General features: G+C 39.7%; 2 protein-coding genes and 2 pseudogenes across 6 annotated transcripts; 2 read left to right on the forward strand and 2 right to left on the reverse strand.

Moving 5' to 3' along the window:
- The first annotated feature begins 1,914 nt into the window (after positions 1–1,914).
- On the forward strand, positions 1,915–81,557 carry PPP2R2A (protein phosphatase 2 regulatory subunit Balpha). Of its 3 annotated transcripts, none has more exons than XM_054498528.2 (10): positions 1,915–2,251; positions 4,093–4,167; positions 50,013–50,110; positions 65,020–65,185; positions 70,731–70,843; positions 71,535–71,712; positions 73,087–73,251; positions 74,120–74,289; positions 76,693–76,784; positions 80,563–81,557. In XM_054498528.2, exons 1-10 carry the CDS (start codon positions 2,245–2,247, stop codon positions 80,840–80,842), a joined length of 1,344 nt encoding a protein of 447 aa, XP_054354503.1. In that variant the 5' UTR covers positions 1,915–2,244; the 3' UTR covers positions 80,843–81,557. The 3 variants fall into 3 exon arrangements, with proteins under 3 accessions (XP_054354503.1, XP_054354504.1, XP_054354505.1); XM_054498529.2 differs by having other exon boundaries at positions 1,924–2,251; positions 50,016–50,110; XM_054498530.2 differs by lacking the exons at positions 1,915–2,251; positions 4,093–4,167; positions 50,013–50,110 and adding an exon at positions 51,008–51,074.
- Positions 81,558–89,023: 7,466 nt separating this feature from the next.
- LOC129042460 (protein SDA1 homolog) lies at positions 89,024–92,220 on the reverse strand (annotated as a pseudogene).
- On the forward strand, positions 91,615–117,490 carry BNIP3L (BCL2 interacting protein 3 like). 3 transcript variants are annotated; one of them, XM_063669377.1, is made up of 7 exons: positions 93,806–93,917; positions 100,786–100,887; positions 101,610–101,793; positions 105,599–105,671; positions 112,372–112,475; positions 112,599–112,748; positions 114,727–117,490. In XM_063669377.1, exons 2-7 carry the CDS (start codon positions 100,827–100,829, stop codon positions 114,773–114,775), a joined length of 621 nt encoding a protein of 206 aa, XP_063525447.1. In that variant the 5' UTR covers positions 93,806–93,917; positions 100,786–100,826; the 3' UTR covers positions 114,776–117,490. The 3 variants fall into 3 exon arrangements, with proteins under 3 accessions (XP_054354510.1, XP_063525447.1, XP_063525446.1); XM_063669376.1 differs by lacking the exon at positions 93,806–93,917 and adding an exon at positions 94,100–94,125 and having other exon boundaries at positions 100,821–100,887; XM_054498535.2 differs by lacking the exons at positions 93,806–93,917; positions 100,786–100,887 and adding an exon at positions 91,615–93,650.
- Positions 117,491–137,446: 19,956 nt separating this feature from the next.
- LOC129042462 (dnaJ homolog subfamily B member 6-like) lies at positions 137,447–138,530 on the reverse strand (annotated as a pseudogene).
- Between the last annotated feature and the right edge of the window lie 5,649 nt (positions 138,531–144,179).

Raw genomic sequence — 144,179 nt, forward strand, 5'->3', positions numbered from 1 at the left:
ACTCCCCCTTCTTGGTCTCCAAACACCTTTATTTATCACTCCATTCTGCCTTAGGCCAAATTCTGGATGCTTTGACAGGTGTTTTTCATGTGTAAAACGTGCATATCTATCTCCTAGGAGTATCATGGAGATGGAATGAGATATGTAAAGTGTGCTGTATATAGCAACTGCATCATTAGAGCATCTTTCAACAGAAGTGCACATCCCCTCATAGCTGATGACTGGCATTTCCTGTTCATTTTTTTCCTTCTACCTCTTAACCTTACTGACCATGCTTTCAATACAAATCTAATAACAACGGCAGCTAACATTTATCATGTGCTCAAATTAAGTCATTTCATCTCCCCAACAATCCTATCAGGTAGGACTGTCATCTTCATCTCCTGAGCCTTGGAATCACACTAGGCAGCCTGGCTTCAGAGTCCAGCACTTTTTGTGTTTTTGTTTTTGTTTTGACAGGATGGCATTCTGTCTCCCAGGCTGGAGTGCAGTGATGCGATCACATAGCTCACTGCAGCCTTGACCTACTGGGCTCAAGCAGTCCTCCTACTGCAGCCTTCTAGCAGCTGGGACTATACGCACGCCATCATACCTGGCTAATTAAAAAAAAAAACATTTTTTTGGTAGAGATGGGTCTCCCTATGTTCTCCAGGCTGAACTTGGAACTCCTGGCCTCAAGCGATCCTCCCACCTCAGCTTCCCAAAGTGCTGGGACCACAGGCGTGAGCCACCGCACCCGGCCCTGAGCCCAGCTCTTAAGCACGCAGTCCAACACGTTTAGCTGGAGAGACGCCGGGCCACTTCTTGGGCCATACCCTTCTCATCACAAACTCAAGTTTCTCTTAGAAACCACTCTTAGTGTCCGCAGTGCCCAGGACTCCTGCCTTGGATCCTGGGGCCCACGAGAAGGTAATTTAATTCACCCAGATAGAACCAGCCCAATCGTGTCCCTCTGAGCCCCGTGAACTTTCAACCCGGCTGAGCAGTAAGTCTGCACCGCTGTCGCTTTCTTTGTGGTGTCAGGGCTAACCCAAAGTGACAATTTCCTAAGAAGCAGTACGGGTATTTTTTTTTTTTTTTTTTTTTGAGACGGAGTCTTGCTCTGTCACACAGGCTGGAGTGCAGTGGCGCGATCTCGGCTCACTGCAACCTCCGCCTCCCGGGTTCAAGCAATTCTCACACCTCAGCCTCCCAAGTAGCTGGGATTACAGGCGCACACCACCATGCCTGGCTAATTTTTGTATTTTTTTAAGTAGAGACGGGGTTTCACCATGTTGGCCAGGCTGGTCTCGAACTCCTGACCTTGTGATCCGCCCGCCTCAGCCTCCCAAAGTGCTGGGATTACAGGCCTGAGCCACCGTGCCCGGCCCGGGTATTCCTAAAAGACACAGGACCCCAAGAATCCCTGCAGGCGAGCACGTAAACTGGACTGCCGAGCCCGCAGCTAAACGTGTTGGACTGCGTGCTTAAGAGCTGGGCTCAGGGCCGGGTGCGGTGGCTCACGCCTGTGGTCCCAGCACTTTGGGAAGCTGAGGTGGGAGGATCGCTTGAGGCCAGGAGTTCCAAGTTCAGCCTGGAGAACATAGGGAGACCCATCTCTACCAAAAAAATGTTTTTTTTTTTAATTAGCCAGGTATGATGGCGTGCGTATAGTCCCAGCCATCATACCTGGGCTAGTCCGGCGCTAGTGCACGAGGCTGGGACACTGCTAGGTGCACACAGCCGCGGCCTGGCGCAGGCGATGCGGACAGAGGGGATGCCATGGCCAGACGCTGGCGCGGCGCAGGCCCTGCCGGCCGGGACGCGGAGGGCGGGGCACAGGCGCAGCAGGAAGGGGGCGTGGCCAAGAGCCCGCCCGGCCGCTCCCCCGCCCCTCCCCCTCCGCTCTCCGCCCCAGCCCAGCGGCTCCGCCCCCTTGGTGACGTCACTGGCCAGGCCAGCCGGCGCCATTTTGAAAGTGGAGTCGCCTGCCCCTGCCGCTGCCGCCGCCGCCGTCGCTGTCGTAGCCGCCGCCGCTGCTGCCGGAGAAAGAGCACGAGCGGGGAAGCCCCAGAGTGAAATCTAGCATCCTGCCGGCTGGTCTGCCCGCCCCTCCTTCCTTTTCCCCCGGCCCCCGTCCCCTCCCCCCGCAGGTGCCATCCGCCGCCATCCGCCCTCTCTACCCCCCCATCCCCAGGTGAGGGGGGTGAGTTCAGGAAGCGGAGACCCCGAGGAACCCAGCAGGGTCACCATTTGCAGCGCAACATGGCAGGTAAAGGAGAAATCCCCCTCGCCCCCTGACAAGGCACCGCTTCCTTCTTCCTCCCTCCATCACCCCCTAGCGACCGCCCGCGCCTCGCGCGGAGCCACAGGGCGCCCCTCGGGTTTGAGGGAGTAGGGTCCAGAGGGGTGGGGTGGGGGCAGGGAGGGCTCCCGGGAGGCAAGTGGTCACGGTGAGAGTCACTGGGCTTAGAGAAAGGGGCTGGCGCCGTGGCGGGGGTGGGGGTGGGGTGTGCCGGCGAGCTTGGGGTGAGGCGTGGGTGGGGCGGGGTGGGGGCGCGTGCAGATTTGTCTCTCCCGCTCGGGAGCCCGGTGGATCCTCTCCCACCTCCCCACCTCGCCCCCCGCCTTTATTTTTTTTTCCTGCAGGTCTTCATTTAATTTGTTTTTCCCCCTGCTGCAAGCCTTCTTGGGTGTATATACACATTTATTTTGCACCGAGAAGGAAGAGCGCTTTATAAGTTAAAATACAGTGAGGGCATATGTGTATTTTTTTCCCCACTGTGGATGCCAATATTTTTGAGACTGGAAGCCTAAATTTTTTGTTGGAAACCATTTCGTTTCCGTTTCTTGCCTCTTACCGCCGAAGAGTGCAAGGCCTTTCATGTACAGCAAGTTGCATGAAAATAATTTAAACTTTCCGTTTAGCATGTTAGCTTTTTTGCAGATGTCCTTTTCCCAAAAGGGTTTGGTAGAGTTAGTTAAAATAGTTGCGGAGTTCAGAGATATAAATAGCAAGGAGGAGAGAGATTTAGGTAGAAGCTTTGAAGGGGAGGGGAAAGGATGTAGAGAGAAAACCAGTTTGGAAATAAATTCAGCAAGGAATAGGGGTGATGGGGGAGAGAGAAGTAATGTAATTGCTTTGAGAATTCTTTTTGTACATGTTGGTATTGCTAAATCTTTTCCTTCATGTAGTAGAATCAGTTCCAGATTTAGATTCAGTTTCTTTCTCCCTAGAGCCCCAGGACATTTTCACCATTTCGACCTCAGTACTTGCACGTGAAATAGAAACATTCCGAGATGAGACCAGTTTTCCATGCTGTATTCATTATTTAGATAATTAAACCTTTTGAAAAAGTTAACATGTCGGATTGACTTACGGTTTGCTATAAACAAGTTGCTTGTTGGCCTTGTTGAAAAATGAAATGAGATTAAAATTGTTTTGCACGAGATGACATATTAGCAAAATGAATTCTTTGCCAGGTCCTTTGGAGTCGAGGGATGAGGTGAAGGGAGGCAGAACAAGCTTCCTTTGACAGTCTCTTTAGCAGCATTCATTTCGGTTTCTTTTCCTGTCTGGAGCCAGTGATTTGCTGGTAATGAATGCAAAGAAATGGGTGTAGTGTTTGCTGTGTGTGCACTTTGGTGATAGGGTTCATGTGAATCATTACTCCTTACCCAGGCAGTAATGTTCCCGAAGTTTTCTCTTCGTTCTATGTTTCATGGTAGTTTAACCTTATTAACTCTTCTGCAGGCTTTTTGTACACTTAAAAAGAAAACTCTTTAACTCTTGGTATTTACTTTTTTCTGGTAGGTCTTGCCTGAATATAAGGCTTTTACTGTATTTAAGAGGAAGTTTGTGAACAGATGTTTAATGACCACAGAACATGTGCCTTTAAATATTTCATACCTGGAATCTTTGTTTTTTTTCTTTTTAATACAGTACCAAGTATTGGGGACTAACCTCTTTCCAAACTGGTGCTCTTGGTGGTAGTTGTATGTGTGGGCAGAACTAGGCTGTTAGTATCATGCCAACCATGGATACCATCTCTGTGTTTACGAGAGTCAACATAAGCAGAACTCGGTTTTAATTGGTATGTTTTCTTTTTCCAGGAGCTGGAGGAGGGAATGATATTCAGTGGTGTTTTTCTCAGGTGAAAGGAGCAGTAGATGATGATGTAGCAGAAGGTAAGAAAGCGTTTAATAATGCAAAATTTGGATATGTAATTTTTTCAGAGATGTTTCCTACTGGGGGATTTCCTTGAAGCCGAGACTGCTATAAATTCAAGATGATTTTGTGTTTATTGTCCAAGAAATGTAAGAACAGTTTTAAAAGATACCTTTCTGAAAAACAGCCTTAAGTTTCATTTGTTATTTGCGCCTTGTTTTTATTATTTTTTCCTCTGAATTTACATGGAAGGAGCAGTAGATGATGAGACATATAAAATCCTCACATGAAAGCTCTGAGCTCCATATAAGGGTTTCTTTGTTATGTAAATTCCACATACAAATAAATGGTGATGCATTTTTATGTTTGTACATTGTTTTTAGATAAGTAAATTGAAATAGGTGCCATCAACATTTGGCTCAGAAACATTCTTAACAGCATCTTTGATTTTTATGGGAAGGTTTTTTAACTACTTTTGAATTTGTCCACTTTGGGAGCGTGATGCTGCTTGGCATATTCTGTGAAGACATGATAGCTCAGATTATTCATTTTGTTGTCTTTCTGGTATTTAGGTGGATAAGACAGTGACAATGCTATGCATATATCGCTTGTCTTTTAGGAATCGTATATTCTTGTGCAGATAGAAACTGTGTTTGATCAACTGAAGTACTTACGTCTAATTTTCTCCCCAAATTTGTTTTCTAACGTGTTTCAGAAGTTTAAGTTTTGAAACTTCAAGGTTTTGCATTCATTTGAGATGGTCTTAGGCAGCGGAGGCATTTCCCACAAAGTTGTTGCATTGTTTCATTCCTCAGAAATGTTAAAGTTTGAGTTTTAATGGTATTGTGTGTCTTGAATTACAGTAGGAATTTTCCAAACAAAACTCAGATAAATTTAAACATGTAGTTGTGAGTTTTAAAAATTTGGTGACAATTCATAAACCTTTTTTCCCTAGATTGTGTTGTCCTCATATTTCTGACCTGTCTGTAGGGTACTGTTTGTTTTGGAGATTTTTTTTCAGGTGGTGGATGGTAGTCGAACCCTTTTATTTGCTTGTGTCAGTGTCATTCTTAATTGTCTGTTTTAGAGTGTGGTGAATTCTATGGGAAGCCAACTGGCGTAGGTTATACTTGTCATATTTTGCAGAGCTCTGTCACGCTCCTTTTCTGTTGGATCCTCATCTGTTTCTTAGATGAGAAACCAGAAACAAAAGAGACTGACTGATGGTCATGCACATAGTGTAAATCAAGATTTTCTGATGAAGTCAGTGGTGGTTGACTTGTTCAGAGAAGTAAGTCCTAACTTCAAGGGAGGAGTTGTGTATTACTCATGTTGTAACTACATTACCTGTTGAATAGTAGACACTCCATTACTGGATCATTAGTTCTGTGCAGTTGTGTAATACCAAGTTATGAAAGTGCTGTATACTTGGAAAATATTCTTTAGTTGAATTCCATTTATTCCCTTAGGAAAGTTCCCCTAAATGCTGAGCACTGAGGGTACTTGGTGTCTGGAACATAAACTCTGCCCAGAAGGAGCTCATATTTTGCTTGTTAAACATTACGCAGAAAGATCACATGGCTTTTATTTAATCAGAAGAAATTGATAGTTCAAACTGAATATCATTTACCTACCTGAACCAAATAACTTGTGATATACATTAAGTCCTCCCTTAATGTATAGGTTCTGTCAATAATGTAATGTCAATAGGTTCTGTGACTTTAAGCAAAGAAAGCAACTTATAACAAAACCATTTTTTTTTATCAGTACCATAACAAAAGATGCTGAGCAGAAAACAAAGTCAAAGTTTTCAAGAACCTATTGACGTGAAGTTAGGAGATAAATCAGTTATAGTTCCCCTTTGCTGATACTTAGTAGCTGCACTTTTCTACTGATTCATTAAATAATTTTCTTTAGAGGTTGTTAAATATTTTAACGTAAGCATATTCTTAGCATCCTAAAATGCTGATGCTTGGTATATACATTTTAGTAAAATAACATATATCTTAGTAAAAATATGACTTGTTCTAATAGGTATTGCTGTACAAATGTATTAAGTATAAAAATAATCCAATTTTCAAATGACACTGCTTTAATTTGGGTATTTCTGTATACTAGAGTTTGCATATTATAGTCTTGTTTATTTGACTAAGGGGAGATTTGCTTTTCTGAAGTAAAATAAGATTATTAACACATTCCCCACCCCCCTACCTTTAGACTGATCTCTTAAACAGGTTACATGTAGCTCAACTTTTACTTGCCTGTTTTCTGTTAATGATACATTTTGACTGTCTGCATATTGCCTGCCTTTCTCCCGTCTACATGCAGTCAGCTGCCAGGGCATACCATTTTTACTCTGTAATGCCTTAATCTTCTTTGCATACCTGCTTTCACCTCTATTCAGGTTTGCACTCTCCCTCAGCCGGATTGCAGTAAGTTCCTAAATTATTCCCTGCTTCTTCATCCTATGTTTTGCTTCAAAGTTAATCTTAAATGCAGTCCCGGTTTTGTCGTTTTCCTCATAAGTCTGCAGTGGATCACTGTATCCACTGGATTAGGAATTAAGTTCAAACATCTCAGTCTAGAATGTATGACCTTTGCCCAATATGGCCTCTCCTTCTCTCAGTTTATTTGCTGCTATGGCTATTGACCCAGCTAAATAGATACTGTTCTTAAAAAGCGTTCTATGCTCTCTCACTTTAGGGTCTTTGTTTTTGCTGCTTCCACCTTGGAATGCCTGACAGTCGTCCCACAGTTCTCTTACCAGGATCCTGCTCATCCCTCAAGTCATGCCTTTAACCTTTTTGCTAATTTCCTCTTTTGGAAATACCTATTTTTAAAATCTTCCTTTATAGCATTTTGTTACGTAGATATCATATACTACCCCACATCTCTACTGTTACATACTACAGAGTTTAGTGCAGTACTGATTTATCTTCGTACCTTATGCAGGCATGAAGCTGCTCTGTCTAGAACAGTGCCTGGCACACAGTAGTTGAATATTTGTTTGAATGAAGGAACATAAATGTTATTGTTCTTAGGTTTTAAAGGAGAAGAGAAATAGTAAAAGGCAGGATGATTGAGATGTACTTCTAGCAGTCATGGATTTATTTACTTGGTAGGCTTTTTAAATAAAAATTTAAAACACTTTCTGCAGAATCATTGGTAGGCTTTTTATAACCAAATTGATGATATACAACTGTATAATGCAAAGAAATAAGGAGACCTTGGGTTTTTACCCTAGCTCCAGCACAAACTAGTGTATGTCACTGGGGATAAGTACTCCCCTGGGTTCCTGTGTGTTTAGCAATGGAATAACAAGAGTGGATTAGGTGATTTCTGCTCTTCCTTGTACTTTAATCTTGTTAATTTCCAAAGGCATCTAAAAACAGCCCAAATAATTTTTTTTTTTTTTTTTTTTTTTTTGAGACAGAGTCTCACTCTGTTAGGCAGGAGTGCAGTGGCGCGATCTCGACTCACTGCATCCTCAGCCTCCCGGGTTCAAGTGATTTTCCTGCCTCAGCCTCTTGAGAAGCTGGGACTACAGGCGCACACCGCCATGTCTGGCTCATTTTTCTATTTTTATTAGAGATGGTTTTGCCATGTTGGCGAGGCTTGTTTTGAACTCCTGACCTCAAGTGATCCACCTGCTTCGGCCTCCCAAAGTGCTGAGATTACAGGTGTGAGCCACTGGCCACAAAATTATTACTACCGGTGATTAATACTACTGGTAAGCTAAATTGTTTGAGATACCGTACTCGCTAGAGGCCTTAAATAAAAAATAAATTATTGCTAGTAATATATTTTACATTTTTAATTTTTCTTTTATTGAAAACTTTCTGTCATGAGACAGTAGGTAAGAGTACAGACTCAGGTGCTAGGCTACATGGTTTGAATCTTGCTAAGTCATTTATCAGTTGTGTGGTCATCTGTTTGTGCCTAGCTCCCCTCTATAAAATGAGGATAACAATAAAACCTGTCTTACGATGTTGTTTTGATGATTAAATGAGTTTATACACATAAAACAGAACAGTACCCAGCAGAAAAGAGCCTTATGAGGATTTAGATATTATTACTTGAAGCTTCATATTATTGTTACTTAGAAGGAAGAGTCTTTGGAGTATGAGTAAATTGAGGATTTGTCTTTAAAGCCTACTAAAAATTTCTCAAAGTGAAGGAAATAGCATGTATGTGTGTTTTATACATACTCTTTGATTCCACTAGTAAATTACAAAATACATTCAAAATTAAGCTATAGGTTTAGAGACAAATATGAAGCTTGTAAAACTATGAAGAAAAGCTATGAAGTAAAAGGAAAAAAACATACTGTAAAAAGTACTATAAAAGTCAGTATAGTGGCTACCTTTAAGCTGTTGGAAGGGAGTTGTGATTGGGAAGGGCTGGGGAGGCCCTCGGGGGCTATCTTGACTGGGATGGTGGTTGTACAGATGTTTGTAAAGACTAACCTGGACACTTTTGTTTCAATTTTTGGTTTTCTTTATCTGTTACATTTTACAATAAGAAGTTTTTAGAAATCTAATACTGTACTAAAGGGTTTAGGATGAAAAATGGCAGTCCCCTACCTCCCCACTCCTTAATCCCTAGTCCATCTCCTAAGAGCAGTTGTTCAACTCTTCTGCTGGATTCCTTGGTGCGTCATTTCCTTTTTGGGAATAAAATGGTATTTCTGTATCTTGTCAATTTTAGTATTTCCAGCTGACTTGCTCCTCTAGTAGATGATAACTAAGCTATTCACATTATCACCCCCATTTCTGTCCCCATTGTGCCCCAGTGTTACATCACACACTATGATTAAATTGGACGTCAGTGCTTAAGTTGTTATGACCATGCACACGTTCTCTGCTGAACCAGTAGTGCTCTGCAGTGTTTATTTCATCCTGAAGGTAATACAGTAATTGCTTGTTTGTTAATTTGAGTATTTGGTTTTTTAAAAAATGTAATCAATCTGGAACATTACAGAAAGTATGTGAAATAGTATAATTAACTCCTGTCACCTGGCGTTGTCAACGGCCAGTGTTGCCCCGTTTATGGTTCCATCACTTGACCATTTCCCATCTTTTTGTTATTTAATAATGTAATACTTGTTTTTAAAATCTGAATTTAACAAAATAGAAAGCCAGGTTCATTTCTTAAAGTCAAACAGTAAGAAATTTTTTCTAATGATTTTGATTATGTGTTTGAATTTTACTTGTGGAAATAAATTATTAAAAATTCAAATACATGTGGATAATCTGAAGTGTGTAATATTTGGTCAAAATAATGGAACAGGCCAGGTGTAGTGGCTCACGCTTGTAATCCCAGCACTTTGGGAGGCCAGGCAAGAGGATCTCTTGAATCCAGGAGTTTGAGACCAGCCTGGACAACATAGTGAGACCTTGTCTCTACAAAAATTAAAAATATTAGCAGGGCATGGCAGTGTGCAACTGTAGTCCCAGCTACTCAGGAGGCTGAGACTTGAGCCTGAGAGGTCTGCTACAGTTAGGCTGTGATTGTGCCACTGGTCTCCAGCCTGGACAATAGAGTAAGACTCTTTCAAAAAAAAAAAAAAAAAGGAACAACTTAACCATTCAAGATAGTTATTTTAATTATTTTAATGTAGGTTTTCATTGTTTAGTAATCTTATATCAGATGTTATTAAATATTTAATAATGAACCTCATCTCCATATTTGATAGTCTTAAACTTTCACAGGAAATTATTTTCGATATTATCTTATAAAGTCTGATTTTATGAAACTTGGATCCAAGTGCATTGTGTGTTTTCAACTCTTTGCTGTTTACTTTTGGTAGGATTTAGCCATTTGGACTGGGTCTTGAAAAATATTTTTTAAATGGTAGATGCTAAAATGCCCCAAATAAGGATGTAAGTAAAAATTTGAGAAACAGTCCATATTATGATATCTCACACAATTTAATGGTTTTAGTCCATTCCATATGTTTAATTCTATAATATAAACAATTTAAAATCGTTTCTCTTCTGCATCTGTCTTTTTTTTTTTTTTTTTTTTTAAAGAGACATAGGTCTTGCTATGTTGCCCAGGCCGTCTTCTGTGTTTCTGAGTAGTATGCATGTTAGATTTAGGCAGTAAGGTAAGTTAGTAGAAAAAAATAGTAGAACCCTGTTGTTTTGTGGATTTAAAAATAGTAGCACATTAGCTGTATTCTGAAACCTAATGACCTATGGTAAAGGTCCTATTTAATATCCTTACCTTGTATGACATGTGACACTTTTTCTTAACACTAGCATTACTACTGAAGTCTAGTAGACCTCTCAGTACAGTCACTTAAAGTAGTAGTGTAAATTTACCCATTACATACCATGAATGATAGTATCTGTTTAGCATCAAATAGTTTTCTTGCTTTATTTTAAAATACTAAGTTTTTTCACATTCACTTGACAAAAAATTATGAGAGATAATGGCCATTGAAAACATATTGCTGACGTTTTGTCTTGTTATTAAAATAAAACAAAAATTAGCCTTAGGTGTTTCTTAGTACTCTATAATAGTGAACGAAATATTAAAATCAAGTTCTTGAAAATTGTGGAATAAGCAGAATGATGAGAGGTTGAAACAAAAATGTATTAAATCAGTAAAGAGGTTACAGTGTGTTACGTATTTGCATATAAATGTTTGCCTAGTTTATCTTAAAGTTGATTGTAGGAAGAAAGGTAAGTTTCTTAATGCTGTTAAATAGGAAAACTGAAGGATTGGAAATAGCTAAAAAATTTTAGCTAATATCCTCAACTATCATCTCCTTGCCCTTTAAGGGGATGATGGAAATTATAATTAAGTAATCAAGTATCCATAAGGGGCTTCCTCAGCAGACGGAAAGAAAAAAGCTGGCGGGGCGCGGTGGCTCACGCCTGTAATCCCAGCACTTTGGGAGACAGAGGCAGGTAGATCACGAGGTCAGGAGTTTGAGACCAGCCTGGCCAATATGGTGAAACCCTGTCTCTACTAAAAATACAAAAATTAGCCGGGTGTGGTGGGGTGCGCCTGTAGTCCCAGCTACTCAGGCTGAGGCAGAAGAATTGCTTGAACCTGGGAGGTGGAGGTTGCAGTGAGCCGAGATCGTGCCACTGCGCTCCAGCCTGGGCAACAGAGCAAGACTCCGTCTCCAAAAAGAAAAGAAAAAGCCTGGGTGCAAATTAGATTTTCTATAAATGAACTGCTATATAGTCATTGTAAGGAAGGCGTGGCATGGCCATCTTGAGTACCTACATTTTTTGAGTGCTTAACTATGTACCAGGCATTGTTTTAGGTGCTTTACATCTATTTATTTACTGTTTTTCACAAAAACCCTGTGAAATAAGTAGATACTGGTGGGAAAGTTAATTAACTATATAATCTTGAGCAGGTGGTGAAGCTGGGATTCTTACCTCAGACCTTTCACTTTTCCTAATATAATTTTATTTCAAAACTTAATTTCCTTTTAGTTCAGGTGAAGGTGTTTGATGTTGAACTGCAACTCTTGTTTATAACAAGGTTTATTTGTAATGCCTAGTAGATAATTTTTATTTTGAAGTAATATAATTTGGAGATTTGTTGAATTTTCTGCTAATGCCGTTCTTTTTTTTTTCTTTTTCTTTTTCTTTTTCTTTTCTTTTTTTTTTTTTTTTTTGAGACAGGGTCTTACTCTGTCACCCTGGCTGGAGTGCAATGGCGTGATCACGGCTCACTGCAGCCTCAACCTCCCAGGCTCAAGCGATCCTCCTGCCCCAGCCTCCTGAGTAGCTGGGCTACAGGCACAGGCCACCATGCCCGGCTAGGTTTTTAAAATTTTTTTTGTAGAGGCAGGTCTCACCATGTTGCCCAGGCTGGTCTGCTGATGGCATTCATTAGCTGAGATGTGCTATATGTAGATGGGTTATGAGGGCTTTGTGAACCCTCTAATGGTGATGTGTGTGAAATTGTGTGTGATTGTACATATGTGCATTTCTCTGGTCGGAGTCCGTAGCTGCTATCAGAATTGATATCATTTAGTCCAGTGGTTCTCTAAATGTCATCTGGCAACCCCTGAACGCATTCAAAATGTCTGTGAAGTCAAAACTGTTTTCACAGTAGTACTCAGGTGATACTTGCCTTTTTCAATACACTGACTTTGCAGCAGTGCTGCAGAAGCTATCTTAGCATGAGATCAAGACAGTGGCACAAAAGGGTACCTGTAGAGGTAATCTTCATCACCATGTACTAGCAGTTTAAAAAACCATCAGTTTTAAGAATGTCCTTGAAGCAGTGAAAACTTAATTTTATTAAATTTCTACTTGAACACATGTCTATTAAACGTTCTGCATGACAGAATGGAAGGTATACCTAGAGCATTTCTGCAAGGGTGCAAAGTACAGTGATTGTCTGGAGGAACAGCATTGGTGCAGCTGTTTTGAGTTTCAAGTGCAGTTTTCATGGAACATCACTTTTATTTGAAATAACTGATAAACTGTAGTTATTCAGACTTGGATATTTGGTGGACATTTTCTCAAAAGAACAGTGAAACTGTTACTTCAGTGGACAGTGTTTGTTGCCCATGATGAAATTTGAGCTTTCAAGCAAAAATTAGAATTTTGGAAAACATGTCTCTGCCATTGTGAGCTTGACAGCCTCCCAATACTTAAAATATGTTTTCAAATAAAATCAGTAGTCATATTAGTGAATGTGATTTTTTGATACTATGTAATGTGTCAACATTTGGAAGATCTGTATAACTCAGTGAATCAGTCTTTTACGAGTGACCGATGCATGTGATGTTAAACAGTCATACATCAGTAAAAGTGCATGCTAGAACATTGAATTTTAATGTGACAGACTACCGATATATTTTGAGATTCCACAAACCTTTTAAGAATCTACCACTGCGGAATTTTGGTGTGGTATCAAAGGTATATCCATAACTACCTGAAAAACCTATTAAAATATTCCTCCCTTTCTAACTACATATCTGAGTGAGGCTGGATTTTCTTCATATATTTAACCGACAGAATATATTGTGGTACAGTACACAGAAGCAATTAAGAGAATCTTCATTCTGTTAGGCCAGATATTAAAGAGATTTGTAGCAGTGTAAAGCAATGTCATTAATTTTGTTGGTGGGGGGGAGGGTGTAGTCATTTTTCATAACATTTTTGTTAATGTGTGAGGTTTATTACTATTTTACAATGAAGAAATATTTTAAAGTTTAAAAGGTCTTTGGTGGTCTAAGATTTTAAGAGTTAAGGGGATCCTATCATTCAGAAAATTTGACAGTTGTTGGTTTAGTCTGTTCATAGATTTCATTTTGGTAATAATGGTTTACAAGTCTCATGAACCACAAGGTAAGTGATCAGAATAATGTACTGCTTTTGTGGATGAATGTCTTAAAAAATTGCCTATGAAAGTAGTTTCTGTGACTTGAAATTGTTTCAGTCTCCTCCCTCCCTGTTCTTTTAGATACCAAATTAGATCTGCCTTAAGCTCTTTCAGCTGGTGATCTTGGTGAAGGAAGAATACCTTCAGGACGTTAAAGTATCTATTTTTAAACTTACCTCTCCCTTACAGAGATTAAATACCAGTAACATATTTGCCAGAATAAAATAATTTTTTACGGTTTTCCCCACAATGTCTGCTCAGTTCCAGCTATCAGGAACACTGAAATTCTCACAGCCTAATTTAGTGCCATTCCTAGGTTGCCTGCCTCGTCGTTAGAAGTGAGTTGGTGACCTTGACATTGTGTTTTATTTTGAGCCCAACATGTAGCAGTTTGGTGATGTGTTGTCTGTTCTAGGAAAGAAGGCATAAAATTGGCTTGCTAACTCTCTTTATTTCCCAACTTAACTACTGAAGGGAAGAGAGAGAGGTAACAATGTTTTTCTGAAAATCCTGAAGTGAACAACGTAATTCTATTTTAAATAGTTAAATTTCCCATTCTAAGGATGTAGTATCAACTATTGCTTAATATTTTCTGTATTTTTGTGGCTGTTTTCTACTTTTGAATGCCAAGGTTTGTGGACTTTAACAGTTTTCTGTCCAGGTTTAAACACTGAATGTAATAAAAAAGAAACCCAGCTAATTTTTAAAAATGAATGTGAATGTTTTTAGTTAATTTTGGCAGTAGTTGATTACAATATCATCTAGATCTTTGCTCTTGGCATATGTGGAATCCTTGGCAAGTCGTTGAATACTTCTATATACCACATCGCCGGGAGTTACACTTTTGTAGCTTTTAGTTGCTATTGGTTAAATCCTCTCTGTATGTTCAAATACCAGATGGAGCTTTCTCTTCTAGGATCTTCGAATGATCTCTCTTTTTCCAGTTCACAGGGTCTGTGGACCGATGATCTGGTTTAAGAACTTCTGCTCTAATCTTGAGTTATGCCTGTGTTTACACACTTACTGACACTTCTCTACTGGACTCTAAATTTGGAAGAATCAAGGATATTTGTATGGTAATAATGGTGTTTAGACTATTTAGGAGGGTATTTTTTCTTACCAGTCCTCTTATTACTTTTTCCTGAGATAATATGGGAGGGATTAATCATCTCTGAAATACCGGACTTGACAGATTTAGTGTGTTCCCATCTTTTTTTTTTTTTCCTTTATTAAAAACTGTCTCTCATGGGTAAAAACATTAGAGGGATATATTGGATTTTGAACTAGTTGCTTATTTTATACTTTAATCAGAAGGAAATTTAAGTTCTTCAGTAGCTTGTATTAAGAGAGAAATCAGAGTAGGTAAAAGGGATTGGGGGCAAAATTTTAAAAATTTTCTGAAGATCCAGAAGAACATGGTTAGATCTGGAACAGTGTTACTTTTCAAACCTGCCATTGCAGGCTCATTGTAGGTCTGCTCTGCATGAAAGTAGAAATAGTACCTTTTTGGTGTTACCCTGCGTGTCTGTTTTTTCCTGCTTACCACAAGGTAAGATTCTTAAGGGTAGATGACTTTCTAAGGTAACATAAGAGGAATCTTTCCTTTTGGCTAATAGAGTGGGAAGGCTCTAATTCAAGAGAAACAGGCTATTGTAGGCAATAAATAGTTCTGACCAAATTTCTTATCAAGGCATGCAACATGCAAAAATGTTTGTTAAAGGAATTGGTAATAGCAAAGGCATTGCTTGTTCTGTCTTTTTTCTCCTTGACATAAAGTGAGCATTATTTTTTTTTCTAGCAACAGAACCAATTTTTAGTGAAAATTTTTAGCTACCTAATGTTTTTATGCATATTATAGAAAACATGTAACATTAAATTTACCATCTTAACTATTTTCAAATACACTGTTCAGTAGTGTTAACTCTATTCATATTGTGAAACAGATCCTCAGAACTTTTTCGTCTTGCAAAACTGAAACTCTATACCCATTAAACAACTCCCTTCTTCCCCTCCCCTCAGCTCTTGCAGCTACCATTCTACTTTCTGTTTCTGTAAATTTGACTGCTTTAGATTCCTCCTCCAAGTGGAATCATACAGTCTTTTTGTGACTGGCTTATTTCATAATGTCTTCAGGGTTCATCCCTGTTGTAGTATGTGACAGGATTTCCTTCCTTTTTAAGGCTGAATAATAGACCATTGTGTGTATATATCCCTTTTGTTTATTCATTGATCCTTTGATGGACATTTTGGTTGCTTTCACGTTTTAGTTCTTGCGAGCTCCTAGTCTTTTTATATATGTCGGATTCTGTGGGAAGGAACCAGGTAGGTACTTTCTGTAATTAATTTGAGTAGTCTAGGTAGAACATGAAAGTGTCAGTTTAAAGGATTTAGACATTGGTGTAGTTTTATTTTTAAAACTCCTGTTTGATTGAGTCTACATCTTTGATTTTTATGGGGAGGGGGTAGAGCTAAGGTGAGACACAGCCACAAGTCAACAGGTATCTGTTGAGTTCCCAGCACTGTGGAGAATGTGAAGGAGATGGAAGACATTATTCCTTCATTTTAGGTACATGGAGGTCCATTTGATTGAAATAAACATTTCCCATAGCACTTGGCATTTGGTATTACACCTATTTATGGTACTGTGAAAACCTTCTCTAATGCCATGTAGAAATTTTACAGATAATACTAGAGTCTGAGTAGTAAATTACTTTCCCTTTTCTAAGTTGATTTTATGCTGCTCGATATTGAGATGGGGATGTAGTACAAATATTAACTTGTTTCTTGGAGTTAAATTTTAAAAAGTCCCATATTGCAGGTCTAAGACCATAAATTTGTCTTTTACTGCTTTCAAATGGTCGTGAGTTGGAATTTTCTAATTAATATTTTTAGAGACTTCTCTAGGTGAATGTTTATGGTAGCCTACAAGCTACCATACAAAATTACAAAAATTAGCTGGGCATGGTGGCACGTGCCTGTAATCCCAGCCACTCAGGAGGCTGAGACAGGAGAATCGCTTGAACCCAGGAGGCAGAGGTTGCAGTGAGCCGAGATTGTGTCACTGCCCTCCAGCCTGGGCGACAGAGCAAGACTCCATCTCAAAAAAAATTGAGTTTCTAGGCTGGGCATGGTGACTCACATCTGTAATCCCAGCACTTTGGGAGGCCAAGGTGGGTGGATCGCTTGAGGTCAGGTGTTCGAGACCAGCCTGGCCAACATGGTGAAACGCCATCTCTACTAAAAGTACAAAAATTAGCTGGGCTTGGTGGCGCTTGCCTGTAATCCCAGCTACTCAGAAGGCTGAGGCACGAGAATTGCTTGAACCCAGGAGGCAAAGGTTGCAATGAGCCAAGATCGTGTCGTTGTACTCCAGCCTGGGTGACAGAGCGAGACTCTGTCTCAAAAAAAAAGAGTTTTCTAGAGCCAATAAACTGCATTTACAAAAGAAAAACATTCATTTTGCAGCACTATACTTCTTAGTCACACACAGACTACATTTACATCTAACTTTCCCCACTGTATTAATCAAATCTAGTTTGTACATCTGTTTTCCAAACCAAATATAGGTAAAGATTTTTATGTTTTAATAACTAGGTTAAAAAAATCTAATAAAGGCTGGGCATGATGACGCATGCCTGTAGTCCCAGCTACTCAAGAGGCCAAGGCAGGAGGATTGCTTGAGCCCAGGAGTTTGAGGTTGCAGTAAGCCATGATCATGCTACTACACACCAGCCTGGGTGACAGAAAAAAAATTAATACATATATAGAATGGTAAATCAAGAGGAATACAGCAAATGTATGCTTCTCTCTCCTTTCTCCCAGTTTCTTCATCTTCTCACCAGAGATGCCATCACAGGTTTTTTATATATTGTTCCAGAAGCATTTTATTTTGTATTTGCAATGTTTTTAACAGCGCATCTTTATCATTTTGGACTTGAAAGTAGGAAAATGTATTCTAGGAATCCATGAATTATTACACAAGGTCTATAGGCCCTGCCTTAAAGGGGATCTGATGAGTTGCCTGAGAAATTAGCATTTTCTTTTAACCAGTAGATTAAAACCATCCAGATTTCTATATGGAGAGTTGCTGAGAAGGTTGTACACATTTGGAATTTACATCTAGATATGCGATTAGTGGACTCTAAACAAAGCTAAGTAGAATCTATAATAGCTAAGATATCCAAGTCTTTAAAAATAACAGTTTGGGTTCATAGATACTGGAGTCTTTGGATTGTAGACCTTAAGTCTTCTTTCTCCACTTGAATCTGATTGTTCCTGGCAGTGTGTAAAGTGACCGGTTCATTTTGGTGATTTATTTAATTAAGACTATACTACACATTATAGAATAGGCTAGATCCTAAAGACATAATGTGTGTTCTTAACTGCTCAGTAAACACGTGGGCCTTTTTGGTCACTTGTCCACCATGTCTAATTCTCAACCTAATTTCTTGGGAGTTTTGTTAATATTCCTTAAAATGCCAAAATCATAATTTGTGTACTGCTTAGGTTGATTAGAATAAAGCTTTGTTAAATTCTTGCTTTGCAAAATTCTTTTAATCTTTAAGATATTTTATTTGTTAAAGGAAAAACAACTCTGATTATAAATGTCTGAGAAATTTAAAAAATGAGTGCTCGAGACTGAGCTGTCTATAAGTGCTTTATATGCATTATCTCGTTTAATCCTCTCACTCTGAGGATAAATTATTACTTTCATTTTATAGGTGAGGAAATCAAGGCTTAGATAAAGTAACTTGCCCAAAGTCACGTAGTTGGAAAATGGGGGAGTGAGGGGTTGAACCTTGTTGGTTCTTCTGACTTCACAGCCCATGTACTATATGTAAATAAAAAAATAAAATCAAATACAGGCATACCTCAGAGATATTGCTGCTTTGGTTCCAGATCATTGTAATAAAGCAAATATTGCAATAAGGTGAGTCACAAATTTTTGGTTTCCCAGAGCATATAAAAGTTACGTTTACATTATGCAGTAGTCTGTTAAGTGTGCAATAGCGTTAATGTCTGAAACAACAGTGTACATGACAGTTAAAAAATACATTATTGCTAAAAAATGTTAATAGTCGTCTGAGCCTTCAGCAAGTTTACATTTTTTGCCAGTGGAGGATCTTACCTTGATGTTGATGGCTGTTGACTGATCAGTGTGGTGTTTGCTGAAGGTTGGAGTGACTGTGGCACTTCTTAAAAAGTGCCAAATGAAATTTGCTGCATCAATTGACACTTTCTTTCGTGAAAGATTTCTCTGTAGCATGCAATGCTCTTTAATAGCATTTTATCCACAGTAGAACTTCTTTCAAAATTGAAGACAATTCTTTAACCCTACTGTTGCTTTATCAACTAAGTTTATATAATATTCTAAATTTTGTTTAATTTCAACAATGTTCACAGTGTCATCACCAGCAGTAGATTCCATCTCAAGAAACTGTTTTCTTTAATTAAAAAGAAACTGCTCGTCTGTTGATGGTATCATGAAATTGGACCAATACATCTTTCGGCTCCACTTCTAATTCTAGTTCTCTCACTATTTCCGCTACATCTGCAGTTACTTCCTGCATGGAAGTCTTGAGCCCCTCGGAGTTATCCATGAGGACTGGAATCAGCTCCTTTCAAACTCTTGTCAATGTTGATATTTTGACATCCTCCCATGAATCATGGATGTTCTTAATGGCATCTAGAATGTTGAATTCTTTCCAGGAGGTTTTCAGTTGACTTTGCCCAGATCTTTAAGAGGAATCACTGTCTCTGGCAGTTATAGCCTTACAAAATATATTTCTTTTTTTTTTTTTTTTTTTTGAGATAGGGTCTCTGTTGCCCAGGCTGCAGTGCAGTGGTGTGATCATGGCTCACTGCAGCCTTGACCTCCTGGGCTCAGGTGATTCTCCCGCCTCAGCCTTCCAAGTGGTTGGGGCTTCAGTTGTGCGCCACTACACCTGGCTCATATTTCTACTTTTTGTGGAGTTGGGGTTTCAACGTGTTGTCCAGGCTGGGCTTGAGCTCCTGGGCTCAAACGATCCACTCACCTTGGCCTCCCAAAGTGCTGGGATTACAGGAGTGAGCCACCACGCGCAGCCTATATTTCTTTAATAATGCTAACAGTTGTCTTGTAAGTCAGAATCACGCCTTGATCCATGGGCTGCAGAATGAATATTGTGTTAGCAGGCATGTAAACAACATCTCCTTGTCCCTCTCTATCAGAGTCCTTGGGTGAGCAGCAATATTTGGAAATGAGTCTTTTTTCCGAGCAGTAGGTCTCAACAGTGGGCTTTTAAAACGTTGAGTAAACAGTGCTGTAAACAGATGTGCTCTCAACTAGGCTTTTTTCTAGAGTACAGGCAGAGTAGATTTGGGCCCTAGAATTCAGAATGGTCAGTGAGCGTTGGCCTCAACTTAAAGTCACCCAGCTGCATTAGCCCCTAACGAAAGAGCCTGTTCTTTGAAGCTTTGAAGCCAGGCATCAGCTTCTCCTTTCCAGCTATGAGGGTCCTAGGTGGTATCGTCTTCGAATACAGGGCTGTTAATACAGAGCTGTTTAGTCGGCTTTGAAAATCCGTTGTTTAGTGTAGTCACCTTTATCAATTAAATTATCTTCCTTTAACTTGAACACTTAGAGGCCCGTAGGGTAATTGGCCTAATTTCAATATTGTGTCTCCAGGAGGACCGAGGAGGGAGAGAGGGGAACTGCCAGTAGGTGGAGCAGTCAGAACACACAGCATTTTTAAGAATTACATTTGCTGTCTTATGGAGGTGCTTCTTGGCATTCCAAAACAATTGCAATAGTAATGTCAAAGATCATTGATCACAGATGACCATAACAGGTATAATGACGGAAAAGAAAAATTGAAGTTTTGCAAGAATTACCAAAGTGTGATACCAAAGTGTGACACAGAGACGAAAAATGAGCACATGTTGGAAAAACGGTGCCATTCGGCCAGGCGTGGTGACTCACCCCTGTAATCCTAGCACTTTGGGAGGCTGAGGCGGGCGGATCACGAGGTCAAGATATCTAGACCATCTTGGCCAACATGATGAAACCCCGCCTCTACTAAAAATACAAAAATTAGTTGGGCGTGGTGGCGTGCACCTGTAGTTCAGCTACTCAGGAGGCTGAGGCAGGAGAAGCATTTGAACCCGGGAGGTGGAGGTTGCAGTGAGCCGAGGTCGTGTCACTGCACTCCAAGCCTGGGCAACAGGGCAAGACTCCATCTCAAAAAAGAAAAAAAAAAGTGCCTTTCTAGCAAGGTTGCCACAAACTTACTATTTTTTTTTTTTTTTTTTGAGATGTAGTCCAACTCTGTTGCCCAGGCTGTAGTGCTGTGGCATGATCCCGCCTCACTGCAACCTCCGCCTCAGCCTCCCGAGTAGCTGGGATTACAGGCGCTGACCACCACACCTGGCTAATTTTTTTTGTATGTTTGGTAGAGACGGGGCTTCATCGTGTTGGCCAGGTTGGTCTCGAACTCCTGACCTCAGGTGATCCGCCCGCCTCGGCCTCCCAAAGTGTTGGGATTACAGGCATGAGCCCCTGCGCCTGACAACAAACTTTCAATTTATAAAAAACACAGTGTTGGCCGGGCGCGGTGGCTCACGCCTGTAATCCCAGCACTTTGGGAGGCTGAGGCAGGTGGATCATGAGGTCAGGAGATCGAGATCATCCTGGCTAACATGGTGAAACCCCGTCTCTACTAAAAATACAAAAAAAATTAGCTGGGCATGGTGGCAGGTGCCTGTAGTCCCAGCTACTTGGGAGGCTGAGGCAGGAGAATGGCGTGAACCTGGGAGGTGGAGCTTGCAGTGAGCCAAGATCGCACCACCGTACTCCAGCCTGAGCGACTGAAAAAGACTCCCTCTCAAAAAAAAAAAAAAAAAACAAAACAAAACACAGTGTCTATGAAGCACAATAAAAGTATGCCTGTATAATCTCACCATTTTTATATTACATCTGTTAATATTTGGGCATAGATCTTTCCAGCATATAGTTCTTTTTCCACAGCAAATATGTATTTTCAAAACTGTTATCAGATGTACAGTTTTGTGTTATGTTTTTTTCCAGTTAACATATATGAGAAGAAAAATGGCTGTATGATATTTAATTGGATCTCTAGTGTATTTCATTTAGACATTTAGGTTGTTTATAATGTTTGCTATTGTAAAGATCATGATGAACATCCTTGTGAGAATCTTATTGCTTTAGGATATATTTCTGGAAATGGGATTGCTGGGTCGAAAGGTGTGATTTTTTTTTCTTTTTTTTTTTTTTTTAATGGCTTATGGTATTTATTGCCAAATCACCATAGAAAGTTGGTGTTGATTTTTCACTTCCTCCAATAGTGAATGGGAGTGGCCATTTCCTGACCTCTTGACAATACCTGGCACAATATTCACCATTCAGAAAAATCTTTTCCAGTTATTTGTTTGAGCACGTTCATGTTGGAGCCTTTTTGTGTTCTTTGTCTAGTTTTCTTTGGTGATGCTTTTTTAATTTATTTGTATCACAGCCCTTTTCCCCTTTTGAGTCATACATTGTAGTGGAGGAATGTTGGAGGGAAGCTCAAAGAAGAAATAATTTGGGTCTGTATTACATGGGAAAGACTTCCTAAATGAAGTGGATTTTTTTCCTTTTTCTTTTTTCTTTCTTGGACAAGCAAAGGAAACCAGAGAATAAGGAAACAAACATTTGAGAATTGCTGTGTTTTAGTTTTCTTATCTGTAAATGGGAATAATAGTACTTGTCTTTTTATTTAGAGGATTAAATGTACATGAATGCTTAGTTTTGGCACATAGTTACCTCAGAAAATTTAATTGATGTAGTTATTTTGCTATCTGATGCCCGATTAACAGAATTAACAGTTTGACAGCAGAAGAATAAAAGCCTTTTCCGGTCCACAAATTGAGATCAACTAGTTTTTGAGGTTTTGGGCACATTTTAGGCACTTCCAATAAATATACGTTACATTAATGACTAACACTTCAGCTTGGTTGGGTTAGGCATTTGGAAAAACTAGGGAGAGATTAGTTTCCCAGCTTCATCAGAATTGGGATTAGTTTAGGGTCTGGCACTTTGACTGTTAATTTGACTAATTTAAAATTATTGTGCTGAGCCGGGCACAGTGGTGCAAGCATGTAATCCCACTTAATTGGGAGGCTGAGGTGGGAGGAGCGCTTGAAGCCATGAGTTCAGAGCTATTGTGCCCAGTGATCATGCCTGTGAACATCCACTGCACTCCAGTCTGGGCAACGTAGCATGACCCTGTCTCTGAAACAATGAACGAAAAATAATGTGTGGCAACAGAAGTTCAAGCTTCTTTTTTTCTCTCTTGTTTTCCCTTTTTTCTCAAGTTCCTCCAGTGTTTTATTCTTCCTTATAATTATATATTCTGCATCTTCTCTCAAGAGTAATGTAATTGGGTGGGGTGGGTGCACCTAGAACATGCAGGAGGGTCCAAAGCACCCTTCACTGTTGGTGTCAGTTTCTCATAGCAGGGAGGGATGGAGTTTGGGAACATCTGAAGGGATGGTGTCAGGCACATGGAGGCTCTAAAACACCCTGTTATTGGCTCCCCTTGCTACCTAGGGCGACATTGTAAATAGTATATTTTTTACATTATATTTTCTCTTTCTCCTCGTTCTTCTACTCAGTTGTTTGTATGATGATCTGAATCTTTTATCAGAGTCTCATGTAGGCTGACAAATATATTTAGAGCCCTTGGAAAATTCTCCAGAAGTCTGAAGAGAATAGAAATAGAAAGCAAATGTTATTGTACCAGTGAACATGCTTAATTCCCCTCAATTCCTTATTCAGAAGTGTGCTGTTTTGTTAGAAGAGTTGTATTGGCCTGATATTCAACACTTCTCTAGCTTTATGTGCATGTGAATGTCCTGGGAATCTGGTTAAAATACAGATGATGATGGTGCATTTAGGTCTTGTGGGGGAGCCTGTGATTTTTGCATTTCTGATCAGCTCCCGGTGATGCTGGTGTTGCTGCTGGTGGTCCCCAGACTATACTTTGAGTGGCAAGGCAGCTTATAGCCTCTCTTTAAGGGTAAGGAAGACCTAGTAGCTTAATTTTTTTACTCAGCATTTTTGACAGAATAAATAGATCCATTGTGCTGTTCTCACATCAGTTAACATTTGTTCTGTAAATGAATAAAATACCTCCTTGGGAGTTTTGCACTAGCTCTTAAAAGAGCAGTTTGCATCGTACTGCTACACGTTAGCCATCTCTAGTTGTTACTTTAAATTTGTGTTTGAATTTCAAGTTTGGCTCAGGCTAAGACCTTACTATACTTAGCAAAGGTGTGCTTTTTGCTGGTAATTTGCCTTTAAATTTTTATCTTTGCCATTTTTCTGTTTGCTTCCTTAGCCTTCAGGCACCTGTTCATCTCAGATCAGGGTTTCTCTCCCTTACCAGCTATCTAAGTTTAATGTTGTTTTAGATTGATTTTTATTTTATCCATGTAGCTCATGCATATAGTTTTTAAATAAAAGTCCATATTTCAAAATACTTATAAGGAAAATGAACAGTTTTCTGTTTCTCTCACCTGTCCTCATCTTGATCCACTTTCCCAAACTCTTTTAGCTATTTCTTCTGGTATTTATTTTCATACTTCTTTCTTTTTTTTTGAAATGAAATCTTGTTCTGTTGCCCAGGCTGGAGTGGCACCATCTTGGCTCACTGCACCCTCCACCTCCTGGATTCGAGTGATTCTCCTGCCTCAGCCTCCGAAGTAGCTAGGACTACAGATGTGTGCCACCATGCCTGGCTAATTTTTTGTATTTTTAGTAGAGACGTGGTTTCACTATGTTGGCCAGGCTGATCTCGAACTCCTGACCTCAGGTGGTTTGCCTGCCTTGGCCTCCCAAAGTGCTGGGATTACAGGGATGAGCCACCGTGCCCGGCCTGTTTTCGTATTTCTAAACTACATGCTCATACAGCTATTTTTAAAAGCAATCCACAGATGGAAATGGTAGCTAAGAACTAAGGTCCGCTAGGCTCTTCCTACTGCTCCTCCCAGCTTTCTTGGTATTGTTACACTGTGTTGATTGTTTAAGCCAGTGTTCACAGTTGTAGTAGACTGGATAATGGTCCCCGAAAGAAATCTGCATCCTAATCTCTAGAACCTGTGACTGTTACCTTATATGGCAAAAGGACTTGCAGATGTGAGTAAATCAAGGATTTTTGAGATAGGGAGATCATCCTAGGTTATTCTGGTAGGCTGTAAATATGTAAGCACAAGGATGCTATAAAAAAGAGGCAAGAAAATCAAAGGAGGAAGTAAGAGATAGGAGTGATTGCAAGCAAAGGGTCACAAGCCAAGAAATGCAGGTGGCCTCCAGAAGCGAGGAAAGGCAAGAAAATGGATTCTCCCCTTAAAGCTTCTAGAAGGAACCAGCCCAGCTGACAACTTCACCTTAGCCCAGTAAAACTGTTTTTTGACTTTAACTGTAAGAGAAAAAAATTAATGGTGTTTTAAGCCACCAAATTTGCAATAATTTGTTACGGCAGCCATAGGAAACTCATGCAGGAGTGGACATTGTGCATATGGCTGCTGTATAATAAATTCTGATTTTTTTTCTATTATTGTTTCCTTTAGAGTTAAAAATTACCTTATTCATTTAGCTTTTAATCTCCCATCACTGTTTTCTTTCTGCACCTTCAAAAGCCTTCTGATGTAATTTTCCACATGATCAAGAAGAATCCGTTTATGTTCTTCCTGGAGTTCTCCATCATGTTTCAGTCTGGAGTACTTCGTTTCATTTTCTGTGAATCTATCACTAAATCATCCTCAAATCCTCTGCAGAGGCTAAATCCCCTCTTAGTATATTGAAGCACATCAGATGTTGTGTCAGTTTTACTTTTGCCTTAAGCTCTATCCCTCCAACACACTTGCTTCAATCTGGGCAGTTTCTAAGCCTGGTGCACAGCTGTTGTACTGGGATTTCCTTCATCATTATCATTGTGATCATCTTCATCGTGGGAATTCCTTTTGCCTCTCCTGTGTTGGAGCTCCTTGTTCTTGGATCCCACATCTTTTTCTTTCTTGTTTTATGCTGTTATTTTGGGATGGTGCACGGTATCCAGTGCTTTATGGGAAAGGTTTCATAGGAGGTAAAATTTTTGAGATCTTGCCTGCCTGGAAAATACATTTTTATTCTACTTCCACACTTTCAGGTTTGGCTGGTTAACATTTTCCGTTAGAATTTGGGAGGTGTTTCTTTTATCTGTTAGCTTCCGGTGTTACATTTGAGAACACTAATGCCATTCTGTTTACTGATTTTTCCTTTCTGGATGATGTGCTTTGGTGTGGGTCTTTTTCATTAATTGGACTCGTACTCATTGGACCCTTGCAGCTGATAGATTCATTTCCTTCTGTTTTTTCCTTCTCTGTTTCATTTGTTCTTTCTGGAACTTATCTGGATCTTGGACTTTTTGTACTGGTCCTCTTTTTTTTTTTTTTTTCCCTCCCCCCCCCCCCCCACTATTTTCCATTTCCTTTTTGTTTTATATTCTGGGGGAGTTCCTCAGTTTTGTTCTCAACTCTTTCATTTATTTTTACCATTGTATTTTTAAGAGCTCTTTTGCCCTTTGGAAATAATGTTGGTGGTGGTAGTTTTAAGCAGCCCCGGTTTTAAAAATGGAGTATCTTGTCTTTGAGAAGATTAATAGTTTTTTGGGTTTGTTTTCATTTTCTAATCTGAGCATCTATTTCCTTTGAGTTTCTTTTTTCTTATTCATATTGGTAGACTTTGGTATCTGGTGATCCTTGGTTGTCTGTTAGTTCTTAAGAATGAGGTAGTAAGAGTAAATTAGAAGCTTTGTGTCCACTGGCAGACATATTCGGCTGGTGGGCTTCACTGCAGGGTGATGAGCCAGGGACCCGCAGGTCAATATCTCTAGATGAGAAGGAACTTCTAGTGTCTTACTTCAGTGGGAGGTGGGTAAGTGGGATGGGTCACATCTTAAGCCTGGCTGCTGACATTCTGGGAGCCAGGAAGATCACCGAGCAACTCATGGATTACTGTGCAGCCTTTCACTTAATCTTGTTTTTAATTTGACGCCTCACCACCAGCTTCCTCCAAATTGATGCCTTCTCTAGGTCAGGTTCAGTTTCTCCAGAAGGTAAATGTGTTCTCTATTTTAGAGTCTAGCTTCTCTGCATCTTGCATAGATATTTCAACCAATAGCTGTTTTGAGTCTCATGCCTCACTGCAGCCCTCCAAGGTACCTGGTGCTTCTGTGTCCTGACTTGGCAACCCCTTTTGCATGCTCGGAGGTTTCACTTTATTTTACTGAGTTTTCTATTTTTCAGCACATTGGTTGTTACCTTCCTTCTGCTGTTTCCTTGCGTTTTCTTTGTTCTTATTTTAGACTGTTTTTATTAGTTTACTGTCATTTTAGTGCGATTTAGAAGATAAATGCATGTTTTACATCTGCATGTTTAACAAGTGTATCAATAAAATGTTTATAGTTTCTTTTCATTCGTGTCTAGAACACTTGGTAATCACTTTCTATGCAATAGAAAAGGGGAATTCACAGAATTTATATAAAAGTAGATTTGTTTTCTTAAATCGAAATTCTGATATTGTGTACTTTTTTTTTGAGTTGGAGTCTCACTGTTGTTGCCCAGGCTGGAGTAGAACAGTGTGACCTCGGCTCACTGCAGCCTCCAACTCCTGGGTTAAAGCAGTTCTCCTGCTTCAGCCTCCTGAATAGCTGGGATTACAGACGCCTGCCACCACGCCCAGCTAATTTCTTTTGTATTTCTAGTAGAGACGGAGTTTCACCATGTTGGCCAAGGTGGTCTCGAACTCGTGAGCTCAGGTGATCCACCTGCCTTAGCCTCCCAAAGCGCTGGGATTATAGGCCTGAACCACCATGCCCAGCTTGTGTACTGTTTTTAATGGGCTTTTCTTTCTTCAATTAATAGCAAAAAAATGATAAAAATTAAAATAGCTTTTGTCTAAGATACTAACCTGCATTTTTAGACCTAAATTTCAGGCATGAAGCAGTCAGCCAAAAGCAGTGAGGTTTTAAAGAACTTAATGTATCAGAGAAAACTTTAGCTTTCTTAGATAAAAATCAGTTTATATTTTTTTACTCCTGAAATAATTTAAATTAATACATATGTTTGTCTTAGAATGAAGACATTTGTCAAAGACCTTTTGGGCTGCTGTTAACAGAATACCACAGACTGGGGGGCTTACAAACAAACAACAGACATTTATTTCTCACAGTTCTGAAGGCTGGGAAGTCCTAGATCAAGGCACCTGCAGATCTGGTGAGGACCTGCTTTCTGGTTCAGAGACAACTGTGTCTTGACATGGCGGAAGGGACAAGGGCTTTCTCTTAGGTCTCTTTTATAGGGACACACTAATCACATTCAGGAGGGCTCCACCCTTATTACTGGATCACCTGCCAAAGACCTCCCCTCCAAATACATATTAGGTATTAGGTTTCAACATGTGAATTTTGTGGGGGATGAACATTTAGTCCATAGCAACATAAAGTAGAACATAACATTATAGTCAGTTACTGATTGCAGGGCAACTAAAATACCAATTTTCCATTGGGAAGATCATTTGTCTTGAAACTAAGACATAGGATTAAGAGAGTAATGGCTTTCTTTGTTTTCCATCAGGAATACTCGCCTGTTACTAGTAATATAACATTTGTGTTGTAGGTTTAGTACTGTGCTCCCTCTGCCTACTCCCAGAGGTCCTTCCTGTCATTCTCCCCTTGCTCACTAGTAGGTCCAGCCACAGGAGCTTTCTTGAGGGCTTTGAACTTGCCCCTTTTATTCTGAAATAGACCTTCCTTCATAATCTTGATTACCCTGTGTAAATTAACTCATTTCCATTCCAACCCCAAAAGAGATGTACATTTAATGTTACCTGTTTTTAAAATATCTTTACTATTATTTGAAATGATGTTACTTATTGTTTGCTTGCTTATTGTATGTAGGCTTCTTTCTCTCCAGTTTGTGGGTTTCACATATGAGGAAATCCTGATTTTTTGTTCTGTGATTTTCATTCTTAGCATCTGTAACATTTTTAGGCACAGGACAGTATCTGGCATTTAGTGGGCATTTGTTGAATGGAGAGATAAATTCTGCAATATGTCATTTCATTTTAAAATATATGATAACTTCAGTTGTTTATTTTACTAAATGTACACTTTGTTGTTTAAAATAGGGAAATGAAATAAGCTAACAATTAGTAGCACTTCCCAGTTTTTTGAACCAGTAAAAGGAGACCCAGACAAATCCCCACAGTCACACAAGCTAGTGTATGTATTATAGACCAAACTACTTTAAAGACCCACATACACAGTGGTTCAGAAAATTAGCTTGTTTCTCTCTCACGTGACCATCAGTGGTAGAGAGGGTTCTGAAGTGGATAAGCTGGTTTTGCCAGAGATTACCCAGGATTGCAGGTTTGTTCTGCTCAGGGTCTAGGTGTATTGCTCTTGTGTGCATGGCCAGATCTGGCTCAAATCTGTGTTCTAGCCCATGGGGGAGAAAAGAGAGAGAAGGGCAAGTGGCTGCCTTTTAAGGATGTGACAGAAATTTTATTCATAACCCATTGTTTAGAACTTGGTATTAGAGAAACATGCAGCCTCTAATTTCCTGTTAAAACTCTGTGTGTATGTGGTTTTTTGGGTTCTGAGGGTGAAGGTGCCAGGATGTGCCATTACTAAAGGAGAAAGGGGGAAATGGCCACTCTTAGGGACGATTAGTCTCTGCTACAGCTACTAATTCTTAGAACTTTTACTCAGGACTTTGTTCAATCCTCTTTCCTTCCTCCTTCCAGTGTTATTGTAAAAGCCTTATAGGATCCTAATTCAAATAGTTTAGTATTTTTTATGACATGAAACAATTGGAAATTTGAACAGTTACTGGGTATTTCATATTAAGGAAGTACTTTTGATTTTTTCAAGGTACGGTAATGGTGTTTGATTATATTGAAAATGGTGGTCTTTTATAAATCTTTCCTGAAATATTTATGGGTGAAATAATTTGATGTCTGGGATGTACATGAAATAATATGGCATGGGTTTATAGATGAAACAAGATTGTGAATGTATAATTGTGGAAGCTGCATGATAGGTACACAGGAATTCATATGATGCTCTTCTGCCTACTTTTGTATATGATTGAAATACTCTGTAGTGAAACTTTTAAAATACCAGTTTATACTGATACCTCCAATTTAAATTGATACCACAGGGTTATTCCTTACTTCTCTCATTCAATATTTGTGTCTTTTGGCTCTCACAGTGAGAACCTTAGTTCCCAGCCCTGTAACTATTTTTTGTCAGAATATAAAGATAGACAGAACCTGGATATTTGATAACATTAAGCCAATGAATTAACTAGCCCTGGGTTTACTTGCCATGCCTTGGGACTTTTTATGTGGGATGACAATTTTTGTATTGTGGCAAAATACACATAAGGTTTACCATTTTAAAGTGTATAGTTCAGTGTCATTAAGTGCATACAAATATGTTGTGCAGCCATCACCACCATCCATATCCAGGACTCTTCATCTTCCCAAACTAAAACTTTATACCCATTAAAACATTAACTCCTCATTCCTGTCTCCCCAGCACCTAGCAACCCCCCATTCTACTTTGTGTGTCTATGAATTTGACTCCTAGATGTTTCATATCGGTGGAATCCCACAGTATTTGTCTTTTGTGACTGTTATAGCGTATGTCAGAATTTTCTTTCTTAAGGCTGCATAATCTTATGTGTGTACCACATTTTGTTTGTTCACTCATCTGTTGATGGACATTTGGATTGGTTTCACCTTTTGGCTATTTGAATAGTGTTGCTATGAACACTGATCTTCAAGTATCTGTTCAAGTCCCTGCTTTGAATTATTTTTGGTATATACCTAAGAAGTGCAGCTAGTGTATCATATAGTAATTCTGTGTTTAACTTTTTAGGAACAATCATACTGTTTTCCATAGTGGCAGCACCATTTTACATTTTCACCAGCAATACACAAGGGTTTTAATTTCTCATTAACACTTTCTACTTTTTTATAAGAATTTTATACTTCTAGGTCTTTAGCCCTTTGATCCACTTTGAGCTAATTTTTAGTATGATGTAAGGCAAGGGTTCATTTTTTTTTCTTTTGTGTGTGGATATCCAGTTTTCCTAACCCCCATGTTTTGAAAAGACTCTACATTTCCCCATTCGTTGGTCTTGGCAGCCTTGTCCAAAATCATTTGACCGTATGTGCAGGGGTTTACTTCTGAGCTCTCTATTCCATTGATAGAACCCATTAGGGTGGATTTTTTTTTATTTATACAAAAAGTGCTTTAGGGATTTTGTTAGGAATTAAGTCTTCCAATCCATGAACATGGAATGTCTTTTCATTTATTTATGTCTTTAATTTATTTTAGCAGTGTTTTGTAGTTTTCAGTGTAAAAGTCTTTTGTCTTCTTGGATGAATTTATTCCTTAGTATTTTATTCATTTTGATGCTACTGTGAATGGAATTGTTCTCTTAATTTCCTTTTCGGATTGTTCACTGGTAGTGTATAGAAACAACTGATTTTTATGTGATTTTGTATCCTGTATCTTTGCCAAGGTAAGTGATTTTATTCCCTAAGTGCAGTGCTAAAATGTTTGAAAATCGCCTTTCTTTCAACGCCTAACCTGGAAATCTGGTGAGATCAGGTTTGACCCTTAGGCACTGTGCCTTACATGTGCTGTACAGGATAGCTGCCTGTGTTGGTTATATCCTGTACAGCCATATGTGGTAGACGTTATGTGGGTGTCAACTCTCTTGTTCTCTTGAGTATTCGTCAGCAGAAGACGAAAAATCAGAATCCTGATTATTTGGCAAACTCTACACTTTGTACTCCAGGGTGTCAGATCAGCAAATACATTGCTGCCTGATTCAGTTTTGGTTGATTCTTCCCCTCCGATATCATTAATATTCTCAGGAGATAGAGTGAATAAGCTATTGGGAGAGGGTAAAAGAGATACATGATGTAGGGAAAGTTTTTTTAATTGTTAAACCAGAAGTGAGTATTTTGGTTTGTGAGTTAAAATACTGCTGGTATTCTAACTTATGATTAGTCTTTAAGTATTATGTATATTCCGCAGTGCCAAGTGCCCACTGCTGGGCATGCAGTTGTAGGTACTTCTTTATAACTCTGGCTAGTTCATCCTGTCTGTGCGATTAGTTCATACTGCTGAGCAGCTGTGTCTCCCTGCCTTTTACGATTGTAGGTATATTGTTAGTGTTGCTATGCTTACTAAGTTTTGTAATGTTTTAAACGGAACCAACTTTAGTGGCATTATTATTATTATTTTTTTTTTTTTAAAGAAAGCAGTTACTTAACATGGTAGAAAATGTCCTGGGGATTGATGGTGTAGATTAAAATATCTTTGTTTTATCCAACAATAGAATTGAATTATATGGCTAGGAACACCAGCAAGCACTTCCTGTCACATTTATCGAAACAGTCTTTTAAAGAATGTGTAGAGGGCCTTACTTAAACAAATAGCTTGTCTTGACTTTGGGAGGAGGATGGTTACCTAAGCCCATGTGTTAAAACAGACAGATAACACACTGAAATGACCAACAAGCATAATAAGGAGAATTCAGTATCCTTGGAAACCCTGGAAGGGTGCCATAACTAAACTAAAAAAATTTTAGCAGGAAACAGTACAAACAAGAAACATTGTGAGGGAAGGCCTTAGTGTTCATTTCTGTGGTTGTGAAGCGCTGGTAGGAGTAAGTGACAGGACCTACTTTGAATAGCCAGAGTTAGAATTGAAGGGGGAGCCACTGGACAGTTGGTTCATGTATTCTGTACTTTGAAACTGGGATTAAAAACTAAATGGCTCTTACCAAGAGAAATGTGACCAGCAGAGAAGGGCTGGCCACCCACGGTGGCAGGAGAGACTGGACCATGAAGCACAAAGTTGAAACTCTGCCCCCAAGCTGCCGCCTTTGTCAGGCAGCCTCTTAAGGTGGCCCCAGTGATCCCTGGCTTCTGGTATTTATGTCTCTGTGTAACCTCATCACTTTGAGTGTTTCTGGACCTCTCCTGACTTGCTTCCACAAGTGGGGCAAGATGCTGGGATGCTGCTTCAGAGGTTAGGTTACAGAAAGGTTTTGGCATCCATGTTGGGCTGCCCTATTTCACTTGCTGGGGGAAGCCAGCTACCATGTTCGTGTGGTTCCCTGTGGAGCTCACATGTCAAGGATCTGTTGTCTCTGGCCAACAGCTGGTGACCTGACACCTGTCAGCAGCCAGGTGCATGAGCTTCGAAGTAGATCTCCTCCTCCAGTCAGGCTTTCGGATACCTGCAACTTTGTGAGAGATCTTAACGCAAGGCCCCCTGGCTAAGTCACACCCAGATTCCTGACCTGTTATGAGATAATAAGTGTTTGTTGTTTTAAGCTGCTACCTTTGGGACAATTTTTAAGGCAGCAGTAGAGAACTTATATAGGAAGTAACAATGTCAACATTTCCCCTCCTAGGTCTGAGATTTCAACTTGGTTCTAATGTGTTTTCTGGTTGAACCCAACACAGTACCCAATATTACATAAACACAGGCCCTTTTCTTTAAAGATACATACAGAGAATGATAGACACATACAGATTCAGTAGGTACTGTAAAAGAAGTTGACCAGTGTGAGCAGTAACTTCCCATGAAATAGACTTCGTGCAGGAAACGAGAAACTGTTGGAAGTTTAAAGAGCAACTAATTAGTTGCTCTGGGAGACTGATGAGCATTTGAAAGAATCAGAGAGCAGGAAGGAGTTCTTAAGTGAAATTTGTGACTCTCTGGAGTCAAGTAGCAGCAGGGATTTAGAAATATTCCCTCAATACAATGGGAAAAAGAAGTTGAAAATTGTAACAAATATAAAGAACACAGCATTTGTTTTCGTTCATTTTCTCAGTTGCATTGTGCACGTTTCAGGTGCTCAGTAGCTGTGTGTGACTAGTGGCTACTGTACTATAGACAGTGCAGAATAGAACATTTCTATCATAGGAAGTTTTGATGGACAGTGCTGTGGTAGAGTGTCTTCCAGAGAACTCTGAAGAAAAAACTATGATAAACTAAGAATCCTAAATTGATGAAGTTATCCTTTACATAGGCAGTGCAACAAGATGGCTTTTTATAGGTGTGCAGGAACTCAAAGTATATCACTCGACTACTTGGGGAAAAAAAAAGACTTAACTACACCCAGCTGAGTAGTTAGCATCTCAGAAGCATGGTAAGTCAACTTCAGCATTGTTTAACTCTGTATCCTGTTTCCCAGAGCAACCCAAAACTTACATATAAAAGTAGGGGAAAATCTTCATCTTTGACAGCTATTAAGAGGATGCCATTCATAAGCCAAACTTCAGGCCGTCAGAACGGTGGTTTCAACTTAGTTCAACTCCAGAGCTTCCCCTCTCCTTTTGACAACGATAAATAAAGCCACAGGAAGCAGCAGTTTTTAAAGACATTAATCCATTGAAACCACTTTTGCTGAAATCACTAAAAAATCTCCAAGTCACCAAAACCAAGTTTCGTTCTCAGCCCTCTCTTGATCTTTAAGTACCTTTGGATGCAATTCATCACTGCCTCCTTTTAAAAACACAGTCTTTGCCTAGCTTCCAGAAAACTTCTTCCTACTTACCAGTAGTTCCTGTGCAGTCTCCTTTTTTACCTGGTCTCAAGGCTTAATCCTTAGCCCAGACCTCTGGCTTTCTTTATCTATATGTATTCACTAGGAAATCACATTTAAGTGTCATGTGACTTTAAATGTTTTCTCTGAGCTGATGATACCCTAATTATATCTCCTTTTCCCTAATCTCCTGTCAGATCAATCTAGCTGACTATGTAGAAAACACACACACATTTTCTTGCACAACACACTTCTGATAACATATATTCATATGTAAGTTGTTCTCTGTACATCAAGCAAGCAATCAGTTTTGCAGCAGACACCAGCTGGGTGTCCCCCCATTCAGTTCCAACACTGTCTACATGGAAATAGCATCATATTCCCCAGGTTGAGGGGGCTCAGTCCCACAAGACTGCCCCCACTTTTTCCAATGCCAGTTGGAAGCCCCAGGTTGTTTACCTGTGCTTCTGACCAAGTGGCCATACATAGAGCTTACCAAGACCTCCTTCTTGGGTTCGATTAATTTGCTAGAGTGGCTCACAGAACTCAGGGCAAACATTTACCACTTTATTATGAAGGGCATTTTAATGGATACAAATGAACAGCTGCATGAAGAGATATATAGGACAAGGTCTGAAAGGGTCCTGAATGCAGGAGCTTCCATCCCCGTGGAGTTGGGGTGCGCCACCTACCCAGCTCCTGGATGTGTTCTAGTTTACCTTCCTGGAAGCCCTCCAAACTCCGTGGGGGCTTCATTATGATTAAGTCATTGGCCATTTGTGATCTGCTCAGTCTTCAGCCCCACTCCCTTCCACTTCTCTGTGGCTGCCACCTGAGTTCTGACTCCTCTACTCTCTCTTAGGCTACTGCAGTAACATGGGAACCATTTCTTCCTTCCTCCAGTTTTCATTGTTTTGACACAACAGATTTAGAACCTCTCCAGTGACTTCTTATCACGTTAGGGCAAGTCTACCGCCCTTTTACCATGGCCTACAAGGCCATTGCCACCAGTTTGTCTTACAGATTCTACATTAATCTTACTGGCTTTCTTGTTTGCATCAAGTTTGCCAGCCTCTTTTCTCACTAGGCCTGGCATTCTGGAATGCTTTCCTTCAACAAGTTTGGATGGCTCATTCCTATGTCTTCATTTTGGTTTCTGCCTAAGTCACCACCTCAGGGAAGCTTTCTTTGACCACCCTACCTGAAATAGTATTCCCCACTCCATGACTTTTTATTCTGTTTTAGGGCTTTATATTTTTAGAGCACTGAGCACTGCCTGATGCATTTTATATTATTCATTTGTTTATGGTATGTATTCATCACAAGAATGTAAGATCCATGAGAGCAGGGATTTTTGTTTGTCTTACTTTTGTACCTAGAAATAGTGTCTAATACAGCTTCCACGTGGTGTTGAGCCTATGGGTGCACAGAAGTCAAGAACTGAGGTTTGGGAACCTCTGCCTAGTTTTCAGATGTGTGGAAATGCCTGGACGCCCAGACAGAAGTTTGCTGCAGGGGCAGGGCCCTCATGGAGAACCTCTGCTAGGACAGTGCGGAAGGGAAATGTGGGGTCGGAGCCCCCACACAGAGTCCCTACTGGGGCATTGCCTCGCCAAGCTGTGAGAAGAGGGCTACCATCCTCCAGACTCCAGAATGGTAGATCCACCGACAGCATGCACCATGCGCCTGGAGAAGCTGCAGACAATCAACGCCAGCCTGTGAAAGCAGCCAGGAGGGAGGCTGTACCCTGCAAAGCCACAGGAGCAGAGCTGCCCAAGACCATGGGAACCCACCTCTTGCATCAGCATGAACTGGATGTGAGACCTGGAGCCAAAGGAGATCATTTCTTTTTCGGAGCTTTGAAATTTGACTGACCCGCTGGATTTTGGACTTGCATGGACCCTATACCCCCTTTGTTTTGGCCAATTTATCCTATTTGGAATGGCTATATTTACTCAATACCTGTACCCCCACTGTATCTAGGGTGCCTTGTCCCAGATGCAGCTTTATACTGCGGACTTTGGAGTTAATGCTGAAATGAGTTAAGACGTTGGGGGACTGTTGGGAAGGCATGATTGGTTTTAAAATGTGAGGACATGAGATTTGGAGGGATCGGGGCAGAATGATAAATGGTTTTGCTGTGTCCCCGTTCAAATCTCAACTTGAATTGTATCTCCCAGAATTCCCACATGTTGTTGTGGGGGGACCCATGGGGAGGTAATTGAATCTTGGGGGCTGGTCTTTGCTGTGCTATTCTCGTGATAGTAAGTCTTATGAGATTTGATGGGTTTGTCAGGTATTTCCACTTTTGCTTCATCCTCATTTTTCTCTTGCCGCCGCCATGTAAGAGGTAACTTTCACCTCCTGTCATGATTCTGAGGCCTCCCCAGCCATGTGGAACTGTAAGTTCAATTAAAGCTCTTTTTCTTCCCATATCAGTGTCGTGAAAACGGACTAATACAGTTGTATTCCCTGTTTAGATGCTGTTAAATAATATTTAATGTAAGATAAATATCTGCCTATTAATGATATTAGGTGCATTCAGCTGCATAAGTACCTGGACATTATTCTTGGCTTTCATCTGTAGCTGTCCACACTTTATCAATTATCAAGCCTTGTTTTATGTACTTTGGAAGTATATCTTAAAGTTTGTTCACTTATGACCCCTCTTTGGTCTTGGTACTTTAATTTCTTCATTTGTTAAATGGGTATATTGATACAGCCAACTTAATAGGTTTATTGTGATGATTAAATACCTAACATATAGTAGGTAAACCCTACTTATTTTAATTTATTTTTTATTATTTTTTGAGATAGGGCCTCACCCTGTCACCCAGGCTGGAGTGTGGTGGCGCGATCTTGGCTCACTGCAGTCTCAGCCTTCTGGGCTCAAGCCATCCTCTCATCTCAGCCCCGCAAGTAACTGAGACTACAGGTGTGCGCTACCACGCCTGGCTAATATTTTGTATTTTTTGTAGAGGCGGGTTTTCTCCATGTTGCCCAGGCTGGACTTGAACTTCTGAGCTCAAGTGATCCTCCCGCCTTGGCCTCCCAAAATGCTGGGATTACAGGTGTGAGCCACCATGTTGGCTTGTTACGTAAATGTTAAATGTTGCTGTCTAATGATAACCATATTTTACTGTTACTGGCTCAGGTCACTATCATTGCTAAACTGGGATTTCTGTGGAGTAACTCCAGATTGGTCTCCAGTTTTCCCTTTGCTTAGGTTCCTCCCAGTTCTCAGTCTCCTTCACTTCAGTTTGAGCAATCTAAGGTGCATGTCTGACTGGATTGCTTTTACTTAAAATTCCCAAGTGGACTCGTTTTTGACATTGGAATAAAGTCTGTAAAATGTTTTGTAACATACCTTAAAGACTCCATCAATTTTCTCTAAATATTCTGCCTCTTTGTTTTCAGTTTGTGGGTGAACTAGAACAATTCTGGCAGGAAATAAACTGTATTGGATGTGACTCTACCAAGACAGATGGATAGTGAAGTGCTTTCTGATTCTTATAGCATGGCCATAGTAATCCTAATTTGTAAAGATTTTAGGGAGGATGTTAATAGCCAGATACCCATTCTAATTATAAAAATACCTTAATCAGGCATACATAGATGCAAGAGTTTCATGCTGTACTACTTGTTTGTATAATCTCCTTGAGAAACTATTTACATTATACTTAATAAGGCCACTGAATGAGGTGGTTTGCTTTTGTGAAGTTAATTAGCCAGTTAAAAGTTGAGGAACATCTAATGAAGATGATAACTAACTTTAAGTCTAGAATGCTCAATTTAGAGCTCTTCTTTCTACATATGTAACAGTTTATATACCAAGGCTTATTATCTGTTTAAAAAACACACCTATAGACTAAATATATTAGCAGCTGTTTATCTTTCTGTTCTTGGTAGGATATGGTTCCATTCCATTTTATCCAAACAGGATATGAGATTATCCGGTAACAAGTTACAAAGAAGGGAAACTGGTTCCAGGACACATCTCTGGAAGTTACCTTGTGGACCCTGAGAATGTGTTACAGGTGTGCCAGGATCCTTCAGCCCTTGCAATCGGGTGCCTGAGTGGGGTCTTAGCTGACTAGAGTGCCTGGGCAGACAAGAGCAGCTCCATCTTCTGAGTGTATTATGTAAGCATTAAATCGAGGGTGTGCCGTGACGTAAGGAAAGTAGAAGCTCACCAGCCTGCTGCACTCACATAATCAGCGAGAGGGAGCATTTGCCCCTCCGTGTCTACTGCCCTTCCCGCCCTTCAGCCTCATGTTACAGGAATAAATAAGTTAATTAATCCCAAGTGGGGAGAGAGCTTTTGAAGAGTATTAAAAGGAGAAGAAGGAATGGTTGGAACCTGTTCCAACCAGGAACAGATGAGTAGGTCAAACTTTATTCACTTTTAAGGAGGAAGGGATTCCTAAAGGACAAACTGGAACCTGTTCTTCAGGGCGTTACAATAAAACGTTCTTAAATCCTGAATATCACACATTTCTGGGAGGAGTGTCCTGCCCTTTGGGAAAAATAGCAAGAACTTCGAGCTCCCTCTAGAGGCCAGCAGTGATAAAAGAGCGTCGTAGTGGTCTGTAGGGAAATCATTGTACCTAAAGCTAAGCTACCTTTCAGCAAGAAACTATCATTTTATAGATGTATTATCCAGTAAAATGTTTTCTTATATTGGGAAGAAATTGGTGCTTTTGAAAAAGAAGTTTGGGTTAATCATACTCTAATTAGCTATGAGGGGCCAATTGTAAAGTTCATTTACTGTGTAGAAATATAGCTGAGAAGATCATGAAAATGGGTCATGTGACCTAACAAAATAGTGTATTGTAACCATTGGAACAAACCAGATCAAGATGAGAACCTGATTTCTGTGCTGTTTTGTGCCGGAATGTTTCGACAGTAGACCTTTGAATTGAACAGAGGTAAAGGTGATCTATAGTACCAGCTGTGTTCTCACCCACTCCTCCCCCTCATCTGAACAAAACCAGTGAGTACCAGAAGATTAATATTAGGAAATGCAAGATGCAGGCATATGTTAAAATTTCTGAGTAAGCTAACATATACAGTTTCTGAACTTTTTCAGAGCCTCAGTTTACCAAATGATTCATCTATTATTCCAGGATAGACATTTTAGTCATAACCATATATGTCAAGGAGTTAGTTATGGGTTTAACCCTTTGCTGTATTTAGTCCTTTTGTTCTCAATATATTTATACTTCTTTATAGAACTCACTGAGAGAGTTCAATTCTAAAAACTTAGTATGAACTACAGAATGACAGAGAAGTAATTTTGTGGTAATACTAATATGTAAAAGTTGCATTCCCACCAGGAATATGTGAAAGTAATTGCCCAATACCTGCACTAAGTATTGCCTCTTTTTTTAAAAATCTTAATCATTGGAATGGTGTGTAGTGGCATATCATTTTTCCACTTTGTAGAAATCCATCTATTATCAAAGTTTCCATGGTTTTATGCAAATGGCTATCAAATATCTGTCACCTGGTTTCTCTTTCCGAGCTCTGGTAACTATTCCATAATTCCCTGATTGTTTTATTTATTTTATACAAACAGGATCAAACGTACTTTGTAACATTTTAAAAACTCGGTGATACATCGTGGACCATATTCTTAGAGATTTGTTATTTTTTTGTACTGGGCATGTGCAAGTGCACATGGCCGGACAGCAGAGGAATATTTACAAAAATAATGGTGGTTCCCTCAGAAGTGGGGCTAAGAGTGATGATTATCCTTTTTCTACAAAGTAGTTTATTTGTGAGATTAAGGAATGAAGTTAATTTTAATTAAAAACCTATGTTATGATAATCTCATTACTACAAGTGATTTTTAAAAATCCTATTGTATATAAACACATCTGATACATAATTTGCAATTTGCATGAATCTGCTAAATGACTGTTCCAGTGGTGGGATTTCAGGGTTTCTTAAACTTTATTTTTTGTGAATTGGTTAGTTTATAGTGATAATTGTATCATTTTTTATGAACATAATGCCATCTTAAATATTTAGATTCCTATAAAACTTTTTAAAGTACCTTTATTGCAGCACTGATTTTAAGGTTCCTAAGTGGTTGATTTAACCATTGGCTATTAATCTTCAGCTATTTTATTGTGGTTAGACAGTATGGTCTTTATAATTTGATTTTTTGGAGTTTCTCTGTGACTCTTAATTGCATACCTTTTTAGAAGAAATATATACTTTTAATTTGGTATAATTTTTCTGTGTGTATTTGTCAGTTGTATTTTTTAGGTGTCTATCCCTTCTCCCTCCCAGCTCCCATCACTGTTCCTGTCTTCTACTACATTTTTATCAACTCCTTATTGCTAATAACCCTGAAAGTGTAAAGTTAAAATCTGCATTGGGCATAAAAATTTATGACTGTTACATTCTCACCATACCTTTTATCTACCTACCTACATAGTATAAAACCCCTTTTTCCTATTGAATTCTTTTTTAAAAAATCAGACTTTGGGGACATCATCTGTATTTATTAGGTATGGGTCAAGTATGCTAGCTATTTGGCAGTTTGCAGGACAGTTTTGAACAAGAAAAATTGTTTGATGGTCTGCATAGCTTAGAATATACTGCCAAACGTTCGTGACGCTGGAAAAAAGCTTGGTTATTTTCTAAGCCTACAAACTAACTGTTTTACTTACCAAGGGTTTTTTCAGGGAATAGAGGCCACGACTTTTTGTACTAAAGTTTACTATGTAAATCAAGGGAATGTTATACTTTGAAATGTTGGGATTTTTTTTTACAAAGAATTCTTCACAATTTTGCAAAATCACATCACTACTGCAATGCTGTTAATGGATTTTGAGTTGTGGGTACTGTATACCCGTGTAAGTCTACATTTAACACTGAACCCTTTGTGTTGAGTACTCTGCATACAGTGTCGTCATACGTTGAGTATTTACATTTAGTCATCATGTTTTCAAATAGTCCCGCCCTGCCCCTTCCCAGGACTGCAGTGATACTTATGTTGGAACACTTGATGTTATCCCACACAGGTCAGGTCTTGGTTACTTTTTCTTCCTGTCTTTGCTTTATTTTGTTTTGATTATAGGGTAGTTCTTCAACTTCTTGATATTTTCCACTACAGTATTTAATCTGTTAGTCCTATCCAATGTATCTTTCACTTCAAATAGTATGTTTTTTTATTTTTAGTCACATTTTTGTCTTTTGTCTTTTATTTCTCGTCATGTTGATGATTTACTCTTTTTTCTTTTTTTTTTGAGACACAGTCTGGCTCTGTCGCCCAGGCTGGAGTGCAATGGTACAATCTTGGCTCACTGCAACTTCCACCTCCTGGGTTCAAGCGATCCTCCCACGTTCAAGCAATCCTCCCACCTCGGCCTCCCGAGTAGCCGGGACCGCAGGAGCACACTACAGTGCCTGGCTAATTTTTTTGTTTTTTTAGCAGAGACAGGGTTTCACCACATTGGCCAGGCTGGTCTCAAACTCCTGACCTCAAGTGATCCACCCACCTCAGTGCTGGGATTGCAAGCGTGGAGCCACTGTGCCTGGACCATGATTTATTCTTGATCATACGGAGCATATTTACAAAAGCTGTTTCTGGTCCGTGTCTGCTAGGACCTTAATTCTTTCATTTTTGTTACTTCTGGCTATGCTTACATTGGTTTTTCTTCTGATTATGGGTTGTATTTTCCTGCTTGTTTATATTCCTGGTAATTTCGGATTGGAAACCAGACAGTGTGAATTTACATTGTGGAGTGTTGGATTTTGTTCTAGCACATAGTTAAGATACTTGGGATAGATTTGATCCTTTCCAAGGATCAAATGTTTGTTGTTAAACTTTGTTAGGACAAGTTTAGTCTTTAGTGCTGATTTAGCCTGATTACTAAGGTGTGACACTCTTCTGAGAACTCTACCTGCTGGTGGGGATTTCTCTTCTCTGGCTGGTGGGGACCCTAATTTTTCAGAGCCCTCATATGTCACTTCATAGATGCCCAGATCAGTATTCAGCCAAAGATTCTAAGTGAGCCGCCTGTAGATATCTTTTTTGGGGTACTCTGCCTTTACGTTGTAGCTGCTTTAACTTTCTGGCCTCTGGATTCTTCATAACTCTCACCATGCTGTCTTGGTCCTTCCAGTCAGTAAGCAGGAGCTACTACAGTAATCACTTTCTTTTCCTTTCTAAGAGTCTCCAACCCATATTCATTGTCTGTTGTCTGAAAAACAGTTGTTTCATATATTCTTTTCAGTTTTCTAATCTCTCACAGCAGGACAATAAATTCAGGTTATCTTAACTCCTTTGTGGCCAGAAACAAGACCAGTTATCAGATTTTTAATTTTGATTTTTATCTTTTACTTTAACCTCTTGAAAGTAGTAGTAGTAAAAATTACACATTTTTATTGGGTACTTTTTCTGAATACCTTTGTTTATGTAGTCTTAGTGTTCTTTGTTCATCTTTGTCTTTTTTACTGAAATACAACAAAAAGTAGAGGAGACTGATTACCTAGTAGAGCTTTATGGGAAGTCAAATGTTATTTGTAGAAAGAAAGATGCGAGTTATTATAGCCAACTTGATAAGAGCATTTTCTTCCAGGTATGAACATTTAATTTCGTGTTAGAATACTACGTTGGCAGCCCCGTTTGTTTGTAGATACTTGCTCTTTACACAAATGCAGCCCTTTGTGACAGTATTTGGAATACAGATTTTAAGAAATAGTGGTTACTCAGTAGAATTTTCACGAACCTCATGGTTATCTTAAGATTTATGCTATTTTGTGTTGCATGAAACAGGTATTTCTGGATTTTCAGTGTTGTTTATTTGCTACAGCAATGTTTAGTGTTTTATGAGTTTTAACCTTCTAAATTGTTACTATTTCACTGTAAAGCATAATTATATTGAGGGAAATAACAGAATAGGGTTTGTCAGCATCTTAAGGAATGGATCCTAGGTCAGCTGTTTCAAATGGCGCTTTCAGGAATCTATAAATCAGATGGTTAAAAATACTTAAACAGGTCAGACGCAGTGGCTCACGCCTGTAATCCCAATATTTTGGAAGGCTGAGGCGGGAGGATCACTTGGCCAGGAGTTCAAGAGCAAGCTGGCCAACATAGTGAAACCCTGTCTCTACCAAAAATACAAAAAAAATTAGCTGGGTATAGTGGTGCACACCTATAATCCCAACTGCTCAAGAGGCTGAGGCAGGGAGAATTGTTTCAACCCGGGAAGCAGAGGTTGCAGTGAGCTGAGACTGTGCCACTGCACTCTAGCCTGGGTGACAGAGCAAGACTCTTTTGTCTCAAAAAAAAAGAAGAAGAAGATAAAAATTGATATCAAAATATCTTTTGAAAAAATATACTTAAGCAATTCCTCTCAGTTGTTTCCTCCCCTCCTTTACTTTTATTTTTTTAAAACGCGCATTTACGTATTAACTTGGTCTTTATGTCTCGTAATTCATGCTGTAATTGTTTATTTTGCCTTAGGATACTCCTTTGATTTTCTTAAGCATTAACTGAATCCTTTATTGGTTAATGCTTCATCTGTAGGGATTACAATGCTTTCTCTTAGCCACATTAGGGGGTAGATTTAGAATGTGTATCACCCAGTGCCTTGAATGTAGCAGGTGCTGAATAAATATTTAAAAGTTGTAGGGACAGGCAGTAACTGTAATGTGGTCATTAATAAGTAGTATAAAGTTGATGTTGCTTGGCTCTAAATATTTTACTAAACACAGACATTTTGACAATGAAAAAGAGGCAATAAACTGAATACTTATACATTATCCCTTTATTCATCATCCAGAGATTTATAGAATTCTGTGCTGCCACCTTATCCCTGTGGTGCTAAATATGAATCCTGAGTCTGACAGTTGATCACTGTGTGATTTTTCTTAGGCAGGTTAATCACTCTAATTTGTTCTTCTATACATTGAAAATGGTATGCGTATTACAATGGTGTTATAAAGATTAAGAGACAATAAATGCCCACTTAGCACAATGTTCGGCACATTTTGGTTGTAACATCTGTATATGCTTTGGCATTAGTTTGATATGACTTTGTGTTATTTTAATGCCAGTATCCAGTTAATATAAAGCAGAGTTTGGCAAACATTTTCTGCAAAGGGCCAGATAGTAAATGTTTTCAGTCTGTGCCATCTATTCAACTTATGGGCATGGCTGAGTTCCAGTAAAGAATTATTTACAAAAACAGGTTGTGGGCCGTAGTTTTCCAAACTGTGACTAGAGGTTACTTTTGTATTTCTTTGTCTTTTTTGTTTTTGTTGCTGTTTTCATTTGGCAGCTTTAGTACAATGTATTTCTTAATTATTGAGTATTTCAAATACCTTCAGCTGTATTAAAAATTATATAGGTAATACAGTTATAACCCTCTTTGCACTAACTTTGATTAATTTCTTTGAAATCACTTATTTGAGACATAGTCCTCAAGTGGAATTATGAAATCAAAGAGTGACTCCATAAAGTGCCTCACAACACAAGAGCTGAGGTATTTAGAGAATGCCAAGGCTACTAATAATTTAGTCATTTAATGGATAGTAATTATTAGTTACACCCATTTATATATACTATTTATGAATTTCCCCTTGCTGTTTTTTATACTGAGAGTTACATTTTTGAACCTTTGGCTGTATGTGTTCTATTCTGTTTATTATAATACATAAGAAACAGAAGATAGGTGGCAATAAGGAAATGGCCTTATGAAGTAAAAACCGACCAATGACACTGTTGTCATTCCCACTACCAATTGCTCTTCCACTCACAAAATAAAGCAATTATTTCACCTTCTAAGAGTGAAACCTGCCTGGGTACTGACAGTTTAGAAAGAGGGGGTGGAAAAACTAAGAATTTCATTCTGTATAATAAATTACCAATCCCTTGGTTTGCATTAATAGTGTATAGATAAAATTTAAGAACATTACATTGCTTTTTTTAACAAAAATATTCTTATGCCTTTTAAATACTGTCTTTATATCGCACAATTTGGAAACCAATGTGTATCTAAAATTGCTGGGTTGACTTAATGCATAGTAGGGCAGTGGACTGATGTTCTGAAAGGTCCTTCTTTATTAACCGTATTAGAATGTTCTTTTGTAAGGTTAATACAGGCATTTTTCATTGTAAAATAACATTGTAATTGGTCATAGGACAGATTTTTCCTTTTAAAGAAGTTGTTTGTTCTTTGGCATTTTGGTGGTGGTAGTTTGTGAGAATATAACTCAACTGATGTGCTATACTAAGCCATACACAAATTCGGTATGATAGCTCTGACAGTGATGTCAGTTTTTGCTTTTAAAAAACATGATACACAGTGCATTGTTTAAAGGTGCAGAATTCTCAAGTTCCAGCATTCTTGGGTTTGCAATAAAAGTCAGTATCCGGCCAGGCGCGGTGGCTCACGCCTGTAATCTCAGCATTTTGGGAGGCCGAGGTGGGCGGATCACGAGGTCAGGAGATTGAGACCATCCTGGCTAACGGTGAAACCCTGCCTCTACTAAAAATACAAAAAATTAGCCAGTCATGGTCGCGGGTGCCTCTGTAGTCCCAGCTACTCAGGAGGCTGAGGCAGGAGAATGGCGTGAACCCGGGAGGCGGAGGTTGCAGGAAGCCGAGATCGCGCCACTGCACTCCAGCCTGGGCGGCAGAGTGAGACTTCATCTCAAAAAAAAAAAAGTCAGTATCCACTCTGTAATGTTTTAGACCTATACTGTCCAGTCTGGTAGCCACTAGCTACATAGGGGTATCAGAACATGAGAAGAATATTTTCTAAGAGTAGATTATTTTCTAAAAACCTGGATACCAGTATTTAGCCAGCCCTGTTTGGATATAGCATGAAATGGTATCCCTGTTTGCAGGACTGTGCTTCCTCACTTTTTGCATGTCATGGCATTCCTAAAAAGCAGTGATGTTTGTATGGCACACTGGGATACACAGCCGAGGATGCTTACAACTAGGGCTTACCGATCTGAGTGCTCTGTAGCACCAGGCAAGACCGTACCCCATTCTTGGCATGCCGGTATGCAGTGGCACATACGGTACAAAGCTGCTTCAGCGTGCTCCCTATAACTCATTCCTGGATGTTTTTCTTGGTCTGTGAGCGGAATTTGAATTCATTCTCCCTTCTTATTTCATCATTTTTATATGTCATATTCCCAGTGAGACTGAGAGACATTGGCATTTCACAACTTAGAAAAACTTTCAAAGCATCATCCATAAACTTAGCGATTTAGTGAGTAACTGTGTATATGATCTTTCTTTTCTTCTCTTTCGTTTAAGGGAGAAAGGAGGAAGGAACACCATGACGTAGTGATATATTTAAATTCTGTTTTACAAACCGGGAAAATAGTTTTCCTACCAGAAATATGATTACATTAAATATATGCGGTATAAATGTCACAGCAAGGAGACCATGAATCTGTCCATCTACCCCTCCCCGAAATAAAATTACTCTACACTATTCAGATAAACAGTGACTTGGTTGGCTGTTTCTGAAACTTTGTGTTTATTGGCTTTTGGCAAGATAAATAGTAACAAACGCCAGTGTCTTAAGAAAATCTAAAAATTGGTAATCCATGTACCCACTGTTTATTTCCCTCAAGGATTTTACAGTGAGTTGACTTTTGTGGTGTAAATCTTTGGTTCTTGTCCTTTCCTGATGTCCAGCCACTTGCTGTTTGGGCCAGTTGTTTCTAGGATTCCTCACCCTACACAAGGGCCCCTCTTAAAATTCTTTACCCTTGGACAAAACTAGTTCACTGCTAAACACATACCATATCACTGTACGCTAAAAATGTCATCATAAAATAATTGTTCCTGCCATAAGAAGTGATACATTATTGGAGCAAATGTCTTGTTTCTGTTGCATCTTGCAATCAAGTCTTTTTTTTCTCTCCACACATCCTTCACCTTCCTCTTCCATTCGCATGTTCAGTGACTACATTATAACTGGTTGTGTGAGTCCCCTGTCTTCAGTTTGGAATATTGTACCTACAATTATTACTTGATTCTTGTTCTGTCTTCTCATAATAAGATAGGTAAGGGCTGGGTGTTGTGTTTTGTGGTTCATGCCTGTAATCCCAGCACTTTGGGAGGTTAAGGCAGGAGGATTGCTTGATGCCAAGAGTTCGAAACCAGCCTGGGCAACATGGCAACACCCTGTCTATAAAAAAATAAAAATAAAAAAATTAGACTGACATGGTGGTCCGCACCTGTAGTCCCAGCTACTTGGGGAGCTGATATGGGAAGATTGCTTGAAGCCGGGAGGTCAAGGCTGCAGTGAGGTGTGATTGAACCACTGCATTCCAGCTGGGGCAACAAAGCGAAACCCCATCTCAAAAAATAATAAATTGGTGTGGAATGTGCCTTCCCACCCCACCCCTCAGTCTCAAATCTCAATTGTTTTACTGTAATGCTGTCCTTACTGACTTAATCATCTCTAGGTTTTATGTGTTCAGTTCACTTAAGGAATATTAAGGTTTCTTCCTTATTAGAAATTGAGCCCAGCTGGGTATGGTAGCTCTTGCAAACTTCCAGCAGTTTGGAAGGCTGAGGTGGGAGGATCACTGAAGGCCACAAGCTCGAGACTACCCTGAGCAACATAGCGATACTCTGTCTCTACAAAAAATTTTTTAAAAATTACCCAGGTATGGTGGTGCATGCCTGTAGTACCAACTATTCAAGAGACCGAGGTGGGAGGATTGCTTGAGCCCAGAAGTTCAACATGATTGCACCACTGCACTCCAGCCTGGTCAAAAGGCCTTTTTTTTTTTTTTTAAAGACTCTTTTAAGAAAGAAAAAAAAAAATGTCCATCCTGCACCAAACCTACCCGTCTAACTTTACTGCTTAGCAGAGAGCGTAGTCAGGCTAGTCACGCCATGGTCCTTGACATCTCCCTTACTAAGTGATAGTTGTAACAGCTCATCAACCTGACAAGGAGTTGTAATTAATTTAGGTGGATGCAACAACTTGGACCTGGGAAAGAGATAAAATAAGTAATGGGCAACTCGGCCCATTATTCCACTGAGTTGAACAGGAGAATGAGTCTGGTATTGGTTTCAGATGTGAGCATTTCGCCAAGCTGAGAGCATATTCTAGAGATCAAAGATAGGTATTTTGGTACAGCAAGATTTTATATTCAAATTAACTAGTTCATTTGATGTTTAGGCTAAAAAATACAGCAAATTATCAGTGCTGTAGGGAAAATTGAGCTGGACTTAACGAGAAGGAATTTGTGTCTTCAGAGTGTCTGTGTGAGGGATTTGAATTTAAAGATAATCTTGACTCTGTATGTTTGTATTATTATTTGATTTTAGAGCCTAACCCTCAAATTTGATTCAGTATTTTTTGTCTGCTACTCTTTGCTCCTGCTTATCTCACCAGTTGTACTCTAATGTGCTTTAAGTGTAGGGACTTTGTATATTTTTAATCCTTTATTCGCTGTAGAAGTCAGTAGTATAGTACAGAACTCCTAATCAAATCACTCCTAATGAAATCACTCCTAATCAAGTGACTTCTCGGTACTTACTGGTGTTTGGCTTTATGTACTAGCCCAGTATATTCAGTTTTACGCCTTTTGTGTTACTTAGGTAAGCAGTTACTTAGGTAACCACTGTGGTGTAGCCAGGGGTTTTTTAACCTGGCATTGAGATGTTGTCCAAACAGTCTGAGATAATATGCACATTTTTATGAGCACTTAAATATGTGCAATTTCGTGGGAGAGCATTTGTAACTTTTGGTAGATTCTGAAAGAGTTCAAAAAGATTAAATGCCTGGACCTAGACAATGGAGAAAGCAAAGAAACCTTTTCAAAATCTGGTCTTTAAAAAATTGCTGAAAGAAAATTATGAAATGCAGTGCTGGACAGGTTATTGGTAAAACACATGTCAGTAAATTTAAAATTTTAAAGTATATATATCGTCAAATTCTTAAATTCTTAACAGTGAGCTACTGTAGACCAGAGGATGGCTATTCTTTTATAAAGCTGACTTATTTTAAATGCATATGATAGGGGCTTTTCTAATTCAGCTTAGTGGTTTATAGTGAAGAACTTCTTAATGACACAGTGATGAACTGTACCATGTTATTGCTCTATCTTATGCCCATTTCTGTAATTTAGACTTTTTTCCTTAGGAAAAGGGCTCTGGTGTGAAAAAACAAGAAAAAAAACTTGACAGTTTTCTTTGATCGTGACTGTGAAGTCAGCACTGGGCTGGTAGAATCCATGTGACGTAGCTGATTCTAGTGGTCCTGCAGTGTAGGGGAGCTGGAGGAGCCGTGCACATTGAAGGCACATAGCACGAAGCATTTCTGCTATAAAAAAGCGGGATCTATTTGCAAACATTTGTTTGAAGCTATGATTTTGAATTTATGACTTAAAATTCCATCTAAAAGTATTTTTACATTTAAAATTCCCTCTCCTTGTTAGTAATATGTACCTTTATTATAGATGATTATTTGCATTTGCATAAACAAGCTTATCAAATGTATATAAGAAAATTAGCAAGATAATGTTTAAGGGTGCTATCAGAATGATTCACAAATTGTTGATTTCTTTGCATTCACAAATTTAGTGAAATGTTAATAAACTATTATTTGTTGTATTCTCTGTTAAAATAGTTTCATACTGGTTTATTCTGAGGAGAATTTTTATTAGTGGATCAAAATATTTATGAAAGAACTTTAGATTCATGTTATTTCTGATGGGTGGTTGATGCACTTCAAAGATGTACTTACTTCATAGACTTGGAATGTTTGGGAAAACATGCTAAGTTCTGAAACTAGTGAGTCGGGAAAGAAAAACTAATATCTTTTTTTGTTTTGTCTCAATTATACAGCAGATATAATTTCTACAGTAGAATTTAATCATTCTGGAGAATTACTAGCAACAGGAGATAAAGGTGGTAGAGTCGTCATCTTTCAACAAGAGCAGGAGGTAAGTGTTTAAAGTTTATTGTCTAAATTTCAGTTTGATCTTAGGACTAGAGCTTGTGTTGCACTGGAGAATCTCATCAGAGGATGTTGGAATTTTAAAAGAAGTGTGTGTTTATTGAATACAATGTCCAATATATAGACAGCTCTGGTTCTCTTAGCTTTGTATGTGTGCATGTGTGTACATGAGCGTATGTTGTTTTGGTTTAAAAACATAACACTAATTGTAAAAATACTTGATTAGAGAAGGGGGTGGAAAGTGATGGAATAATCCAAGATTTTAACGGTTTTGAAGCCTTGGCCCTTCATTATAATTTTTCCTTTGAAACTTCGTAAAGCAAAGTTGCTTTGACTTCTTCTCAATGCTTGGTTTACTTTGTACAATTGAGGGGTGAGAGGCTAGTTTAAAGAAAAAGAAGCTCAATTATTTTGATGTCAGTTCATACTAATACAATGATTTAAATGACAGTTGCATGTACATGCATGTAAAGTAACTTAAAAGTGCAGTGCTAGCTTTTTGAAGAAAGAGAAAATTGCAGAATCGGTAATTAAAGTGGGCTTTTGTTTGTTTTTCTTACAACTTAGGCACACTTCTAAATTTAATTGACCAGATTTCTCACTAAAAATTTTTTGCTAAACAAAATTTGTCACACTTGGTTTTTTCTTTCATTCTCTCCTTCCATTTGTAGATCAGCGTTTAACCATTAAAATCAGTTGTTTTGAAACATTCTGCCCCTATTTGTAATATATTTAAAAAGTTTAAGTAATGTGGATAAATTGCAGGGTTTTACAAATACATGTCTAAATCATAACACAGAGTTAGGTTTTAAAGGATTGTGAAATTCCTTAAATAAGCAAAGAATCTAGTAATAATACTACTACTTTGCACTTCTATAGCGCCTTTGACCTGAGGATCTCAAAGTGCTTTACAAACACTAATGAATTAATCCTCACAACACCCCAGTGAGGTAGGTAATTTAATTTTAAAAGAAATGATTAATAGTGTCTGATTAGAAGATGCACAAACACTAAATATGTCTTTTATTATTATTATTTTTTTTTTTTTTTTTGGTTGGAAGAAAATATGAAAATAAGACTCAAGCTTTGCTTGACAAAGAATGGTCTCGTGGGAAGTGGGGGGCTAAATCAGTTTTCTGTTTTTAAGTAGCCAAAAACTTGACCATAAGAATCTTGACATACTTAGAGTTGACATGGAACCTTACATTATAATTTCATTATAATTTCCCTTTATTTACTAACGGGAAAGTCAATATATAAATAGATTACTTTATTACTTAGTGGCAGAACTAACAAGCAGAACCTGAACTTTTGACATGTCGTTTTTCAGTGTTCTTTGCTGTTTTTCATGCTAGATTAACATGTGAAAAAATGTGAAAGTTTTTTTCTAGAGTTTAGAGCAGACCTTCCCATAGGTGTTCTCTGCCCTTGAATGTATTTTTTACTGAAAGTTATTGACTCTCTACACTTTACTTTTATTTTAAAGAAAAGTGTTTGAGAAAAACTCGTAAAAATTGATTTTCCCTAGGCTTAACATTCTGAGGGTTTCAGAAAGTCTTCATTTTTAATGAGGGCATTGTGTCATTGTCAATTCTAAAATACAAGTTTGTCAATTAAAAGCTAATTTGGAAGTATTTTGCCTGAGAATGAACTCATTTTCATCTCCTGTGGTCGTTTGTTGTCCAAGTCAAAATCAAGTGTGGAAAAAATGGCTGAAAATTTTTTTAATTGGGGGAAATGTTTGCTTTAATATGGGTTTATTAATGTAGTCAGAGTATTAGTATTTAGTATTTTCCTAAAGGCTGTTAGTAATACATTAATTTGTAATTAAATTCCAAATTTAATAGTTACTGAAATTACTCATTCACTTGTATTAGAAAATAAGACAAAATTATTTTAAAGATAATCATTTCCCATGATTCTTTTCTGAAATCCCACTGAAGATTCTAAAGTGCTAGTATTTTAACTACATTTTCTTGTAAGAAGAAATGAGCAGAATAACTTTCTGAGAAGGGCCATTGATAGGAAAAATAGGACCTCCTTTTCATGTGTCTCATTCTTAACTGTATTTAAGAATTCAAGACGGAGAGTTTTGTAGAAACTCAGTAACATGTCTTTTGAGAATTACTTAGTGGTGTAAATATCAGCATGTTTTTAAGTGATAAAGTAAAGATGATGATGGTGATTGACTCTTCACTCCTGAAACTTGATCTTGACTATTAATTTGGTGTGTTTTGCCTATTTAATTTTCTACATTTTAAAGCCCTGTCTTATATTAGAGTTTCTAATACAGTGTTGTCTTCAGAATCTATGTCATTGGTCATAAATATGTATACTTGACACTTAGAGGCACCGTTGTTTCAATACCTACTGTAATTGGATGAGATTTTATGAATTCACATCTAGAGGCACGTTTGTTTCAATACCTAATGTAATTGAATGAGATTTTATGAATTCACATGTATATATCTGTAAGATAGTGTTACAGTTTGAAAAGTGAAAGAAATAGTCCTTTCCTAATTTGTAGATAGAATCCAAATTATTTAAGAAGGTTATATTGCTTCATTTAGTAGCAAAAATCAGATTAGGATTTGGGTCTCCAATTTTCAATCCAACTGTATTATATGTTCATTCCAGAGTACACTGGTGCCTAATGTTTCTTAGACTCTGATAATGGTGCTAGCGCTAGCCTTGTTTGCAGAATACACTGGCATTTGATCTATTGTGGCTTTATTCTCTTACCTAGTGGCAGGGTTCCTTCTTAAACTTGACTTTACTGGAGACCAAAATATCTCCACCCACTCATTTTTATTGTCTTTGCTTGGAAGAAGAAAAGATCATATAACGCAACAGAGAACTTGGCACATCAGACTTTGACATCTGTAACCCCTCATGTCTGCCTCATTTATTTTACCTTTCAGAAGTAGCTAGTCTCCTTCCTGTGATCCAGGCGGGTATCTCTGTCCTCTTGCTGCCTGTCCATTTATTCCCCAAACATAACATAAAGAAACTGAGTGGTCATTCAGAGGCTCTTCATTTGGTTTGAGTATCTTTCAGGCTGATAATTGTTTAATATTTTTAGCTGTCATTTAATAGCATTGTTATAACTAATATATTTGTATAGGTATTCTCCTACACAGAATCTCTGCTGTAGAATCAGGGCACCTAAAGAAATTGAGGCACACAAGTAAAGTGATTTCCCTGATGGAACCACAGCCATCATGTGATCAGTAAGAGTCCAAAATTCTGATAACAAATCCGGCGTTCTTTATAGCATGACCTGATACAAGTGACCCATGTTATTTTTATAGCTTCTAATAGCTTTTGACAGCAAAGTAAATGATAGGGTATATTCTTTTTGTTAATGAAAATATTAATACAGGGTTTTGAGGGGAAGAGTCCAAACAGCTATTAAAGTGGATAATGATGTTCTCTAGGTTTTAGGGATTTTTGTTGTTTCCATGGGTGCTCAAATCAGGTGATTAGCAGTTGTCAAAGTAGCTAGTTTCCTACTGACTTGGGTTGCTCAGACCTTCAGTTTTTCTGAGACTTTGTGATGTACCCTGTAAGGTAGTGTGGGTGTGTGGGTGCTGGGTTAAAGGGACAGCCAAGGCAGAAGGTGAGGAGGGAGGTTGTACCTCTTTCCACTTCTTTTTATAATCTTTCTAGGTTGGTATGGGACCTTTGATTTTTGTTTTCTAGGGCTGCTGGTAACTTTCTTGGATTTCATACCCTCTGGCTTTTTTTATTCTTAATGTGGTATTCCCAAAATTCCTTAACAGGATACAGAAGAAACCTTAAAAAGCGTGCTTTTCACAAAAGAGGGATAGTATTGTTAATATGATAGTATTCTCTTTCTAAATTATATATGCCTCAAAATGTTTGCATGTATTTAAAATGCAGATTTCTGGGTTGGGGGCCACAGCTGATGCCTGTAATCCTAACACTTTGGGAGGCTGAGGCAGGTGGATCACTTAAGGGCAGGCTGGCCAACATAGTGAAACCCTGTATCTAATAAAAATACAAAAATTAGCTGATCCTGGTGGCACATACCTGTAATCCCAGCTATGTGACTGAAGTATGAGGATCACTTGAACCTAGGAGGTGGAGGTTGCAGTGAGCTGAGATGGTGCCTTTGCACTTCAGCCTGGGCAACAGAGTGAGACTGTCTCAAAAACTAATAATAAAAAATAAATAAAATAAAATGCAGATTTCTATCCTGCTCCTAAAGATTACTAAATCAGAATATGTATGTATATGGTGCCTTCATAGAATGTAAGAGCTAAAATTTATAGAGCTTTCTAGGGATTCTTAACTTTTTTGTTGTCGTCCCATGGATTCCTTTGATAGCTGGTAGATCCTGTAGACTTCTCAGATTTTTTTTTTTTTTTTTTTTTTTTTTGTGAGACAGAGTCTCGCTCTGTCGCCCAGGCTGGAGTGCAGTGGCACGATCTCAGCTCACTGCAGCCTCCGCCAGCAGGGTTAAAGCAGTTCTCCTGCCTCAGCCTCCTAAGTAGCTGGGACTACAGGTGCACACCACCACACCCGGCTAATTTTTGCATTTTTAGTAGAGATGGGTTTTCACCATATTGGCCAGGATGATCTCGATCTCCTGACCTCGTGATCCACCCGCCTCGTGATCCACCCACCTCGGCCTCCCAAAGTGCTGAGCATGAGCCGCTGAGCATGAGCCACCGCGCCTGGCCAGAATGTTTTAATTGCGTAAAATATTTAAGATTATAAAGGTTGAAATAATTTACCAAAATACTCATAATTGAGTAATGTATGTTTTAAGTGGATAACAGCTGGATTATGACATTAAAATGTCATTTCTGTGTGCAGAGTCACAAGAATTGCTAATACTATATGCAGTTTGTTACCTGTGCCCATAATCAAAAGAAATGCTGAAATTTAGCTGGAGGTTAGTGAAAATAAATGTGTACATTTTTCCCTCCATCCAGGCTTACAAAATCCCTGGGTTCTGTCATTGGACCCTTGTGTCCATGAGCCCTCTATTTTTAACCCCTGGTAGTGCAGTCTCCTTTTGCCAGCTGGGGGCCCAGGTACCAGATTACCCATCCAAAGTCATACAGTTAATAAGGAAGTGATCCCTTACTGCAGAAGCCACACATCCTGATTTCTGCTGCATGGCTTTGCCCACTCTGACCTGGATATAGTAGCAGCAGTTTATGTGCTAGGACCCCTGCCAAGATCCCTAAATCTTACTTAGTCGTCACAGCAAAATAACAAAGATGTATGTATGTTTACTATATCTTGATGTATTACAGATTATAAATAAAATGAGATTTAGAGAGGATAAGTAACATTTCCAAGATCACCCTGCTAGGTAAGTGGGTAAAACTAATTCTGTATAAATTTGGATGAGTATTCACAATGCTGGCTATTGATATTAAAATGAAAAAAAAAAAAACTTTAATCGTGTTTGGTGTAATGAGCCTAATTGTTAGAAATCACACAGGAAAATCAGTCTCATTACTTTATACCTAATGAGGAAAGTACGTGATCCTTAGACTTTTTAATATGAGCTATTGAGTGATCTGTTTTCTGTCATAGGTGTTAGAGGGGAAAATGGACTGAGAGTTGAACAGCCTTGGTTCTAGTCCTGGTATTCATTCATGCATTTGCCCAGCCATCTCTTCTTGTTCAGCCTTTTAGTGTCCAGATTTCTGTCCAGACTGCCATCAGATTCTTGTCAGCTACCTGTTAATCTTTTGGGGCTCCTTAGGGTATTACATTTTCCAAAAGCAAAATATCATGTATTTTAAATATTTAAAATATTGGCTCAATTATTTACCCGTTGAGCAGAAATTTGAATTAACCATATTTCTTATACAGGTTGAGTATCCCTTATCTGAAATTGGAACCAGAAGTGTTTCAAATTTCAGATGTTTTCAGATTTTGGAATATGCGAATGTGTACATAATGAGCTCTATTGGGGATGGGACCCAAGTCCTAAACACAGAATTCATTTGTTTCATATACGCCTTATACACATGACCTGAAGGTAATTATACAACATTTTAAATAATTTGTGCATGAAACACAGTTTTGACTGTGACCCATCACATGAGGCCAGGTGTGAAATTTTCCACTTGTGTCATGTTGACAGTAAAAGTTTCTAATTGTGGAGCATTTTGGGTTTCAGATTTTCATATTAGGTATGCTCAACCTATCCCAAGAAATTCTCCACCAAAAACAACTCCAAATCTATGAAATTAATAATGCCCAGTAATTTTGGAATTAATTATTAAATTAATTAATAAACTTGGAATTTATTTACCTTCTTCCCGTGCTCTCCCTAGCCTCACACATATAAAACATTGCATTGTATTCTTATTATTAATAATTTTTCCCTCTTAATTATAAATTCATTATGCTCTATGTAGATAATTTAGTAAATATGGATAAGTGGCAAAGAATGCATGTATAACCCCACCAAACAAAAATAAGAACTTTTGGTATATACCAAAGGCCTGTCTTTCTAAATATCTGATTATAAATTTAGGGTTGTATGATTTTTTTTCTCACATACTGTATAGTGAATACCTTTTCATGTCATTCAGTTTTCTGTATCACCATCTCTGTAATGACATGACATGACATAATTATGTTTATTTGATCTAGTCTCTATTGTTAGATTCCTAGATTGTTTATTTCTGCCTCTTTTTTCAGGGTGGGGAGGTGAGAGACTGCCCCTTTGCAGTTACTGTGTTTTTCCCTCTTTCCAAAGAAATAAAAGTAGCAACTTGGTGATTAAAAATACATTATTTCATTGGATTTTGGTTTTACTTTACCCCTTAATACTCCCAATAATTAAAGCATCTTTAATAACCACACCTAGCTGGTTATTACATTATTTATTGAAATTTTTTCACATGGATTTAAAATGCACATTAGATCAGTCATCTGCAGAGTTGTGTCTAGACTTCACTGTATTTTAGCTTTTGAAAGTCTTATTCAAGGATGATGAACTCTACTAGTCTTTCTACTTTATTCGTTCCTTCTTACAGTTGAGTTGTATAGATAGGTTTTGAAATGTATTGAAATTGGGTTCTTTCTCAAATATCCCTCTCTATACCCTTTCAAAGTAAATACTTGATCAGAATAGATGTTGTTGCAGATTTCTTAGTGTCTAGTTATTAAGAAGGATTTGACTTGTGCCTTTACAAAGGGGAATTTTCTAGCGAACTTCATCTGTAGTCAATTTATTGGGGGTATGGAGGACTTTCTTATTAGAATGTTACCAGTGGAAAGGACATTGAAGACTATCTGGTCCGATCTTATTTGTTATTTCTCCAATTTGAGGCACAGAGAAGAGTCTGAAATCAGGCGCCTCAAGTGCCAGGGCGTCATGCATTTACCTACATCATGTTGTTTCTAAATGATAGGATTTGCACTTGATCCTTATCTGGAAGAGAAACTAATATTTGAACTTTACTCGCTTTTACATTAAATTCCCAAAATTATCCTGTCCTGAGAGAATAAATTGTATTTAACACATGAAGAAAACGTGATCCAGGGGATTGTTATATTTTATGAACTTAAAAGGGAAAGAGACACAATAGTAAAATGAATCTTTTTTTTTTTTTTTAATCTAACACCAGGTAGGGTTCATCTGAATCTTCTCTCAGAGAGAAACCAACTCCTTAAGGGTCCAAGTAGATTGAAATTCCATTTTGAGAGAAACAAGGTTGGAGAGCCTTGAGATCTGCCTCCATTCCTTGGTTGCTGATAGAACTGGGGAAGAGCGCTAGCATCTGAGCAAGGCACAGTTTTCGTGTGGGGTGTTTGTGTGTGTCCACGTGCGTGTGCATGTAGGGTTTTTTTTTTTTTTTCCGTTCCTTTCAGTAATGTGTAAAATGTAGAATAAATAAGCATTCCTCCTATGTAACTTTATCACTTAATCTGTAGCATAGTTTAGAACAGATATTCTAGCTAGTTTGATAATCTGAGTGAAAGCACTTTAACAACTTTAGATTTTAAAGCATTGTATTAATTGTATTTTATGCATTTCCTTTAAATTTTATTTGACTATCTTATAGACAAATAATAATGCTACTTGATTTGACTTTCTAATTGTTTCAACCAGGTATCCTTCATTCAGATATCTCGCCCACTATATTGTTGTTTTTTTGATAGGATATTGTGACTGATATGCTTCCAAATTGCACTTAGTATATTAGTACATAATAGGCAGTCAGTGAATGAGTATTAACTTACTGAATATAATTTAATAAGGCCTTGCAAAATCTTGAAGTACTCCATGACTATCATTATCATTAGTTTAGAGAAAGTTTTGAGATTTCTCTTGTGTTTATTTCATCAAATGACTTGTATTTTGCTTTATTCTAGAAAGTTCCCCATATTTTCTCAATGTGTTGAGAGTAGTTATCAGATATCATTTAATTTTGTTTTGTACCATTTCTGCCACTGTCCCTGAATGGCCATTTCACAAGACACTGATTCTTTTAAAATACTTTTATACTGCTATAAAATATAAAACAAATGACTGCTTACACTACATAGAAGATGAACATTAATAAACAGTAAGTTTTAGTAGGGTTCTATTTGGAGGCTTAAAAATATTCATTTATTTTCTGTTATATGAGATCAAAGTAAAATACATTTAATATTTTCTTAAATTTTTAAATTTTTTTCATGGAGCAAAGTAAATATTTCCTACATTTTTGCAGAGTTTCATTTAAGGAAGGAGAAAGTTAGTACAGGTTGAGCATTCCTAACTCAAAATCCAAAGTATTCCAAAATTGGAGACATACCGAGTGCTGATGTGATAGCACAAGTGGAAAATTCCCCTGGCCTCATGTGATGGGTCACAGTCAAAACTTTGTTGCATGCACAAAACTAATTAAAATGCTGTATGAAATTACTTTCAGGCTATATGTATAAGGTGTATACAAAACCACTGAATTTCGTATTTAGACTTGTGTCCCCTCCCTAAGATAATATCATGTATATATAAATATTCCAAAATATGGGAAAAAATGTGAAATCTGAAACACTTCTGGTCCCAAGCATCTTGGATAAGGGATACTCAGCATGTAAAAGCACAATGGAGTTACTTATATTTAGAAGTAGCTGTTGCAAAATGTTAAGCGAAATTCTTTCATAAGTTTGCCCTTAACTCTTGACTATTCTTAGTATGTTTATTGTAGAAAATATGAAAAATGTTTGTCATTTCCACAAAGAATAAAATCAAAATCATCCCATAACAGGAATGAAGAATGAAGACCTGTGTGTGTGTGTGTGTGTGTGTGTGTGTGTGGTTTTCTCAGGGATTTTTGTTTTGTTTTACAGAATGAGACTCATGTTGTACATATCACTTGGTAATGTTTACTTGTATGTACTGTCAGTGTTTTCTCAGGTTGAAATACAGCCTCCCACTCAGGGAGATGAAGAGACTGTTGGAACCATTGAGTAGAAAGGGGCACTTGAATAGTCGGGAAGAACGTACTCCATCTTATAACTTAGGTGACAAGGTTCAATAAACTTGCGGCTTGTGGGAACAGCTTATACTTCTACCAGTAGTATGTGACTTTGCCTTTCTGTCACCAAAACAATGGTCATTACCACATTTTTAATTTTTTGTTCATTTAAGGGAAAATAATATTGCTTAGTTTTGGTGGGTGGGTAGATGTGTGTGTATGTGTGTTTTGTTGGGGATTTTTGTTTTGTTTTACAGAATGAGACTCATGTTGTACGTATCACTTTGTAATGTTTAGTTGTATGTACTGTCAGTGTTTTCTCAGGTTGAAATACTGCCTCCCAGTTAGGGAGATGAAGAGACTGTTGGAACCGTTGATTGGGTTACCTCCACCTTGTGGCTCTTGAATAAAGCTGTAATGGGCATGGCTGTCCAAACACCTCTCTGAGGTCCCATTTTCAGTTCTTTGGGATAAAATCCAGAAGTGGGATTGCTGGATTATATGGTAGTTCTATTTTTAGCTTTTTTGAGGAATCTCCACATTGTTTTCCATAGTGGCTGCAACATATGTGTGGTATATATTTTAAAATCTTTATTTAAATATACACTGAAAAGTACATAAAACACTAGCAGATTATTACATAGCAAACATTTAGGTCAAGAAATAGAACTTCCCACGCTTCCACAAACCCTTCTCTTTTCCCTTCCTCTCCTTTATGAGCCTGTCTTACTACGATTATTTTGGCCTGTAGTTTTAGAACTTTGGATAGATGGAATCCACAGTTTATCCATTGTGAGTAATGTTGCTATGAACATTCTTACTCATGTTTTTTGCTGTACAGTCATGAGTAGAAATATTATGCCCATAGGGTAGACATTCACTGTTAGCAGACATCACAGTAAAAAGTTCTGCTAATTTTATTCTTGTGAACAGTATATAAATTTTATGGCTGTTCTACATCTTTGCCAGTGCTTTGTGTTGTATTATCAGTCTTTTAAAATTTAACACTTTGTGGGTATGAATTAAGTTTGTATTTACTGTTTGTTTGTTTTTTGTTTTGAGACGAAGTCTTCTTGCTTTTTCACCCAGGCTGGAATGCAGGTGGTGCAATCTTCGCTCACTGCAACCTCCTCCTCCCATCAAGCGATTCTCCTGACTCAGCCTCCCAAGTAGCTGGGATTACAGGCATGCACCACCATGCCCAGTTAAATTTTTGTATTTTTAGTAGAGAGAGAGTTTCACTGTGTTAGCCAGGCAGGTCTCGAACTCGACCTCAGGTGATCTGCCCGCTTCGGCCTCCCAAAGTGCTGGGATTACAGGCGTGAGACATCACGTCCGGCCTTGTACTTACTTTTGTGATTCACATTGAGATTGAGTAGTTGTGTTGTTTTGAGACAGGGTGTTTCTGTGTTGCCCAGGTTGGAGTGTGCAGTGGTGCGCTTACAGCTCACTGCAGCCTCAAACTACTGGACTCAAGTGATCCTTCCCACTTCACCCTCCCCAGTAGCTGAGACTATAGGCGTGCACTGCCACACTTGACTAATTTTTTTTTCTCTCTCTTTTTTTGGTAGGGATGGTCTCACTGTGTTGCTGATCTTGAACTCCTGACCTCAAGCAATCCTCTGTCTTGGCCTCCCAAAGTGTTGGATTACAGGCATGAGCTGCCACTCCTAGCCAGAGCTGCTTTTTATATGTTTATTGGCTATTTGGATGTTATCTTTTGGAAGTGACTATCGAAATCTCTTATAATTTTCTGTGTTGTGTGTCATTTTTCTTACTGATTTGTAGACTTCCTTTACACTTTTTGCAGATGAACTCTTTTTCAGTTACATTTGTTGGAGGAGCCAGGGGCAGTGGCTCACGCCTGTAATCCTAGCACTTTGGGAGGCTGAATTGGTTGGATCACTTGAGCCCAGGAAATCGAGACCAGGCTTGGCAGTATAGCAAGACCCCATCTTTTTTAAAAAACAAAACAAAAAGAAACCCCACACATTTGTTAGAAGTATTTTTCATTCTGCGACTTGCCTTTTCATTTTTTTGAATAGTATATTTTTATAAATAGAGATTATTAATATAATACAGTTGATCAGTATTTTTCTTAGGGTTACTGGTTTTTCTGTCCTGTATAAGAAATACTTTTCAACCCCAAAATCCAGGGAAGACATTTCCATTATCTTTTAGAACTGGATGACTCGTACTGTAGCCACTAGATCCATGTGGCTATTCAAATTAATGGGGAGTTCAGTCCGTTCTCTCTCCCCTACTGCAAGACCCTGTTGCAGTGGTCCCTGTCTCCATGGCCCTCTTTAAATAAAGTCAGCCTTACCACCTTATAGATAAGTAAATAAATAAATTTAAATCATTAAAAATAAATTGTAGAATTAACTTCCTTAGTTGCAGTAGCCACATTTTAGGTGTTCAGTGTGTGCCTAGTGCTCAACATGACTAGTGGCAGCCATACCAGACAACACAGATACAGACTATTTCCATCATTGCAGAAAAGTTCTCTTGGGTCATGTTATCCTAAAACTTAATTATTGTACCTTCACATTTATATCTCTTATTCATCTGTAATCACTTTACGAGTGGTTTAGGGAAGGGGTCGAGCTTCATTTTATTTCCTATGAATAGTCAACCTAACACCATTTAGTGAAAAGACCATCCTTTCCCCATTGCCCAGCAAGGCAACCTTTGTCATCATTTTAGGCCTGTTTCTGGGCCATCTGTTCTGTTTCATTGGCACATTGGTCTATCCTCATGCCAGTACACAGTCTTTATGACTTTGCTTTAAAACTTGGCTATGATGTCCTTTAGTGAATTCTGTTAGCATCTGTGTTGAAAATGTGTGATTTTGGTTTTGTGTCCTGTGTTTGTAATGTATGTAAAGTATGTGACATACCTCATTCTAAGTCCTGCTTTGAAAATCTTTATTGAATACCTGTTATATGTGCCAAGTACTGTTATAGGTGCTGGGGAATAAAGCACATCTAAACTTACTGTAGAAACTTCCATGCAAATAGACTGTATGGTTAGGAAGATGATTCTCATAGTGATCATAAAGGCAAGCAAGAAAAGAGAGGGAGGTGAAAATGCTGTGCAGGTAAAGCCAGTATGAATTGTTGAAGGATGTGTCACAATTCTGTATGACAGTAGGAGAGGTTTTTACAACAAAAACGTTGTGTTTGATTTTGATGCATTCTCATTTGAGTGGCTCAGTGTTGAGTATATGGTTATGTTTCTTTTTATTCAGGCTTGCTCACTGTACTTTGTGCAGGGAACAATGCTATCATGATCATTGTAATCTAAACATCCCCTCCCAAAGTGTTAGGAAAAGTCTGCTGCAGCTCTCTGTGGTCTACTGTCAGTTACCACTTGTACCCATCTGTTTTATAGCCTCTTCTGTTTTGTTACTGCTGCTGTCATTTCTGCCATTACTCTTTGTCCTGTGGACTTGTTTTTAAAAGTTCTGTTATGATAATTATAATAAAGTTTCAGGAGAGAGGGGATGCTAGTGCATGTGCTCAGCCTGGCATCTTGAGCTTTTTAGACAGAATTTTCTCCTTTTGTGATACATATATTTATTTCCTGTTGCAAAGAGATGGAGCTTCTTGCAGTCCACTGAAACTGCCATATACCTCTATGATTTTGTTTTTGGATTCTGTAAGATATCATGTTTAGTAGACCCGTGTTGTTGTCCACGAGTCTACAGGAAGATGTTCATGTTCTGTTTCAGAAAATATTTCTGTAGTTTTGTGCTTTTCTTAACTCATCAAATACAATGTGTGGCTTGCCCTTGGCCCTTCATATTGCTTACCTTAATTGTGTAGACCATAACCAGTTTCTACTTTGACTAAAGTTTGACGTACACAAGTTACTTGAACATGGGGATTCTGTCTATCCCTCTATGCCCTAGTGTACATAGTACTATATACTATAGTCTCTTTAAGTGTTAAATGAAAAACCAGTCTAAAACGCAGGATTTATATTAAAAATTGAGTTGCCTGCTTAATGGTATTGTGGTTTCCTTGTAGACTATAATGATAAACTTTGTGAGACTGGGTGAGTCATTTTAGGTAAAAGATTTGTGGAGCTTTAAAATGATACTGGAGTATTTATATATATTAATGGAATAGGCTGTCTAATTTGGTGTATGGGTAAGGTGATGAGACCAAGGCTCTGAGTCTGATTTTTACCCCTTGTGTTTCCCCGATATGTGGATCGTTTTGTGGGATACTGCATTCTTAACACTGGCAGACTTGCCTTCTAATAACTGATACTGCTGTCCAAGGGTTCAAATACAACTATCTATGAATGAACAACCCAGATCATCAGGCTGCTGCAAAAAACAACCCAAAACATAGACTTTCAAGATGATTCAGTGAAGTTTCCTTTTGATATGGAGAATAGTAATAGGCTGTTTTTATTATCAAGAAGTTCTAAACATTTCACTGGGTAACTCACTTTTACTTAAAATAGTTGACTGTCAATAATATCTCATTCTATTTTTTACTTAAATTTTTTCCATAGGTGGTTCTTTGAACTAGACTTTTAAATTTTTTTATGAAAATGTTTTTAATCGTGTGATAATAGGTCAAAAGATGAAATTCTGAATATGATGATAATTCTCACTTTTGCTGAGATATTAATGCTAACCAAAGTAGTTCACAAGTAGTCCCTTTATGAGATAGCTTAAATTATATTTTTTCAAAGTGATACTAAATGAAATTAGTCATCAGTATGTGCCAGGTTCATAAGATGAGAAAGCGAATTTAAGGCGAGTAAGCAGTTGTTGATGGGGGTGCATGGGGCCATTGCTGGGTAGTGCTGAATATGGACTTGATTGGTAGCAAAGCTGTCTGGAACAGTGGTCTTGGGGTGGGAGGTAGGGGTCAAATGGTATCCCTTCTTTTATAAGAGCTCTTTTTTTAAGCTTTCAGCAGCGAAATAACCAAAAGGCAGGCATCAGAAAGGAAAAGGACAATACATCATATTAAATAACAGATTGGGGAGTTGACCCTAAAGTGGGCATAGAAAGAAGGTGTGCCTCATCTAGCTCTTTCTGGGCAAGCCTTTATCATTATTTTTAGATGAACTTCCTTATTATGGGTGCTCAGAGTTTTTTTTCATCAGTATGCCTCTATACCATGAAATACATAAGAGTAAATTAGCAATCAAATTGATCCATATTTAACGTCATTATTTCCCTAATGAATTGAGCTTATTTATTCAGCTTTATTTAGCCTTTTCCCCCCTTAAGTTTTCTCATTTAATCCTTGAAAGCCTTTATAAATATAAAAAACAGAATGTAATTGTATAAAGACACAGCTAATGGGGTATCCAGAATTTGCAGGGTCCTTTGGAATTGATTATATATTTGATTATTTTGAAATATTTTTCAACAGTGGTCCATATATTTTTGTTTTCATTTTAGAACAAAATCCAGTCTCATAGCAGAGGAGAATATAATGTTTACAGCACCTTCCAGAGCCATGAACCAGAGTTTGACTACTTGAAAAGTTTAGAAATAGAAGAAAAGATCAACAAAATTAGGTGGTTACCCCAGAAAAATGCTGCTCAGTTTTTATTGTCTACCAATGGTAAGTATACATATTTTCTTTCCATGTGCCCACTGTGTGTACCTGCTGCACATATCCTGTAGCCTAGGAGAGGAATCATTTAACAGAGGTACTTGTAAAAAGGACTTTTCTTTTTCTATACAGAATATAAACTCTACTTTTTTACTGTTCACTTGCAGTTTTTAGATTCTCTGAAAGATTCTCTGATAGCAGTTTTTTGTTTACTACACCCCCAATTTTGTAGTGAAAAGAATAGGCTGCTATACCATTGGATTTAGGTCAGGTACTATTTCTGCCATTTCTCAGTCTTGTAATCTTGGGCAGGTTACTAACACTGAATTGAATTTTCCTCAGCAGCAAACTAGAGATAGCAATTTTTTATTATAGTATTATTATGAATATTAAATAACTTCACGTACATCATGAGTGCAAGTGCTCAATAAATGTTAATTTATTCCTCCTTTTTAAGTGTTTCTAAACTCTACACAGAGTATCTCAAACTGCAGATACAAAATACTCAAAGGATGGTCTCCATTCCAGGATACGCTATAGGAGAGCACTTTCTTACTTGACCACCATTAGCATATTGCCTTCTTCCCAGCAATCAACATGGCTGGAAGGAGATTCCTCTCCTACTGTTTACTTGCCAAGGGAACATTTTTTATTGTTTTTTGAGACAATGTCTGTTGCCCAGGCTGGAGTGCATTGGTGTAATCACGGCTCACTGCAGACTCGACCTCCCCACCTCGGTCTCCTGAGTAGCTGGGACCACAGGTGCGTGCCACCACACCCGGCTAATTTTTTAAAAACATTTTTGTAGAGATTGGGTCTCCCTATGTTGCCCAGGCTGGTCTTGAATTCCTGGGCTCAAGTAGTCTGCCCCGCTCAGTCTCCCAAAGTGCTGGGATTACAGGTGTGAGCCACTGTGCCTGGCCCAGGAAAAGTTAAGTGAGGATTAAAAGTTAGTAATGACAGGCCGGGCACGGTGGCTCACGCCTGTAATCCCAGCACTTCAGGAGGCTGAGGCGGGTGGATCACGAGGTCAGGAGATTGAGACCATCCTGGCTAACATGGTGAAACCCCGTCTCTACTAAAAATACAAAAAAATTATCTGGGCATGGTGGCAGGTGCCTGTAGTTCCAGCTACTGGGGCGGGGGTGCTGAGGCGGGAGAATGGGGTGAACCTGGTAGGCAGAGCTTGCAGTGAGCCAAGGTCGCGCCATTGCACTCCAGCCTGAGCGACAGTGCAAGACTGGTCTCAAAAAAAAAAGAAAAAAAAAGTTAGTAATGACTCTACCAGAATTTGAAATCCTTTATGATGAGTTGGGTGCTTTCTCTTTGTTCTTATGAAAAACTTTTTCCTGTGAATTGTTTGGACTTTGTTGGGGTCTTGAGTCTAAAGGGAATCATTAGAGTGACTGAGGAGATACTTTAGTTTCTGGGTAGCTGTAGTCTATAAAAATTTGTGATTAAAACTTTTTTGAGGTTGGTGCTAGGGTGAGGGGAAACCTCCTATTTTCTCATCTCCTCACTATTAATTTAAAAAGCAAATTCTAACACCTAGACCATAAACATTTGCAGAATATATACTTAAATGACTTCGGGGATGAAATGGGGGAAGAAATTCAGCACTTCCTCCATCTAATTAATGCCCCTGGTCCACAGTATGAGTTCTTAGAAATGCTGTTCACAAATGCCTGATGCCATCAGCATTGGCCGCCTCCTGGGTGCCCGTTTTTCTGATCATGAAAGCTTTCCCCAGCCAGTCCATTGAGATTCGTACCCTCTGCCTTCTCTGTTTTCACAATAGACTGCATTCCCTTCTCTTGTCCTTATTAGAAGAAAAATAAACAGAAGTAACTAAAGCCTGTAACTCACAGCACCATGGGTGGAGGGAACAGTTTATTCCTGTCATATGCTAGCTTCTAGTCTTGGGTCAGTTTTAATTTATATGGTAAACTAAGTTATTTCAAATAGCTTCAAATATTTTAGACACTGTTCTTTGGCATCAGATGATACATAATTAAACCATTTATATAATTTCTACTTTTAGAAGTAAATGTTCCTAGGGAAATGTGTTGTTAACATTTTATATATTGGAATATTTTTATGGCAGTTTATTTCTTATAGGGCTACATCAGCTTTCTTATAAAGAGAACTTTTTAAATGTAGGCTGAGGTCAAGAGAATAGTATAATGAAGCCCTGCATGCTCATCATCCACTTCCGACACTCCTCAGTTCATGGCTAATTTGTGTCTCGGATCCTTCCCCTTCCCCTCCTCCTCAGTGTTATTTCGAAGCAAATCCCATTTCAACTTCTATGGATTAAATCTTATTTAAAGACATTAGAGTTTTTAAATAATGCATTTAAAATGCATTGTAGATTTTTGTCTTTTGTTTCTTAATACTAAGTAAAATACAGCTAACTGGGGGCTGCATTTTTTAATGCTAAAATAAGTGCTTAATAATAGAGTCCAATGTGGAAGGATAAAGCAGATTATGAGAATCATATGAACTTTTGTGTCTGGGTATGATGGGAAAAGAATGGGAGGACTAGGACTTGAACTATATCTGAAAAACTATTTGGAAAGAAGGAAACTTAGAGAAAAATTCAACATCTGTTGATTCTGAGTGATATCTTTTATATTATTTTGTGTATTTTTCTCTTTTTTCTGTGAGTATAGTAACACCGCCCCCCCCCCCCCCCCACCGCCCCAATGTAATGGGTCTATATAAAAACTACATCTGTGGGAGAATGGTGGAAAATAGTACCAAACTTTCCAGGTTTGATTAACCAAAATCAATCTTATAAAAATATTTGCATTGGCTTTCCATGATCATTATATGAACTGGGTTTCCCAGATCATTTTTACTTAAAGGACGTCATAGTCACCTTATAACTTGAGTTAATTTAATGTTCCTTCAAGCATTTTAATTCTCTTTCTCTTTAATCTTCTTTTGCTCCTCTGAATTCTCATTAATTCCTCTACATTGCAGAAAACATGAAACTGACCTGTCAACCATGAGTCTTACATATATGAATAATATAAAGTTCACTCATAAATAGGATGTGTCTTAACAACTTCTTGATAAGTTTTTAGGATCTTACATAAAGCTGCATTCCCACAAAGGAAACGGCAGCGTGGTTTTCCCTGCTCATACCCTCTGCTTGTGGTGAGAGGAACTCTGTTCTTCTGCAGCTTCTCCAATGCTTTAGTTATTTGTTGATAATTCAGGGGAACACCACAGAGTGGTCGTTTTGGAAGGAACAGATATTCTTGAGAATCTAATAACGCCTCCACTGAAAACTGTGTTTTTACATAATCTTACATACAGTTTTAAGGAGTTTGATTATTCTCACATACTTTGTCTTACGGGCCGAAAACTCCAGGTAATAAAATATCACTGCTGTAGAACATAAGGATTCTGATTTTTTAAAAATTTGTCATATTTATTAACATACTGATTTATTTCCTGCCTGCCTTGTCCCCACTGTACTGAAAAATGTATCCTAATTCATATGTGTCCTGTGTTTGTGTTAATGGAAGAACATTTTTTAAAGAGCTTTCTTCCTGTAAACACTATTAGGCACCATAAACTAATTTTATCTCATCTGAAAGTTTCATAAATACATTGTGGTTTCTTTATTTGGGTCTTTAATAAGGAGGATGGATTTAAACAGGCCACAAGACAACTGGACCAGGGGGCGGGGGTGTTGTCATCCTCATCACAAATACTTTGCAAGTATTTAGAACAAATACTTCTCAAAATACAGATTTAGGCTAGGCTCATATCTATCTATAAATTGTATACATATATAAACTAAATAACACATAGAAAATCTGTATGACTGAACTACAAGAAGATTATAAGCAAGGTCACATAGGGCTTAGAAGAAATAATAGATTACAGATTATTAAAGTTAGCAGCTTTTCTCTGTTTATACTTCATCATTGGGAAGGGCATCCTTAGGGGCAACTATCATTCTTCTATACGATACAGAGACTGCCAGGTTAGAGTCACTGGCATCTCTCTGAGTTGTTTTTAACTGTTTTTATAAAATGGCTTTATATACTGTTATAAACAATTTTGTTACACCATTTTGCTTATGAAAGATCGTTAGGAATTTATGCTTTTCTATAAGAAAAAGTGTTATACGATTATAACACTTTTAAATCAACATGCATGAGCCTATAGTGATACAGATAAACAATTGAATGGATAAATGGAGAGAAGGGATGTTTCCCGCAGGAGAATTCTAAATAAGATGTGGATACATACTCTTCCCTACAGGGAGTATAACTTATTTCTCCCTTTAAGTACAGGCTGGATTTAGTGACTCACTTCTAAAGAATAGAATATGGCAAGGGTGAAAGAGTCATTGTATAGTGGAGAAGCCTGGCAAACATTGTCTTAACCAAATGACCCAAGTTAACACCACCAGCTGTAAGGCATGTTGATACCATGTATCCCTTTGAACAATGCTGTGAGAAGTCACTTCATCTCTCTGTTCTGTTCCTAAAAATCCGTGGTCCCAGTCTGATCATGAGGAAAGAGCAGGCAAATCCAGTTGAGGGATATTCTACAAAGTACCTCACCACCACTACTCGAAACTGTCAAGATCAAGAAAAATGAGAGCCTGAGAAACTTAAAGGCAGAGAGACTGAGGAAACTTGATGACTAAATGCAGTGTTGTTTGAATTCTGAAATAGAAAAGGAATGTTAGTGGAAAACCTGGTTAAATCTCCAAATGAAGTCTGTAGTTGAGTTAATAGTAATATACGAAGTCGATGTCTTAGTTTTGACACACGTACCATGGTTGCGTAAGATGTTGACAGAAGAAACTGGGTAAAGGATATATGGAACACTACAATTCTTGTAACTTTTCTGTAAATCTAAACTTATTGTAAAACAAAAGTTTGTTTTTAAACAGATGCCATTTTATATATCCTTGATACCTAGGAATTTAGTTTCTTCTTGAAGGACTTGGGGATGTATGCTTTTAATCAGTTTTCTTCAGGCCCTGTTTCCTACTTTTGAACCCTGATACAAGAGGGGGAAAGGTTTAAAAAGGAGGCATCCAGTCCTATGGAGGCCTCTGTGGAATCTTTGATAGGCTCTGCTAAGAAGTGGGAGCAAGGGAGAGCAGCTTTACTATTTTGATTCTACATAATAGGCAGTCCTAATCAACTTCATTGTTGCCTTTAAATTTTTTAAAATTCAGTATTGAACATGTATGTGTTTACATGTATGTACAGACATGTGTTTGCACACACCACACATGCATATCAAGTTTTTCCCTCTAGCTTTAATTACTTTTAAGGGACAGGGCTGTGACTTGATTTGACTATCACATGGAATTTATATGAGTGCCACCAATCTTTGCACTTTATTTCCATGTGTGTATGTTATTCAGCTGATAATAGGACATTTTTTAGTAAGTTCAGATTAGGGTTTTTTTTTTCATGGAATCCTTTTATGTGAAATATGAAATAGCATATTTTAAATGCCTTAAAATATTTTTCTTCTTCAGTATTTTAAGGACTTTTCTTTATTTTCTTCCCAGATAAAACAATAAAATTATGGAAAATCAGTGAAAGGGACAAAAGACCAGAAGGGTATAACTTGAAAGAGGAAGATGGAAGGTATAGAGATCCTACTACAGTTACTACACTACGAGTAAGTACATAAGAAAAAAATGTCACAGATAGTGCTTGTATTCATATTATATAGCCCAAATCCTGAGCAGAGCTTGAATAGGAATAATTACAGTCTATCTCCCCTTTCCCAGTAATTCTGTAATCAGGTAGAACATTGAGTAACTCATTTAAACATAGAAACTGACCTACATAGAGGTCTCACTTTGGCCAGGGACAGAAGCAGGACTCAAGCACAAGACAGTATTTCACGCCATCAGACTTCATCTCTGGTTTGTCATGTTAGCTATTACAAGGTCAAGTTTCAAGATAAATTTTCTTTGGAAATCAAAAAGTAGATATAGATCAGATCTTCTAGTTGTAGCTAAAAAATACCAAGAATTAGATGTTATGGGTTAATTTTCTTTTTAGCCTCTTTAATCTGAACCATAAACATTTATTAGCTTGGCATGTCTTTCAAGCAAAATATTGAAACTAAGAACTGCAAATTCTAATAGTATTGCAACCAGTAAAAGAAGATATATTTTCCACATTGTTCATTTTTTCTTCAACACTTGAAAGGATCAACATCAGTTGCTTTTTAAAACTAAATCTGTGTAATATTGTTCTATTTTATGTTCTCAAAAACTAAAATAATGAAGTTTTCTGAATCTTAATTGCTATTTGAAACTGAGCCTTTTGTAATTTCTGTTTTTCATGTGTCTTATTGACAGGTGCCAGTCTTTAGGCCTATGGATCTAATGGTTGAGGCCAGTCCACGAAGAATATTTGCCAATGCTCATACATATCACATCAACTCAATTTCTATTAATAGTGATTATGAAACATATTTATCTGCAGATGATTTGCGGATTAATCTTTGGCATCTGGAAATTACAGACAGGAGTTTTAGTATCCATTTGGTTTTCTTTGGTGTTTGGTGAAGAAGGCATGTTGTGCCCATACTGGATTTATTTCATCTCTCCTTAATGAATTCGATTGCTGCTTTTTATAGTCTGTATACATATATGTATGGCACCTTATTTTTTTCTTTGTAGATGAGTAATGAAATACTGGAAAAAGTTATTTGCTAAACATAAAGGGCATAATGTATTGATTTAAAATTGGATTCATGGAATTTTAAGGAATTTGTCTATTGTATCTATGTAAATAGGATTTTTTATAATTTAGTTTTTTGTTTTAAAAATCAAATTTGTGAGGTCTGTGTATGGTAGCTCATGCCTGTAATCCCAGCGGTTTGGGAGGCGAGGTGGGAAGATCACTTGAGGCCAGGAGTTTCAAGGTTTACAGTGAGCTTCATTGTGCTTCTGCACTCCAGCTTGGATGACAGAGCAACACCCTGTCTCTAAAAAAAATTTTTTTTCTTCTAATCAAATGTATGGACTATTGTATTTGAATTTTTTGTTGTAAAAATAGTCTCAACCTGGCTGCGGTGACTCAGCCTGTAATCCCAACACTTTGGGAGGTCAAGGCGGGTGGATCACCTAAGGTCAGTAGTTCAAAACCAGCCTGGCCAACATAGTGAAACCCCGTCTCTCCTAAAAATACAAAACATTAGCCGGGCGTGGTGGCGCATGCCTGTAATCTCAGCTACACGGGAGGCTGAGTTAGGAGAATTGCTTGAACCTGGGAGATGGAGTTTGCAGTGAGCTGAGATTGTGCCATTGCACTCCAGCCTGGGCAACAAGAGTGAAACTCTGTCTCAAAAAATATATATATATAGTCTCATTAAGATTAGAAAAAGAAATTCACGCAAGTCATGATGCATGATTGGATAAATAAAAATATTCTATTGAGGCCGGGCACAGTGACTCATGCCTGTAATCCCAGCACTTTGGGAGGCTGAGGCGAGGCGGATGGATCATGAGGTCAGGAGTTCGAGACCAGCCTGGCCAACATAGTGAAACCTCGTCTCTACTAAAAATACAAAAAAAAAAATTAGCCAGTTGTGGTGGTGTGCGCCTGTTATCCCAGCTTCTCGGGAGACTGATGCAGTAGAATCACTTGAACCTGGGAGTCGGAGGCTGCAGTGAGCCGAGATTGTGCCACTGTACTCCAGCCTGGGCGACAGAGTGAAACTACGTCTAAAAAAAAAAAAAAAAAAAAGTTTTAATCCCTTTGGAATTTATACTCATAAAAACAGTGGAGTGCAATTCAGAATTAATATTTTTGCTTAGGTCCATGAATGGGTTTTAGGTTTGAGAAATGTAGAATTATATTTGCCCTTTTTTCTAAGTGGAAATTCCTTAATAAAATGTTATCTAGACATTGTGGATATCAAGCCTGCCAATATGGAAGAGCTAACAGAAGTGATTACAGCAGCAGAATTTCATCCAAACAGCTGTAACACATTTGTATACAGCAGCAGTAAAGGAACTATTCGGCTATGTGACATGAGGGCATCTGCCCTCTGTGATAGACATTCTAAATGTAAGTTTATTGTATCTTTCCTTAAAATGATTACATATTCTGTTTGTCTGAAATAAGCCTCAGACATGATAAGTACAATTACAGAGGTTTACAAGTCTTAAACCCGTGTGTCCAGAGCCACTTGTACCCTTGGTAATCTGCCTGCCTCCTCATGAGGCATTCCAGGTTATTCCTGGAAGCTCTCTTGGGGGGCACGTCTATTGATTGCCAAGGAATATATTTCTCATGGAATGCTGTTGTTCTTTGGTAATTTGTGGTTGGGCTCTGTAACCTTGTATTGAAGTAGAGCTGTTCCTTTCTTTCCCATCCTCCCTTCCTACTTTGAGCTTCCTAGGTAGATTTCTTCTGAGGTTTTCTTGGCTTAAAAAAAAAAAACAACTTTGGTTTAAAAACTTCAGGATACAATATTCTTGTCTTGTTGAATATTAACTCATGGAAATTGATACATGCCTGTTACCAAAATAATTTTACCTGGCTACTAGAAAATAAAATCCTGGTATGAATTTGGGATGGGCGAGGATGGCGTGTTTCTCATGGTGATGATATAGGCAGTCAGTGAGGCGTATTGCAGGAATAATACCAATAAACCTGGTGCACTGAAGTCAGAAGTCCCAGGTGAGTCTGGTTCTAAATTAGTCATATGACTGGAAGTATACTGCATACTTACGCATCTTCAACTTCAATATTCAATTATCCTAAGAAGCTTTCAGGAGAATTCTAGCCAGAGAGATGTTTTTCAGTTCTTTATATTAGCCTGGCATTTTACCTCACTTGTAGGGAGTTCGTGAATGGTTGTTTAGGAAATGCTTTGTCCAAGCCAGAATATTGTACACCTTGCCCTTTTTGTGTTGTTTTGTTTTGTTTTTAGTGTTTGAAGAACCTGAAGATCCCAGTAACAGGTCATTTTTTTCCGAAATCATCTCCTCTATTTCGGATGTAAAATTCAGCCATAGTGGTCGATATATGATGACTAGAGACTATTTGTCAGTCAAAATTTGGGACTTAAATATGGAAAACAGGCCTGTGGAAACATACCAGGTATTTGAGTTTTTTCTTTCAATGAGCATATACCCTGTTTACTTTGAAGTGTTTATAGAAAAGGATTTTGTTACTAGGTTTTAATCCCTGTATGGTATTTGTTCACCATTAGGCCTTTTCCCTCAGAGATCTATGAGTATGTTGCTCTTCCTTATGTTAAATGTATATATACTTACATAGGTTGTGTCGTCTCTTGAGTTTTGCAGTTAAAGTGTGATTTTGCTACCCATTTGGTTCAGTATTGACATTGGTTTTTTTTTCCTACCACTATGTACATTTAAAGTGAGGAAGGAAGAGCACCCTTCATTGAGGACTGGGCAGGAAGAGGATTGGGGAAAGTGGCCAGTCCTAGTAGAGGTACACCTGCTCAGGTTGTGGGAGTAGTTGAACTAGAGATTAAACTTGGTGTGCCAAGTCGAATGGACTGGTGTTCTGCCTTTTGGCAGATAACTGTTGTCTTCAGCTAAAGGAAAAGGGCTTGAAAGCCTTAGCAGATGGCTTTAGGAGTTGCCTATCCGTTGTTGGATGTCAGTTCTTGATTCTCTTATCAGCCAGCCACTACTCTTTATCCGTGTCCACTACATCAAACAGAAGAGAATGAAGTACACAGCCTGGAACAGGGTGAGGGACAGCACAAACCTGTGCTAGGCCCTAGACTGCAGTGTTGAAATCACTTAACTCTAATTTATACATATACTTTATGTTATATATTCTCAATAGACTGGGAAGTATGTTTCTCAAACTTTAAATCCTCTGACAAACATAAACCAAGATTGTTTTTGATACGTGAAATTTCAAAATAAATACTGCACTGAAACAAAAGACAAAATACTGCTTTGCTTTTCAAAGTATAGTTCACTATTGAGTAACATGGATTTGAACTGCATAGGTTCACTCATAACACAGATTTTTTGTTGTTGTTCAACCAATGCACATTTGAAAAACAGTATTTGAGGGATGCAAACCCCTCAAATATATGGAGGGCCAAAACTTCATGTGTGGGTTCCGCAGGGCTAACTGCAGATTTGGGTATACCTGGGGTTCTTGGAACTCATCCCTCATGTATACTGAAAAAAGACTTCTATTTCTGTAACTGCCAAGATTGATATATCTCCTAGTTACCCTCACCATCATTTCATTCCCATTGAGAAGAATTGATTTGAACCTTAGCTTCATACTGATGTGAGAAACCCTATAACGTGCATTCTAAAATGTTGGTAAATTATGACAATCTACCTAATTTTACCTGATTTGCTACTTTTCTACCTATAAACAGTTGGAGTAGTGATTAAAAGTAGTCACATTATAGGCAAATGTATCATATATAGATAAAACTATTTTTATTGAATTTGTACCAGCATCTTGCCAAATTCTGTGTGATTGAAGGGTATTTTTTCTTACTGATATTTTTGTGTTACATGCTCACTTTTGATCCTAACCCCACATGAGTTGCAATTCCTCTGTATTACAGATTTTCACTTAATGTCACAGAGACATGGCCTGAATCATTCCACTATATTTAAAGTTAAAATGGACACTGAAAATAAGTTTAGATAGTTTCATATAGAATAGAGAATTCTAAGCATTTAGAAGGTACTACTCATTTCTGTCATTTCTCCTTAAGCAGCTCCTTAAAAAGAGATGGTAAAATATAGACACTTCTTTTTTCCTTTGAGTTACAACAGATACTTGGGAACTTTTGTTTGTAATTAATATTAATGTTGAAATATGTCATATTTCTCAGACTACTTTTTAAATATGAGATTTCTAGTTTATCCTTTTTCGACATATTAGTAAATACAGAATTATATAATTCAAAAAACAGGCACAGCTTTGTTAGCTTTTGACATTGTATAATATACTATGAAATTTTTAATAATATATGCCCAGAATAACCATATAATTTATCACCAAACCAAGGCATGGTTACGCTATGCATACATGTGCATTTATAATGGAAAATATAGGCTTCAGTTAAATTTATGCCCAGAAAATGGTATTTAAGAAAGAAATAGGCACAGTTTCAGTGTCGTTATCAGTAGTTAATGGACTGAAAGCCAAGAATAGTGATATTCAGATATTGCTGTAATGTTCTTTTATTAGTCTCTTAACTGTGCCATTTTCAAGTGTTTTTGGCCTGAATCTTTTATTCAGGCTTATAAAGGCTATGTGTGCCATGCCCAGCATGGAGTTTTCTTTTGTCATACCAGTAGGAAAATGTGCCTCCCTGAAGGGCTTGTGTGTTTTGTAAAAGGACAAAATGCCTTTATTGTTACTGAGAAGATTGAGAATAGGTTTAAAAGGTATATGTGTCTGTATATGCCCTTTTTTTCTTTTTAAAGATATGGACTTGTTAAATCATTTTCCTAATTTCAGTGCAGTATATTTGTATTTTTTCCCCAGGTGCATGAATACCTCAGAAGTAAACTCTGTTCACTGTATGAAAATGACTGCATATTTGACAAATTTGAATGTTGTTGGAATGGATCTGACAGGTAATTGATTTTAAGTCAAACCTCTCAAATATGAATTTTATTAAAGAAAAGAAACTTAACCGTTTCATTCCAGGTCCCAACTTCATTTGTCTCTAGGGATTCCTTGAAATAAATTTAGTAATCTTAGATATAGCACAGCAGTACTGGCAGATAAAAAGTTAAGCATTGTATTTCACTAGTAAATATAAAAGTACACAAATTCTAGGTAATCTAAATTATTTAAATGTCTAGAATTTTTTTTCTTTTATGAACCAGATCACATTTCTGACATGCTAACCATTAGAACGGTGAAGCTTCAGCTTGGTTGTTATTCTACCATTAAACTGTTGTAGAAACATTCAGGCGGCAGATAATTCATTTGGATTGTTAGAGACACCAGGTTTTCCAGATGCTACATTAACACCTCATAGGAGTGGTCTTTTATATGTATGTTATGTATGATGTTAACCATAATATATATGGTTAAAATAGTAGTAGTAGTTATCCTTTGCTTTTTATAATTTCCAGTTTTGCCGTAGTGTAATTCCTTTTTCGTATTCATTTTTAGTAAAATGTTACCATTATTTAAAGATAAAATAAGTCTTAGAGTCTTTTAGTTGTCTGTTTATTTGCCACTATGTTCCAGTAGAACAGAAAGTAGTAAAACATAATTTTGGAATTACACTGACATTTAGAGTAATTAGAGATACTTTAACAACAGTTTTATCACAGAGCTTAATATGATTCCGGTTTCATGGTGTTGTGTGTTACAGAGGATAACAGAACTTACAGAATGTTTTATTTCATCTGGCTTTTAAAATTATCTGATTTTTGACATAAGGACTAGTAAACCTAGAGTTCTGTTAATAGCAAACATTGCCTTTGAGTGCCACTACTAAACCTGAGGCATCAAGAAGAAAGAAGGAAAGGGAAGAAGAAAAAAAAGATTCACAAATTTGAAGAGTAAAGAGATACTGAAATAGGGTGTGGCGCACAGCTACAACCAGTTTTTCATTGTATTGTTTAAGCAGATAATTAGCAGTTTTACGTTCTATTATCAGAAAGAAATTATTTGTTTTCCTTAATATTAAAATTTTTTTTTTAATTATTTCAAACTTAGAGAAAATTTGTTAGAATAACACAAAGAACTCTTGGCCGGCCTTGACCCAGGTTCCCCTGTTGCTGTTTGCTGTATCACGTGTTCTATTCTCTATTTATAGCTGTATTTGTCCACATAGGTACATGTGCGCGTGCTCACATGCAGCTTGTGTGCCACATGGGAATCTACTCCATTTACTCCAGATGTGATGCTCATAACCCTAAATTCTTGAATGAGTATTTCCTGACAAAAATGCTTTCCAACATAGTGACAGTGCAGCATCCAAAGCAACATTCACAGCGATGAAGTACTGCCATCTAATCTGGAGACCCACTGAAACTCATCAGTTAGTGTAACTGTGTCCTTTATGGCACAAAACAAAGTCAGTCTGGTTCAGTATCCAACGTTTAGTTGTCATCTCTTGTTAGTCTCCTTTATTCTGAAACAGTTCCTCAGTCTCTCCTTGGCTTTCGTGACCTTGGCATTTTGAAGAACACAGGCCAGTTATTTTATAGAATGTTTCCTCATGATTAGATTCAGGCTATACATTTTTGGCAGAAATACCACAGAAATGCTGGCCTAATGATACCTTTTTAAAGTTTCAAGTAGCCACAGCCTAGGTGGCCTAATCCATTAAAACCACACAAACTCAGATGATATGGGGATGTCAATCTAAATTACACAAGCCATTTTTAAAGAAATACAGTTTTATCATCTTCAGGGGCATGCATTACCTTGAGTTTGATTAAAGTTGTTGTCAAGTGTCCTTTGGGAATTGACATTACTAAATAGATAATAATTTGTACTCAGTAGGTGACCTTTGTATGTAAGTATTACTTTGAAAATGAACAATTCCCCAGTATCCTCTAATCCTTATTTACAATAATAATTTGAACCATTGGTAAGCAGTGGTAGCAGACCCTTTGCAAATTACTAAGAGCTTCAAACTTACGAAGTTCTGTTTGTGAGGATACTTAATAAATGTCAAGCAGTAATGGGTGGCAAATAGAACTGACAAGGAAGTGTCTTGGGCAGTTTAAAAATTTTGCCACCCCTTTAAACTGATACTTTTATAAATATTTGCTTAAAATGTTTTCAGTGGTAAAAGTAAAATGATGTTCTGTTAAGAAAATATTACAGCCTGGGCAACATAGCAAGACCCTGTCTCTACAAAATATTTAAAAATTATCTGGACATGGCAGCATATATCTATAGTCACAGCTACTCAGGAGACTGAAGTGCAAGTACTGCTTGAGCCCAGGAGGTTGAGGTTGTGGTTGCGGTAAGCTGTGATTGTGCCACTACATTTCAACCTGGGTGACAGAGTGAAACCCTGTCTTAAAAAATACATATATATAGGCCGGGCACGGTGGCTTACGCCTGTAATCCCAGCACTTTGGGAAGCCAGGGCGGGCAGATTATGAGTTCAGGTGATGGAGACCATCCTGGCTAACATAGTGAAACCCCGTCTCTACTGAAAATACAAAAAAAATTAGCCGGGCATGGTGGTGGGCGCCTGTAGTCCCAGCTACTCAGGAGGCTGAGGCAGAAGAATGGGGTGAACCCAGGAGGCAGAGCTTGCAGTGAGCCGAGATCGCACCACTGCACTCCAGCCTGGGCGACAGAGCGAGACTCCGTCTCAAAAAAAAAAAAAATTATTTATATATATATATACACACACACACACACACACACACACACACATACATATACATATATTATGTACCACTTAATATTCTCAGGAGCAGATTATAACATAAGCATTTATTAAATGTGATTATCTGAACCAGACAATACCCTGAGAAGATAGTTTATTTATGAGACAGAGGTGCAGTGCCACGATCTTGGCTCACTGCAACCTCTGCCTCCTGGGTTCAAGTGATTCTCCTGCCTCAGCCTCCTGAGTAGCTGGGACTACAGGCATGTGCCACTACGCCCAGCTAATTTTTTTGTTTTTTGTTTTTTGTTTTTTTTGAGACGGAGTCTTGCTCGGTCACCCAGGCTGGAGTGCAGTGGCGCGATCTTGGCTCACTGCAAGCTCCGCCTCCTGGGTTCACACCATTCTCCTGCCTCCGCCTCCCGAGTAGCTGGGACTACAGGCGCCTGCCACCATGCCAGGCTAATTTTTTTTGTATTTTTAGTAGAGACGGGGTTTCACCGTGTTAGTCAGAATGGTCTCGATCTCCTGACCTCGTGATCTGCCCACCTTGGCCTCCCAAAGTGCTGGGATTACAGGCGTGAGCCGCCGCGCCCGGCCTAAAAAATGTAAATCATAAGATAAAGCATTGGTTTCTTGTGAATAGCTACAGCTACTTCATGCGGGGTTCTTTCGTTTTAGAACCTGTGAGTTCCACAGATAGTTGCTCCTTTGAGAAGCTGGCTGGCCTGGTTGATCACATAGCCTGTAGTTGCAAAAATACTCAACAACGATAATTCTGCACTACTAAGAAGTTTTACTTGAGGATGCTGTCAACTTTGGTGATAGTTTTGGTAGCCATGAAAAGAATAAGCAGAAAACCCAGTTAATTAGTACCGTATTTCTGGTTTATTCCAGTGATTTGAGTTGATGTCAACAGCCCCTGTCCCTTAGTTTACATCTGCTTTTGAAGTAGCTTCCTATGGTTTAATTGCTGAATCATTTTACTTGAAAACAATTTCTTGTTCTGCTTGTTTGACTGAGTGTACTGTCTATTTTCACAGTGTTGTCATGACTGGATCTTACAATAATTTCTTCAGAATGTTTGACAGAAACACAAAGCGAGACATAACCCTAGAAGCATCGCGGGAAAACAATAAGCCTCGCACAGTTCTGAAGCCTCGCAAAGTCTGTGCAAGTGGCAAGCGAAAGAAAGATGAAATAAGTGTTGACAGCCTAGACTTCAATAAGAAAATCCTTCACACAGCCTGGCACCCCAAGGAAAATATCATTGCCGTAGCTACTACAAACAATCTGTATATATTTCAAGACAAAGTGAATTAGGGTTGGCATTCCTAGCAGAAGAACCCACTTCCTGCTTAGTTGAGATAGTTGAATCTAGCATTCGTTCCTATAAAAGAGAGAGGTCCATTGTGGCGCCCCTTTCCAGTGTTTGACAGTGTGCCATTCGACAACACATTGTTATAGCTACATGGAGAAAGCTCTGTGGATTCATCACTGTGGTGTTCTCCATGTCTGCTAGCCATTTAGGTAAGGGTAGGGCACTTTTAATTTAAATGACTTCTTGCACCATCTTGCCTAATGGACTAGATTGGACTGTATCAACATTGATTTACTCCACTTTTTATGCCTTCCATTGTGATGACGTCAAACACAGTGAAAGCCTTCAGTCATGCTATGGGATTTAATTGTGTATCCTCATTACTGTATCATTTGTGGGGTACACCCCTTCCCCCTTTTTTTAAATTAAATACAGCTCATTCTTACTGTGGCTTGTAGCATTCCTCCTCTTCTGGCCTCCTGGACTCCTCCCCTTCATCTCTCTTACCCTTGCCCCCTCCACCCGGTCTTGGTGGTGGTATATTAAAAAAAGAAAGAATGAAAGCACACAAAATGAGTCAGTTTGGGGTCAGTGGTATAAAGGGGGTATATGTTGCGAACAAATGTTTTAATAACAGTTGGCTGTAATCACTCCTCGCCGTGTCTGGCACTGAAAATAAGGAAAAAAAAAAACCTACTACTGAATAAAAGTGACAAAGAATGGAGAATCTGGTTTTCTTTTTCTTTTTAACCTACCTCTTGTAGCCAATATTTTGTGTCATACGTTTGGGCACAGTGAAACAAAATGGGTTTTCATTGTTTTATTGGTATTTTTGTTAATTATTTTTAACAAGTGTTCTTTTACATGCAGGAGGAGAGGTATTGGTTCTCTATGAACATATTTTGAATATATATTGGTTTTATTAAGGATTTCACAATCTATAAATGCTACTAGTTTTTTTTTTCTTTTTACCGTCATGAGGGTATTGGATACGTTGTATCTCTAACTCATTATCTGTTAATGAAATTGTTGTAAATGGGAACCAAATTTGTAGAACTTAATTTCTACTTTTTAGAGTGCTTAATTTCATTTTTGCCTTACTAGTCAAAGACTTATAAAACATTTTTAACAAGTTAGAACTTTTTTTGTCATTCAGTCATATAAAATAGCAGAAAACTAACATCAAGTGACACTGCACTAAATACTTGTTTTTGTATTTTACTGCTATCAAATCAGAATGAAATATACTTTACCATAGATATTTTTCTTCTATTTTTGGTTTTCCAAAGCTATATTAAAGACAAATTTTTAAAGGTACAGCGTTCAAAAAGTGCTTAATGAACTCCAACAGCTGCCTCAAATAAAAATCTGTATATGAATACATTTTCCCTAAGCGGTGATACATTATCCAAAGATGAAGAGTGCTCCTATTTTTAATAGGTAGAATGTACCTTTGTCAGTCTTGCAGAAGCTTTAATGGAGAAGAAATGGACTTTATTTTTGAAAGGTGAAATGAACAGGCATTTATATTATTAGAGAATGGTAGTCTTATTTTGGTCGAACATAATGTAACAACCTTGAATTTCAGAGGACTCTGAGTGCTTCTATGTCCACTACCTATTGTTCTATTCTTCAATAATGAAAAAGAATTCAACGAGCCAACCGTGATTCCCTCTACTACAAATATTATGTCTTGTAAGTTAGCATTTTTAGCACACAGGAGAAATTTTATGTAATAAAATTACTGTATCTTTTGGATTGAACACATTTGTATTTGAAACACATTCTATGTCTGATAATTCTTAATGGCACTTTTACTAATTTATTTGGGGATCTCGGGTACATTCTTAATTTGTGTTTATTCTTCACACTTGACTTGCAAGTGGGATATTCCCCTGCCACAAGTGTCAAACAGTGATATTCTTCCTGTGTTGTGACTGGACAGTTTTCCAGATCTTTTTTGGGAGATTTTCCTACAGCTTGGTTGTATGTCTTGAGATAACACCACCAAACAGCTCTCAGAAATTCTTTTTTGATTGATCAGTAGCTATGATGATTCTCCTCCATGACACTAAGGATTAGTTTATATATTTAAGAGAAATAACTGCTAAAATTAAAATGCCTCTATCAAGGAATGCTATTATAAATTATTGTTAACATTCTCAAGTATTTTTTAATTTCATTGGTGTAGCAAACTCTAAGCCCAGCCACTCATTTTACATGGCCATGGTTAATCTTTTTATTAATAAAAATTATACTTAGAATAAACTTAGTCTTGTCAAGTTGCTTGTATTTCCTATTCTCTTGCCACTAATATACATGCACATACTCCATCCCTTCTCTTAACCTTTTAGAAGAGATTGTGGTAGGAAAAGGACTTTCATTCTATTAACCTCTTTTGATCTTTACTTAGTGGCTGGGCAGTAAGAAGAATTGTTTTATAAACCTGTCTAAATACATGTTTATGTAACCATTAACTGCTGGATGGTAAGCTTCTGTGCAGCCCTCCGTCTCTTGGGATTAAAAAAAATGTGTCCAGTCAGGCGCAGTGGCTCACTCCTGTAATTCCAGCACTTTGGGAGGCCAAGGTGGGTGAATCACCTGAGGTCAGGAGTTCGAGACCAGCCTGGCCAAGATGGTGAAACCCCGTCTCTACTAAAAATACAAAAATCAGCCGGGTGTGGTGGCACGTGTCTAATCGCAGCTACTCGGAAAGATGAGGCAGGAGAATCAGCTTGAATCCAGGAGGCAGAGGTTGCAGTGAGCCGAGATCGCGCCACTGCACTCCAGCCTGGGTGACAGAGCGAGACGCTGTCTCAAACAAAAATGCGTCCATGCACTCTTTTCCTTTCAAAATGAAGAGAATTTTTTAAACCTTAAATGTGAGTTATTCTGGTTAGAGATACTTCTACGGAAAGCTAGAGATAGGAAAGCAGGTTCTTTCAGTGTGTGACTATTTTTTGAGTAAGGTGTTAATTAGGAAATTGTGCACATGTGAAAGTTATGCAGTACTGATAAAGAATTTTTAGTGATATTTAAACCCTTCTAAGGGAATATTGCTTGAGCATCTTTACCACACATAATTCAAATGTAGATAGTATTGTGCACTTCCAGAAAAAACCAATCCCCCCCAAAAGATGGAAAAGATAGGCATATGCTGGGTAGTCAAGAATCAAGTCAGTTTACTTGTGTATTTGAGAGCACCTGTACTTTAGTATCTTACCTGTTCAGATGGTGATAGTTTAAGCTCTGCGTGTATGTCTTACTGTGGTTAAAAAGGGAGTTTTATGCACCTCCTCTTCCCCCTCAAAAAGCCTTGAAAAATGACCCTGCTTCATTTTGTAATTATGCATGAGGTCAAAACATTACAACTCTTTTAGTATTAATCAAATGCTTAGCGATTCTACAGAGTCTTGAGGTGTTCTCCGATGCCAAATATATTTTGTAACTGAGTTTGTCTCAACATTTTATTCCATAGTGGTATTAGACTGGAACCTCTTACCTCTATTAGAATGAAGAAACACCCACTTTACAGGCTTAACGTTAGTAAGTCTCTTGCTAGCTCAGTGTATCAAAGAGAAGGCACTAGAAAGCTTAGTTTCCTCTAAAAGGAATTTGGCAAACAATAAACTGGCATAGGGGGAAAAACTAATATTTGTGTTTTTTCAAATGTTGTACTCATGCTCCTTTGTAATCTGAATAGCAACAAGTTCTTCGAGGACTTTCCCACTAGAGGGCAGTGGTGGGGAGCGGTGGCTCATGCCTGTAATCCCAGCACTTTGGGAGGCTGAGGTGGGAGGATCACTTGAGATCAGCCTGGGCAACAAATCAAGATCCCATCTCTACAAATAAAAGATGTATTTTAAGAAACCACTAGGGGGCGATCGTTAAGTTTTGAACAGCAATGATGGGGTATTTTTGAGAAAGTATAAACGGGAGTCTTTATGTACTGGAAGAGCTTCATTATTAAAATCAGGGACCAAATACAGGATATTGTGTGCCCAAAACCACTGTTCCCTATGACCCTCGAGTAAATATTTGAGAACCCACTGACGGAGGGGAACACAAATGCCAACTGTGATGTCATTACTTATATTGTACTACAATAAAGTCATGCAATATAAGTACAACAAAGTAGTACAATTACTCAACAAAATACTTGCAAAATACAAAACTTAAGCTGGGCGTACCCAAATGCCAACTGTGATGTCATTACTTACATTGTACTACTTTATTGTACTTACACTGTATGACTTTATTGTAGTACAATATAAGTAATGACATCACAGTTGGCATTTGGGTATGTCCAGCTAAGTTTTGTATTTTGCAAGTATTTTGTTGAGTAGTTTGCCGATGTTCATGAAGGATATTGATTTATAGTTTTTTTATATTTTAATGTCACTGTCTAGTGTAATGCTGATCTCATAAAATGAATTTTCCTCTCCTGTATTATTGAAGAATATGGACAAAATTGGTACAATTTCTTCCTTCAGTGTTTGGTAGAATTCGCTAGTGACAAATTGTTAAATACCATTCTATCAAAGGTCACATCACTGAGTCACTGTAAGGAGAACGTTTGTCTCTTTTCAGAATTGAAATGTATTTCTGCTCTACTCACTAAATCACTCAGCAGAGTTAACAGAATGAAGCATCATAATTTGAGTTTGTCAAACACCATTTTGCTCTCTTACAGTATCTTTGAAAATGTTAATTTGTTAGCCCAAATCTATATCAAACTTTTGTTGCCCAACACTTAACTTACCAATGCCTAAAAAGATTCACTGATCAGGTAATGTAGTTGTTAAGTAACACAGAGCAAAGTGGTTAGGACGTGCTGGACTACCACACTAGGAATCCTGTGAGTTTAAGAAAATATAATAATGATAATTGCTTTTTGAGACACGGTCTCACTCTGTCACCCAGGCTGTAATGCAGTGGCCTGATCATGGCTCACTGCAGCCTCAACCTCTTGGGCCCAATCCTCTCATCTCAGCCTCCCAAGTAGCTGGGACTACAGGCACCTGCTACCAAGCCCAGCTAACTTTTTTTTAAAGTTTTTGTAGAGATATTGCCCAAGCTAAGCTTCAATTCCTGGGCTCAAGTGATCCTCCCGCGTCTACCTCCCAAAATGTTGGGATTAGAGGCATGAGCCACCACTGTGCCCAGCCTAGAAAATAGAAACTTCTCCCTCCACCTCTCCCCTTCTTCCCTCTTCTCATCCTTACTTCTTTCTGTCCACTGGCAGCCAAGTGCTGACCTATTTGCAGACAAGTTTATTTGGTCTTTGGATGACAATGCTTCTCAACAGTCACTCCTCAGCTCAACCACACTTACTAACTCCCCTTCCTTCTGTAACCATTTGAGTTTGTACCTCCTCTTTTGCTTTAAAATTACAACCAAACCAGGCAAAACTACTTGTAATTGGATATGGTATTATGGAATCAATGCTCAAAAATTAATTAATAGTAAAACATCTTGCAGAGCACAGCATCGTTTCTGTTTTTCTTCTTTTCTTTTTATTTATTTATTTTATTTTTGAGACAGTCTTACTCCATCACCCAGACTGGAGGGCAGTAGGGCAGTGGTGCAATCACAGTTCACTGCTACCTTAAACCCTGAGCTCAGGTGATCCTCCCACCTCAACCTCCCGGGTAGCTGGGACTACAGATGTGCACCACCACACCCTTTTGTATTTTTTGTAGAGATGGGGTTTCACCATGTTGCCCAGGCTGGTCTCGAACGCCACTGCACTCCAGCCTGGGCGACAGAACGAGACTCTGTCTCTAAATAAATAAATAAAGTAATTGGTAGGGCAAGTATATTACCTTATTTCTTATGAAAATTAATCATCTTAATAAATCAAGTAATAGTATTTGTATCCAGTAGCTATTGCCACAATCAAGTAACAGAAGTACAACTATAGCTAAAATGAGAAAGGTAAATATTAGGTGGGGATATCAGCTGGGCGTGGTGGCTCATGTCTGTAAGCCGAACACTGGGGGAGGCCAAGGTAGGTGGATCACGTGAGGTCAGGAGTTAAGACCAGCCTGGCCAACATGGTGAGACCCCATCTTTATTACTAAAAATACAAAAAAGCTGGGCATGGTGGTACATACCTGTAATCCCAGCTACTCAGGAGGCTGAGGCACAAGAATCGCTTGAACCCGGGAGGTGGAGGTTGCAGTGAGCTGAGATCCTGCCACTGCACTCCAGCCTGGGTGACAGAGTGAGAACCTATCCGAAAAAAAAAAAAGGATATGATCAACTAAAAAATGGGTAGTAGAGGTAAAGGTGGAAGAAGAGGAATTATACTAATTTCATTACTGTTCCTTGCTGGGCATTAAAAGAAACTAAGGAAAAGAAAGATTAGGAGGATTATATAAATATATAGTTATAAAGGTAACTAACTGAACAAAAATTAAAATTTCATCAGGCGAATACAACTAAGCAACAATAATAATAGTAAAAACCCAAACCATGATCTTAATATTGAGGTTGAACTGAAGACAAAATTATGACCACTTTATAGTGATAAACAGGGATAGTTAAGAATATCTGTGCATCAACTAAGGAATGAAGATACAAGAAGAAAGAAACAGGAGTAGGAGATATTAATTTACCTCTTGAAATCCATGACATGTAAAGGGGGAAAATAATCAACTATGAAAACTTATATGACATTAAGGTGGTTCCAACAGATACATCAAACCTGATTTGTGAACACAAACTACACCTTCTTTTCAAATACGGGATAGTCCCCAAAAGGAATCATAAGTTAGGCCCCAGAGAACACCTAAAAAAAAAAAAAAAAAAAAAAAAATTCCCGAACTAGAAATGATACAAAAACAAAATCTGACCAGGGAAAAATTCTTAAATACCCAAATTAATAATGATATAAGTATCAAATATATAAGAAGCTAGGAAAGGATGAGGGTGACTGCCAATGAGTACAGGGTTTCATTGGGGGGATGGGGGGTGGTGTGACAAAAGTGTTCCAAAGTTAGACTGTGATGGTTACGTAACTCTGAATATATAAAAAACATTGAATTGAACTTTAAGTGGATGAACTGTATAGTATGTGAATTATATTTCAGTGGGGCTGTTAAAAAACAAGAATTAGGAGGCTAGGCGCGGTGGCTCACGCCTGTAATCCCAGCACTTTGGGAGGCCAAGGCAGGTGGATCACGAGGTCAGGAGTTTGAGACCAGCCTGGGCAACACGGTGAAACCCCGTCTCTACTAAAAAAAAATAGAAAAAAATAGCCGGGCGTGGTGGCGGGTGCCTGTAATCCCAGCTACTCAGGAGGCTGAGGCAGAAGAATCACTTGAATCCAGGAGGCGGAGGTTGCAGTGAGCCGAGATTGTGCCACTGCACTGCAGCCTGGGCAACAAAGCTAGACTTCATCTCAAAAAAAAAAAAAAAAAAACCAAGAATTAGGAATAATACAATTACGAAGCAGGAATTCAATTCAAGAGTCAATAAAATAAATGATTAGGTAATATAATCCAGAAAAAAACAGAGGACAAACAACATAAAATAAGAAATCAAAGTAACATCCTATAGAAACAGAGATGACCTTCCTAAAAGCACCAGGCCCCAATGTTTCCATAGGGAATTATAACATCTCCTTAAAGAAAGTAATTTCAATGTCATCTACATAAGACCAGAGAAAAGGAAACTTTCTAATTATTTTCAATAAAATGAGTATAGTAAACTGGGTGAAGTGGCTCATGCCTGTAATCCCAGCAGTTTGGGAAGCTGAAGCAGGGGGATCCCATAAGACCAGGAGTTCAGGACCTGCCTGAGCAACACAGGAAAACTCTGTCTCTACAAAAAACACAAAAAAATAGCTGGACATGATTCCAGGCACCTGTAGTTCCACCTACTGGGAAAGCTGAGGTGGGATGATCACTTGAGCCCGTGAGGCTGAGGCTACAGTGAGCTGTGATTGTACCACTGCACTCCAGCCTGGGTGATAGCATGAGACCTTATATCAAAAAAATAAAAATAAAATAAAATCAAACAGCATATGATTAATAAAAAACTTTTTTTTGAAAGTTTAAAACCTTTTAAAAGGAGCACCTAAAAGGAAAATAGAACAAAGTGGGATCTCGTAGTCCTGACTGGGAAAACAATTCTATAAATATGTCAATAATCCCCTCAATTTTTTTTTTATTATTTGGCATTAGAAACCTTTTATTGAGACAAACGGTGGGCTGAAAATAATACAGAGTGAAGGAAGGTTGAGGAAACCAGTATGAAGGCATCTCAAATGATGAACTAAATACATTCCAAAGGTACTATTTATACTTAAGGCAATTTTAAAAGTGAGGTCTTAACCAAAAAGCCTTTACATGGCATTCAAAAAAAAAAGAGGGGGTCATTTAAGTCTTTTGGATTGACTAAAAGAGCTAAATTATGTACCCAAAATCTGTACAGCAGGGGCCTGTTTTCAGCAGGTAAGCCTATTATATACAAGTAAGAACCCCTTACTCTTGTTACAATTGTCCTGTTTTGCTTTGTTTTACAGGAATATATATAACCCCCATCGCCAGAGTTAGTCCACAAGGCCTCAGTGTCCGCATAGAAATATGGACCTACCTCTACTAGAGAACTATTTCCACTGCACTGTAAATACACATGTATGTGTCCACCCCCACAATTAAGCTGTCAATGCCTTGAGTGAAGGGGTAGTTACAACTCATTCATTTTGTATCTACAGTGACAATTAATAGGCACTCAATACTTTTTTTTGCATGAATGATAAATGATATTACACTACCACCACTATTTACATTAACATTTCCCATCATTAGCTGTCTCCAAAATAAAAACACCAAATTGCTGCCACATTTTCAGCAGTTTTCATAATATAGTGCTTCTGGACTTTTTAATGTAAACAAACATGCTTGATTTACCAATTTTCAGAGTAATGACACAAACTTAGCATTCTTCTTGGAATGGAAAACTTTCTGGGAAGTTACTTCATTCTTTTTCTCTTTTTCAAAAGGCATCTCGCAGCGCCAACTGTTTTTCTCGGAAGGAACGCTTATTTTTTGACCAGACATTCTGGCTATACCACATCATCATAAAGTTCTTCTGTTTTTTCCACTCTTTATTTTTTGAACTGGAAAATGGATTCACTTTGGTTTCCTTCCTCGCAAATTCTTTTCGATCTGTCTTTCCAGCCATTGCAGTTGCTAATCTTGTCTCTTTGTCAGACTTTGTCTTTTTATGAAGGCGTTCAATGTCCTGAAGAGAAAGTAATTCACCCCTGGGCTCTTCATCACTGTCGATTTCAATATATTTCCTCTTCTGGGATTTTCCGGGGGACAGCGTCAAGTTCTTTTCTCATTTGCGCCATGCGGATTTTCTGGAAGTCTTCCTAACTTAAAACTCGACTGGTGCTGACGGCTGCAGTTTTGGCTTTCTGCTCCTCCATGGGTATGCTGTTCAGCTTCTTGGAAATTTCTTGCTGTTCTTCATCGGAAGAGTGTTGCACATCAACCCATTCGCCATCGGCATCCTGCTCCTCGCTGAGACTGGTACTTTCCCATCCATCTTCATCATTTTCAGCATTCTCCTCTTTCTCAACTTCCAGAACTTCTGCTCCTGGAATGTAATCTTTAGCATCTAATTCTCCATATTCTTGTACTCTTGCTTCTACGGAGGCTTCTGTAGGCTTACCCCAGAATTCCTTCTGCAGCATCTGAGGATTCAGTGTTCGGAAGAGCAGAATCAAAGTTCTAGCAGACATCATTACATTATTATCCTTGTGTGTTTTATACTGAGCCAGGTCTTGGAGAAGCTCTTCAGTCATGGCCAGAGGACATTGAGCTGCTATCTCTTTTACAGCATTGATTCCTACTGTCATGGCTTCTCCAGAGTTCTTGTCGGTAACAAAATTGTTGGCCACAGTCATAAGCAATGATTGAATAATCGCTGGGTGTACTAGGTGATGAGATGCTTGTGCAGCAAACAGAAGGATCTTTGTTACTTCTCTTTGGTGGGGCTGCAGAAACCTTTGCAAAACGTGATAGAAATTGAAGAGGAAGAGCTTATGAATTCCCACCAATCTGAGATGAGGTTCAAGACCATCTTCACTTCCAACCTCTCCTTACAGCACTCAAGCTGCTTTAGTAGTTTTTCTGCAAAATCTTGGGGATCATGGATCAAGTGAACGGCTAAAAAGTTAAACACCTCTGGTTTTTTCTTCTTCTGTTTCTTGAGTACTTTCATTGCCTTTTCCAACTTTTTCTTGTTTTGGGAACTTTCTTCCCTGTAGCATATTGTGCTAGCAGGTCTCTTGCTGTCGGTCTGTCATCCTCAGATTCGGAGTCACTGTCCTGTTTTTCATCTTCATCTTTTCAAGAAAGAATGTCAAAGCAGCAACTAATATCTTGGTGACCTTAGAGAAACATGCAGTTGTGATAACACTGACAGTTTTGGTATCATTCCAGATGTTCCTTCTGTAGAGTTCAATCATAAAATCTAAAGACATCTTGGCTGCGGTCTTTGCTATCTCTTAACATGGTGTACATGAAATTTTACAATACTACATCCACTTTATTCTTGTGTTTTGCGTTTATATTCTTGATATCAGTCACGATATGTGTGTATAAAGTCTTTTGCAGAAGCTTATCATGGCAACAGAGAAGTTCAAAGAAGAGTTCTAGCAGGCTTGATGGATTGATAAGATTCTTATTTCTTAGCAAGATCAAAGCTTTGCAAAATGTCTTTCGAAGATCTGGACCCAATACGGTATGATTACAGGACAGAAGATCTTTCACCACTTGAGGAAAATTACTTAGATACCCTGGGTAGCAGTGACTAATCTATAACAAAGCAAAGGCTCTTCTGAAGTTTCTCTCTTTCTCTCCTATTATTCAGATGCACATATGTAGGACGTTCTGTGCCATAAACACCACCAGCTCTGCTAGTTCTTTACTGGGTTTATATGGTTGCAATTTGAAAATCTCCACATTGGATGTGTAGTGATTATACTGCTGTAGAAACTCCTAGATGGAGGGTGGCGGGTCTCGCTTCATCAGATTCTGTAACTGCAGTCAGGTTGCTGGGCAGCTTGTTGTTGTTTCTGCTGGACATTCTGGCTGCAGACTGGCTTCGCGGCGAGCAGTTTTAACAAAACTCAGATGGCCAGCAGCTGCCAATCCCTACCAGCTGCGGCTTGAACTCCTGCTTCTGGGTATGACCGGAAACAGCACTCAACCTATTAATAGAGTTCATTTCTGACCAAAATCTTAAAAGAATTTGCAAAGGGATTTGACAAATCAATCCTTAAAAAAAACCTTTTAGCATGGAATTTTTCAAATATATTAAAAAATTAGAGGAATACTTTAATGTATTACATAGCTTCAATAATTACCAACACATGGTCAATCTTGGACAAGTCCATTTTTAAGTTCATCTGAAGAGTAACTAGCCATTAACATCTGAAAAAGACGAAGAGAAACTTTAATAGTTAGATAACAGGTATTGAAGATAGCCCTGAAACAGACTCACATTTTTGTGGGCATTCAGAAAGTGATAAAGGTGCAATTTCAAATCAAGGTAGAAAGGATGGCTTAAAATTAATATTATTGGGTCAATGGGCTACAAAATTGGGAAGAATTGAAGTTAAATAATGTACAGCATATGGAAAATAAATTTCAGATGGATTAGAGCTCTAAATGTAAAGTTAAGCCTATAAGAAAATTAGAAAAAGTTATAAGGGAATTATAGATTAATAATCTTGGTATGAAGGTCTCCCCAAGCCATGTAAGAATTATAAATCTGATTACATGAAAACCTTAAGCTTCTACAGAGCGAAAAAAAAAATTAAAAGACAAGTTACAGACTGAGAGAAACATGTCACTCATAAATCAGACCAAGGACACTGGACGAAGACATGGAGATGTGAAGTAGGAGGTGTGCTCAGGAACATAGTTTAATGTCATCCACGTACAGGATAAACGGCTTCTCACGTCATGTCCCAGAAATCGATTCGTCGATGGGATTTGGGTGAGTACTTTCTTCTCTCTGTTTTCCTGAATTTTTCTTTTTTCTTTCTTTCCCTTTCTTCTTTCTCTCTTTTTTTTACAATGATGGTGTGTTTGTAATCGACATTTTAAAAATTCTGTAACAATTAAATTTGGGGGCGGCCTTCCCTCGTTTCCCGTATGGAGTGTTGATGCTTCAGCAGCTTTATTTGGAGTTTACACGTGGAGGCACTTGGGTTTGGGGCTTCCTTTGTGTCCCCAAGATAGCTATTGCAGAAGTGAGTCCTAAGAGGTAGAAAACAGATGCATGCGCAGGGCTGGGTGAAGCACTGTGGAGCCTGCGTGAGAGGAGGCACGGGCGCTAACGCAGGAGCGCACTTCCTCATTCCGCTTCTCCTCATCCTCTCTCCCAGTGCCATTGGCATCACTCATCCCATCCGGTCATCCCAAGTCACACGCAAGAGTTCGTTCCCGGCGCGCGCGTCAGCCTGACTCCAGCGTCTACACGTCCGGAGCCCGCAGGGGAACGCCCCTGCCCCGTCCGGTCGCTTGTTGTGTTGTCATCACGTGGCCTGGGCAGGCCCTGACGTCAGGGGCAGGGGAGGGACGGCGCAGGCGCAGAAAAGGGGGCGGGGGACTCGGCTTGTTGTGTTGCTGCCTGAGAGCCGGAGACTGTCCTGCTGCTGCCGCAGCCCTGCCAGCTGTCTGACAATGTCGTCCCACCTAGTCGAGCCGCCGCCGCCCCTGCACAACAACAACAACAACTGCGAGGAAAGTGACCAGTCTCTGCCCCCGCCGGCCGGCCTTAACAGTGAGTGCGGGGCCGAGGGCTCAGTGAAGGGGATGGGGGAGGAGGAGCAGCCCCGGTCGCCGCCACCGGCGCGGCGCGGGAGGCGGGAGGAGAAGGCAGCTCATTGGCCCAGGCCAGGGATGTCCAGGTGACTGACAGCTCCCGTTCCCTGTCAGGAGGAGGGGCGCCTGCCTTGCTCCGGGCCTCTCTGTTGCCTCCTGGGGTCTTGGGCCGGGGGCCGTTTGGGTTCGCGGTCCCGGAGCGGCGCGGATAGCGCGGATCCCCCTGGTGCGGGGGGTGGTCCCCAGCAGCAGAGCCGGGCGGGGCGGGGCGGGGCGGGGCGGGGGCGGGCCTGGGGGGCGGGGAGGCCGGGTGGGCGGAGCGGGCCGCGGAGGGGACGTGGGCCGGGATGGGGACGTGCGGCGGGGACGCCGGGGGATGGACGCGCGGGAGCGGGGCGGGGCGGGCGGCTGCCGCGGGACGTGTCGGGGATCAGGTGTGCGGGGCCCGCGGGCGGGCAGCGTCTGGCGGGCGCGGGAGCCCCCAGCGAGCATTCCTTTGTTGCCACATGTTTGTCAGGAAAATTCATTTGCTGGTCTAGGGGTGGCTTCAGTCACGTGTGGGGTGAGAGGCCGTGTCTTGCTTCTCCTTTTTCCTTTTTTATTTTTTTATTAGATTTCTCGAAGTTGGCCAAGTGATTTTTTTTTTTTTTTTTAAGCGATGGGTTGTGCGCGCAGTAAAGCTGAGAGCAGCCTCCTGAACCACCCAGGATTGCACACGTCAGGGAGTCTGGGGCCATGCATTTAAAGAAACGGAATTAAAAACGCACTCGGGGAGTTGAAAGTTAACGGACAAGGCTGATAGACAACCCAGGCCAGGGTCTTTTCATAACATTCCGCTGCCCAGACATCTTGTCCTCAGATTGTTCCTAGTCGTGAGAACCGGGAGCCTTCTTGGAAGGGTTCTTGCCTAACCTTTCTTTAATTCAACTCTTGGGAAAGAGGTAATGGGAGCAGTGAGCATATGGCCAGATGAAGTCTTTTCAAAACCACTTGGATGCTTAAAGGTCATGCAGTATCTTTCATAAGAGGGGGGTGCTTCCAGTGTGGCCTGAAGATTATTATTCTACAGAAGAGAGTTTCAGCCCTCACCAGGTAGCGATGGAGTTTGGAGATTTTAAGACGGATGCTGCTGCTCCAGGTTTTGATGGGTTAATTCCCAAAACCTCTAAGTGTCATATATTCCAGAATGTAAGATGGTTATATTATTTCCCACAGTAAATTAGGATGAATGTATGAGTCTTTAAACGTTACTTGTATCACATATTCATATGCAATTTTAAGTTATTTGCCCATGTTTAGCATACTGTCTTAGATTTTAGAATGGGAAGAAACTTCAGAGCTAGCTAACTGCCTTCTGTTGTTTACCTGTAGAGAAACAGGTCTAGAGTAAAGGGCCTTGTCCAAGTTCACAAGCGGCTGGGAGCAAAGCGGAGGTTCTCATGTTCAGCCTGTCTACTGCTCTTTTCAGGACTTTTTTTTTTTCTTTTGAGGTAGAGTCTCGCTCTGTCTACAACCTCCGCCTCCCAGGTTCAAGCGATTCTTCTGCCTCAGCCTCCGAGTAGCTGGGACTACAGGTGCCTGCCACCCGCCCAGCTAATTTTTGTATTTTTAGTAGAGACGAAGTTTCGCCATGTAGCTGGGATTACAGGCGCCCGACACCAAGCCAGGCTAATTTTTGTATTTTCAGTAGAGAGAGAGAGGGTTAGTCTCTCACCATGTTGGCCAGGCTGGTCTCAAACTCCTGACCTCACGTGATCCGCCCGCCTGGGCCTCTCAAAAGTGCTGGGATTACAGGCTTGAGCCATCGCACCGGCTTCTTTTCAGTGGTGCAGAAGCTCCTGCTGGTGTGTGTGTCTTATTTTGTCAGTGTGTTAGTCTACCTAATTCACAAAGGTGGCCCACCTTTCTGTTTCTTTTTAGTATTCTGTTTCTTAATTGTACAGTTTTCTTATGAGTGAAGATACTTGGTAGGCGTACATGATTTCACTGAAAGCAAAAGGATTTTCATCTTCCTTTGACCCTTTAACAACAACAACAAAAAGGGCTGACCAAGGCAGGGCGCGATGGCTCCCACCTGTCATCCCAGCACTTTGGGAGGCCAAAGCGAGTGGATCACTTGAGGTCAGGAGTTCGAGACCAGCCTGGCCAACATGGTGAGAGACCAACCCCCTCTCTACTGAAAATACAAAAATTAGCCTGTCTTGGTGTCGGGCGCCTGTAATCCCAGCTACTCGGAGGCTGAGGCTGGAGAATCGCTTGAATCCGGGAGGCAGAGGTTGCAGTGAGCTGAGATCACACCACTGCACTCCAGCCTGGGTGACAGAGCAAGTCTCTGTCTCAAAAAAAAAAAAAAAAAGGGGGTGGGTGCTGAGCCATATGTCATTGTTTGTCTTGGTGTCTGACAGACCTATGAGGAGTTTGATGTCTTTGGCCAGTCGGTTCCTGCTTGGCTGACATCAGCTCTTACAGAGGTGGAAGTACACTCAGCCTGCATGGGATATCAAAATGTTGCTTTGGGAAATCTGCTAGATAGAAAGTATTTTATGTGGGATAGGGTGAGCTTTCTGAAAAGCTTTTAGATATTGCCATATTTAATTACTCCCGTCTTGCCTCTTACTCTGTTCGTTTTTTTAGCTCATTACACAACACTGCACTGAACAAAACAAGAAGCCTCATTGAATTCCTTGAAGTGATTTTTGGGCAATGGGCAAAACAACTTATTCAGGCATCTAGTACTATCCAAATTGCTGATAAGTCGAAGGACTTTGTTGGGTAAAGTTGCACAACTGAAAAACAGGAGAAGAGATGTACAGATTATCTTGCGTTTGGGATTTTATCTTTGGTTGAGGGGTCAAAGCAGAGTTTCAATAGGAACTTACTGAAGTATTTGAATAGTGAAGTATTTCTGTGATTTTTTTTTTTTAACTTTACCGCTGTGGAGAGACTGTTCACTTTCATTAAAAATTACAGGGCAAATACCCAAACTCCTTCCAAGTCAAAAGGATGTTGTCCAGTTTGTTTTATTGTTAAGAAAACTATCAACTTCCTTAAGAATGTTTGAATAAGATTCAATAGGTCGAATAAGGAAAATCAAAGTAGTAGTGTAAGTCGTAGTATAATTCTTGTTGTTGAGAAGTACAGCCTTTTTTTTCTTTTCAAATTTTCTTGTTTTTGTTTTTTGTTTTTTGTTTTTTTGAGACAGGGGCTTGCTTTGTCACCCAAACTGGAGTGCAGTGGTGCAGTCATAGCTCATGGCAGCTTCGACCTCCTGGGCTCAGCCTCCCAAATAGCTAGGACTGCAGATGTATGCCCCCACATCCAGCTAATTATTTTATTTCTTGTAGAGTTGGAGTTTCACTTTGTCACCCAGGCTGGTCACCGGCTAACTTATTTTTTGTAGAGATGGAGTTTCGCTTTGTTGCCCAAGCTGGGTACAAACTCTTTTTTTTTTAAATAGAAACATCTGCGAGCATGATGTCCTTGCTTTCCTGTTATGAAGAGTGCTCTTAAGGCCTTCATGGATTGTCACTGCCTCATAATAATGTTTTGAATACCTACGTAACTTGTATGTAAATACATACTTCTGCAAAAAGACCAACTTTTCAAAAGTTTATTTATTTATTTATTTTATTTAAGAAGAATGCCAGTAACTCTTGTTGGCCTGGTCTGGATTCCTTTCAATAATGAATGAAAAGCTTTGAGGAAAGAATGTAAATATAATGAAATTTCAAAAGAGTTACATGTGGTCCTTGAAAAGTTAGGGGGAAAAATGAGGAGAAATACTCTTCATTCTCTCCTCCCGTTGTCCCAAAGCTCCTCTCCTCTTCTTGCAAGAGGATTGAACTAGTGATTATAAAACTGTAAAGATTATGCAACATACAGCAATGAGCATAATCACAATTATTGGACCACCCTTCACGATCTATTATATTAGAGAATGGAGAAGCATTCACAGAAGTTTCTCTGAATCTCTTAGTCATTCCCAAAAACCCAAACCAGAAAATATCTCATGTCATTGCATATTATGTACAAATTGGCATAAGGAACAGCTCTTAGTTTGTAAAGTCTTTTAAATAATGGAGAAAGCTTCCAGCTTTTAGTTTTCAAGCTTGATTATTAGGAGGAGAATTCACTCTGTGGTTGTTTCCTACTTTGTGTTGCTTGGACAGCACAAACCTCTTATCTAGCCTTGTTTCCTTTCGAAGTAAAAAGAGACTTTGTGAGGATTGGTAGAGTTAGAACACTAAGAAATTCTGAGGCTGTAAATCAGGAACAAATCGGGTGATGGGAAACAGACGTGTTGTTCATCTATTGAGGAAGACAAATTTGCTTTTTTAAGTGTTACTCAAAAGATTAATATGTAGCCTCTTAATGCCTATGTACATAACTTTCTCTGCACCACTATGTATTTCCATAGATGATCTTTTTGAAAGAGAATTACCCTTAATTAATTAAAGAAAATCTACCCTTTTAAGGCTGTTAATACCTATTGTCAAATTATTCTCCAGAATGTTCACTGAAGCCCTGATTATAATAACAAAGTATTAGAAACAACCATCTGAGTAGTAGTTAACCATTGCCATTTAGATAATGGTTAAAGTATGGTATATCTTTATAAAAGATGAGATGCAATGCAGTTGTTCAAAAGAATGAATGTCAGTATATATTGATAGGGAAGACATCTGAAAAACGACTTACAGAATATGTCAGTATGTGTGTATGGTACAGTTCCATTTCTTTATAAAAACAAAAGCAAAAACAGACCTATGTTTCATTGAAAAAAACTCTGCAAGTCTCCATGTGAAACTGTCAAAAGTGGCTCCTCTGGGAGTAGGAACGGGAGGTTGGGAGAGATGTTAATTTTTAATTTGATGTACTGATGTTTATGTTTTCTAGGAACACATTTTTCCAGTAAGGACTGGTTTTTCTCTGATACAGAATATAATTGTAGTAGCTAAAACTTTCTTAGGGACCTTTCTTATTGTTCTGCGTGCTTTATTCATTTAATCTTCCTAACAAAGTCTTCGAGGTAGATACAGTTATTATCTCTGTTTTATAGATGAGAAAACTGAGGCACAACAAGGTTAAGTACCCTGTGAGAGGGTAACAGCTATAACCGAGAGTGGGAGCCTGGCTTCAGTCTCAGCCCCTGACCACACTATACCAGTGTATCCCAAGTACAAATTGTCCACCTTAAGTAGAGATGCTTTCAGTTATGCTACAGGGTGTGGAGGCTACAGCAGAGATCACTTTTACTAAGCTTTTCTAGGTATGTCTCTTTCAAGTTCCTAAAGTGTATATTAGATTATGATTGCTTATGTGTTTTTAATGAAGAAAATAGGATCCAGGCATTGATTTGAAAGTCCTTCAAAAAAGTAAAAACAGGCTGGGAGCAGTGGCTCATACCTGTAAGCCCAGCACTTTGGGAGGCTGAGGTGGGAGGATTGCTGAAGCCCAGGAGTTTGAGACCAACCTGGGCAATGTAGGGAGACCCCGTCTCTACTAAATAAATAAATAAATAAATAAATAAAGTCGGGCATGGTGGCATGTGCCCTGTAGTCCCAGCTTCTTGGGAGGCTGAGGTGGGAGGATTGCTTGGGCCCAGGAATCAAGGCTGCAGTGAGCTGTGATTGTGCCACTGTACTACAGCCTGGGTGACAGTGCAAGACTGTCTCAAAAGAAAAACAAAAGTAAGGACCAGAAAACCTGATATTGTTTGTTACACCCTTTTTTCTCTTTGATTGCCTACTTCAAGTGACTATTAATTGTATTTTAGGGAAGACTGGCTTCCACAGAGACCCATCTGGAACTCCTGGTTCCTTAGCTCTGCTTCTGTCAGAGCAGCTCTGGGTTTTGGTTTGTTACTATTGTACGCATTAGGCTTCTATACAAGAACAACTGGTCCCATTGGTTTAAAAATAAGTTTGAAAATCCTAGAAACAGTGAGAGTCAGAAAAAAAACTGTTTTTGTATACATATTCTCTTCCCCACCCCCTTTCTCTCCAGTTGAAATATGTTGCAGACTCTAAATTTAGGGATGCTTTTGGCATATTTCTTATACACTCCAGAGGCACGCGAGATAAATCATCTTCAATGTTAGATCTCTCTTAGCTTTGTTAGTTGTATTAATCCATTTTGAGTTCTCTAGCCTGTGTCCATTTTATGTGTGTATAGAATGAGGCCATGGAGATGTTGTACAACTGTGTCGTTTGGCAGCAGAGTCCTAAGGAATTGGTGGTGATTATGGGATGGTGGTAGCCACTGGGGCTGCCTCAAGTGGAAAGGAAAGGGTTCTAAGTATTTATAAATGTAAATTCTAGTGTATAACTGAGCATCTTCTGTTTACCAGCACTTGATACTACTAAATCATCACAGCATCCCGGTGTTATTATTATCTCTGTTTACAAATGAGGAAGCTGAAACTCGGCTCACACAGGTAGACAGGAAGTGATGGGGTCAGATTCCCAGCTAGGTCTGCCTTGGAGCTTTCCTTCTTGTGAGGGTGATGTTGGGTTCACTCTGGAACTGGTGTAGCCATCGCCACATTTAGAGTACATTTTAGAGTTTGAGCCAGTTTTGATGATTTTACTTCAACTTACTGATGGAACTCCTTGTTCATCCCTGGAACTCTCTAACACTTCTGCTGGGAGTTTAGAGGGATGGCCACACCAAGCTGCTTGGTTACATTTTCTGAAACAAAATTTATTGTAAGAGATGGAAATTATGAACAAAATATACCACTATCTCTTTTTGCTGTGAAGTTAGTTTATTGGCTACTGTTAACAATTTATTTATTTACTTACTATTCTTTTGTAGAGACAGGGTCTTGCCATGTTGCCCAGGCTGATGTCAAACTCCTGGACTCAAGCAATCCTGGTGCCTCAGTCTTCCAAAGTGCTGGGATTACATGTGTGAGCCACTGTACCTGGCCTCAACTCTTGTTAAAATTAAAGCACCTTAATACGTTTAGCAGACTCATTGGACCAATAAATATTTTCAAGACCTATGCAGAATTACCAGTGGCACATCCCCTTTTTCTGTGGCCCCACCCCTTCAACTTTTTGTCCAAGAAAACTTTTCATGTTTGCCTGTAGCTGATGTGCAGTTGTTTCTGCCCCCAAATCAACAGGGTTTAATGAAAACCCTAGAAAGTAGAAACCCGTGGGAGAGAAGACAAAAAAAGACAAGTTCACAAGGTATGTTTAGTGTATAAAAAAGGAGAAAGACTAGAAAGCATAAGATATAAAGGAAATGAAGAAACTAATCAGTGAGACAGAGATAAAGCTTTTTTCTGAATTTTTAGCATTATCACCTGATTTAGTTAACCAGCTGCATTAATTTTATGCTCCTGATTTGTGCACACATTGAAATTTTTGCTATTGGATTTAGGTTTCCTCTCTAGGAGTTTCTCAGTTGTTTGCACTAAGTAGGATATAGTTGCTAACTTACTTAGATGACCTTTTATGAAATTTATAGGTGATATATTTATTTCATTTCTGGAGCAGATACAGCTGAGTAGCTTAGGTAGACTATGAAGAAAGTGTGTGTGTATATATACACCAACTAAAATGTTAAAGGTAAATAGCCTAAAAGTAGCAATTTTTTTTTGAAAAGCAACCTCAGAGTTTTCAGTAGGGTGTTACTATAAACTAAGCTTTACCCAGAGAGAAAATTGACTGAAAAACGCATTTTCTGAGATGTTTTAGAGTTCGAGCTGCTTCTCAGTTGATGGCATGAGCTATTTCAGGAACAGAACTATATAGATCTTTAGACTTTTATTACTTTATTTTCTTCAGAATACTTTTGCATTTGGTTTGAGGAGAGTCAGAATTCTTATCTGGATTCACCATATTCACATCTGTGTGCACATGACAGATTTCAGTTCTGCTGTGGTTAACTTATCTGACTTGTCCAACAGGTTCCTGGGTGGAGCTACCCATGAATAGCAGCAATGGCAATGATAATGGCAATGGGAAAAATGGGGGGCTGGAACACGTACCGTCCTCATCCTCCATCCACAATGGAGACATGGAGAAGATTCTTTTGGATGCACAACATGAATCAGGACAGAGTAGTTCAAGAGGCAGTTCTCACTGTGACAGGTAAGTGAGACCCATGTTTTGGTGGAATTCAGGAAACAGGTAGGTTACAGGGTTCATTCTCTCTAGGAAAAATTTATTTGCTTAAATCTTCACTTAGCAAAATATGCCTTCTGATATATTGCAGTATATTATATATTGCACAGATATATATTGTGTTTATATGAGACAGCTAAATCGACAGGTGCTTCAGTGCCCACTGTATTTCCCCAGATTGTCATTTTTCTTACTCAGATTATATTGTTTTTAGCAGTTTATCAGTTTAAAATTCAGTGGCATAAATGCTAATTTATAGAATTAATCTGACTTTCCCCCATTTTCCTTTGTGTCCCTGTTTTACAGATCACAGACTGCCTTGAATTAGTTACCTCTGTATACATCTGTCTTCCCTTCTAGATCTTGACATTGCAAAGGGCAGGGGCCATGTTTAATTTTTATTAGCTTCACAGTAATGGTGCTGGCATGTAGTAGACACTCAGTAAATGTTTGACTCATAGGAACTGCAGGTTGCTTCACGTTATAGCAATATTTGCACAGTTGGAAGCACCAACCAAGGTCTGTAAAGATAGTTTTGAAGTCCCCTCCGCTTTCTTAGAGGTTGTTTTGTTTCAGACCTCATTTTTCTATATTTGAGCTGAAGAAACTAATTCCATGGATTAAGGACTACTTATGGTGAAAGAGTAAGAATACAACGAGATATGTGTGTGGAATGAAACCAGGTCATTATTTTTTAGTATAAACCTTTCTGTTTTTTTTTTCAGAAGGGCTAGATTTTAAATGACATTTAAAAAATTCTTGTTTCAGTGACAGCTACACTGTTAGCACTATGGAGCACTGGATGACCTTCTGGGTAGTTGTTAACTGACGTTAACCATTTAGAAAATGCAAATGCACAGGAAGCAGATTAAGGAAACGTAAACAGTGACTATCTTTAGGAATGCAGTTTGGATATGTTTCTTCTTAACATTTTTGTATTTTGTAAAAATTGTGTATATTGCACGTATTATTACTTATCAGAAGAAGTAAAAAAAAGGACAAATGAGTTAAATCATGTCCAACTTCCTGAGTGGCTTATGATCCACTAATGTTGCCAAGGCAGCGGGGGACGGGTTTGTTGGCTCTGTGGCACACTGTGCACCCCCGCCACCCCCGTGTCATCCCTGACTTGTCCCTGTGCTTCTTAGAGCCTGGGATGGCTCTTGTCATAAGCGGAACCAGAGCAGATGGCTCTCTTCTGAACAGCTTGCCCTTGATTCCAGTAGCTACATTAGTCTGTCTTTCCAAATGAAGATTTATATTTATATTATGGAATTCGCGATGGGCTTCTCAAGTTTCTGCTTGTTACGGCCTGTCAGCAAGGCTTTCACTCTACGTTCAGGTGTGTGGGCCTTGATCATTGATCCCACGGTGTCTATGAGCCTGTTGTTCACAAGGTGCTGTCAATGAGCATAGAAGAGTCACCTGCTTACCTGTCTGTTCATCTTACTTCATTTATGGTGCAGTTTTACATGTGACTGAATATGCCTTCACCCTCCTATGATCATGTTTAAGTTTAGGTTGCTAAAGCATGTGAGAAGGAGGCATGGCAGGTGCTTTTGAACACTTTCTTACCCCTCATCTTATGTCTCTCCAGGCCCTAGATTAGTGGTCATCTTTCAGAGAATGCGTAGAACTCGAGTCTTCTGGGATAGCCTACTAACACGCTTTACCATTGAGGAGTGTCTTCAAAACTCACATCATTTGAATTGCCATGTGTCTCTGTATGTGAAAAGTCATTGGGAAGTGTTTCCTTAGGGGGAAAAGTTTTAGGGTTGTGGGTATCAGTCCTAGAGCTGATTTATGTATGTTTTCAACTTAAAAATTATTCCATAGAAATATTTGTGTTGCCACAGGGGTTGTTAGCTGGGAACCCCAGTGTGTTCTGCTTTGCCTTTCACCCTGTCACAGGGGTTTTCACCTTGACGGCACACTAGATTCACCCAGGAGCTTTTAAAAATGCCGGCACACGGACTGCATCTCAAGAACTTCTCATTTTGGTTGACAGGGGCAGGGTAGAGACGTCACAGTATTTTAAAAGCTCCCCAGCCGATTCTAATATGTGCCATGGGTGAAGCTCTGATGCATTCCAAATTGTTAGGAGGAGTAAACGGTTTAGAGGAGAGGTTGGTGCCAGTGTGAAGAAGCATATAGAAGCAGAGCAATGCTTCCATAGGATTCTTGACTTTGTCACCCTGACTGCCTTGACCTGGTCACAGCTGTGTAAGGCTGACCCTTAACTTGATGTGTAGCTGTGAACCCAACAGTGTTATGAGCACAAAGATAGTAAACTGAGGCCAGTAGGATTGCCCAGTTCTGGTTGACTCCTGTGCTAATTCAAGACAAAAATTTCCTAAATATATATGACGTTGGTTTGATACAGAACCAGCTTTTTTGTTTTCCTGTCCCCATTTAAGAATCTCCTATGTCAATTATACCAGTCTAAAAGACTCCTAGGCCTAATGTGATAAATTTCTGACAGTCTTATTTCTGAGTCAGTCTCACCAACGTCTCTATACATTAATTAACGTTATATACATACTCTTGATAACTTTAATATTTAATATCTATTCCTTTCAGCAAGTTAAGCCCCAAATATTTTTTATTTCTATTTTAGATTTTGGGGGAGGGTTTGTGTATGTAGTGAAGGATCCCCAGTGACTTTTCAGTTTTTACACAAGAAATCATTAATAAAGCTAAGAAATTAACTTAGCACATTCTGTTCATCTCTTGTATGAAGTACAGTTTGTGATCATGTTGTTTTTGTCTAAAAACTTATTTGTAAATTTTTACAGTTCTACGAATGTATTTTGTGTAGTCATAAAGGTTTTATATTAATATATTAATATATAAGCTTATATGGTTCACCCTGAAATATCTCAAAGCAAATATTTCTGAAATAAGTAAAATAGTGGTTCTCAAAGTTTTTGGTCATTATATACTTTTACATTCTTAAAAATCATTAGGGACCCCAAAGGACTTGTTTGTGGGTTTATATATTTTGATATTTACTATATTAGAAATTAAAACTGAGAAAATACATATTCATTCAAAAATAATACATTTTAACATAAGTAGCATTTTTTAGTGAAAATACCTATTTTCTATAAACTCTCCAAGTTAATAAGAATAGTGGCATTGTTTTACACGTTTACAAATCTCTAATACCAAGCTTAATAGAAGACAGCTGGTTCTCATCTGTGTTTGCATTCTAACTTGTGCTATCACACATCATGTAGCCTTCGGAAAATTCCACTATACACATGGGAGAATGAGAATGAAAAAGGCAAATAAATCCTACTAGTATTAAGAAAGGAACTTTAACCTCAAAGACCGTCTGAAAGCGTCTTTGAGAACTACCTTATGCACTTTGAGAACTACTGGTGAATTATTTAATGATGAGGGAACTTTGAGAAAAAGAACTCTGAAGTTCCTGAATTTGAAGATTATTTTACTTTTAATGGACAAAAGAATAAATATAAGAGAATGTGACAGTTTGTGTCTGTAGGTAGTATTTCCTTTGCAAATTTATTATTTTGAAGGAATTCATTACTACTGAAAAAGTGCAGAACATTTTGGGAGTAAGAATGCTCAATTTCGTTTAGCCTTTTAACATCACATAAATTTTTCTTGTATGGGGTTATGATATATTTTCTGATGTGCTTTTTCAAAGCCATACTGCTGTAACTTTTAATTTTCTAATTTCTAGTAGAGACTAAGTCATTTGACAAAGTGAGAATTAAAACTAATAGCTAAATTCCTTCTCTTCTAGCCCTTCGCCACAAGAAGATGGGCAGATCACGTTTGATGTGGAAATGCACACCAGCAGGGACCATAGCTCTCAGGTGTGTCGGGGGGATCTGATTTACAGTAAACAATTAAGAAAGATGTAAATTCTCTAAGTATATTTTGCTAAAATAAATGTGAACTTTTAGGACTAGTTTGAAGCTATTATTGAATTTCTGATTTTGGAATTTATTTAAGATGATATAGTTCTTGTCGCAGTCCTTTACAACTAAGGATTTTGGGCCCTGTCACTCTAAACGAATTGGAAAATTCTTGTCCATAATAAATCATGCCAGTACTCCAGGCTAGTTCCTTGAGTTTATAAGTAGAAAAAAACTGAGATAGATGCTTTAAGACCACAGAATAAATGAAGATGAAGGTTGTGTTAGAACTAGACATGAAGACTTTTTTTTTGCATCTGAAATCAAAGCAGTGGCTTTTGAGATAAATTTTAAATTTATCTAAATTATGCAGGATTCCTTCAAGATAAATATTGTTTACTAGGAGTTGACAATGTTGGAAACATAGATGGATATAGTATTAAAATCTTACAAATGTTTGTGTTAATAAGACTTAAAATATGGTAAGTATTTAATTGTGGCTAATGATTTAGAATACTCATAGCCAGCCTTTAACTTTATTGATATGTAAGATCACCTGAAAGTGTCATTAGAGTACAAATTCTTGAGGACGGGAACCATTGTCTTTTTCTCCTGTATTTAGGGTGCTTGAAAAATATTGAATGAACCTTTGAATGAGTCGCAACAAAAACCTTGTTTTGTCGGGTTCTCACTATTCTGTGTCCTGGGCACTAGAAATATTTTGTGTGTCTTAGATCCACCCAGTATTCTTTCTGTTTCCAAAGGCCGCAGAATTCCTCCATACTTTACTATGCTCTATTTTTGCTTTTCTCTGAAATGTCGAAAATCTATGGATTCAACACAAATTTATTTTATGATGATGAGCTTTATACTATAGAGAAGCTCACAATAGCAGGCTGTCGTGTAGTAAGATGATCTGACTGGAGCATTTGAATTGCTGGCTTATGTATGTCAGTTTGACCACATGCAGTAAGCTATAGCTGATGTAGAAGAAAGCGTACAAAGTCTCCATAGCAGAAAGTGTACCACGGAATCCAAGAGAGAAATCAGATTCTTTGCTGTGGTCTTTCCTGAGGAGAATTTCTTCAATCCATATCACCTTTTATACAGAAAGCTTTAAGTTTAGATTAGCATCTTCCAAAATGTGTTTTCAAGAATGTTTGTTCAAAGGTCAAATAAATGGAAAGTAATGCAGCCCCAGGTTCCCCCACACTCTCACCCTAGTAGTCGCATGAGTAATTCTGACCAGTTCCTGCAGTAAAGAAATTATAGTTTAAGCTGGACATGGTGGCACTTGCCTGTAGTCTCAGCTACTTGGGAGGTGGAGGTGGGAGGGTCCCTTGAGCCCCAGGAGTTTTGATTCCAGCCTGGGCAACATAGCAAGACTCTCTGTCTCTAAAAAAAAGAAAAAAAGAAATGGGTTTAATTAAACCAAATGTTTCCCAAGCTTATTTGACCTTAGACTTTCTTCCTCTTCTCTGCATACGTTTTTCCCTTAAGAACTTAATAACTCCGTGGAGCACTGTGGTAAGTGCTTTCCTGGCTCATGGAGTTGCAGATGTGCCATTAGGCTTAACTGAATATTGAATTTACACGGAATTCTAGAGTTGAATGCATCTACCCTGGAATTCCAAAGGAATTTTTGAAATTCAGGAAAGAAAATGTCAGGTTTTTGGCCTTTGGTAGGTTTGCCAGTGTTGATCCCTTCTCAGGACCAAATCCCTAAAAGAGCATAGGCTGTCATCAAGAGGAAGTACTTTATGTTGACAGTCAGATCGGTCAGTTTCAACAAAGGGAAGAGTTTGGAAAGACAGTCTAACTCCTGTGAGAGATAACAGTTGAGTAAGACTTAATAAGGGAGCTGTCAGTAGGTATAGTTTAAACTTTCAAAAACCTTTTACATTGCCTTTTTTTAATGGAAGAAACAATAATTTAAAAATTAATTTCTTTAGGATTTGGGAAAATTGATTTTCTTCCTGAATAAGAAGAAAGTTTAGGGTTAAGAAACTTGAAAAAACAGTTAAAGGACTGTTATTGTACTTGATCTTATAGAATGTTTTTATATGTGTTTATAAGGACTATATATCATTTTCAAGCTTTTCTAAGATGAGGAAGTAAAGTCACTAACATTAACTAGATATGTTCTAGGTGCTCAATTTCTTTTTTTTATTTGGAGACAGTGTCTCAGGGTCTTGCTTTGTCACCCAGGCTGGAGTGCAGTGGTGCAGTTATAGCTCACCACAGACTTCAATTCCTGGCTCAAGCAATCTTTCTGCCTCAGCCTCCCTAGTAGCTGGGACTACAGGCTCACACTGCCACGCCTGGCTACTTTTTTATTTTTTTTTGTATAGACAGAGTCTCGCTATATTGCCCAGGCTGGTTTCAAACTCCTGGCCTCAAATGATCCTCCCATGTCGGCCTCCCAAAGTGCTGGAATTACAGACCTGAGTTACCACTCCCACCTCTCTTTTAATGTTCTCAATCCAGTGAAAGCAGTGATATTATCCCCACGGACCAGTGGAAAAAGTGAGGCTTTGTACTAATTACTTATCTAAGATCACAAAGCAAGTCAGTGTTAGAGCCAGGATTCAAAGCAGGTCTGAGTCTGTGGCCCTTGTTCTTTCTACTGAACTAAGTAAATGAATTCGATTGATAACAGGAGAGCTCACAAAGCCATGAGAATGAACTGAAAAATGTCTGCTGAGTTATGGTATGGCGAATCCGCCTAAGGCAGTGTGCACTTAGGAAAAAGACCATGAAACTGCTTTTGGGATGATCATCCTCAAGAGTCTCAGTTTTGTATCAGAAAACAGACTGTAGATTGTTTCTTCACTTGATCTTAGCCAAAAGTCCGAGAAGCAATATAGATTATTTATTGAAGACATTTTTGCATTGTGTTTCTGGGACCAAAAATGCCAGCACAATGTTGAGTGTTACTGAAAAATGATCCAAACAGAAAATGTCCTCCTTTTCCTGTCTTGTAAAACTGTGATTTTTATCTGTACATGAATCATGGTATACAGCTTAATATCCATATTTAGAGGACAAAGTGACCTTGAGGTAAACCAGAGAAGGAAAACTTAAGTGATTAGAAAATAAAGAACTCCATGTGAGAGAACAGGCTAGAATGATCAGAATCTTCTTTGTTTTTGTTTTTTGTTTTTGAGATGGACCTCACTCTGTCACCAGGCTGGAGTGCAGTTGCATCGGCTCACTGCAACCTCTGTTTCCAGGTGGTTCTCCTGCTTCAGCCGCCCAAGAAGCTGGGATTACAGGCGTGCGCCACAACGCCTGGCTAATTTTTGTATTTTTAGTAGAGACAGGGTTTTGCCATGTTGGCCAGGCTGGTCTCAAACTCCTGACCTCAAGTGATCCATCCACCTCGGCCTCCCTAAGTGCTGGGATTACAGGCGTGAGCCATGGTGCCCAGCCAGAATCTTCTTTGGACAGATGTAGGTATAGAGAGAGGATTATTGATTTTAAAAGCACAAATCTTACATAATTAGATTAAGTACATTTTTACCATATTCTGGAATTCTAAGAATTGGAAGGCAGTTTAAAACCTGAAAGTGGCAAATTTAAGATTAGTAAAAGGAAGCACAGAGCGGTAGTAAATGAGGAAAGCTTACCACTCTTATTCTTAAAGTATTATAAGTTCAGAAACTTATCTGGAGTTCTTTTTTGTTTTGTTTTCTTTTTAAAACACTTGTCCAGAGATAACTTTGCTTCATTCAACTGAGAAAATTCCATCCTCTTGAAAAAAAAAATTAGAGCGTGAAATCTTACTGCGTTTTCATTCTGTCAGAAATTATGAAATATTAACTCGTTAAATCTTTGAGCAGGTTTAAAGAAAGACCTGTGAGGCCAAAGCAGGAAACTAAACAGAAGCGACCTGCAGTATGTTGAGTATAGTCAGATATTGTGTGTACAGCAACTGATGTGCAAGTAAATTGTAACAGTTTATTGTTTTTGATTTGGGATGATTTCAGTGTTACTCCAAAGAGCCAACTCATGATTCTGAGTAATCTCAATAGCCAATGGAAAGAGCTTAATCCTAAATGCTACATTGTGTCATTCAGTGGAATTTGCCAAGTTCAGCAGAACTAAATAAGAATGGTACTAACAAGAGCAGCAGACATGCACAGGGGTTTTACTTTGCCCTGTCTGAAGCTCCTTCCTGGGGTAGCTGTTTCACAGAGAACTAGACCTGTCAAAAAAGAGTCATGTGAATATGTCAGACTCTGCATTTCTTAGCTACCTACTGAAAAGAATGACAGCTTTGGTCATTCTTTTGAGTGAATCCTAGTCAAACAAAATAAAATGTCAAAATGCTTCTTAGTTTTGAGACCCCTGGGTTTGGGGTCATAGCATGACATTCCTTAAAACTGACTATGACCAGGCACGGTGGCTCACGCCTGTAATCCCAACACTTTGGGAGGCTGAGGCGTGTGGATCACTTGAGGTCAGGAGTTCGAGTCCAGCCTGGCCAACATGGTGAAATCCCATCTCTACGAAAAATACAAAAATTTGCCAGGTGTGGTGCCAGGCGCCTGTAATCCCAGCTACTCTGGAAGCTGAGGCAGGAGAATTGCTAGAACCCAGGAGGCGGAGGTTGCAGTGAGCCAAGATCGCGCCACTGCACTCCAGCCTGGGCGACAGAGTGAGACTCCGTCTCAAAAAGAAAACTGAATAAATAATACTGAATAAATAAAACTGAATAAATAAATATCATTTTTAGGACTTTTTCATTCCTTTTGGTTCTATTAAAAGGGGAGCTATTGGAAATGTTAATTGTTCTTGGCCTGAAACTTTAGGTTATAATTAGCAATTTTTAAAAGTCACATTTTTTATTTTATTTGATATGACAGATGTTAAATTCTGACTCAACTTATTATAGATTATTCCCAAAAACTTTTGGCTAACATAGTTTCGAAACCTTGGAAAATGTTTGTATAGCAATTTGTCCTAAAAATATAATCTCCTTCCAGAGAGTAAACCCTGGTGCTTAACAGTAGGGCCTCTCTATACAGTATTCCTGGGTTTGAATACTGGCCCTGCTATGTACTGGTTGTGGAACCTTAGGCAAATTATTTAATCTATGTCTCAGTCTCCTCATCTGTTACAATTATTAAATGTATTATTAAATTATTAAAATGGGATTTTAATAATTATTTTTATAGGGTTATTTGTTACAAGGTGAAAGTTAATGCATGTGGCTGGGTGCAGTGTCTCACACCTGTAATCCCAGCACTTTGGGAGGCTGAAGCAGGGAAGATCCCTTGGGCCCGGGAGTTCAAGACCAGGCTGGGCAACATAGTGAAACACTGTCTCTTTAAAAAAATACAAAAATTAGCTGGGCATGGTGGCACACACCTGTAGTCCCAGCTACTTGGGAGGCTGAGGTGGGAGGATTAATTGAGCCGAGGAGTTTGAGGCTGCAGTAAGCTGTGATTGCACTCTGGCCTGGGTGACACAGGAGACCCTGTCTCCAGGAAAAAAAAAAATCCATGTAACATGCTTGGAATAATATTTGCCCCTTTAAGTGCTCAGTAAATACTATTATTTATTTCCTCATCACATCTCTCACTTATTTTTGTTTTACTTCTCATTTTATTTTTAGCATATCCTTTTATTTCCTTTTATTTTTTTAATTATGAAATTTTGTTTTTTTTTTGAGACGGAATCTCACTCTATCGCCCAGGCTAGAGTATAGTGGCTGGATCTTGGCTCACTGCAACCTCCACCTCCCAGGCTCAAGCGATTCTTCTGCCTCAGCCTCTCAAGTACCTGGGATTACAGGTGTCTGCCACCATGCCCAGCTAAGTTTTTTTGGTTTTGTTTTGTTTTGTTTTGTTTGTTGAGACGGAGTCTCGCTCTTTCCCCCAGGCTGGAGTGTAGTGGTGCGATCTCTGCTCACTGCAAGCTCCGCCTCCTGGGTTCACGCCATTCTCCTGCCGCAGCCTCCCGAGTAGCTGGGACTACAGGTGCCCGCCATCACGCCCGGCTAATTTTTTTGTATTTTTAGTAGAGACGGGGTTTCACTGTGTTTGCCAGGATGGTCTCGATCTCCTGACCTTGTGATCCGCTCACCTTGGCCTCCCAAAGTGCTGGGATTACAGGCGTGAGCTACCGCGCCCTGCGTATAGGTTTTGTATTTTTTTTTTAGTAAAGACGGGGTTTTACCATGTTGGGGCCAGGCTGGTCTCCAGCTTCTGACCTCAAGTGATCCGCCTGCCTCAGCCTCCCAGAGTGCTGGGATTATAGGCATGAGCCACCGCACCCGGCCTAATTACGAAAATTTTAAGTGCATACAAGAGAGAATAATACAATGGACCTTCGTGTAAGTATTGCCCAGATTTAACCCTTATCGAGGTTTTTCATACTTCCCTTAGCATTACATCCCAAAATACAGTCTCATGCAGTTCCTGTGCTGTGCTTAGATATCCCAACAGTGAAGCTCACTCAGGTTGTTCTGAAGATATTACATACTCTGATCTTAGATTATTTTTCAGCATTTTTTAGAAAAACAACATGTCTGTTATCTAAAATTTCTGAGACACAAGCTTATGAGTTTGGTATGTTTTCTGTCTAGATTTGTCTTTGTATTAGGAGGAATTGGTCTTCCTTTTTTTCTTAAAGTTTGAATTCTTCTTTACAGTCAGAAGAAGAAGTTGTAGAAGGAGAGAAGGAAGTCGAGGCTTTGAAGAAAAGTGCGGACTGGGTATCAGACTGGTCCAGTAGACCCGAAAACATTCCACCCAAGTGAGTTCTCACATGTTTCTTGTCAGTGGACACAGTTGATCTGCACACGCTTACAGGCAATGGGCCTGGTAATCCCCACGATATTTTCAGCAAATGACATCTGCCTCTGAATTTCTTTCTCAGGGAGTTCCACTTCAGACACCCTAAACGTTCTGTGTCTTTAAGCATGAGGAAAAGTGGAGCCATGAAGAAAGGGGGTATTTTCTCTGCAGAATTTCTGAAGGTGTTCATTCCATCTCTCTTCCTTTCTCATGTTTTGGCTTTGGGGCTAGGGTAAGTACTGGTCAACTCCTGAAGTTTTTTCCATTCATTTTATCCTCTTATTTTCAGATTGAAGAAATGTATGTGGAAGCAGTTTTTATTGCCTTACTTTCAATGTTTTAGTGCAAATAAGGTGAACTTAAAAAAGTGGGTGCACAATTGTTCTACAAATAAGCATTTTTAATAATAGTAGAGTGTTTTTTCTTATTTGAAAATAAGATGTTTGGCCTGGTGCGGTGGCTCACTCCAGTAATCCCAGCACTTTGGGAGGCCACGGTGGGTGGATGACCTAAGGCCAGGAGTTTGAGACCAGCCTGGCCAACATGGTGAAACCCGGTCTCTACTAAAAATACAAAAATTAGCTGGCCATTGGTGGCACACGCCTGTGGTCCCAGCTACTTGGGAGGCTGAGGCAGGAGAATCGCTTAAACATGGAAGGCGGAAATTGCAGTGAGCCGAGATCATGCCACTGCACTCCAGCCTGAGGGATAGAGCGAGACTCCATCTTGAAAAAAAAAAAAAAAAAAAGAACATAAGATGTTCATAATAATCCCCTAAATGATCGATTTTAAGCGGACTCTTCTGTGATTGATTTTTCTTTTTGGGTTTTGTTGTGTAATATTTAATCTTGAGTAATTTATGAACTAAACTAATCTTTAGCATGTACATTTTGTGGTCAGTGCAAATACCTTTTTTTCATGTGGGAAAATACATGATTACATTGAATAGTTTTTTTAAATGAAACTGGTAGGTTGATTGGTGCTAATTTTTTCCTTTTTTAACTTTGTAGTATTTTCGTTTATTTTGCTAAAATCGACCTCATATTTACATGTAATTCGTTAGTTTCTCAGCCATATCTTTTAAATAAATTGCTTTTTTTCCTTGATTTAAACAATTCAGGAATTACACTTCTGAAAGATTTTAGGAGTTAAACAGTAGCTGTTAATTTTTTTCAAGACATATGTTGTGCTCTAAGCATGCCCAGTGGGTCATTTTCAGTATAAGATATGCAGAAGATGGGTCATCCTTTTTCTTCCCTTTAAGGAGCTCAGCATATTGGAGAGAGATTCTCAGTCACGACCTCAGAAACTTGCGTACAGCTTTCCACACACCCCTCTTGTCTCTCTTGGATGCTTGATCTGCTTTTGTGAGGGCAAGGACAGTAATCACAAACAGCAACCTAGAAGGGGTTTGTGCAGAAGGGGACTGTGTGACCGTTGCGTGGGGGTTGATGTGGGGCAGGTATAGGAGTTTAATACATTGCTGCCTATACAGAAGTTCATTGCCCTTAAGCGATTGGTTTCTATACCTTGCCGTCTCTCTTTCAGTCATCTTCAGATTGTTTGTCTTGGCTGTAAGTATAACTATTGCTATAGATGAATGTAAAAAGAGTGTTTAAAAAGTTGGTTGCTTTAATTGCACTGGAGGTGAAGCTAGTTACATACTTTCCTTCTGGTTTTGCTGTTGAAGAGGCCAAATACTTGCTTGGCATGAAAAAGTATTATAAGGCCCCTAATCCTTAGGAGTTATTAGTAAGAGCTGTCTTTAAAGCACTGGCAGCTTTTAAGATTTTTTTTCTTTGTCCTACATAGAGCACCAGAATAATTTCACATATTACTATATTTTTGTGTCTGAAATGTCAGTAGAACCTTCTGTCCACCAAAGAGGAACATCTTGAAGGAGTTGGGCTGCTTTATTTACTCTGTGGAGGGATCTGTTCTCTCTGGCTTTACTTTGTCTAATCACTACCCCTTTGCTGTCGAGCCCCGATATTTAGTGAGTAAACAGAATCATATAAAACCAGTTTGGCCAGGCTGGTGACTGGTTTTAAGAAAGTCAGTGATGATTTCACGGTGTTTGGGGAGCCGTACCCACAAACCTTTAGAGCCTTTTACAAAGACTGAAGAGTTTTAAGTAGAGTTCAACCTGTGGACAAGCTGGTATAGAACTGTTGAAACAGGTGAAACATGATGCCTCTGCTTCCTTTCAGCATCTATATTGGAAAGCGACTGAGCACACCCTCTGCCAGCACCTACTGAGGGAAAGGAAAAGCCCCTGGAAATGCGTGTGACCTGTGAAGTGGTGTATTGTCACAGTAGCTTATTTGAACTTGAGACCATTGTAAGCATGACCCAACCTACCACCCTGTTTTTACATATCCAATTCCAGTAACTCTCAAATTCAGTATTTTATTCAAACTCTGTTGAGGCATTTTACTAACCTTATACCCTTTTTGGCCTGAAGACATTTTAGAATTTCCTAACAGAGTTTGCTGTTGTTTAGAAATTTGCAAGGGCTTCTTTTCCGCAAATGCCACCAGCAGATTATAATTTTGTCAACAATGCTATTCTCTCTAATTAGTAACACCAGACTAGACCTGTATCATTCATGGTATAAATTTTACTCTTGCAACATAACTACCATCTCTCTTTTAAAACGAGACCAGGTTAGCAAATGATGTAAAAGAAGCTTTATTGTCTAGTTGTTTTTTCTCCCCCAAGACAAAGGCAAGTTTCCCTAAATTTGAGTTGATAGTTATTAAAAAGAAAACAAAACAAAACAAAAAAAGCAAGGCACAAGAAAAAAATATCCTGGGCAATAAAAAATTTATTTTAAACCAGCTTTGGAGCCACTTTTTTGTCTAAGCCTCCTAATAGCGCCTTTTAATTATAGGAGGCAAGCTGTATAAATGATAGGTATGAAATAGAATAAGAACTAAAATACATCAGCAGATTTTCATACTAGTGTGTTGTAGTGCTGTCTTTTCTATGGTGTAGAATCTTTCTTTCTGATAAGGAACGTCTCAGGCCTAGAAATATATGAAATTGCTTTTTGAGATTTTTGTGTGTGTGTTTGATATTTTTTACGTTAATTAGCTGCATGTGAATTTTTCATGACCTTCTTTAAGTTTTTTATTTTTTATTTCTTTATTTTTTTTCTCTAAGAAGAGGCTTTGGAATGAGTTCCAATTTGTGATGTTAATACAGGCTTCTTGTTTTAGGAAGCATCACCTATACTCTGAAGCCTTTAAACTCTGAAGAGAATTGTTTCAGAGTTATTCCAAGCACTTGTGCAACTTGGAAAAACAGACTTGGGTTGTGGGAACAGTTGACAACGTTCTGAAAAGATGCCATTTGTTTCCTTCTGATCTCTCACTGATTAATGTTTACTGTACAGTCTTCCCAAGGTGATTCCTGCGACTGCAGGCACTGGTCATTTTCTCATGTAGCTGTCTTTTCAGTTATGGTAAACTCTTAAAGTTCAGAACACTCAACAGATTCCTTCAATGATATACTTGTTCGTTCATTTCTAAAATGTGAAGCTTCAGGACCAAATTGTTAGAAAGCATCAGGATGACCAGTTATCTCGAGTAGATTTTCCTGGATTTCAGAACATCTAGCATGACTCTGAAGGATACCACATGTTTTATATATAAATAATTACTGTTTATGATATAGACATTGATATTAATTATTTAGAGAACCATTGTTAATTTTAAAACTAGCAATCTATAAAGTGCATCAGGTCAACTTGAATAAAAACACTATGACAGCCAGGTTTGCCAGTTTGCAGAAACTATCTAACTCTTCTCTCTCACATCAACATTTGTAAAATTGATGTGTTATAGTGGAAAATAACATACAGATTAAACAAAATTTTTATCTTTTTTCAAGAATATAGCTGGCTATCTTTAAGAAAGATGATATATCCTAGTTTTGCAAGTAATTTTCTTTTTTCTTTCTAGCATTTGATGTCTAAATAATTTTGGACATCTTTTTCCTAGACCATGTTTCTGTCTTACTCTTAAACCTGGTAACACTTGATTTGCCTTCTATAACCTATTTATTTCAAGTGTTCATATTTGAATTTCTTTGGGAAGAAGTAAATCTGATGGCTCACTGATTTTTGAAAAGCCTGAATAAAATTGGAAAGGCCGGAAAGTTAAGAGAACTGACTAGCTAAACTGCTACAGTATGCAATTCCTATTACAATTGGTATTACAGGGGGGAGAAGTAAAATTACACTTTACCTGAAAGTGAATTCTACAGCTAGTGCATTGTGCTCTTTCCGAGTTCAGCAGCAGTTCTATCAGTAGTGCCATTGAACCTGGGTATATTTATGATTTCTTTCAGCGTTAAAAAGAAACATAGTGTTGCCCTTTTTCTTAAAGCGTCAGTGAAATTATGGAAAATTACTTAAAACATGAATACATCATCACAGTAGAATTTATTATGAGAGCATGTAGTATGTATCTGTAGCCCTAATACACGGGATGAACGTTTTACTGCTACACCCAGATTTGTGTTGAACGAAAACATTGTGGTTTGGAAAGGAGAATTCAGCAATTAACAGTTGAAATTGTGAGGTTAATGTTTAAAAAGCTTTACACCTGTTTACAATTTGGGGACAAAAAGGCAGGCTTCATTTTTCATATGTTTGATGAAAACTGGCTCAAGATGTTTGTAAATAGAATCAAGAGCAAAACTGCACAAACTTACACATTGGAAAGTGCAACAAGTTCCTGTGATTGCAGTAAAAATATTTACTATTCTAAAAAAATGAGAATTGAAGACTTAGCCAGTCAGATAAGTTTTTTCATGAACCTGTTGTGGAAATTATTGGAATTAACTGAGCCAAAGTGATTATGCATTCTTCATCTATTTTAGTTAGCACTTTGTATCGTTATATACAGTTTACAATACATGTATAACTTGTAGCTATAAACATTTTGTGCCATTAAAGCTCTCACAAAACTTTTCCTGTCAGTATATCATTTTTCTGTCGCACGTGTTGCCTGGGAGTTTCAGGCGATGAGGCCTCCTCGCCTGCACACAGCCTTCCAGTCATCTGGCTCCCCAGCAGTGGAGTTCTAACAGTGCTCAGGGTGTGAACAGTGTTCTGTGGGGATGGTCACCGCAGCGTGAGCATTCGTGAGTGCCTCGGGACTGTGGCATTCAGAGCGTTTGCCTCCAGGTGGTGGCAGGAGGGCGCTCACGGGGGTAGTGCTCAGAAAGTACAGGAGGGACGCGGAGTATGCCCTGATAGGAATGGCGGTGGGGACACCTGTGAAAGTAGATGCAGAAGGAACTGGAAGTTCCACGTGCCTGGAAAACAGGATGGATACAGAGGAAACTGAAAAACGTAGGTTAGTATTGAACCTAATTGAAATGTGTGTGCCCTCCCAGGGGTCACACTTCATCATATAGTCAGCGGGATACCTTTGGGGGTTTACTTCTTTTAAACAGGGAGGTGATTTAAGATGTATATTTTAGACAGTCAAGCCATCTGGTGAGAGAGTACCAGAGGAGATCAATCAGTTCTCTAGGCGAGGAGCTAGGTCCTGCCCTGGGCTGTCACCCTGAGGTTGGCAGTGGTGGGCCAGGATACGTATGAGAAACAAAGCGGAAGTAAACTGGTCAGAAGGTGACTTAGAGACGAGGAAGGCATGTGTATTCCTTTGTGTGTGTGGCCTGAAAACATGAGTTGATCCCATTAGTTAAAGGAGGACAGGAGAAGAAATGGGGTGGTAGGAGCAAAGAGGGAGGATTTAGGTATGAGTGTGTTGAACATGAAATGTCTGAGGGAGTTCTGATTGGACACTTATTAGATAGAACTATAACCCAGGAGAAGGGTCTGGAGTGGAAGTAAGACACAATCAGATCCGTGCATTATATATTTATATGATGTTTAAAGATTGGACAATGGGCAAGGAAGAAAGTTATTCAAGTAACAGGGAAGCCCAACATTTGAAGGCTAAGCAGAAGAGAAGTTTGAGGTGAAATTGTTGGTATCACAGAAACCCCAAAAGTAGGAGGTGACCAAGCCTGACATGTTTCGTGGTTGAGTAAGATGAATCGAGAAGCTTTGGAATATGGCAGTCAGATCTGTGCTGATCTTTGCAAGAGCATTTTCTGTAGGAGTGAAAGAGGGATCCTGGATAAGATTGTGTTGGGTTAATGAATGAATAGCAAGAAGTGTTGGCTTTTCTGAATAAACTTCATGAGTAAGAAAACAAGGGGGGAGTTTCTGAAGAGGAGACAGGATCGTAGGATTGTTGGCTTGGTTGGGAATAGAGAGGGGTCAATGTGTAGGCTAAGGAAACAGAGCAAAGAGAGATTAATTAGCGTTACGGAGGGAGCAGATCAGTAATGGAAGAGTGGGACGTACTCCTTCCCAGAGAGGAAGGAAATGTAATTAAGCACTCAGGGAGGGTGAGCCTTAGAAAGGTGGAGTTTACAAAACCCAGACATTAATGACAGGAAATGAAGACGTGAGAAGGGGTGAGGAGAGATCAGTTAGAAATGGAAAGTGAGGAAACCCCTGTCTGGTGGCTCCACTTTCTCCATGTTTGAGGAAGAGGCGGTGGTCGATGCTGAAGGAAGACAGAGCTGTTTCCCATCAGTATCTCCTCTGGAAGGAGACAGGAACTAATGCTGAAATCCTCAAAGCCTTACAGATGTCTCCTGCCTTCATTCCCCAGTGCAGCCAGAAGCACCAGGCAGGTGGACTGGGCTCTGCTCCTTCACAGCCTGGGCGACATGATGCTATGAGCTTCAGCTGTCTCGTGTATCAAGCCAAGGGGCTGCCCGAGGTGCTCTCTGTGGACCTTTTAATTCTAAAGTTGCTGTTAGTAAATTATCGTTCAGGGTAAAAAGCAGGATTAGGAATGAGTGAATGATTGCTTGAGCCCAGGAATTCGAGACCAACCTGGGCAATATAGCAAGACTCCCATCTCTACTAAAAAATATTAACCAGGCATGGTAGCACACACCTGTAGTTCCAGCTATTCAGAAGCTGATGGAGGGAGGATTGCTTGAGCCCAGGAGGTCAAGTCTGCAGTGAGCTAGGATTGCGCCACTGCATTCCAGCCTGGGTGACAGAGCGACACCGTGTCTAAAAAAGGCAGGAACCAGGTGCAGTGGCTCATGCTTGTAATCCCAGCACTTTGGGAGGCCAAGGCGGGAGGATTGCTTGAGCTCAGGAGTTCAAGACCAGCCTGGGCAACATGGCAAAACCCCCATCTTTACAAAAAATACAAAAAATTGGTTGGGCATGGTGGCACACAACTGTGGTCCTAGCTACTTGGGAGGCTGAGGTGGGAGGACTGCTCGAGCCCAGGAGGTTGAGGCTGCAGTGAGCCATGATGGTGCCACTGCACTCTAGCCCGGGCAACAGCGAGATCCTGTCTCAAAAAAAAAAAAAAAAAATGGGTGAATGAGGAATAGACACTATGGACATTTTATAAATATTACTTTAGGTTTGGTAATGGATCAAAAATGTAAATGGACCAAGATAATGGAACAGAATGCAGAGAAAAAAATCTAAATTCTGGGTTTAGGTGAGCTGAGATTCCACATCTCAAAAGCTTGATCTTCAGGAAGCCAGTGGGCCCCATTCTTGATGTTTTTGCTTTTATGTATTTTAGCCCTTGAATTATTTCTTATACCACTGCTCATGAGAGGTGTGAAGTTCAGAGTATTACCACATTTATAAACTAATTATAAAATGTAATGAAATCTTTAGAGGGGGAGGAAAGAGTTTGTAAAGATTACCACCTCCTTTACTTCATCTATTACTATTTCTGACCTAGTGGTAAAAATACAAACTTTAAGGTCATGAAATTAGCCAATTTATAAATTCAAATCAAGAGAAAATTAGTCTTACCAAAGAGCTTATTTCTCCAATGGGGACAACAGAGTCCTCAGAAGTGAATGGACAGTAGCAAGTCCTATAAATAACTGAAATAGCAGTCAGAGGGTTTTGAATAAGCAGTAATTGATGGTTAAGCTGCTGGTCAGTTCTTAGACTTTGAAATGCCAGTTTGAAGTTTGTCCCAGCGAAATGGACTTGGAAACTTGGTGTGAGAGAAGAGGGACTACAAATCCTACCAGAAATTATTTGGTTGCCACTCAGGAAAAGATACACCTTCTCTGGGTCTTATGTCATTCTTCAAAATGCTCTGCAAAAACAAACAAAAGGTCAATCTCAGTGAATTTTACCTCTACTCCACTTACACAATGTCCTGTCTGCTACTCCCACTCCTAGTAGAGGTAAGGAAAAATCATGGACATACTTGGTAAGGAAAGAAACACAGTTTTTAATAAAAGCTCCAAAAGTGATTGATGCGCAGCCAAGATGCAGTTCACTGGTCCTCGGGTGTATGAGAATGATGCCCACGACTGTAGTCAACTCTGATCTCTCCTGAACTCCAGACCCATGTGTCCAGCTACCTGTTAGACATGGCCATTTGAATGTCCGTGGCCATTTCAAACTCTACGTGTCCAGAACTCCCCGCCTCTTGCTTCCTCTTTTCTTCCAGGTGCCCATTGTTTTATGGTGTCTGTGAATGGCGCAAGGGTGCCTTCAATTGCCCAAACCAGAAACTTGCCAATTACTCTTTTCCTTTCCTTCCACATCTGGTCAGTCACCATGACCTGTTAATTCCACCTTCAAAACACCACTCAGTGTCACTGACCTTTCCTACCTTGCACTACCTAATTCAGGCCCCAGAGCCCTTGATTGCCTCCTTGCCAGGGCTTCCTAGCTGAGTTCTGTGGGTCTGTACTTTTCTGTCAGCAGCCACAGTCATTGTCCTAAATTACAAATCTGATCATGGTGTCCCTTGAAATCCTTAAATGGTTCCCCATTGTCTTGGGGACCAAATTCAAGTTCCCAAAGTGGCTGCCAGGCCTGTTGATCTCTGGCTTCATTGGACCGTGGCTGTCCCCAACTCCCACCCCACTGAAGTCAGCCTAACTTCATGCTCCTGTAACCCTGTTTCCTCTAAGTGCTGTTTTCCCTGCCAGGGATAGCCCTCCCTCCGGCTTCATTTTTCAGGGCTCAGTTTGGCAGTCACTTCCTCTGAGAAAACTTCCTTGACATCTGCCACACGTCCCTCCCCTACCTGGGCTAGGAGCCTCTCCTGTGATCTCCCGGAACACCCGGCACCTCCCCCATTGCAGCACCAGTCACCCTGAATGAGAATTGTCTTTGGCTCTTTTGTAGCTCGAGCTCCTCTAGGTAAGTGCTATGTCTTGCCAACTGTATCCCAGAATTGGCCCCAGGCTTGTCGCATAATGCATGCTAAAAATACCTACTGAAAATTAATGGCTGTGCACAGTGGCTCACAACTGTAATCGCAGCACTTTGGGAGGCCGAGGTGGGAGGATTGCTTGAGGCCAGGAGTTTGAGCCCAGACTGGGCAACATGGTGAGACCCCCATCTCTACAAAAGGTAAAAAAGCTAGTCTTGGTGGCGCATGCCTGTAGTCCCAGGTACAGGAGGCTGAGGCAGGAGGATCACAGCCTGCCTGGGAAGTCAAGGGTGCAGTGGGCTATGGATTTCAGAGCATTTTGGATTTCAGATTTTCAGATTTGGGATGCTAAAATGGTAAGTATAATGCAAATATTTAAAAATCCAAAACATTGTTGAAATCCAAAGCACTTCGGGTCCCAAGGGATATACCCAGTCTGTACTACAGGGCTGGCTGGCATGACATCAGGCATGGAATGGTGATTAATTTTAGCCATATAGCATTGTCTACAGGCTGGGATTGCCTTCAATGACCTGAAATGAGATGGCTGGACATCGGAGGGGTTAGACTAAAATTCAGCCTTCAGAGAAAGGTGTGGAGAGCCTGAAGCTTTTTATCAGTGTTCCTGAAAAGTTACCTCTACTGCCTGTTGAGAAAAGCTGCATCTGTTGAGAACTTTGCTAAGCATCGAAAGTGGCTATTAGTTACTAGCAGTCCTAATAGATAGTTCCTGATGAAGGAACCTGGGCTCAGTGTTGTTAAACAACTCACCTCTATCACAGCATTAATAAATTAGAGTCAGGATGCCAATTCAAAGCAAAAGCACTTTTCAGGAACCAGCCTTTCTTTTTAAATCAAGCATCTGAGGTTTCTTAATATTTCCAAAACAGTACCTTAGTAAGGATCAGTTTATATCATGAAAATCACAGCTTCTAACCAAATCATTAACTACTGCAATAATTAGTAGTCTTAAAAATAGTGGGCCAGGTGTGGCTCACACCTGTAATCCCAGCACTTTGGGAGGCCGAAGTGGGTGGATCACTTGAGGTCAAAAGTTCGAGACTAGCCTGGCCAACATGGCAAAACCCCGTCTCTACTAAAAATATAAAAATAAGCCGGGCATGGTGGTGCATGCCTGTAATCCAAGCTACTCGGGAATCTGAGGTAGGAGAATTGCTTGAACCCAGGAGGCAGACGTTGCAGTGAGCTGAGATCACGCATTGGACTCCAGCCTGGCCAACAGAGTAAGACTCCATCTCAAAAAAAAAAAAAAAAAAATAGTTCTAGTGGCAGATTTGAGAAATAACAGAACTGAATCAAACACTAGACAGTGTTGTCAGTGTGGCATATTTTGTTCTATGTGTATTTGGTAATTCTAATAATCCTTGTGTGAAGATAGATTTTGAGCTTTAAACTATCCATTTGGGCATCCCTAGGTTCAGCATTATGAATAAATCTGTAAAAGAAAAATCCATATGCATTTCAGCCATTTCCGAAAGTTAATTTTAATATCATCTGTGCTTTTTGTAAGTGCTGTAAATGTTCCTGCCAAAGAATCCATATTTGGGGGGCTGTAAGTCAGGGTGAGAATATATTGCATGAAAAAACTGTCAGTATCACTGGTTTCTTAAACATTGCTGTGTTCGACATGTGAGTTAATAAACAAATCACTGTTTTGAGCGAGAAGGAAAAAAGGGAGGAAGGAAATATGGAAATGTTCAGGGAGCCCTTACCATGGGGCAGACCTTGAATTTTGAGCTCTTAACATTCTTTAATCCTCACCACGCCCATTTGCAGTAGCAGCTGTTTCAGTGTTACAGATGAGAAAATTAGTGTTCAGTAAAGGAACCAGGTCTCTGCTCTGCATTCTTACAGAGCAGCTTTTGAATTCCTTTGGGTTTGTGTCTGTAGTGAGGTAGCCCTCCCCTCCAAGTGAACCAGCCTTCACGTAACGCATGGTCCCTGGTTGCCAGGCCACCTTTTTGTTCTTTGATGGATGTGGTTTTCTTTTTTATTAGGAAAACAAATCACGTATTAATGCAGTGAACGCAATCTTAAAGGCATTTCCAACATCAACTAATAGTGTTTTCTTTGGTTTCATATTTGTGATTTTTGCCATTTAAATGGAAGATGGTTGTGAGTTTTAAAAATTCATGTAAGAATAAGGGATCTTCAGTCCATAAAAGCACCTAGGACCCCGTTGTTCCATGCATTATTTTAACCAGCAGATATTCATTGTGTACCTACTACATGCCAGGACTCCACTGTGGTTTATAGCCTGCTATTCTGTTATAGCCTGACCCTGATGCACATAAAGGTCTATTAAAACTGTATTACAAGCCAATGGAATAATTGAGGGCTGGAGAGCCACTCTACTGAAGGATAGAGACCCCCAGACACCAGGCGCTACATTTTCCACTTTCTCTCCCAGGACCTCACTCGGCGGCCACTGCTGCTGCCAGCACCAAAGTGCTTCTCCCCAGGAGTTCACCCTTGGAGCACCCCCCTCCTCCTTCTGCCCGAAGGAAGGAAGTGAGTTTCCCAACCCTTTCCTCCTGTGTTACTGGTTCTTGAGCCCACATCTCTGGATGTGCCCGATTGGGGGCTTGCTGGTGTCCTGCCTGCAAGAGAGTCTGGAAAAGTGAGTGGAGCTAGGGATGGTCCTTTGCCCTTTTGCCCTCCACGCCCAACAGGACTCGTAAAGTGGTTGATTCTTCCAGCCTAGAAAGAAGTTCAGATGCTGGGTTGCCAAAAGGAAAGATAAATGTCATCTGTGACTGGATCAAACATGGACATGGAACTTTCTGTCTAGCAGAAAAAGTAAACAGATAAATAATTGCATACATTATTAGGGTAAGTGTTAAGGAAAGACACAATTATGAGAACCTATAAAATGGGGACTTAGCTGAAGCGGCCTTTAAACCAAGCCCTGAAAGCTGAGAACCTGTGAGCTGCCAGGGGAAAGGGTGGAGAAGAACTTCCCGAGAATAGGGAACAGCAAATGCTCTCAAAGTCAAAAAGAACAGGAACGTCGCTGAAAGACAGCGAGTGATGACACTGAGAGCTGGGAGAGCTTGGAGAGACAGCATATGGATTAGGAAGGGCCTTGGAGGCCACATTAACAATTATAGACTTTATTCAAAGGGTTTTGGGAAGTCATTAGAGAGTTTTAAATAGGGGAACAACAGGCTTAGGTTTTTAGGTTTGCATTATTAAAAGACCACTCTTTTTTTTTTTTTCTTTTTTTCTTTGAGACACGGTCTTGCTCTGTCACCCAGGCTGGAGTGCAGTGGCGTGATCTCGGTTCACTGCAACCTGCCCCTCCAGGGTTCAAGCGATTCTCCTGCCTCAGCCTCCCGAGTAGCTGGGATTACAGGCACCCGCCACCACGCAGGCTAATTTTTGGTAGAGACAGGGTTTCTCCATGTTGGCCAGGCTGATCTCAAACTCCTGACCTCAGGTGATCCGCATGCCTCGCTCCGCCTCCCAAAGTGCTGGGATTACAGGGGTGAGCCGCTACACCTGGCTACTCTTTTAAATTTAGAGAATGAACTTGAGACAGACAAGCATAGGTATGAGATGGCCAGTTAGGAGGAAGTTATTACAGTGGCTTAAAACTAAATTTGTGGTGGAGATGGGGGAAAAAAAGATGGATTTGAGAAATATCCAGGAAGTACAATCAGTAAGATGGGATGAATGACGGGATATGTCACCCCAGAGTGTCAAAGGACACACCTAGCTTGCTTCGGAATTACGGTTGCATTTCTCGAGGGACAGCGTCTGGTGGTCCAGAAGGAGGGTGGGAGCGGTGTGTCAGGCAGCCATGAAGAAGGATTGACTGCGCCGTTGGATACAAGAGTCGGCAACTCAGAAGAGAGACCTGGCTCAGACAGAGACTTTGGACTTAACCAGCAACCAGTGGAAGGTGAATTCACAGAATGGATAACATGACCTGGGGCTGGGGGAGGGGGTGGAGAGAAAAAGGAAGGTCTAGGAAGAGCCCAGAGAACTCCAACATTGAAAGATTTGCAGAGGAGAAGCTAAAAGGAGGTTGAAAAGGCCAGACAGCAAGAGGGAAACCAGGCCCTGAGAAGAACATTTTTCAAGAGCTGTGAAGCCATGTGTTTCAAGATCAATGGAAAGGAGGGACTGTCTGGCATTTATTGGTTTCATCAACATGGAAATCATTCATCTTAACAGCTGCCCTTTTGGAAGCTTGCTGGAGATGGGAGTTAGACTAGGGTGCTCTGAGAGTGTGAAGAGGTAAAACAACGGGAAAACAGCAGCCCTTTCTGCAAAATGTGGCCCTGAAGGGGAGTGAAGAGAGATGATGAAAAGCAGAGGGAATAGGGGCTTGAGGAAGGATTTTTTTTTTAAGGTGGGACAGATTTGAGCATATTTAAATACTAGAGGGAAGGCTCTGTATTGGGGTTCTCTCGAGAAACAGAGCCAATAGGATGTGTGTAAATAAAGAAATTTATTACAAGGGCTTGGCTCACTGGTTATGAAGGTTGGCAAGCCCAAAATCTGCAGGGTAGGACAGCAGGCCGGAGACCCAGGGAAGAGTCCATGGTGCAGTTCCAACCTGAAAGCCAACTGCTGCAGATTCCATCTTGCTCCAGGGACCTAGGGCTTTTATTCCAGTGAGGCCTTCAACTCAATGGATGAGGCCCACTCCACCCGTACTATGGAGGGCAAGGGGCTTTACCCAAAGTCCACCAATTTAAATGTTAATCACAATCGCATCCAAAAACACCCTCGCCAAAGTGACCAAATATTGGCACCATGGCCCAGCCAAATTGACCCATTAATTCATCATCACCGAGAGATGTGGAGGATACAGGAGAGGGCGGAGGGGGCAAGGTTTTGTTTTGTTTTTGACACAGAGGAGCACCAATCCTCCAGAAGCTCCCTCCGTACCCTTCGGCTCCAAGGCCCTGATGGCTCCATAAGGAACAACGAACATGACCTGTTTCAATGCCATTCAAACCAACAAAGATGGCTTGTAACATGATTTTTAAAGCCATATTTGAGACCACATTTAACACCTGCAAGTACGACCACGCCTGGTATGTGAGTTTGAGAACACATTGCCAAGGGGGGCTAAACTGTTCCTTATAGTCAAGGGAGAGGAATTTGAGGTTGAGTGTCAGATCAGGTTCCTGGGGGACTGGGAAGGAGACAGGGAGAGGAAGGAGGCAACAGATACTCTCTTTCTGAAAAGGCTCTGGAATGTAAATGTCTCCTCCTCTTTCTTCCAAACAAAAAATCCCGTCGCAGAGACAGGGTGGATTATTTGGGGGGGCCCTCAGAGAAACTTGAATTTCACAACCGGGTCAGAATTGTAACTTGGAGATAGCACATGGGAAAACTATTATTTTTCTCTATTTTTTGTGTATTTATTGTGTGTGTAGAGGGGGGTGGCGGGTAGAGACAGGGTGTCACCATGTTTGCCAGGCTGATCTCAAACTTCTGAGCATAGGCAATCCTCCTGCCTTGGCCTCCTGAAGTGCTAGGATTACAGGCACTCACTTTTTAAAATTTAATGTACCTAAGGAAAAACTTACTGTTTTTAGTGGACCGTTCTGCAGATTTTGACAGGTAGGTACAATTGCATAATCACCACCACAATCAAGATACAGAACAGTTCTATGCCCTGAAAATTCTCACATCTTGATTTTATTTTTATTTTTAATTGACAGATAATAGTGATACATATTCATGGGGTACATGGTGATATTTTGAAACATTTAATGTATGGTGATCCTATCGGTAATTAGCATATGCACCATCTCAAACATCTGTCTCATTTGTTTGTGTTGGGAACATTTGATATCCTCTTTCTAGCTACTTGAAACTATATATTATTGTTAAGTATAGTCATCCCACAGTGCTATAGAACACTAGAACTTATTCTTTCATCTAGCTGTAATTCTGCATCTTATCCCCCTTCCTCTATCCTTCCCATTCTCTAATTATCCTCTGTTCTGCTTTCCTCACATCCTCATTTTAAAAAACAAAATACTGCTTGGAGAACTGAAAACAACCTCGATGGTTGTTTTGGATGCTTAATGGTAGTTTTGGATGCTCACAGCAGCAGTCATCTGACAAACTTGTTTAAAAAGGGGGTGGAGCAGACAAAGAAACAACATATATTTACTAATTATACCTGCAGTATGGCATCATAATTGCACAAATTGCATAAATGCTAGATGTATGCGTTGTAAATATGCCTTCAAAATTCATTTTACTGGCTGGGCATGGTGACTCGTGTCTGTAATCCCAACACTTTAGGAGGCCAAGGCAGGAGGACTGCTTGAGGCCAGGAGTTAAAGACCAGCCTGGGCAACATAGCAAGACTCTGTCTCTACAAGAAAAAAAAAAAGCCAGGTGTGGTGAGGCGCACCTGTAGTCCCACCCTTAGCTACATAGTCCCCTTAGCTACTCCGGAGGCTAAGATGGGAGGATCACTTGAGCCCAGGTGTTGCAAGCTGCAGCGAGCTGTGATCGCACCACTGCACTCCAGCCTGAGTGAAAGAGCAAGACCCTGTCTCTTAAAAAAAAAAAAGCAGACTTTACAGGCAATATTTATTGGTTGAAACAGTGGTGTAAGAAAGTCTCTCCAGCCATAGTCACACTTGGAACAGGATAAACATCTTCATAGAACAGAAGTAACAGGAACATAGAACCATGCTTGGAGGCGAACGCAATGGCAACAACCTTCTGTGCTCCTATCAGAAAACCAGTGGTGCAGCTGGAAAATCAGGGCCCTTGGTGCCCACGTGAGGTGGGCGTGGAGTCAGAGGGTGTTGATTCAGCCCTGCCACCTGCCTGGAGCCTCCAGGCCTGGGCGAACACATGGACCACACACGTTGTGTCTGGCTTCTTCCACTGACATCGTGTTTGTGAGGTTCACCCACACTGCAACACGCTGTCAGTTCCAACATGCTATCAGTTCTGCATTCCTTTTTATGACAGTAGAATGTTCCAGCGTATGGATATACACTCCCCAGACTTTTTACAATGAAATATTTTAGACATAAAAAGATCCACAAAATAATAGAATGAATAGCATGTGAGGAGTCCACAGCTTAGGGAGTGAAGCCTACTTGTGAATTACTCTATGCTTGTGGGAAACACAGCCTTGCTGTCGTGTAATAGAATTTCAGGAGGCAGCAGAAGTAGATGGGTGCGTTTGAGCTGCCCTCTTCACTCAGAAGTCCTTGTTTGACCTTGTCGTACTGTAGGGATGTAGAACTTTGACAAAAACAACACTAAGTAAAAATAAAATAAGGTCAAATTTAGAAGCAATCAGGAAGGTTCCAATTGAAGTGAGCATGAGTTATTACTTGGTATAAATCAGAATGGCAAAGTTAATTAATTAATTTATTTATTTAGAGATGGTTTTGCTCTGTCACTCAGGCTGAAGTGCAGTGACACGATCTTGGCTCACTGCAACCTCTGCCTCCTAGGGCTCAAGCAATCCTTCCTCCTCAGCCTCCTGAATAGTTGGGACTACAAGCATGTGCCACCATGCCCAGCTAAGTTTTGTACACATGGGGAGACTGCAGGTGCACACTGCCACGCCCAGCTAATTTCTGTATTTTTTGTAGAGATGAAGTTTCACCATGCACCCAGACTGGTCTCAAATTCCGGGGCTCAAGTGATCCATCTACTTTGGCCTCCCAAAGTGCTGGGATTTACAAGCATGAATCACTGCACCCAACCAAAAATGTTTTAAAAACCCTATCTCTACAGGTGTGGGTGAGAAGAAAGGAGGACTCCTATAAGTGCTGGTGGAAATGGGGAGCAGAAGGGTCTTTTTGGAGACAGTTGGCAGCATTTATGAACAGTTGACATATACCCTTTGGTCTTCGAATCTGACTCTTAGGAATCTATCCCATGGGAAAAAAACATACCACACATACCAAGTTTGTAATGATATGAGTGAAAGAATGTTTATCAGTGCTGCCTGTAAAGGCCTCAAATAGAAATGAGCGAAGCCTATCAGTGGGGGACGGCTGGATGAGCTCTGGTTCCTCCACATCAATGAATAGTGAACAGCCATTTAGAAGAACATATGAGTCACATTAGATATCTTGCAGTGAATTTCATTTTAAAAAAGCGTGATGCAAGAAAGTCTGTAAAATATTATTCAATTTATATTAAATAGGGTCTACCCTCATTTATACTTTAATATATGTATATTCACATAGTTGTGTATGGCATTGTATGACTGTGGAGATAAATGACTGATGGGAAGTGTGGGGATGGGGCCCTCATGTGCTGGTGGTGGTGGGGAGGGTAGTTGAGGTGCCCAAAACAGCATGTATGACGTGGTCCTGTTTAGGTCAACTGATGTACATGGGTGTGTCTATTTAAAAAGAAAATAATTTTGTCAGGGTTGGGTGTTCTGGCTCACGCCTGTAGTCCCAGTGCTATGGGAGGTGGAGGCAGGCAGATCACTTGAGCCAAGAGTTGGAGACCAGCCTGGGCAACATGATGAAACCCCATCTCTACAAAAAATACAGAAATTAGCTGGGTGTGGCAGTCAGTGTGCACCTGTAGTCTCCCCAGGTCCCATCACTCCTCCCTTCCCACTGAAGGACCAGCATCTGCCACCTCATGGACAATCCGCTCTAATTGCAACATTGGGTTTTCACCTTTAAAACGCAGAGTTTCTCAGCGGTTTCCGGGACAACTCACTTGCCTATCAAATGAGGCTCTTATCCTGAAATACACTCCGCACACACACACATATACACACGTGCACGCACAGACACAGAGCATCAACGAGAACCAGAACTTTAGAAAAAGCAGAGTTCTGAACACTCATCTCCTCTCCCTCTTGAGACCCTGCCAAAATTACGGTAAAGGAACTGAAAAAGAGAATAAACTGATCCTTATAAAGACAATGGGAGAGGAGCAGCAGCAGATTTCAGCACATCATGGAAAAAGAATGCCAAGAGGAGTAGGATCTCACCATCTCCTCACATTGCAGTGAGGGCTGGAGCCCAGCAGCTGCTGGGCTCTCTTTCTCCTGATGGGCTCTGCTTAAAATGAGGCTGCTTTGGGCCGGGCTTGGTGGCTCATGCCTGTAATCCTAGCACTTTGGGAGGCCAAGGCAGGCAGATTGTCTGAGTTGAGGAGTTCGAGACCAGCCTGGGCAACACAGTGAAACCCCGTCTCTACTAAAATAAAAAAAATTAGCCGAGCGTGGTGGCGTGCGCCTGTAGTCCCAGCTATGCAGGAGGCTGAGGCAGGACAATTGCTGGAACCCGGGAGGCAGAGGTTGCAGTGAGCCGAGATCGTGCCACTGTACTCCACCCTGGGCGACAGAGCAAGACTCCATCTCCAAAAAAAAAAAAAAAAAAAAAACAAAACAAAATGAGGCTGCTCTGAAGTCAACTCTTGCTGCGATCCTCAAGTCTCCCAGAAGAAGCCTCCCTGTATCTTCCTGTGCCTGGCAGGAGTTCTGTTTGACTGTAGCTCAGCATGATGGCCAAAGGCAGGCAGAGGCAAAGGGAGGGGTGAAGGCAGGGTGAGGCCCTTCACAGAGAGAGAGACACACAGATGGGACAGATGATCACTTCAAAGCTTAATGTCTCAGGCAAACTGACCTAGCTACTGCATAAAGTCAGTTTTTTGAATTAGGATCGAACTCATCAGGATTTAAATTTATTTTACTCTAATATGTGGTTTTATTGAAATTAATTATATTTGCAAACACAAATTTATAAATCTTTTCTCATGAAAGTCAAATTCTGAGTGTCTCAAATTAATGCACTGATTAGTCTCTCTGTGACTGTAGAAGTGTTTTGTTTTGTTTGTGTTTTTAAAATTGTGGTAAAACAAGCATAACATGCAATTTACCATCGTAACCATTTTTCGTTTACAGATCAGTAGTGTTAACTATAAGCACACTGTTGTAAAATAGGTCTCCAGCACTTTTTCATCTTGCAAAACTGCACTTATTGAATGGCAAATCCCTGTTCCCCTTCCCCAGCCTCTATTCTATGACCACTCTTGTACTTTGTTTGACTATTTTAACATCTAATATAAGTGGAGTCATACAGTGTTTTTGTCTTTTTGTGACTGACTTCTTTTACTTTGCATCATGTCTTCGAAGTTTATACATGTTCTAGCATAGGACAAGATTTCCGTCTTCTTTTGAAGACTGAAAAACATTCCATTGTATGGATAGACCACATTTTATTCATTTGAACACCAGTGGGCATTTGGGTTGCTTCCACCTCTTGGCTGTTGTGAATAATGCTGCTATGAACGTGGTGTGCAAATATCTCTGAGATCCTGCTTTAAAATTTTTTTGGATATATACTCAGAAGCAGGATGATTACAGAATCATTACAATAATTCTGTTTAATTTTTTGAAGAACCTCCAAACTGTTTTCCATAGCAGCTGCACTATTTTACATTCCCACCAATAGGGCACAAGGGTTCAGTTTCTCCACGTCTTTACCAACAACTGTCATTTTGTTTTTGTTTATAGGGCGCATCCTAATGGGTGTGAGATGATCAAGATTTAAATTTGTAATCTTGACCTTGACATGATTTATACCTAGTAAGATAAACGTCATAGTTAAAAGCCACGTGTGTGTGTGTGTGTGCACGTGCACGCATAAGAGGGAGAAGGAGGGAGAGAGGAGAAACGAGGGAGACTGTGCAGGTATAAAGTGCATATTTTTGCTAATTAGTCCTGAGAATATAGCTGGAATTCTTTGGGAATGAAGGATTCGGTGCGACATAGTGGCAGACACCCAGGGAGTGGAGACAGAAATTTTTTACTTTGCCATTGACTTGGGTTACTCTGGGGAAACATGTAAATTCTCTAAGTCTCAGTCTCTTCCTAGTGAGGATTAAAAGAAATATACACGTAAAAGAAGTGGGCCTGGCATGTATCAAACACTTAATTTTAAAATGTCAGCTGGAATAAATAAAGAAAGACAACAAGAGGAGCGGGGCTAGATCATTGACAAGTTCAGCAGGTAGCTGAGTTCTTCGCTTTGCAGATGTTGCTGAATGATTTTCTTTATTCTAACATACAGATAAAGTTCACTTTACACAGTAGATGAGTTGAAGAGATACTGTGGGGAATGTTTTGTAATAAAGCAAATAAAACCCTAATGTTTTCTGGGAACTCTACATAAAGGAACCCATGTTGAAGTTAAATGTGATTTTGTAATATAAATAATTTATCTGATTGCTAACTACATGTTTCAATAGTTAGCTCCTTTCTTTCTCTCTCTTTCTCTTCCACCCTTTCTCCATCTTTTTCTTTTCCATCCCCTTTCAAAAAGGACTTCATATTGCCATATCAAAGATAAGATTAAAAGAACAGCAACCCCATTACTGGGTCTATACGCAAAGGAAAATAAATCATTCTACTAAAAAGACACATGCACTTGTATGTTCATCACTGAGCTATTCACAATAGCAAAGACATGGAATCAACCCAGGTACCCATCAATGGTAGATTGGATAAAGGGAATGTGGCACATATGCACCATGGAATACGATGCAGCCATAAAAAAGAATGAAATCATGTCCTTTGCAGCAACATGGATGGCACTCAAGGTCATAATCCTAAGCAAATCAGTGTAGGAACAGAAAACCACATGCTGCATGGTCCCACTTATAAGTGAGAGCTAAACATTGAGCACACATGTACATAAATATGGGAACAACAGACATTGTGAACTACTAAAGGATGAGGGTAGTTGGGTTAAAAAAAACTATCAGGGGCCGGGCGTGGTGGCTCACACCTGTAATCCCAGCACTTTGGGAGGGTGAGGTGGGCAGATCACGAGGTCAGCAGATCGAGACTATCCTGGTTAACACGGTAAAACCCCGTCTCTACTAAAAATACAAAAAAAAAAAATTAGCCAGGCACGGTGGCGGGCACCTGTAGTCCCACCTACTCGGGAGGCTGAGGCAGGAGAATGGCGTGAACCCAGGAGGCAGAGCTTGCAGTGAGCTGAGATCACGCCACTGCACTCCAGCCTGGGCGACAGAGCGAGACTCCATCTCAAAAAACAAACAAACAAACACAAACTACCCATCAGGTACTATGCTCACTCCCTGGGTGATGAGATTCATACGCCAAACCTCAGCATTAAGCAATATTCCCATGTAACAAATCTGCACATGTACCTTCTGGATCTAAAATAAAAGTTGATTTTTTTAAATTAAAAGATAGATTGGAAGGAAAGGCAAAAAAAGTATAGAAGAAAAATGTAAAGTTTGAGCAAATATTAATTCCCCAAACACAAATGTTATGACAAGAGCTTTTGTTAAAGGAAGGGTTAAAAAAATTTTTGATCTGAGCATCCTGGTGTCCAGTGCAAAGAGGCAAACATAATTCAATCCATCAAAGTCCAAAAAACTGAAAGAAAACACACATACACACACAGACACAGCCCAAAAAACTAAAAGCAAACTGACTGCATAGTTTTGATCAGTGATGCCTGAAAATTTTTTTTTTTCCTTAGAGGTGTTAAAAAAAAAAGGGCACATCCTCAACAATATCCCTAAAATAAATATAACACTGAATTTAAAAAAAATCAGTGAAGGCGGCAAACCATAGCCTGGCTACTGCAGAAAATAGAATCTTTTGCCTAAGTTATTGTTGATCCCATCTTGTCCTTGTGAGTTCAAGATCTTGTGTGATTCTCAGAATTGACTCATTAAAAAAAAACAAAACAAAAAAGGGACCTTATTGAACATTAGGAGCCTCATGCTTAACCTCAGAAATCCTACGGAAAATACTTGATTATTTAAATTTGATTACCACCTGTAATTCCAGCACTTTGGGAGGCAGAGGCAGGAGGATGGCCTGAGGCCAGGAGTTCAAGACCAGCCTGGACAACATAGCTAGACTCCAACTCTATTTAAAAAAAATAAGTAAATAAAAAAAAAATAAATTTGATTACCAAAAAAATTAAACTTATGTATGAGAAATACCATAAACAAAGTCAAAAGATAAATGATAAATTGGGAAAAGGTTTGCCGACACCTACGGTAAAGAGAAAAATTGTGTCTTCTGAGAAGGCACCCTCCCCCTGCTCTAATTTGCAGGTAAGTGTTGACAGTGTGGGGAAGACCCTCTACAGAAGATACTCTGCTATAATTTTTGGATCTTATAAAATGTCTGTGAAAGCCTTTCTCCCAGAATCAGGCTTATCTAGAGACAGGGCTCAACTTCAAAGCTGCCGGGACACCCTGGAGCTTGTAACATGTCCATGTTTGGGCAGGCCTATGGCCTCTACCTTAGTTCCTGATGCTTTAGTAGCAAACTGATGCAATAGTAGTTGGTCATGGCTATGAGGTTGGGGCTGGGTGGACCGGTCCTGGGCACTCCACTTGGGCAATCTTTCCCTAACGTAGGTTTTGGCTTCCCGTTTTGACTTGTAGATAATACCATTATATGCTTATTGCCTGCTGGGTCTTCCCAAGGATCTCTCATAGGACTTCAGTCTACCAAGTCTAGGATAAGACATGCCAGTCTCTTCTCCTGAAGCCCCTCCTCCTGTTCCTTATGTCCCCTGGAAAGTCGCCACCACTCACCTGCTCAAGCCCCAAGCTGGGTGGGACCTATACTTCCTTCTCTTTCGCTTTCCTGCAGGTCTGTTGTGTCACTGGTCTGTTGACTCTGACTCCATTATTTTTCTAGTGTCTTTCTACTTTCCTCTCTTCCTGCTGCTTCTGCCTTGGTTTGGTCACTATACTCTTTCTGAAATGCAAATCTGATCAGACCACTTATATTTATTTATTTATTTATTTATTTATTTATTTATTTATTTATTTATTTTGAGGCCAAGTTTCGCTCTTGTCGCCCAGTCTGGAGTGCAGTGGCGTGATCTCAGCTCACTGCAGCCTCCGCCCTGTGGGTTCAAGCAATTCTCCTGTCTCAACCTCCCAAGTAGGTGGGATTACAGGCGCCTGCTACCACGCCCAGCTAATTTTTGCATTTTTAGTAAGAGACGGGGTTTCACCATGTTGGCCAGGCTGGTCTCGAACTCCTGACCTCAGGTGATTCACCCCCTCGGCCTCCCAAAGTGCTGGGATTACAGGTGTGAGCCACTGTGCCCAGCCGATCATACCGCTTTTTGCTTAAATCCTTTCGGTGGCTTACTGATACTATTAGTGTAAAGGCCAAACTCCTGCTCTTGTCTAGTGGGGCAGAAAACAAACATATAAGCAGATATTTTGATACATTCTATAATAAAGGTCATTTTAGATAAGTACAATCAAGAAAATAAAAGTGTGATGCACTAGATGTGAGTGTAGATGTTAGTATAGCTGGAGTTTGGGGAGGAAGATGACATTCATGCTGACCCTGGTCTATGAGAGAAAGCACAGTCGGGCAGCTCCCCTCCTTCCTCTCCCACCTTTATTTTTGGTATAAATTGATGGTGTTTATGTGCAGTTTTGTTACATGCATAGATTGCATAGTAGTCAAATCAGAACTTTTAGGGTATCCATCATTTGAATAACATACGTTGTACCCGCCAACTAATTTCTCATCATCTACCCTTCCCCTTGCACCCTCTCAGTCTCTGTGGTCTGTCATTCCACTCTTAACTTGCATTGTGTGGACATTTTTCAGAACCTACTTAAGAGTGAGAACATGTGATACTTGACTTTCTGTGCCTGGCTTGTTTCACTTAAGATAATGACCTGTGGTTCCATCCATGTTGCTGCAAAAGACGTGATGTCCTTATTCTTTTATGGCTGAATAATATTCCATGGTGTATATGTATCACATTTTCCTTATCTAATCATCATTGATGGACACTTAGGTTGATTCCATATCTTTGCTATTGTGAATAGTGCTGTGATAAACATACAAGTGCAGGTTTTTTTTTTTTTTTTTTTTGAGACATAGTCTCGCTCTGTCACCTAGGCTGGAGTACAGTGGCATGATCTTGGCTCACTGCAACCTCCGCTTCACAGGTTCAATTGATTCTCCTGCCTCAGCCTCCCGAGTAGCTGGGACTACAGGCACACGCCACCACGCCTGGCTAACTTTTGTATTTTTAGTAGAGATGGGGTTTCACCATATTGGCCAGGCTGGTCTTGAACTCCTGACCTCAAGTAATCTGCCCGCCTCGGCCTCCCAAAGTGCTGGGATTACAGGCGTGAGCCACCGCGCCCGGCCATTTTTAATTTATATTAAACAAGAAATGTATTACCATTAATGCATTAATATCTTTCACTACTAAATACTGAAAAAAAATTGAAATTATTTCTGTAGAAGATTTGTCCTGGCAATGTTAACTTCACAGCAGACCGACACTATGTGGCTCACATTTCAGACACAATGGAAAAGCAGATCCATGCTGGTGTTAGTGTGCAATCTTCTCTTACACTAAAGTCAGGGTCACCTTGGAGTACATTTAATAAAAAAGCAAAGAGCATACAGAGATTTACAATAATTTTAAAGACAAAAAAAATGGTCCTTTTATGTTGTCCCAACAATAAACTCAAAAGTCTATGACAAATAGAGGTTCTGATGAGTTGTTTATAAATTCTGTAGATTAGGTATAATTATACTGAAAGTGGAGTTCATTTGAAGTCTTCAAAAAAAAAAAGTTCCTGTTAATCCTCAGATGATGCTTGCTACAGTTTAACATTTCTGTTTAGTGCATGCATTGAATTACTTGTTACCCAAGCGCAGCAGCTGCTCCTTGCCACTTATTGTTAAGGGCTTTAACTGGCCGTCTTCTTCAACTTCTTCCCTTTCTTGACCATTCTCGACAATTCTCTTTGCAGTCTCTTGAAGTCAAATTTAAGTGCAAATATATTACATAAAAGAGGTAATGCTATGAAATATTATCTATTAATAGCTAGACATAAATTTGTTTCCAAAATGAGACCTAGGGATTCTGGAGCTGGGAGAAAGAGAAAGAGGCCTGGTAAGCATGGGTCCTGCCGTGGGACCTGTGTGAGAATCCCTGTTCATTGGGAGGGAGCAGTAGGGGGAGTTGTGAGAGATAAAGGGGAAGTGAAAAAGAAAGGAGAGTATATTCGTTCATTTTCATACTGCTATAAAGAAATGCTTGAGACTGTAATTTATAAAGGAAAAAGGTTTAATTGATTCACAGTTCCGCATGGCTGGGGAGGCCTTAGGAAATGTAGTGATTTTTCTGTCATTAACCATTTTAGTAGAAGTTGATATCGATTTGAAGTTGTTTATCCCACTACCACCAAATGATGTAGAAGAGAATGAAGTGAGGTCTCCCTGACCTAGTGACCCAAATGAAGTAAATCCTGTATCAAAAGAAGAAAATCCATTTCCAAAAGATGGAAATCCACTGAATGAGGAGAAAAACGACCCCATCCCTTGGCTTCTGCTTCTTCAGGGACCCCTTCAATTCCCAAAAAAAAGTCGTCAAAAGAAGTCAAATGAAAATGGGTCCCTTTCACCAAAAAATTCCCTGAAGACATCATCTGGGTTACAGAATGTGAAGCCAAAATCAAACGGACCATCAAAATGACTTCCACCTCCCCCTCCACTGGTTCATCCTTCTTTGCCATATTTGTCATAGATGTCCCGTTTCTTAGCATCTGACAGCCCCTCATAACGCCTCCACTACTTGTTTGAATTTTCTCTCTGCTTCTTCTTTATTCTCAGGATTTTGATCTGGGTGCCACTTCAGGGCCAGTTTCTGATACACCTTTTTAATATCCTTGGGTGAAGCATGTCTCTGCACACCGAGAACTTCCTAGTCAACCACCATGTTTTAAGAGATTGTTGGAATAGGTCAGAGGACAGAGGCGGCTGGTGGCGGGATGCATGGGGAGCCGCGTGGCGGCCCAGATCTCCTCCTGGCTCCAGGCACTGCTGTGCTGGCGGCAGCGGCTCCTTGTGCTTTCCTTTCCCTCATTTCTGAGATTTTAATTTTGAAAAAAATGAGACGGGGTCTTGCTATATTGCCCAGGCTGGTCTCAGACTCCTGGCCTCAAGCGATCTTCCCAGCTTGGCATCCCAATTATGCTGGGATTATAGGCATGGGCCACCAAGCCCAGCCAGAAATGCCACTGAATTTTGTACATTGATTTTGCATCCTGCAACTATATTAAATTCATTTATCAAATCTAAGATTTTTGGTGGAGTCTTTAGATTTTTCTAGGCATCAGATCATGTCATCTGCAAACAGGGACAATTTGACTTTCTGTTTTTCAATTTGGATGCCTTTGATCTCTTTCTCTTGCCTTTGATCTCTTTCTCTTGCCTGATTGCCCTGGCTAGGACTTCCAGTACTATGTTGAATAGCACTCTCCTACCTCTTTGAAGGCACTGTACTTTGTGGCTTCGAGGCTTTTAGTCAGACTGTTCTTTCTGCCTCATTTGTTCCTCTCTCTCTCTTCAATTGACTAAGAATTACCTTCAGGTCACTTCTTTAAGGGAGACTGCCCATCCCATGGAACTCTGTACTTTGTGCTTCATACCAAGTTGTTTTGCAGAAGGTGTGTTCCACGTCTGCACTCCTACAGGCAACTATTGTCCATTCTTTTAAATCTCGGCCATTTTGTTAGGCAAGTGATAGTATCTCATTGTTGCCTTAATATGTATTTTCTTTGAGTCTAATGAGATTGGACATATTTTTATGTGTTTTCTGTCCATTTGAGTTTTTCTTTTGAGGCTTTCCAACTTCCCTCTTTCATTTATGTTTCTGTTGGTGTGATCATAGCATTAGCATTCACCTAACAGCATGGTTGCTGCATGCCCACGATTAACATATGCGAGGTGGTTATTAGGGGCTGGATCTCACCCTCCCCAAATTCACCATTGTTGAAGCTCTGGGATTATATTTGGAGACAGGGCCTTTAAAGAGGTGATTAAGTTAGAAGGAAGTGGTTAGCTTGGTCCTTAATCCAATCTGACTGATGTCCTTATGAGAAGAGATTACGACGCTCAGAAAGAGACACCCACAGATGCACATGAACTGAGGCCACGCGAGGACACGGCCAGAAAGCTGCTTCTCTGCAAGCCAAGGGGAGAGGCCGCAGAAGAAACCAAATCCACTGATATCTTGCTCTTGGACTTCTTTTATTTATTTATTTATTTAGAGATGGAGTCTCCCTCTGTTGCCCAGGCTGGAGTGAAGTGGCGTGATCTCAGCTCACTGCAGTCTCCGCCTCCTGGGTTCAAGCGATTCTTCTGCTTCAGCCTGGCAAATAGCTGGGATTACACCTGCTCACCATCATGCCCTGGTAATTTTTTTTTTTTTTTTTTTTTTTTTTTTTGGAGACAGAGTCTCGCTCTGTGGCCCAGGCTGGAGTGCAGTGGTGTGATCTCAGCTCACTGCAACCTTGCAACTCCATCTCGCAGGTTCAAGCAATTCTCCCTCCTCAGCCTCCTGAGTAGCTGGGACTACAGGCATGCACCACCTTTTTTTTTTTTTTTTTTGAGACGGAGTCTTACTCTGTCGCCCAGGCTGGAGTGCAGTGGTACAATCTCGGCTCACTGCAAGCTCTGCCTCCTGGGTTCACGCCATTCTCCTGCCTCAGCCTCCCAAGTAGCTGGGACTACAGGTGCCCGCCACCATGCCCGAGACAGGGTTTCACCGTGTTAGCCAGGATGGTTTCGATCTCCTGACCTCGTGATCCACCTGTCTCGGCCTCCCAAAGTGCTAGGATTACAGTAGTGGGCCACCACGCCTGGCCTCTTTTTTGTATTTTTAGTAAAGAGGGAGTTTCATCTTGTTGGCCAGGCTGGTCTCAAACTCCTGACTTCAAGGGATCTGCCCCACCTTGGCCTCCCAAAGTGCTGGGATTACAGGTGTGAGCCACTGAGCTGGGCCATTATTTTTGTATTTTTAGTAAAGATGGGGTTTCACCATGTTGGCCAGGCTGATCTCGAACTCTTGGCTTCAAGTGATTTGCCGCCTCAGCCTCCCAAGGTGCTAGGATTACAGATGTAAGCCACCGCCCCCGGCCATGGACTTCTAGCCTCTTGAACTTTGAGAAGTTAAATTTCTATGGTTGAAGCCATCCAGTCTGTGTGGTACTTTGTTGTAGTATCCTTAGCAAACACAGCAGTGTTCTAGGCACCGGGGTTTCAGCATCAAAGAAGACAGAGAAAGTCCCTGCTCTGATGGATTAAAGCAGGAGGCAAAATAATAAGATCTAATATAAACCTTTATTTATTTATTATATTTATATTTATGTCAAATTAGAAATGCCTATTTACAGTAAGACATAAATAAGATAGAAGGAAATAAATAATAGTAGTGATAGGGTAGGAAGAAAATAAATAGAGTGGGGTCATGGAGTGTGATGGGGGCTTGCTAGGGAGGTCTGGAAGGCAGAAAAGGTCTCTCCAAGGGGATAAGACCTAAACTTGTGCTGAGATCTGAAGACAGGAAGAAGCCAGCCTTGCAGAGGTAGAGACTGGCAAGTATGCAGTGCAGAGGCCCTGAGGTAGCCATTGTGGTTCCAGGAGTTCACAGCTTGTAGCTGCATCACTGTGACCTCAGCCTTGGTCTTCACATAGCCTTTTCCTCTGTGTGTCTGATCTCCCTCTGCTTCTCTCTTATGGGACACTTGTGGTGGCATTTAGGGCCCTCCCAGCTAATCCAGGACAAGCACCTCATCTCAAAATCCTTACCCTAATCACACCTGCAAAGGCCCTTTTTCCTTATTAGGTAGTATGAGGTTGGTGCAAAAGTCATTGAGGTTTTTGCCATTGAAAGTAATGACAAAAACTGCAATGACTTTTGCACCACTTTAATATTTACAAGTTCCAGGGATTAGGCCCTGATATCTTTGGGTGGCCATTAGTCAGCCTATGATCACGTGGCTGAGGATAGGAAGAAGGTGGGATCTGATGGAAACATATGAATGTCAGGGAGAAGCAAAGATGGGGTGGAGAAGCAGCAGGATCACACCAGGGTGGACCATAATAATCTTAGAGATTTTGATCTCTAAGAGCAATGGGACACAATGACAGGTTTGGCAGGGGAGGGAGTGAACCAACTTCTGTTTTACAGCTGCATGGAGGGAAGTGGAATATCTAGTCTCTAAAGGACATTTCCCTTCTTTTTTCGAGACAGAGTCTTGCTCTTTTGCCCAGGCTGGAGTGCAGCGGCATGATCTTGGCTCACAGCAACCTCCACTTCCCAGGTTCAAGTGATTCTCTTGCTTCAGCCTCCCGAGTAGCTGGGACTACAGGCATGCGCCACCATGCCTGGCTAATTTTCGTTTTTGTTTTTTTTTTTTTAAGTAGAGATGAGGTTTCACCATGTTGGCTAGGTTGGTCTTGAACTCTTGGCCTCAAGTGATCTGCCCACCTCGGCCTCCCAAAGTGCTTGGATGACAGGCATGAGCCGCCGCACCTGGCCCTTCTAAAGGACATTTCATTATGTCAGTTTGTGGTCTCTGCAAGCCACAGATGTGAAGGGCAGAGAAGATGGGGGACCCCGTGAGAGGCTGAGGCATGTCCTCTGCTGGTCAGCGTGGCCACTCTTTGTAACCTTCCAGGTGCGGTCATCTCAGAAAGTGAGAGGCACAGGTGAGAGGCAGTGAGCACGGTGGTCCGGAGCCAGGAGCTTGGAGCCAGTCTGCTCGGGAGGAATCCTGGTTCTGACACTTAGTCACACGGACTTAGACAAGTCGCCTAATCTCCTCCACCTGATTTCTTCTTCTTCTGTAAATAATATCAGCAGTTGCACTTCTGGATACCCCAAAGAAGTGAAAGCAGGGGCTGGAAGGGATGCTTGCCCACCCGTGTTCACAGCAGCACTATTCAGAATAGCCAAAAGGTGGAAGCAACTCAAGTGCCTATCAAAGGATGAACGGATAAACAATGGCGGCTGAATGTACAAGGGAATATTATCTAGCTTTAAAAAGAAATGAAATTTGGACACATGCTACTTACAACACGGGTGAAACTTGAGGACATTATGCTAAGTGAAATAAACCAGACACAAAAAGAAAGTACTGTGTGATTCCACTTATATGAGGTACATAGAGGAGTCAAGTTCGTAGAGACAGAGAGTAGATGGAGTTGCCAGAGGCTGTGGAAGGGGACGGGGGAACGATTGCTTAATGGGCATAGCGTTATGGTTTTGCAAGATGAAACCGTTCTGGAGGTGGATGGTGGCGATGATTGCACAGCAATTTGTGTGCATTTAATTGGCACTGGACTGTACACTTACAAATGGTTAAGATGGCAAATGTAGATTTTACCACAATAAAAAGGGAAGGTGGATGATGATAGTATCTGTTTATTGTGAGGATTAACTGAGCTGATACGTGTAGAGTATGCGGCAGTGCCCAGAAGCAGCAGGTGCTCAGTGAATGTCAGTTATGATTGTTCTCTAAACACATTCACCTTAGTGAGATGCACGCTCATTTTATTTCTATGTTTTGGTTTTTTTTTTTTTTTGAGACAGGGTCTTACTCTGTTGCTCAGGCTGAAGTGCAGTCGTGTGATCACCATTCACCATAGCCTTGACCTCCTGGGCCCAAGTGATCTCCCACCTCAGCCTCCTGAGCAGCTGGGACTACAGGCATGTGCCACTATGCCCCACCAATTTTGTTGTATATTTTGTACAGGCGGGATTTCGCCATGTTTCCCAAGCTGGTCTTGGACTCCTGGTCTCAAGTGATCCTCCTGCCTTGGCTTCCCAGAGTGGTGGGATTATAGGGGTGAGCCACCATGCTAGGCTCATTTTATAAACAACTGTCCTTAAGAGTCCACCATCTGGGCTTGTCCCCACATGGTCCCTCATGTGACCCTCCAGTAGCCACCATAGTTGCTTCTGAGGTGTCTCTCATTCTCCCCTGAAAATGGGCAGAATCAGTCAACTTTCCCTTAAGAGTTTTTAAACTTAGTTATAAATTAATCCGTTTTGTCGACAAAACTTGAGCCAAGACTCAGCTGACAATAGTCAGAAGTGCCTCAAGTGCTTAGGTATTATATGGTCTGAGGATGGTTGGGTAATCCAGGTCTCCCATCAGGGAGCAAACTCCAGCCAGCCCTGAGAGGCAGGAGGTGCTTGGGCTGAGCTTGGGGCTGGGTGCCAGTGCCAGGCACCCTGGGTCTGGGCAGCACCCTCTTCCTGGCTTTCTGATCTGGTGACGACCCTAGTGCTGTTACCTTTTTTTTTTTTTTTGAGATAGGGTCTCACTCTATAGCCCAGGCTGGAGTGCAATGGCAAGATCTCGGCTCATTGCAACCTCCACCTCCCAGGCTCAACCGATCCTCCCTACCTCAGTCTCCTGAGTAGCTGGGACTACAGTTGTATGTGATCATGCCCAGCTAATTTTTGTATTTTTTGTAGAGATGGAGTTTTGCCATATTGCCCAGGCTGGTTTCAAGCTCGTGGACTCAAGTGATTCACCCGCTTCTGCCTCCCAAAGTGCTGGGATTACCTACAGGT

Source organism: Pongo pygmaeus, chromosome 7 (assembly GCF_028885625.2).
Source record: "Pongo pygmaeus isolate AG05252 chromosome 7, NHGRI_mPonPyg2-v2.0_pri, whole genome shotgun sequence".
In the NCBI taxonomy this organism is placed as follows: domain Eukaryota; kingdom Metazoa; phylum Chordata; class Mammalia; order Primates; family Hominidae; genus Pongo; species Pongo pygmaeus.

Excerpts from the sequence above, each read along its gene's own strand:
- BNIP3L (XM_054498535.2), top strand. The coding sequence starts at position 93,551 with ATGTCGTCCCACCTAGTCGAGCCGCCGCCGCCCCTGCACAACAACAAC. Across the intron at positions 93,651-101,609 it reads CCCGCCGGCCGGCCTTAACA|GTTCCTGGGTGGAGCTACCC; the intron begins GTGAGTGCGGGG and ends CTTGTCCAACAG. Across the intron at positions 112,749-114,726 it reads GTTTTGGCTTTGGGGCTAGG|CATCTATATTGGAAAGCGAC; the intron begins GTAAGTACTGGT and ends GCTTCCTTTCAG.
- PPP2R2A (XM_054498528.2), top strand. Across the intron at positions 50,111-65,019 it reads TCTTTCAACAAGAGCAGGAG|AACAAAATCCAGTCTCATAG; the intron begins GTAAGTGTTTAA and ends TTTTCATTTTAG. Across the intron at positions 74,290-76,692 it reads GGCCTGTGGAAACATACCAG|GTGCATGAATACCTCAGAAG; the intron begins GTATTTGAGTTT and ends TTTTTTCCCCAG.